Source organism: Cinclus cinclus, chromosome 17 (genome assembly GCF_963662255.1).
Source record: "Cinclus cinclus chromosome 17, bCinCin1.1, whole genome shotgun sequence".
In the NCBI taxonomy this organism is placed as follows: domain Eukaryota; kingdom Metazoa; phylum Chordata; class Aves; order Passeriformes; family Cinclidae; genus Cinclus; species Cinclus cinclus.
In genome coordinates, this window is record NC_085062.1 from 10,898,408 (window position 1) to 11,001,981 (window position 103,574).

At 44.3% G+C, this 103,574-nt stretch overlaps 6 protein-coding genes across 14 annotated transcripts in view; 3 read left to right on the plus strand and 3 right to left on the minus strand.

The window, feature by feature from the left end:
- Positions 1–2,120: 2,120 nt before the first annotated feature.
- HNF1A (HNF1 homeobox A) lies at positions 2,121–15,617 on the plus strand. Of its 2 annotated transcripts, XM_062504251.1 has the most exons (10): positions 2,121–2,455; positions 9,129–9,328; positions 9,450–9,636; positions 9,936–10,174; positions 10,952–11,109; positions 12,499–12,700; positions 13,911–14,102; positions 14,362–14,483; positions 14,774–14,915; positions 15,490–15,617. In XM_062504251.1, exons 1-10 carry the CDS (start codon positions 2,121–2,123, stop codon positions 15,615–15,617), a joined length of 1,905 nt encoding a protein of 634 aa, XP_062360235.1. The 2 variants fall into 2 exon arrangements, with proteins under 2 accessions (XP_062360235.1, XP_062360236.1); XM_062504252.1 differs by lacking the exon at positions 13,911–14,102.
- Positions 15,618–17,645: 2,028 nt separating this feature from the next.
- On the minus strand, positions 17,646–22,290 carry C17H12orf43 (chromosome 17 C12orf43 homolog). Its single transcript, XM_062504253.1, has 6 exons — positions 20,946–22,290; positions 20,548–20,595; positions 20,196–20,295; positions 19,492–19,565; positions 19,106–19,196; positions 17,646–18,715 (listed from the first exon to the last, which is right to left on the minus strand). Exons 1-6 carry the CDS (start codon positions 21,214–21,216, stop codon positions 18,364–18,366), a joined length of 936 nt encoding a protein of 311 aa, XP_062360237.1. The 5' UTR covers positions 21,217–22,290; the 3' UTR covers positions 17,646–18,363.
- A 216-nt stretch (positions 22,291–22,506) lies between these two features.
- Positions 22,507–39,411, plus strand: RNF185 (ring finger protein 185). Of its 5 annotated transcripts, none has more exons than XR_009933742.1 (8): positions 22,507–22,557; positions 27,805–28,038; positions 29,590–29,608; positions 30,243–30,355; positions 30,881–30,935; positions 32,871–32,988; positions 34,094–35,368; positions 39,389–39,411. XR_009933742.1 is itself a non-coding variant. In XM_062504213.1 (7 exons), the coding sequence occupies exons 2-7, from the start codon at positions 27,857–27,859 to the stop codon at positions 34,189–34,191; spliced, it is 585 nt and encodes a 194-aa protein (XP_062360197.1). In that variant the 5' UTR covers positions 22,507–22,557; positions 27,805–27,856; the 3' UTR covers positions 34,192–36,576. The 5 variants fall into 5 exon arrangements, 2 of the variants coding, with proteins under 2 accessions (XP_062360197.1, XP_062360198.1); XR_009933740.1 differs by lacking the exon at positions 39,389–39,411 and adding an exon at positions 35,761–36,576 and having other exon boundaries at positions 34,094–35,458; XR_009933741.1 differs by lacking the exon at positions 39,389–39,411 and adding an exon at positions 36,326–36,576.
- On the plus strand, positions 36,878–67,029 carry LIMK2 (LIM domain kinase 2). Of its 2 annotated transcripts, XM_062504211.1 has the most exons (16): positions 36,878–36,893; positions 39,389–39,488; positions 52,106–52,241; positions 53,500–53,609; positions 53,855–54,043; positions 54,454–54,559; positions 55,881–56,077; positions 56,783–56,969; positions 59,348–59,434; positions 60,154–60,285; positions 60,551–60,607; positions 60,780–60,845; positions 61,621–61,795; positions 63,136–63,191; positions 64,961–65,118; positions 65,684–67,029. In XM_062504211.1, the coding sequence occupies exons 1-16, from the start codon at positions 36,878–36,880 to the stop codon at positions 65,838–65,840; spliced, it is 1,929 nt and encodes a 642-aa protein (XP_062360195.1). In that variant the 3' UTR covers positions 65,841–67,029. The 2 variants fall into 2 exon arrangements, with proteins under 2 accessions (XP_062360195.1, XP_062360196.1); XM_062504212.1 differs by lacking the exons at positions 36,878–36,893; positions 39,389–39,488 and adding an exon at positions 47,129–47,181.
- Positions 67,030–69,902: 2,873 nt separating this feature from the next.
- On the minus strand, positions 69,903–75,029 carry PIK3IP1 (phosphoinositide-3-kinase interacting protein 1). Its single transcript, XM_062504537.1, has 6 exons — positions 74,969–75,029; positions 74,712–74,828; positions 74,500–74,619; positions 72,353–72,538; positions 72,136–72,214; positions 69,903–70,110 (listed from the first exon to the last, which is right to left on the minus strand). The coding sequence occupies exons 1-6, from the start codon at positions 75,027–75,029 to the stop codon at positions 69,903–69,905; spliced, it is 771 nt and encodes a 256-aa protein (XP_062360521.1).
- Positions 75,030–88,009: 12,980 nt separating this feature from the next.
- Positions 88,010–103,574, minus strand: part of PATZ1 (POZ/BTB and AT hook containing zinc finger 1) — a 17,293-nt gene continuing 1,728 nt past the window's right edge. Inside the window, exons 2-6 of one of the 3 annotated variants that reach the window (XM_062504526.1) lie at positions 101,579–101,642; positions 98,454–98,525; positions 95,941–96,112; positions 90,221–90,358; positions 88,010–88,428 (exon numbers count right to left, since the gene is read on the minus strand). In XM_062504526.1, coding sequence (XP_062360510.1) covers positions 88,010–88,428; positions 90,221–90,358; positions 95,941–96,112; positions 98,454–98,525; positions 101,579–101,642 — 865 coding nt within the window. The remainder of the gene's footprint in view (positions 88,429–90,220; positions 90,359–95,940; positions 96,113–98,453; positions 98,526–101,578; positions 101,643–103,574) is intronic. The other 2 variants (XM_062504527.1, XM_062504528.1) reach the window with 2 other exon arrangements.

Sequence of the window (103,574 nt, forward strand, 5' to 3'; positions counted from 1 at the left end):
GAAACAAGTAACACAGCATGACAGCATCTCCTCTGTCACATATTGCAAGAGCTCCACAATCTGCTGGATCTGTTTGCAAAATCCTTGAATTATAAGGACCTATCACGTAGAAACTGTATGTCAAGGTTGGATACTGTAATTACAATTGGAAATCACTGTTACCAGGTAGTAACGTTGTCATGTCTACCTGAGGGGTGGGTATAAAGGAAAACTGTAATAACAAATAAAATGTATTGAAATTGTATCAACACACTGACAGTACAATGCCAAAAAATGTTCACCACTCTTGTCCCGGGTGCAAAACCAGCACAACTCTTTATTAAGAGTATGACCCAAAAAAATCTTTAGAAGCTGAAGTTGTCTTTTTACACTAATGTTTACATGAAAATGTCTTACAATAAATGTTTTTACACGGGCTCGGAATTCTTACTCCTTAGCCACACAAAGTCGTCCGTATCCATTAGAGCTTTGTTACCGCCCTGCAGGGAGGGGACGTGGTGCTCTGTGCGCAGACCAGATCTGAAATAAAAGGCAAGAGTTAACACAGTCCCGCCTGGAGGGAGGAGGGTCCCTCTGCAGGAAATCTGTCCTGCAGCTGCTGGCTCAGGAGCCGGGGGAGCTTGGCCAGTGGTGGCCACAAGGGAAAACAGGGACCAAGGTCCTCTGCAGCATTGTCTTGGGACACTGCCCAGTCTGGGGACAGCCCTACCAGGCTCCGTTTAGCTCATGTTTGATGGGAGTGTATAGACACAGGCAGCTGCCCCTGGCAAGCTTCCATGGAGACAACAGCTTTATATCCTCCAAGGAATCACTCGCATGAGGCACTCGTGCATTGCGTCTACACGTGCACATCAAGTTACTCCCTAATTTAGCCACTCAAAGTAGATAGATTCATTGATATCATTTCAGACCAGAAAAGATAATTTAATCATAAAGATTCCTGGAGAAGTGTATTAAATGATTCCAGATCATGTTTTAGGAAATCACCCAACAGGTGGGAGCAGAACTTCAGAGCAGGGCTGGTATCAAGGATTGGAATCAGATGATAAAGGGGGACCACAAGCTTGCCCAGAGAACTCATCAGAAGCAGCAGGGCAGTTGATGACAGAGCAGGGATTCTGAGTGTGACCCAACACCCAGGGCTATCCTTTATCAAATATGTGAATCACAAGCTCAGAGGGACAAGCCCTGCAATCCGCCAAATTATTAACACTGCTCCTGCTCAAAGCTGAGCAATAAGCATGGCAAGGTAAAATTGAGGTACTACTAGTATTTGTACATCAAGGTACCCAGCAAGCCAAAGCCAGGACTGAAAAAGTCACTTAAGTCTTGATTCTCTGCCACAGAAATCAGCTGGAACTTCAGAACACCCTGTGAGGCTTGGGAATGTTCACACAAACCCAGTCATCGCCTCCCCCTCTGCTGGGGGTTGCACAAAGGCCAGTGCAGCTGCCAGTGTGGCTTTCTCTCAGCCCAAAGCCTTTGGCAGGGCCTGACACTGGCTGTACCTGAGCACTGCCAGAGCTCTGAGCAGGTTCTACGATATTCCAACAGCAGCACATTGTCCTGAACCATGGGCAACCAAGCACAGCTCTTCCTTTTGGGTGCTCCACCTCCTTCCTTCTCCAAAACTAATGGGGCCAGAAGTAAGCCATGATTCTCCACCCCATCTTCCTAGTTTTCTTTCCATACTCATTTTTCTATGTTGCAGATTTTTATACCTTCATGTTTTTCTCCTTCTCTCTCCTGCTTCCCTCCCTTTCCCCCTCCCCCTGCCTTCTCTCCCTCTGCACTTTGTGAACTGCTGCGGCAGTGCTGAAGTCCAAAGTTCAGCAACTTGCTAAAGCACACAGATAAATATGAACCTTGGAGAATTTACATTTGCTCCAATGTAAACAGATAGCCAAGGGTCCCTTTATCAGCACTGGCTCAGGACAGTCGTGGGGGGTCTGAAGTGGCTCAATTTTGTATTTTGTTTTTTTGGGGGGGGTGTAAAGGCGGGAGGCTGTGCTGTGCCCACTCTCCTGACAGTCGGGCGTGCTACCTCAGGAACATGGTGTAGGGAAGCTGGAAGCAGGCTAACCTGAAATTCAAACCCAAGAGACACCAGGCTGAAGACCATGGTCTCGAAGCTGACTCATCTCCAAGTGGAGCTGCTGGAAGCATTGCTGGAGTCGGGGCTGACCAAGGAGACCTTGATCAAGGCACTGAGCGAAGCAGAACCCTACGGGCTCCAGAGCGAAAGTCAGCGTGCTATCAATGCCCTCCAGACTGAGAAAGGGGAGCCCTGTCCCGACATCCCCAACCTCCCCAACGGAATGGGGGAGTCCAGGGTATCAGAAGATGAAACCTCAGATGACGGAGAGGAATTTACCCCTCCAATAATGAAGGAGCTGGAAAACTTGAGCCCAGAGGAGGCTGCTCACCAGAAGGCTGTGGTGGAAAGACTATTACAGTAAGGACAGATTTGCTGCTCCTCTTTGCTGCTTTCTTGCACTCTCCCTCTAACTCTCTTTTCCCTTCTCCTCCTCCTCAGTGTCCCCGTTATTCACAACTGATCTAGCTACACAGAGACATTCTTCATTCATGCCAGGAATAGCAGCCCCCAAACACCCCCAAATGTTTTAAAAATGCTCAGATTTTCCTTTTATCTCACTTAAAATGCATGAAGGAAGCTACGGAGCCTGATTACATATTTGACATGCTTATAGCATCAGGCTTCAGAATAGTCCAAGGCCCATATAACTCTCATCTCTTTGATTGATTGTTAGGGTTTAGGACTTAAATTTTTAATAAAATTCACAATTTCAGCCATCAGGAAAGAAAAAAAAAACTGGTCACCCTGAGCTGGTGCTCTATTTGTATGAATGATAGAGTGAAGTTGTAACATTTTTCTGCTGTATTTAAGGAGAATGATATTATTAATTTCACTGAGGTTTGCTAGAGATTATTGGCTAAAGTCAAATCAATAGACCTTGTCCTTGTTGTTCTTCTGAATGTGAAGTTCCCTGACTTCAGTGGGGATTTTTCTTGTAAAAAGCACACGCCAAATACATGCAGAGGTTTAAACCTGGACAGAATATACTGCTTCTCTCATCCACTGCCCATCACAGTCACAAAGTACATATGCAGCAACAGTTACAGGGTGTGCTGCCACACAGATTTGCTTTTGCACACAAGCATTTTTGAGATCAAAAGACAGGGAGAGTTCCCTGAACTAATAAGCCTCACAATAGACTCAGAGAAACATTCACTCAGTTTCCCATTTGGGATTCTTACTGGGGTAGAATCCACATGGGAGAACCCAAGAGGTTTGTCAAAGCAAGGATCAGGCCCATCCTACCATCTATCACAACAGATTCTTGCCTATTTTAGGGCTATTTTGAAATGACAAGCTGATAGAAGACAGAGGTGCAGCAACATCCTGCACCTAAAACCTTCACTAAAATCCAGCTAGGGAATTTCTCAGGCTTTCTGATCACTCTCTTTCACATGCAAAGGAAATCAACAGAAAATACAACAGCAGAAGCAAACATCAAATCCCACCACAAAAGGCCAGAACTAAGAAAAGTGCATGACAACAGTTAGCATTCACTGTAAATACTTAAAAGAAAGCTCCCTGGCAGATGAGGAGTTGATGATTCTGCAGAACCCAAGAGAGGAAAATTCACTGGATCAGCTCTTACCTGGGTGGGGAAACATTCCCAGTAATTCAGTCTTCTTCCTGGCCCAGTATGTCTCATTTGTTCCACACTTCCAGCTCTTCCTCATCTTTAAGATTTCCCTACTTCCTTTACATCTTTCAGATTCCTTTTACCTATTTCCCTTCTCTCCTCACTATTGTTTCTGCTGCTATTCCTCCCATTTTTTGTCTCCTTGGCTGATTCTCTCCCTGCCTCCCACTCTTTTTCTTCCCCTCATCCTTGTCTCCTTCTCATCTTCCTGAGTCTGCGTGCAGGTCTTGGGGCAGTTTGAGCCCAGTGGCACCGGGCGGGCCCTGGCTAGTTACTAATTATCCAATGGCTTTATTATTTCTCTTTTGTCTTATAAATTTATAGATGAAAAGACCCTGATAAGCTTTTTGATCATTAACTTTTGATGGTTTATCAAGTATCTCTCCAGAAAGGAAGCCATGGAAGTTGAGGAAGAGTCCCCTGGCTTTGTCCCTTGTTCTCTAATGAGTGGGTGAAGCAGGACTGAAGTGACATCCGCTGTGATCTAAGAACAGACACACGGATGGAGGGAATTCCTTCCTGTCACCCTCACTTCAGCACCATTTCTGGTTTCTGATCCTCCCTGCCTTTCTAGGATCTTGCTGCAAGTCTACCCTGTGCTTACAAGCCTTACCAGAAGTCTTACCTCTCTTCCAAACCTGTTGACATTAACACTTGCTGATGAACAGTCATATAGTCTACTGAGCAGCATTTCCATTTCACAAATGGAAACTGAGGTACAGACAAATTCTAGGCCCTACTTAACCCCCTGAGAGAGCACAGAGGAGACTGGGCAAGGACAGGGATCTCCTGAGCCTCATACTGGCTCTTAATGACTAAGGCTTTACTCTGAAACAGGAGAGATCTCTGTCACTAGTCTCCCCCACCACAGGACAGAGCAATTCACTTCTGCTGTTGAGGACAGTATGAAGACACCAGAAGCCTCAGTTTCAGAAAAAAAAATTACAAGTACATTTATGGAGGTCTATAATAGACCAAAATTAATCAAATTAAAACAGTAGGAAGCCTCCATTGCCATGTTTCAAATTTCTAATCAAATCAACAGTGTCTAAAAATCTATTCAAAGCACTTGAACCAGTATCAGGGATTGATAATTGATACTAATTGATAATAAGAAGTTGTTATCTACTAATAAACTTTTTTTGTTTTTAAGATGAAACCTTTCCATTAATAGATTCCTAAAAGTAATGTCCTTGAAATAGTACTGTAAGTATTGTAAAGCAGGACAGAACAGTCAATAGCAGAAATTAATTCCAGCAGTAGATAAAAGAAAGGCAGGCAAGAATCTCCACACCCAGGGATTCCCAGCAAAAGGTCAATGCAAAACTATTTCAGCATCTACACAAGGGTTTCAAATGCAGAAACCAGATGGAGGCAATTCTCCCTTTAGACAGAAGCCTCTTTGGGCATTATTAACAATTCCTGGTCTGCAGACCAAATTTTAACAGAGAGATTGATCTGTGGGCAGCTATTGCTGATACAGGAAAGTCTTTGTGATGACTGCAGCCACTGCTTATAAAGGCATTGCTTTATAAAGTAGAATCACAAAAAGTGTCCATTATTAGGCTTTCCAGGAGCTGGAAAGAGAAAAAATTGACAGCACCAGGAGACCAACTATGCTTTCACAGGACCACTGAAGTTGAAACCAGTTTGAAAAACTCTGGTCAAAGCTGAGCAGAACAAAGAAAATACACCCACAGAACTGGGCGCACCCATGGCTGTTGATTAGATTTTTTCCCTGCAGAGAAAACATGCCAAAAGCTTTTCAGATAAAGGTTTCTCTAGTGGGGAATTAACATAATTTAATTTTGTCCTTTCATATGTCTCATTGATCTCCCATAGATTTACAGTTTGAATAAAACCATTCTTTCCATATCAATCCACACAGAAAACAAATTGCATCTATGATAAGAAATAAATTACTCAGTAGGGTGGTAGAGCTGTGTGGAGAAACTCCCAGATATTCCCAGAAAATAAAGCAAGGAGGCTATCTTGGGGGAAGGGATCATACTACTGCAGGTAAAGCAAATGGAGAGAGGTATCAAACAAGTGGAGAGAGGTACAGCAATCCACCTGTAGGGCAAGGGGTGAAATTCCATTAGGAAAGAGAGAAATTGAGATAAGCAACAGATTTCCCCTGCAGGTAGGGCTAAAAGCATGTTTTCCTGGAGGAAAAAAGAAAACAGAGATACATAATGACAAAGGTCCAGTATTCCCCCATTAGAACAGCTCTAGCTGGGGAATCTGGAGATGAAGCTGCCACACCCCTTTCATTTCCACATATAAACCAAGATGAGGCAAACCAGGCCAAGTTCAACAGAAAGGAACACTGCCAGGATGGATGGTCTTACCTTCCCTGTGCCCAGCCCAGCTCCAGGCTGTGCACTGGCTTGTGGAGCAGCTCCAGAGCAAAGGGCTGGGGGATGATCCTGAGCACTTCACTCTGAACCTCTGCTTGAGCAGGGTCTGGTCCAAAGCAGCAATTCAAAACCCACCTCAGGGAAGTGAAGGCTTCTTCCACCTGACAATCAGAATAGGGAAGAAGGAGGGGGAGAGAGAAAGAGAGAGAGAAAGAATGAGGAAGAAAAGAAAGAAAAGAACAAAGGAAAAATTAAAAGTCAGGAAGAGAGAAGGAAGGAGAAGGTCCCCTGAATGTTACATCTCCAGCTCTCTGGAATGGGTTTTCTTTAATGCTAACAACTTGATATTTACTTTCCATTTAAATTTGAGATGTTGCTATAAATTATCAACTAGCCTCTTGTTCCCTTTGAGTTTATAACTAACTACCTGGGTTACTTATTGTTCAGGTAACAAAAGGGAGGTGAAAACGCCCTTAAAAACTGACCTCAGAACTAAGGAAATGGGAAGCTGACATGGAGAAAGAACCCTGGCCCCTGTGGTGGGGATGAGCCATGGAGAAGGGCTATGATCACATGGCAATAGCAACTGAGAGCAGGAGAACAAGACTTCAGAAGAAGGAAGTAAGAGCTACCTGTGAGAGACCAGCTAGAAGACAGATTAGATCCTGGAGAACAAGACCTTGGGGAGACAGTTTGCATCTGAGGAGAGAGGGAAACTAAAAGGCAGAAAACAGTGTTGGAGATGGGGAAGGAGACCTTGAACAAGGCAGGCACATTTGTGCAGTTCTGACTCACTGAAACAATTGAGATTTGACTGTAGCAACAAGCAGGAGAACTCAGTTTAGAGTGAAATCTTCCCCTCTGACAGTCAAGGATAGTCTCATAGCCAGTAAAAGAGAAAAGGTTTCAACTTCTTAGCCTGTGATGGAGACTCTGTAGGTGGAACTGTGTATTTGAGCAGGGTGCCAGCTGGTCAGACTGTCATCACTTGGACTGTGGTGTAGCCTTGGGCCTGAAGGACTTACTGCATTGGTTTTGCAGACTGCCCTTTGATAACGTGCAGAGTAGCCAGGATTTCACAGAGCTATCCTAGGAAATCACACTGCACTAAGATTCCCTGTGCTATTTTGCATCACAAAGCCCCTTACTGTGTCAAAAGAAGACAAAACCCACAAGTCTTTAACCACTGTAAGAAGAGATTCACAGAACTTAGTGGTTTATTCCTGCCACAAAGTGAAGATCTCAACACAGGAGACAAAACTGACTTGACTGGAGTACAGAAAGGAACTGATACATAACAGAAGCTTCCACAGTCTTCCCTCTTCCTATCTGAGCCAGATCTCAAATTGAAGAGGCCAGCTTCCCAGTCAGTCTTTTCTCCTCCATACAGGGACTTGGACAATGAACACAGGGTGCAGGTGCTGGCCAGACTATCACAAGTACAAAGGCAGGAGACTGGTTTAGGCAGCAGTGAAAAAAAAAAAAAGAAAAAAAAACAAACAACAAAAAACACCACCACAACAACAAAACCATGAGGAAAGAAAAGCTTCTTTAAATTCAGCTTAATTTGAGGCTTTTCAAAGAAAGACAAAGTTAAGTGAAGATGCCAAAAATCAGAAGCCTCTGTGGCAAGTGCTCCAATGTAAAAGAGAAACAACCGTTCTATTTTAAGCAGGTTCTTCAAAAAGCTGTAACTGACACCATTTGTTTCACACTTTAACTGCTGTGGAGCTTGCTCCTTGGACTACTCAGCCCCCGGGAGAGGGGCTGCAGGGGAACAGAGATAAGGGTGTTTGTACTGAGAGAACAGGTGTGGACTTTGTCCTCCTTATCACTGTGCAGCCTCCAGCAACCTCCTGAGTCAATAAAGCCACGAACAGCACAGTTGTTGCCTGTTACTCAGACACATGTGCTCTTGTGACAGTTTCTGCACCATCCCAGGTACCTTTCTTCCTCCCCACTGCTCCTTTGATGTTGGTGCTGCATATGACACCAGTGTCTTCCTACAGCATGGCAAATAATTTCCTCCAAATATTTCACACAGAAGGTACAAGAAGGATGCTCTTGTTCAAAGTGAGCCAGGAACTATTCTGCAGAGGTGCTCTGGCACTGTTTTGATTTAGACTGATGGGTTTCACATCTTTATTTCCACTCCTTGAGTCGTGGTGAAATCAATACGCATAAAGACACAGTCATGTTTTCTCTATTTTTGTTAAGAACATTAATGGATATTCACATAAATTATAAAATCCCAAACTGTTTGTCAAATTTTATAAGCAGGTCTCAAATAATTCTATTCCCTCAGCTGTTACCCAAAGGAGAGCAGCAATAGGAGGAATTAGTGGTTTGCCCATAGTTCTGTATTGTTCTATATTGCTTTTAGAAGCTCTGAGTAGATCTAGGTGTGAACCAATGTGTTTGAGTAACACAGCAGATGTGTAAGAACATAATTCTGGATGATTGGTCATATGCATATGCATACAGAGCTGTCATGTCACAGTATAATGACAGCCTGTTTCCATTTGCTGAACCATTGCAAGGCAACCCAACCTGGACCAGAATATGGGCATGAGTCAAGTTCAGTCTAGTATCACAATCAATCTGTCTTGGAAAACTCAGTACATCTGCCCCATCTGCTTTAATAAGAGGGGGATAGAGAAGAAAAGTTAAGTAGGAAAAGGGAAGAGAAAGGTTGCCTCAGTGTATTGGGCAATTCCCCTGCTAAAGCAAAGTCTCCTAAAGGCACACCTGTGTACAGACAGCTGCTCGAAGGAAGCCAGTGCTACATCTTTTGCACTTTATTTCCAATGTCACGCAGTTCTACCCTGCACACAGAGTCAAAACTGAGCAAGACAGCACACTGAGGAACAGCTTTCTCCCCTGAAGCCAGTGAACACTCTGGCCTCACCAAACAGGACTGCGATGACTGACAAGTGCCCCTCAGGAGCTACTACTGCATTTCCTTGAAATCCAGGTCTGCTGAGAGCAGGTGTTTGATCTCTGTCCCCTGAGAAATATTTTCTGTTCCTTCCAGAGAGGATCCCTGGCGAGTAGCAAAGATGGTGAAGTCTTACCTCCAGCAGCACAACATCCCCCAGCGTGAGGTGGTGGACACCACTGGTCTGAACCAATCCCACCTCTCCCAACACCTCAACAAGGGCACTCCCATGAAGACCCAAAAACGGGCAGCCCTGTACACGTGGTATGTCCGGAAGCAGCGAGAGGTGGCCCAGCGTAAGTACAGCAACCATTGCTCCCCTGTCTCAGTTTCATAAAGGCTTCTGCTCTCCCTTGCTTGTCCTTACTCCTTACTGTTTTCAAGGAAAAACATTCCTTTGCCCCTTTGTGCTTACAGAATTCACACACGCTGGCCAGGGTATACTGACAGATGAGCCCATGGGAGATGATCTGCCCACCAAGAAGGGAAGAAGAAACCGCTTTAAATGGGGTCCTGCCTCACAACAGATCCTGTTCCAAGCCTACGAGAGGCAGAAAAACCCCAGCAAAGAAGAGAGGGAGGCACTGGTGGAAGAGTGCAACAGGTAAGGGTGGGTGTGTGTCTTTGAGGAAGAGGGGCACAGCAGGGTCCCTTCGCATTCTTGGTGTTTGCTGGGAGGCAGGCCAAAGGTACAGCACTGCGTGGCACCACTGACACCAGCCATGCTTGAATTAAATGCCACAACTGATCATTCCTTGTCCACAGAGCACAAGGAATGCCTCAGGTCCTGCAGGACCCTTCCACACAGTGTGCCAGACCACAGCCACTTTGGGGCTGTGCACTTACTTTGTGTCTGTGACTAAGCCCAGCTCAGCAAGGCTCTTCTTGTGCTTTTCCCAATAGGGCAGAGTGTATTCAGAGAGGTGTTTCCCCATCTCAGGCCCAGGGACTGGGCTCAAACCTGGTGACAGAGGTCAGAGTTTACAACTGGTTTGCCAATCGCAGGAAGGAGGAGGCTTTCCGCCACAAGCTGGCCATGGACACCTTCAGTGGACCACAGCCCACCTCTGCCCCTCCTCTAGCTCCCCACAACTCTTCCTCCCTCCAGCCACCTCCTGCTCTCTCACCCAGCAAAGTTCACGGTAAGAAACAACCAGAGGGAGATCTGAAAGAAGGGTGAACCTCCCCAAACTCAGTCACACAAGTCCCAAGTCCAGCCCTTTAGGAAACAAATCTACATATAGAAAAAGCAGATGTGCTACAAGGGAAGAGCAAAGGTGATAAAGAGACCATGTTTCTGGGTAAGGAGAGTGGCTAGAATGTAAAAGGAGATAAAATTCAGTAACAAAACCCATAGCCAAAGCTTCTCACTTACTGTGAGAAGTACTACACTTAGTGAGCTGGCAGGCATCAACCCAAAACTTCCTGTTCCAGGAGTCATCACTGCCTGCCAGAAGTCAGTTCCATACCCCTTCAGTCATGTGTGCCCCTTACTCCTTTCAAAGCCAGCCCCATCAGACTCTGTGACAGAGTTTTCAGGCATGAGGAAAAGTCATTCTCCATCCAAAAAGAGCACAGCTGTTTCAGCTTCACAGGCCAGAGCTGGGGATTGCTCTTGCTCTGGGAAGAGATGATCTCACTGAGACTCCTCTCTACACCACATCCAGAGGGGTGGTTTCCTGCTCCCTGCAGCACTCACAGCCAGTCAGTGATGGAGGAAGCAGTTACACCAAATTACAGGGGAAAGTTAGGGCAGGGTGTGATTGAGTGCCTGTTCTTCTGGTTCCCCTGCCGACCATTAAAGTATCTGCCCAAAGATCTGGTGGCAAGTGCCTGCAAAGGAAACTGAATTTAGTGCCTGCCTAAGTTTCTCAGTTTCTCAGGTGTCACAACCAGTTTCCCTGCTGTTGTGATTTCAGGAGTTAGGTACAACCAGCAGCCAGCCAGTGAGGCAGAGTCCTCCAGCAGCAACCACCACGGGAACAGCTCCATGGTGACCACCCAAACCATCCTGCATCAGGTTTCTCCCCCTGGACTGGAGCCCAGCCAGAACCTGCTGAGCACAGACACCAAGCTGGTAAGTGATGGATACTCTGGTTCTGCTGACTGGAAGATGTCAGGCCATCTGCCTGTGGTCATAATATGAACTATTAATGGGGTTTTTTTTCTAGAATGTTCTTAAATCCACCTTCTTATGTTACACAGTCATATGTAACATATTGTTACATAACATGTTATGCAACAATATGTTATATTAGAGTCACTTTGCACTGACCATGTAAAACCAGTAATCCTGACGGGCATGTGCACTCTGGACTGTGGTGAGGGCAGATATTACAGCTTGAAACCAAGAAGACATTTGCTTGTGAGCAATTAAAACAGTCTGTTCTGGAAACACAGCACTCAAGGTATGACAAGATTTCCTTCTTCCCAGGAAACCCAATTTTTTTTCTCCATTCCATTCTCATCTAACTTATTTGGACTCTACCCACCTCAGGAGAGTTGATCAGACCAGTAGGATTATCAGAACACTGACCCATACTTACATCCATCTTAGCTGTAAAAATGAAGCCAAACAGCCTGGATGCAGACATGTACTGGATAACTAGATTGCCTCCTCAAAGCCAATTTCCTTCTGAGATCTGACCAGACCCTTTCCTCCATCATTAAGAAAGCAGCATCAGAACTACATGACTGATCATTTTCAGTCTGCACCTGTTCCCTTGCTTTCAGAGAAAGTCAGCAGTAGATTGCATTAGCACAGGCTGGCCAGAGGCAAAGTTGAGGTCGCTAAAAATAAGTATGATTTAAATCTCATCAGTCACTCACTTTGCTGGCTTTTTGGTCTCTTGCTGAAGAAAGTAAGTCTTTCATGAGGTCCTGAAAATCTTCTATCGCTGTCTATTAAAATTGATATCAAGATGGTTTGTCCTACTGTTTAACCTCTTCACGCTGATTCTTACTAAAGATTCCTTACAACTTTTTGTCTGAGGGGAGAGAAAAGACTATAAGGCATTTAACTTTCTCTATCAGCCAAATCATTAGAATGCTTTTTTGCTCTTCCACAATACTATGACTACAGGTCTCTAAAGGAAAGAGGAACTCCTGGGTTCTGTGCTGAACTCTGCTACTAGAATTACTATGTAAAGTTACCCGAGCCTCTTAATTTCTCTGAGCTTCACCTTCTGTCCTCAGCTATGAGACAGAAGATGATCTTTCCCTATAGAGAGTGCAGTGGGCTTCGACTCATTCTTGCAATTTCTTAAACGTGAAAGAACTAAACCAGCAGGGATTTACTTAGTATGTCAACAGCTGGCCTGTGCTAGTTAATCAATGAGCACACAGAAACTGCAGACAAGGATATGTGAAACCTTTCCAGTTAGCAAGGGGAAAGAGCAGGAAGAAAGGTGTTTATCACAGCTTTGGAACTTGCCTGCTGCAGGTTCAGGGTTCTCCTTTCCCACAGGTATCAGCACCTGGAGGAACTCTCCCTCCTGTCAGCACCCTGACTGCCCTGCACAGCCTAGAGCAAAGCCCCCACACGCTGAGCCAGCAGACCCAGAACCTGATCATGGCATCCCTGCCGGGGGTCATGGCAATCGGGGCGGGCGAGACCCCGTCCCTGGCACCTGCCTTCACCAACACGGGAGCCTCCACCCTGGTGATCGGTGAGTAGTGCCTGCAGTGACTGCTTCCAGCACCCGCAGCAAGAGCTGCCTCTCACTGTTGCAATCACCTGCCCCATTTTCAAAGCCTTATCACTAAGTTGGCAGCAATACAAATCTGGGGAAATTGTCACCCAAGATCAACAGTACTGTTGGCAAGTACCAGTGGGATTAAGGACAGATGTTCCTCATTCACATTAGAATTAAGTTAAGACACAAAACCCACGTTTTAAGAATAAGGGACTTCTACAATCTATTATTTTGCCAATGTTTTGGTTTACTGCTCTTCATCTTTCCAAATATAAATATAATACTATCTTAAAATTTTGAGAATTGAAGCATGTTCATAGTGCTTGGAAGACAAAACATCCTGTTCTACTTCCTGTAAAGAGCAGCATATGCCTTTGGAATCTATAGCATTAATTATCTTTTTTTTTATATTTTTCACTTTGACAGCTTTTCTGGACTTTTATGAGATTTCTTTTCATTCCAAGACTAGTCTACTGCCAAAGTGCATCTCATTAGAGAAAGGAAAATAAAATTATACTTTTCCACTTTCTTCCCAGGAAGAAAGAGGCCTTGTTTTGTTCCATAGTGATAGCTGTGAATTAATTTCCACTTCTACTCAAGATTATGATATGGATATGAATTCTGTACAAACAAAAAAAGTAAAACTGGAGTAGTGCTGGAGAAACCTGCTGATTTACAGGAACAGGGTCTGGACACTTGTGGGAAATGGGCAGTAATGTGTGAAATCTTCTACATCTCACACTGATTCAAATTCCTTAGTTTGGCAGCCCTAGCAAAAAGAGTTGAAACTCCATTCCATGTGGCTGGACAACTACAACCTAGTTGTCTCTGTTGCCAACAGCTTCATGTAAAAAAAAAAAAAAAAAAAAAAAGTAAATTAACTGGGCACTGAGATGATTCTGAATTTATTTTTGAGCAAGGTCTCCCTGGTGATCACTAAGCTGGAAAAGGGGCTATGCTGGTACCCAAGGATGTAGACAGGAGCAAACACTGGAAACCAGAGGTGGGCTCAGACAAATCCATCCTTAATCACAGACAACCAAGGGAACACCTGAAAAGCAGGATCTGAAATCACCCTGAAGTGACAGGCTGCCACAAGGGCTGTTTCAGATGTCCCTACTGCAGAGCAGCCACACTCCTCCCACAGTGTGGGACATCACTGGCATCAGTCCTTGTTTTCCAGGCCTGGCCTCAACCCAGCCCCAGAGTGTTCCTGTAATAAACAGCATGGGGAGCAGCCTCACTACCCTGCAGCCCGTCCAGTTCTCCCAGCAACTGCATCCATCCTACCAGCAGCCCCTCATGCAGCAAGTCCAGAGCCACATCAACCAGAGCCCCTTCATGGCTACCATGGCGCAGATACAGAACCCTCACAGTAAGAACGTGAACACATTTGTTTAAGTAAACAAATATAAGGACACTGCTCTGGAGCATTTGCTGGGTCCTTGGATTTCCAGCCCTCTGTTTTCCTCCGCTGTTATTGTCGCTCTAATAATGAAATCATTTTTCTACTGCGTTTATCTGCCTGCCCCTCCATGCCCAGCATTCTGGAGACAGATGGCAGGTCCCATTGCATGAGAACAACTCTGCCAAAGCTCCAGCATCCGCATGATGTTGTTTTCTTTCATGTACAGCTCTCTATGGCCCCAAATCTGAAGTGACTCAATACACACACACAGGCCTCTTACCACAAACCATGGTGATAACAGACACAGCCAATCTCAGCGCCCTGACCAACCTGACACCAACGAAACAGGTAACAGCCTTTATTTAGCCTTTGTTCCCCCTCCTGAGAGCTGCACCAGTTTGCAGGCAGCTCCTTGCATGGCAAAGGGTTTTTGGGTGTGTCCACGCCATCCCAGCAGAAGCATCTTTCTTATCTCCTGGCTCTGCTGGAACTAACTGCAGCACTGGAGGGACTAGAGCAAGTTCTTCACTGCATCAAGGAGGATTTCATCTCCCCAGAAACTGCACTTGCTCAGTGCTTCTCTCACAGTTGTTAGAAGGGATGCGGAAGACAGGCACTATTAACTCTCTTTTCTCCAGGCATTCACACCTGACTCAGAGACTCACACCGAGTCTGGGATGCACACACCAGTGTCACAGGCACCAACAATCCATCTACAGAACCAAGACACAACCATCCAGCACCTTCAGCCAGGCCCACGCCTCACCTCGAGCCCTGCTGGTAAGAGCAGCAGCCACTATTGTGGCTCTTAAGCCACGTGTTGCCTAATTTTTCTTGCCAAAACTGTAAAATGCACTTAGAAAATTGTAAATGGGGGTCACAATTCCCTAAACTGGCTCTGCCAGTTTCCTGAGGGGTTTGCATAGCTAATACAAGGAAAAGATTCAGAGCAGAGTCCATGTAAGGCCAGACTGTGGAAATTGGCCCCTCCAAATCTAGAAAAATACCTTGAAAAATATAAACAAAATCAGTGTCAATGAGTCCTGTGGGCAGTTTTCAGGACTGAGAAGCCCAAGACTCCTTCATGAAGACTCCAATTGGGTCTTCCCAGTTCTAAGAGTACTAGGACATCAACTAGAATTCTTAGAACTGAACTCTCTGGAGTTTGCTGTCCTCAATGCTTTCAGGCTGGCCATGGCCCCAAGCCAGGTATTTAGCAGCACACATAACACACAGACAAAAGCAGTTATGCCCCTAAGCCAGGAGAGTACAGCCATGCTGGAAATGGGGGGTACATGCACAATAAGGGGACTGAGGAGAATCTGCAGTTGACTTCTGTCTGTACCTTTGACAGTGTCCTCCAGCAGCCTGGTGCTGTACCAAAGCTCTGACTCCACCAACAGCCACAGCCAGCTGCTGCCATCCACTCACAACGTCATCGAGACCTTCATCTCCACACAGATGGCATCTTCTACCCAGTAACCACCACAAGTGGCTCCTGAGTGACTGCCACAACCAACCTGCCACGTGCAACTCCAGCCCTGTTTGACACCACAGCCTCACACAAACTCCTACTCAGCTGCCTCCAGGAGAGAAAATATTTCAGGATCAAGAGAGAAAATATGGAAAGATTATGCTGGCACTTAAAGTCCACTGCCCCCCACTCCCCAAAAAAACCAGCAAATCTAAACCACAGGAGCCAGCTCAGAATGGCCAGACATCCTTCCGTGGCTGCCCAAGACAGAATGCCAACAGTGCCAGGACAGGGATGGGACTTTGAATCAGCTTAGCTTTCATCAAGCTGGGCCTGCACAAACCTGCCAACACCAGACTAAATAATGTGGGAAAGAGCAAAGCTGACCTGCCAAAGAAGGGACACCAGCTTTAAACACTCTCCTCTTTTGCTGCAAGGAAGCAACCAGCAGGAACTATGAGAAATAACAGCACCTTGGAAGTTCCTGACTTTGCAGCGAGACTAACAAAGAAACAGGTTTGGGAATGGTTGGCACAAACCTGTCAGTATGGGATCACTGACAAGCTACAAATCCTTAATTAACTACCAAAATACCAAACATAGTCAGTTAAAAACGACCTGCTCTAAAATCATGCTATCCTAGTGGAAATGGCTTGGTTGTTTTTGATATAGCTCTGCTTTGTTTTAAATGCAGAAATTAAAGTTTAACAGCTGCAGAAGATTCCATTTCTCTGCACTAACCCTGTGGATTCTCATCTTGTCTGACTTGCTGAATGATTTGCAGGATGGCATTCCCCACTGGTCCCTGACACTGCCCAGCACCTGGGAGGTTCCCATGCTCCACAGAGAGTCGAGGTTCCTTCAGTTTTCTCTATAAACACTCAGTATGGATTCATTTTACAGAACATGGCTCATTCTCAGCTTCCATGCAGGCTTGATGTGTAGTTCTTAGTATGCAAATAACTACACTGGGGTCTAAGAGTCTTGCTTGCACTAAGTGAAGGGTTTTAGTCCCAATGATCTACTTAGGGATCTTTAATTATTTCTATTTACTCTCAACATCCACATCACTGATATGTCATTAGCCAGATGTGAAAACAGCCCCAGCTAACAGGTTTTTATCTGACTGAAACTGAGCTACTCTTTCAACTGTGAAATGGATGAAAAACCTTGAGACTGGAAGGGAGAACTGAAAAAGCCCAACAGTGAATTCTTCAGCTCTCATATCTGGGAATGTCAGAACTGCAGATGTCTGTGAAAAGTTTAATTGATAAGAGCTTCCTCTAGATACCATCAACAATTTCAGTAACTAGATTATCTGAGGACCTAGAATTTATCCTAGAATTGTTCCTAATTTTCCATGTACATCAGTTGCAAATATATCTAATTTCCAGCTAGCATAAAAATAAACCCAAAACAAAGCAAAAGGAAATGTTTAGCTGACCATGCATTTGAAAGCCCAGGTTTAAAATTCAGTACACTGAAGTTTTAAGTGTACCTAAGACAAGTAACTTCTGCTGGTACATTCTGTAAGATTACAAGCCAGGTTTCTACTTAGCTTTTCTATTTTTGGATGCCAGCTGTGTTCTCTTGACTAAAACCCAGCAAGAATCTTACAACGATTTCCCATGCACAAAGAGCTACACTTCACTCTTTTGGTTTCTCTAATCTGGCTTTCTGATTTTCTGAATTGGGCCAATAAATTGGATTTACTGAAACCTGGGAATCTTAAAAACCGAAGGAGAGTATTTATCAACAACAGTTAATTTCCTGAAAGACTGGAAGTGAAGAATAAACAGAGTCATACTGAAAACTACCAAACCTCACAGCATTTCAGAGATACAAAAGTCATTAACCAGCCCAAACAAGGACTGGAAGGTGGTTTTAAATTAGGCTTAAGTCCTTCCTGTAGCAATTTCATAGCACTGATCACACAGCAACTAAAGAGACATCCTGAGCCACCTCTATCACTGATGGGGAGAATCTGGATACAGCAAGAAAGCTACTGTTGTACAAAACCTATCCAACTAAGTAGGTCCAAGAGTGTAGTAAAATTTAATAACAACAGATGCCATTAAAAAAAACAACCCTATACATGAAGAAAATTTTCAGTGGAAACAACTGGAACAGTAGGATGCATTTACACCAACCCTGCAATCAGCTCACCACACACTGTTTATGTGCAGGAGCCCTGGAGAGGTGCAGATTGCAGAGGGATTAGGAACACAGCAGGTTTCAACAAGAGATTGTTATGATGATTGCAGGGAAAAAATAAGGGGCCCTGATTTCTGACAGGATGCTTTTGATAAATGAGTCTCCCACAGGCTGGAGCTATTCTTAGTAGTCTACAAGGAGGCAAAGAGAAAAAGCAGTTGATCACCTGTTGCCATGTAAACCAAATTCAATTCATCATATATTTTTTCCAGAAGAGTTTCATGATGTGAAGGAAGAGACCAAAAGGAATGCAGCTATGATCACATCCCTCTGCCATGCAAGTCTGGCACAGTATTTAATCCTTTTAGATTGGGCCTGCATAAGCAGCAGCACAGACAACTGCTGTGTGAGGAGAACAATGTTCCCTTCCTCAGGGATGCCAGTAGCACAGGAAGTCAATAAATGAGTCTCTCAGGCCACTGAGCTTTTAGAACAGAAGCTTTGCCAATTAATTTTCCCTCATCTGCAGCAACTCTTGTTAGGTTTTCTTTCAGTTTCCTTCACCCAACACAACCACCTGCTGTTTGCAGAGCAAAATCATCATTCTTTTTTCTTCTTCTTCTTCTTTTTCTTCTTCACAGCTCCTGGCAGCACAGAGTTCTCCCGGTGATTGCTGTCATGTCTCTCCTGCTGGCCATTTGCAGACACCAACCAAGGCAAATCTTTGCAGATCTCGTCACATTCTGCTGGGTCTCTAATTTTCTCTTGAATATTGTTCTCTCTCCTAATTTTCTTTTTCTTCTTTTTTTTCTGGTTGGGCTCTACATAACCCTGACTCTGATCCTGGCTGGAACCTTGGGACAATGCAGGAAAAGCACTTTGCTTCAGAATATCCGCAGCTGACACGGCAGCCTCCTGGCACCTTTGCCACTCTTGCTCACTGTCTGTGTCACTGAAAAGGTAACAAGAGGAAAGGAAGTTGTGTTGCACTTTTGCCTTGACTCCAAATTCAAAATTTGGACAGCAGAGTAATCTGAGATGAGAACACACAATAAACACCCAGTGGATCTGGGACTCCCTTACCTACAGTTTGCATTTAGCCAGTCTGAAGGCAAACGTGTTATTCACACGCACTAGAAGGGGAAAGAAAATCTCCCACAAACTTTTCTAGTTCCCTGGCACTAAAAAAGAAACAAAAAATTCTAGTCTAGTCAAATATAAGAGTCATAAATACACATTTCTCAAGCTCTTCAGCTTCCTATTGCCTTGTGGGAGTCCCAGCTGCCTCTGAAATATGGGACGCAACAGCACCTGAGGAGCAAAGCAGCTGCAAGCACCTCACCTGGAGCTAACTGGCCTCCTCCTCCTTGCTGCAGAGCAAGGCTCTGGTTTCCCACAGTCTCCAGGGACAGAGGAAGAGAAAAGGCGAAAACCTGAAGTATGAAAAGGGGGGGTTTAGGCAGAACATAAAACAGAGGTGGAAGCAATCAACTGCTGTTACTGTATTTCCACAGTGCTTGACAGCAATTGTTTGGGACAATGTGGGAGGACGTGGGGCACACAGGTCAGAGCTGCAAAGTAACAGCCCTCACAGACACCAACAGAAATTCTTTTAGTGCAAATGTTTATTAGTCAGTTGGATGTACAGCTGGTGATGGACAGGATCCATCCCACCTGTCAGCAGTTAACAGTCACAAAACAGCTACAATGGCTGAGACTGGAACTCACCATCATCTTCAGAGTCAGACTGTGCCACTGAAGTCTGTGATGGTCCTGATGAGTCCTTCAAGACAGTGATGAAACTAAACAGAAAACCCCAGTCAGATCTTAGACAGGTTTGTGTAAAATGCTCTAAAGTTGGGTATTTCTGGGAAACAAGACTAGAGCAAGATGCTGCATAGAGCCTTTTTTGTTAGTGAGGCTGCCTCAGCTCCCTGTTTCCAGAGCAGACCAAGCCTTCTCTCCTCAGCAATGCAAACCACAAGAACAATTCAAAAACAGTGTTTCTAAAGCCAGCTCTGAACAGCAGGAATTCCAGTTCTCCAAGGCCATGCTTGCACAATACATAAGAGTGGCAGCCCACTACCAGGCACTCCGCCAGCACAACCCTGAATCAGGTACTGGTTTAGGTTATATGAACAAATCAAAGATTCTCCTGCTAGCCTTTACATGATGGAAGTGCTAAGGCACCCAAATTCTCTTTTCTCCCCACAAGATGTTCACCACAGAGGCAAATGGAGACAAGCAGTGCTGCACAGAGTTTTGACCAGATGGGCACAGAATATCTGCAAGGTTAGGACACAGAATATTAGAGGCTTGTACTTAATATAGGGACAAAGGAGACAAGACTTTTAATTTCCTGGGTTTAGCACACAAACACATCAGTATAACCGACCCACAGAACAAACGGTTCTAGCCTTGCATATCAGTACCTGTCTAGCATGGTCCCCAGTTTCTTTGCAATGTGTGCTCTGAACTCTGGAGTCGTCTGGAGCTCATTGTCACCCTCCTCGCGGCCGATTGCCTCACGCCCGTTTGAAATAAGAAGAAGGATTATCTCTTTCGAGGCAAATAACATCTGGCCCTCTCACCCAAACCCTTAAAAACATATTAGTCTGTTCAGATTTAAGCATCATTTCAGATTATGATTGGACTAATTCCCCACAGAGAACCGGCCCTTTCAGTGTTAAGTGCCACAAAGTACAAAGTAGAAGCAGTATAAATATTACACATTAACTTTTTCTTCAGGGAAACATTAAGTCTGAAACCAGAAGCAAAAATACCTCAGGCTTGGCTGATCTTTAGGCTGCAATCGATCCTTTCTAAATCCCCCTGAAAAGAAAGTAGCAAAGGCACATTTAGAGACCTGCAGCCAGGACCTCTTTAATCCCCGTCAGGCACATGTTAGAGCATAAAGAATAACGCCTGAAAGACAGCCCTGGGCCACCTGCGGGGGAGAACAGATATGAGGGGAAAGGGAAACTTCCCTCAGGCCAGGACTGCTGGCTGGAGGCCGGACATGGCCTCAGGAGGGCCGGGCAGAACCCCCTTCAGCTCTCACACCGGCCCCGCGGCAGAGAGGAATCCCTGCGGGTCCGGAGGAGCTGCGGAGGGGCCGGGGAAGAGAGGGGAGGGCACGCTGCAGCAGGAGAGCAGAGCCCAGCCTGTCCACCGCCCCTCACCGCCGCGCAGCTTCGCCCGCGCCGCCGCCGCCGCCTGCGCGGTGCAGTCCCAGGCAGCTTCCCGGAACCGTGCGGCCGCTTCACCGCCGCTGTCCGAGTCCGAGCTGGTGTCGCTGTCCGGGCCCCAGCCGCCCCTGGGCGCCGCCATCTTACAAGCGCGGGACACGCTGGGCGTTGTGGTACGGCCGCTTGGCACGCCGGGAGCTGTAGTCCGGCCGCTTGGCACGCCGGGAGCTGTAGTCCGGCAAGGTCCCCAATACCAGCATTTCATAAACTCATCTTCGTTTTAATCAGCTTCTGGATAGTTCGGTTCATGTCTTTGGGGCCCTGGTAACTTCCTAATCGGTTACTACACTAACGTGACAAATTTTTGCTTGAATGCAGAAGCTGTGCCCAACCCTGCTGCTTTTCTGACTGGTTGAAAACGAGAAAGTTGCTTTGTTGGAGATTTTCACTGCTCGTGCAGGTAGGACTGCTCTGGGTGTTCCACGTGCCATCAACACTATCACGTTACATACTACATCTTCATCCCACCTTGAACTTTTCGGGTGTAATACAACAACGTGTTTGGCGACTCCAGGTGGACTTCTGGATAACCATTTTGCCGTGGGTTTTGCCAAGCCTATGTGCTGCTGAAAACAGCAGAAGACTCCGCAAAATTTGTTTTTATCCTGCTGGACACTTCCTGGCTTGCACCTTCCAACCTTCACACTGGAGCTGTGCAGGCTCATGTCACCTGGCAGCAGACCGGCTGCTGACAATATCCTTGGGCTCCTTCCCTTGGCACTAGGTTCCCTTCATTTCTTCACTATTCCCTCACAGAATTCACCTTGGCACTAGGTTCCCTTCATTTCTTCACTATTCCCTCATAGAACTCACCTTCTTTAGTGGAAGACCTCGGTTTAGGATTCACCCGTTCTCCACTGTGTAACAGAACAAGCAGTTTTGGGCTGTTTTGTACCTTGGAGTCCTCAGGACTGGTGGGGTGCCCTCAGAGCTGGACAAATCCTCCAGAAGTGCCTTGTCGGGCAGGTCACCTCCTCTTCCTCGCTTTGGTCCCTCAGTTTCTTTGGTTTCTCACAACTGTATAAATACCTTTAACATGCTCTCTGTTTCCATCCTGGAGACGTTTCTCACCTCAAATTCTTAGCAGTCTACACTCGTAAATCAACAATTTGTTTCCCCTCCAACTTCCTTCCTTCCCTTTCTGTCCTTCCTTCCTTTTCTTTCCTCCCTTCCTGCCTGGCCCGAGCATTCCGTACGAACTTCTTGCAGTGTCCGGAGGCCGCCGTTTGGACGCGGCCCCGCACCAGCCCGGGCAGAGCCGCCCGCAGCCGCGGAACCGGGGGCCGAGCGCGGGCGGAGCAGCCCGAGGTAAGGAGCGCCCGCTGGGTGTGCGTGGGGCCGGGGCTGAGGAGGGGCCGGGGCTGAGGAGGGGCCACGGCGGGCGGGTGTCGCTGCCCGCGCCCCTCGGGGTGGCGGAGCCGCCGCGGTCGGTGGGGCGGGGGCCGGGGCCGGGCCTTTCCGCCGGCCCCGCTTCCGGGCGGTCAGGTGACGGGGCCCGGCGGAGCGGCGGCTCGGTACGGGCGCTGTGGGGAGCCCGGGCCTGCCGGTGAGCGGGGCAGGGCAGGGCAGGGCAGGGTGGGTTATTGCGTTGGTGTTGATGTTGGTGTTGGTGTTGGTGTTGGTGGTGGGTGAAGCCGGGGCCGGGCTGTGGCTCCGAGGCCGAGCCGAGCAGGGCCGGGCCGGGCGCTGGGAGGCCGGAGCCGCCTGCGCCTGCTCCGAACGAGCGGGTCGGGAACGCCGCGGGATCCCCGGCCCGGCCCGGCCCGGCCCGGCCCGGCCCGGCCTGGCGCCTCTGGGAGCGGGGCTGCAGGTGCTCGGTGCTGGGCTGTGCGGGGCCGGCCCCGCTGCCGGGAGCGGTGCCTCTGTCGCGATAGGTAGGACTGGCACGGTATGTCGCTGCTTGGACACGACATTACTTACATTTTGAAAATTGCTCGTATATTAAGGCTGGCTTGTAGTTTCTTAAATCACGTCTGTTGTATGTAATAACTGTTGTATTTGGTATTTTTACGTTTTGCTGCTAATGTGGGTTAGCCAGGCACGTCTGTCTGTCACGGCACTGCAGACCAGGAAATCGCTGGGGCAGCATTACCCAACTGGTTATATTTCTTTTTTTTTTTTTTTTTTTTTTTTTTCCCCTTCGGACTTTGTGAGGTAAGAGGATAAAATCTTTGTCGAAAGGTTTTTCTTGGAGTCTGTATTAAACTTTCATGGAATGGATAAAAATGCAATTACTTTAATCACCTAAGGGTTTTTACTGTTGGCATTTCCAAGGTACACAGACTCCTCAGAGTTCCCAAAACTGCCCTTCAGCTGAGCCCTTACCCTGGCAGCACTGACTGTAACACAGATGTGGATTGCAGAATCCCAGTTAATGAAACGAGGCCAGGCAAGGGCACGTCAGGCTGGAAGGCAAATGGCTGGTTTTGCAAGAGCAAGTGATCATGTGAATTAATGTTTTGGGACCACTTTATGGTGATATTAAAAAGCAGGAAGCGAAAGATGAAGAGGAAAGAGAAATGTTTCCAAGGAGTTAAAATGTAACATATTTGGGGGACACAAAAAAGTAAAAAGGTAGTGAGAGATAAATATGTATTTAATTATTAACAGAAGGACAGTTGTGTTTGTTAAGAATATCTAAAGTGACTGTCAAGAAGTCAGTGCACTTTCTTGTAGGCACTGTCAGCAGTTTTCAGCTAAGGCTACCTGGTTGTACTTCAAGCCCATGCAATTGTAATATGTAAAGTATCAGAGTGTTAAACTTAATGAGTGGGCATATTTATATAAACTCTTAGTGTAATTTTAGGTTTAAATAGATTTTCTAATGTTAATATTCCTTTTATAAAAAATTTTAAGTGTCAGAAAATTACACCTTAATGATAAGAAAAATACACTGACAAGTCTTCTTTTTGATTTAAACTGCAAAAGGTTCAGGAACTAAATCAGAACCTGTTTCATAAACCAACTAGATTTGGATTATTTCAATTTCAGTAATCTTAGCTAAAATATGATTAATGAGGAAAGAAATAAGGAAAAGGGTCTTTCCAGTGAAATTGACATCCAACAGTGCTGCTCTTTTTATTTCGTTGTTCTGGTAAAGATGAACAAACTTTGGATTTTGTTAATAAACTAGCCAGACCTCTGTATTCTCACCAGAAGCTTTTCTCATTGTTCATGACAAAAATTAAATGTTTGAGACATCCTAATGTCATGCTGTGAAATGAACATGTATTCCAGGACTGTTTTGTGTAGACGAAAGTAGCTTCTAATTTATATTCCCTCTCTGCCTTTCCCAGGTTGAATTAATGTTCACGTGCTGTTTCCAGTAGATTTTTTTGTGTACTTTAACTTATGGTGAAAACTCCTCTAGCCTGTCTTGAAGTGTTTTTCCCGTGTTTTGAGGGTTGGGCAAGTGTACTTTGGTAAATGCAGTCATTGTCATTTGCTGAATTCAGAAGTGTGCTCATTGACAGTAGACACTCAGCTCATGCTTTCCTGGTGTGCAGTTGCTCCCAGGAGATTTCCAGATTAAGTTTTTAAAATATTAGAGGAAAATTTCTTTCTTACTGGCTGTTAGTGAGATCTGTGTTCAGTCCTCACACCCAGCACAAGGCCATTCCCGGTCCCCTGCACTTACTCCTGCCCTGCACCTCCTCTGCTCTCGCCTGTCATGACACGTTCAGGTCCCAGTTGGCCTTTTGGAGTTTCACCCTCTCCTGTACCTCCACTTCCATGTCTTCACGCTCCACCAGACTTCTGTATTTATTTAGGAAGCCTACTTGCAAGTCAGTTCCTTGTTTCTTAACCGCTCATCTGCTGCCACTCTTGATTCTTGGGTGTAGTAAAGGTTATTCATTTTCAGAACAACGTGTCGGGATGTAACATAGGGATCGTGGTTTAATGGAAATAAACAGCTAATCTAGGTGGCTTTTATGAAACAAAGATACTGTTTTCTTATAAATACGTAGAGAGCAAAGAAGTAAGAAAAGGACAAGATCCCTGAATACCTGCGGTTAGGTATCAGCTGATTTTTATATCCTTTCCCTTTTTTTATTTGCCGTTCATCATGATTCTAGGGTTGATATGGAGGCCTGATCTGAAGGACAAGGATGTAGCAAACCTTGACTGGCATCCCTTAGTTGTGTTTACTTAACCCCAGAAGTCATGTTCTATCCCAGTGTGTCTTCCTCCCAAACTATAAGCAAGATGGAAATGGGGTTGGTTTGGCTTGTTGTGTTAGTTGTTGATTTTTTTTAGTTTGTGGTTTGCTTATGGGTTTCTTTTGTTGCTTTTTTTTTTTCCCTAGAGAGTTTTGTCTCAGAGTTTAAGTAGTTTGAATGACTGTTCAATTTTGAGCTCATTCTGCACTCAGAACAAGTTCCATATGCAGTTGAATTCCTACTTTAAGATTCGGAGTACACTCACAGGCTACATAATATATGATTATCAAATGTAAATTTAGCCAGTGGAAGCTGTTTCACATTTGCTTCTTTGTATATGTGCAGATGTATAGGGCCCAGCAGCACTTGTTAGAGACCCAGTTATGTTAAACTGGGATATTCTGGGGACAAGAGCAAATGTTTGAGAAGGCTTTTATTATTTTTACTGTTGCATTTTGCTGTGGTTTTGATATTTTAAATTGGTTATATCCTAACAGGTCAATGGGCCCCATCAGCCAATGAACAAGTACTTAGGAGACAATCCCCAGTAGAGATTAAGGAATGACCCTCCTCTAGGAAAGGAGATGCAGTGCCTGTTGCATTATGTCATCTTAATCATTCTTCTGTCTCAGCCATCTTTATTCCTTTTCATTACTGATATTTCTCTGGATTTCTTTGTCATCCTTCTTCATAATATTTCATTTATTTTTTGTAGTTACAAAAAAATGAGGGTTTTTTCGGTAAGTTTTTGCGGTGATACAGATTTTATCTTTTTGACAAGTCTTCAGATTCATTGTGTTAATATACACATATTTGTGTATATTTGGAATTTAATTTGGCAAAATGAACTTTTTTCCAAAAATAGGTGGTTGTTTTTTTGTTAGGGACTCAGAATTTATATATTGGCCTCTTGTACACATCCTTTCCTTGTGTTATATCTCAAGATGTTTCTTGTGACCATTCCAGAAAGGGATGCAGTATTTTTTACAGCTACTAAACCTCCTTAGTTTTAAGGAGGTTTTCTCAATTGTTATATTAATATATCTAGGTCCAAGTTGATAAGTTTTCTCTTAAACTACTGAGCAAGACAAGCTGAAGATTCTGGTTGTAAGGATGTGTGAAAAATCCAAGTGTCTTTTACAGTTTGTGGGTTGGCAGCACTTCCATCTGCCTTGATCGAACACGGATTTCAGTTCTGTACAATGAACTGAGTGTAAATGGAGTCGTGGTGTGAAATGCTAAGAGTCAGCACTGCTGAAAGCAGCGTATGGTGAAGTGCAGCATCTGTGAATACAAATCTGCCCTTCTGGGACACTGTGCATAAAATGATGTAACGGAGTGAAAAAGCTCTGCAGGAATAGATTTCACCTGCTGTAACTGAGTCTTTGCTGCAGTACTTCACAAGGCTTGGGTGTGATGCTTTCCTGACTCTGAAGTGGGGTTGTATTGTAAGAAAATAAAAGTTGGAGATCCTGAGGTTTTAGTTTGCTGCCCTGCACCCGTGCTGCAGCTCTGCTACAAAGAGGCCACTCTAAGGAAAGCCTTTAGTGCTTGGGGGGTAAGTTTGCAAAGAAATTACCTTCTGAAAAATTCAGGTTTCCCTTTGAAAATACTTCACTGTTTACACACTTGCAAAAAGTTCAGATAATCAGCTGTTTGTTTCTCACAGCCTTATCGAATTATTCCTGTTCCTGCAGCATCAACATGATGTTAGAGTTTCATGAAAAACAGTGAAATATTTTAAACCATTTTTGTTTTAGTGAATTAATTTATGTAGCTACTGAAAATCTCTTAGTTCTTGGATTAAAAATCTTGTACTGGTAAAAGTGTTTCTAGACATGTAAATGCCTTGTGCTGAGTCTCAAAGTTTTAGGAACTGTGGAATTTACATATGAAAGAATTACACTGTAGAGGTTGTTGCTACTGAAATAAAATAAATGCTGTTCTTTGGTCAACATGATTATGTTAATGAGAGGTAAAAGCATGGAAGTAAAATTCTAGCACATTAAGGTAAAATTTTTAATACTTCTGCATTACTACCTTACTGCTAGATTAGAAATGTTTGATAGTTGAAAGTACTCAGAATGTTTGATACTCATACCAACACTGCTGTGATAGCAGCAATATACTGCTCAGGAGACAATTCAAGTTCTAAGCCACCTCTGCTTGCTGTTACTGTCATTACTATTCCAAACTAATGAACATTGAACGTGAAACTCTGCACTGTCAGTCTGTTCAAACTGTGAATTACTTCACCATTAAATTCTGGTTCAGACTGCACTCTCAGTTATAAGTTGTGTTGAATTTTGGAAGAGCATCTATGACAAGGTGAACTCATTCTCCTTGCAGCAAATGGCATTTATGAGAAAATACAGGGGGGTTGTTTTGGCTGTGGATGCTTGTCAGTAACAGTAAAATACAGGTCACACACCAGCCAGGACATACTATGGGACTGTAAAGTAGCTTAGTTTCTAAAAAAAGATCCCTCTTGACTGTGTTAAACTAAAACCATCAACAACAGGATTCAAGAGCTTCTTAGATAAACCACTACCAGTTTGGAATGGGGCCAGAATGCAATGTTTATAATGCCAATAAGTTGTTTAGGATTGTTTGGTTTTTACCCTTTCTCACAGCTAGGATTCCAAGAGGAAAATCTTCTTGAACTTGTCTGGGTAGTTCTTGAGGATGGCAAGCAAAGGACCCACGGCTTCTGCATCGACAAAGAGCTCCAGTACTGGAGGGACCAGTGGCAGCAGTAGCAGTAATGGTCCTGGGGACAACACTAATCAGGACAACACTTTTGAATGCAACATCTGTTTAGACACTGCCAAGGATGCAGTTATCAGCTTGTGTGGGCACCTCTTCTGGTAAGTGCTGCAGCCCCACACACCAGCCAGAACACCATCTATCTGATCCCATAAAAACCTGTGATGTTTGTAGTTCTAGAGGGACTGTGGGTTTGGTTTAGGAGAAGCTTGTGTTTGCTCCTTAGCTGTTTTTCTTTGCTTATGTTACAGGGAATGGGCTTCCCATGTCTTAAACTCCCTGTACTTCTGGATTATTGTGTAAAAGCAAACAAACAAGCAGCCCTACACAGACAGTTCAGTGCTCATTGATACTGTTTGCTTATGTGTGTGTTATTTTACTTATGCTGTCTGGCATAGCACAGATATGTTCTCTAGACCTTAATTCCTTTCTAACCTCTGCATACCTAAATCTGGATATGAATCTACGTTCTGGAGGCCAAATTGTAGTTTCTCCTACAAGCTTGCTCTTTTTTCCCTTACAACCATAAAAAAGGAAAAGAATAGGCAATAAACTTTTACATATGGGCTATTTCTCTTTTCCCATGATATCAAACTTGTGTTAGGAACTTTTCAATTCTTTAATTTGACTTGGAAATAATGTACAGCACAGATGTAATACATGTGCAGGATTTCTGATGTGGGTTACCTGGTTTGAATTTTTACCCCTTCTTGAATTTTAAGAAGTTAAGGATTGATGTGGCCAAATATGGGGGGTTGGAGTTTATTTCACACAGTAGGCTAAATCTTTAATAAAAAGAGGCCTGAAAGTGCTTTTCTCCTGTGTAAATATACATAACATCTGAAAATCCAGGTTTTTATTTGGGGAGATGGAACATCACTGGCTTAGAGCATGTTAAGATGAAATAAGATTAAATTATTGCACAAAAGGATTTGGATGAATGGAACCTTGAAAACACCAGGTGTCTTGTCTGAATGGTGTTATTGAGACCATTTTGAAAGCAGATATGGCTGTTTAGGAGTTTTATCTTGTAGCTTGCTTGTCTTTGACATTTTTTTAATTTTCCATGGCAATTTAATCTGTATAATGGGAATTTCTCTGCCTTGAGCAACTGAGTTTGATCTCAGTAGCTGACCCTGCTCTGAGCATCAATTTGGACTAGAGGCTACCTGAGGTACCATCCAGCCTGAGTTATTCCATGATTCTGTAAATATGGCTGATGTTTCAGCTCAGTCTTCTAAGATCCTAAAGTCTCATCACTGACATCTTGCTCATTTGCATTTTGGCTCTGGGATATCTTTTCATGGTATCAGAAGAGAAAATTTGTACTATAAACCCTAAGATCAATGCCACCTCTGTCTGGGCCTTTGGTAGGGATGAGGATGTGGGAATGGGAGATGCACAGAACCACATTGGGAATTTAGATTGTGTAACCTGCAAAAAAAAACAGTGGAGATCAGTCTTGGGCTGTGCTTACAAAAATGGTTTTAATGGGAGGCTGCAGAACTGGCCCAGCTGGATTCCAGGATTCTGTTGTCACCAAGCTGCACTATCCTTGTACACTGCACATTTGTCATAGTGAGTTCAGTAACTAATTCCATTTTCCTCTCTTTTTCTGCTCTGTGAACAAACTGTCCTGGGAATGCTCACAGTTGGCCTTGTTTACACCAGGTAAGACAGGTTTCCTTTTACTTTGTCTTTCATCAGCTCCAGTTACTCAATAAAGCCCTTGATTCTCTGGAGTATCCCCTCTTTTCAAATGTGCTTTTCTCTCCAGGGCAATCACAACCTGCTCATGCAGCTTCATGTGCAACACCTTGCAATCTGCACTTTGAGCAACAAGAAAAGTAGATTCTGTTCCACTTGCCTCCACTTTTGATTTTCTTAAACCCTGTGTAATTGCAGTCTTGGTACAATTAGTGTTGGAACTGGCAGGGTTTAGTTTGCAGGTTTAAGTGCTGAGTGTACTTCTCCTTGTGTACATAGTGTTTTACACTGTGGTACCATTTAGAAAAGGTAGATGACAGGAAGGCTATCTGCACTAGCCCTTGGCCTGTGCAGGACTGCTTGTACTCTTTATTTCTTGTTTTACTCCACACAATATGTACACTTCAGCAAGTTGTTCCCACCAGAACAACAGCCAAAGTGCCAACTCCACTTCGGGGAGCACTTGGCACTTAATAAAATGTTTTGCTCCAGACCTTTGTGAGAAATTGCTGAAGTATTTCTGCCTGGCTGCAAATGAAGTTTGCATAGTTGTTTTCATGGTATTTTAATAGTTTTCTTATAACTTCCTTTCTTTTAGTGGCTAGAGACCAGGCCAAACAGACAAGTGTGTCCTGTATGCAAAGCAGGAATCAGTCGAGATAAAGTTATTCCTCTGTATGGGAGAGGTAGCACTGGGCAACAGGACCCCAGGTAAGAAACCTAAATGCAACTATTTTCATTTGAAAATCAAAGATGAAACTTTAATTTGGGGTCTTAAGATTAAACTGTTGAAGTGTTGGATTCAGAGTTTTAAATACTTTGTCAAAAGACATAGATCTGATATTTCTGCCAAATATTTCTGGCTTTTTCAGGGTCTGGGTTTGCACACATTTCTTGTTCAACTGGCAATTCATTTTAATTTGAATCTGTTACTAGTGGCAGGTTGCAATGATTGTTATCTGACCAGAGAAGCTTATGAATTAAGCTTGAATTAACTGTTCACATCCTCAGTTTTTAGCCCTTGCAATGGGTATTTCTTATTCAAAAGTGCAGTATTAATTCAGTGATGTGCTGCTGCAGGTCCAAGCCTGCATGGTTGGCTCTCTCACACTGCTCCAGCTTTGCTGGATGGCCCCAGGAGACTGTTTTATGATGGTTCTGCATTGTTAGCCAGGCTACTGCAGATAATGTTGTAAAATGTCCTTGCACTTGAGCTAATTTCACAACTTCCTGCAGAGAGAAAACTCCACCACGACCCCAAGGACAGAGACCTGAACCAGAGAACAGAGGGGTAAGTGATCAAACAAGCTTGAGTGGTTCAGTTGTTTTTATTGATAGTGGTATTTATTCATCTTGGAGGACATAATGTGAGATCCTGCATGAGGATCCTGCAGCTTACACATTCTGCTCTTCCCCAGTTGGTTGTTCATAAGTTGTTGATTGCTGTGGTGTGGCAGAGAGCTCCATTCCTGTGGTACCCTTGAACATCCCAAAGAACAGCCCAACTTGGATCATGCCTCATGAATGCCCAGTGCGGTATCGCTGGAAAAGCTTTTAACGCTTCATTGTTCTCCATGTTTAAATACAAGGAACACTTTGCTTTGAAAATTCTTTGTTCAAGTGTGTTTCTGTCAAAACATACGTGTCGTTGAAATATGTAATCCATGTATGAATTTAGATTTTTGACACTGACACCTGCTTCTCTCGTTTTGATGGAATGTTACTGTACCATGGCATTACAAGCAAGAGAAAGTTGGTATCTATTGGATACATGTTAATTTGAAGAGGGCTCTGTGGTTTTGTTGAGATTACATAGGGTGAATGTAAACAGCAGCTGGCACAGGTGGAGCAGAGGTGGGAGTAGGTGGTAGGACAGACCACAGTGTTCTTCAGCTCAATGGCAGTGGGCATGACCTGATGAAACAATGGCCCATTTCCACGTAATTCAGCATGGGGTCCTTGGAGAGGATTGTCTCCCTCATGCTTCAAACAAACAACTCTGCAGGGTGTGATTAAGGGTGCATTTCTGTATTGAATATATTGGGAGCTCACCTGATTTCTTTCACAAGGGCATTGCTGCCTTATTAAATCAGCTCCTGTACCTTACTTGAACCTTTCAGATGGTGCTGCTGTAAATCATGGGGTATGAAGGCAAGGCAGTAGAGGTGCTGCTTCCCTGTTCTCTTCAGATCCTGTACCTGCCACAGAGAGCTTTGCTGTCCCTCAGAGTTAGTGGCAAAGTGCTTGAGAAGAGTATGGTCTAAAGACCAACTCTTAAAATCAAGGCGTAACCAAGAAATATTTGTTTTTTATTATATGAGTAAAGTCATCTTTGTCCTGCTGTTGGTGGTGGTGATAAACCAGAGGGTCTTCCAGAACGGTATCACGGTTTTAATCCTGAGGTGAGAGGGCAGATCCCTGGATTACAGAACTGTGGGCTCTCCAGAGTTGTTAGGTGTGACACGAGTCCTGCATTCACACACGGCTGGTTCTCAAACAGCACACTGCTTCTGCAGAGCAGGATTCATCTCAGTTGAGAACACCTATCTTTTGACTTCATGTGGTGTTTTAGTTTGGATCCCACAGGGTCAGTGTTATTGCATTGTAACGTCCTTTTTTCCTCCTTTCCTTATGTCTTGCATTCCTGCCCCAGGTGATTTTGCCACCTTAATTTGAGTCCCCTGGTAAATTTTTTTCGTACTTTTCCCTCAAAGGCTCTGTGCATCCCACTGTCAATTTATTGTTTCACTGAGTATTTAAATGATGCACCTGTATCACAAAATCAATTTAGATTATTTTTTAAGTACCTTTTTTATATGGCGCAGGCTGTTAACACATGATACATTGTTAAGACATTCTAAATAGAATTCCTGCTGTTGACTTTGATACATTGGCAGATACCTACTACTTTAAGTTGAGGAAGGTTACAATTGGGAAACACTGTCTTAATTTGTGGCCCTCAAGCAAGAACTGCAGTTGCTAGTTTTCATTTTCTCAAACCTTTGGGTTGCTTGGCAAATTTGCTGCTGTCTGAAGCATTTTAAACCCAGGAGAGCTAAGGGGATTTCTGCAAAAGTGTGTCAGACTGAAGGCTGCCAGACAGTGTGGCCCTCCTTCAGCAATCAGAAAGCCAGTAAGAGGGAATGTCTGCACTTTCACAAAATACTCTGAAAGAGGCTCTAAATAACTGGCACCTTTTCTGTCTTCTGTTCTTTCTTCTCTGCAGGGATTCCAGGGCTTTGGGTTTGGTGATGGTGGCTTCCAGATGTCATTTGGAATTGGGGCGTTTCCCTTTGGTATATTTGCAACAGCCTTCAACATAAACGACGGGCGACCTCCTCCAGGTACCACGGATCCTTCTCCTGTCCTGTCACAAACAGACATTTTACAAACTCTTAAATAACCTGCTAAATGACAAAATACGCTAACAGTAATCAGTGTTGTCAATAGAAACACAAAATGAGGGCGAAAACACTCAGTAGAGAACCTGGTCTGTGGCTGATAAGTTTTGTACACAGATTTATAAAAGAAGCAAGTTTGTCACTTCCATATAATTAGCTGAAAGCCCTCCTGGGAGACCAGTCACTGCAGAGAAACAGTGGCACTGGAGACTACTCTCTTTTAATTCAGATGTCTCCTCTGGTACACCAGCAGACTCCTCCTGAAAAATGAGACAAATTGCACTAGACTTTCTAATAATAATAAAAAGGAGTCACTAGGGGGTGTATGAAGGAGACCTAGATTTTAAAAACAGCAGGAAAGGACCATGTCCTGAAAGATGGAAAGGAAAAATTTAAACTGGTGCTCTGCACCACAAAATAATGAATGCTCATAAAGATTGTTAATTTTTCAGAAATTTATCTCTGACACAGTCATCTGTATTCTACAAGAAATAACTTTCCAGTGAAATTACTCCATGTTTTTGATTAACAAAAAGCAATTGGGTTATTCTAAGGGGTGACCTTGCTCTCTAACAATTAAGTAATCCCTAGAGAACCTCCTCCACATCTTCAGACAAACTGAATCTGTTTTGAACAAGAATACCTTCTGCCCAGGATTTTTGATTTTAAGAGAGGTTATACCTGGCAAATCTTCCACCATGTCATATGGCCCAGAAGTTACGAGGAACAAACTCATTCTTCACGTCACACCTGTGCTGTCCTTGGGTCAAATTATCCTCCCTAATAACCATAGTTCAGTGTCCCCTGAAAATCTGTTGGGGGTGGGACTGAACTAAGGAGTTCTGCTTCAGAGATCTGATATTTGTCTTCCTTCTGATCTTCCCATGCAGCCAGCCAGGCTGAGGGTAGGAAATAGCAACTTTCCCACCCAGCAGTTTCTTTGCATATTTTTCAATATATGAATATACTATATTCAGAATATACACAATCCCAGAGAAGAGGAAGGAGCTGAACTGTTGTTTGTTTTTTTTTACTTCCTGTTTTCCAGCTGTTCCAGGGACTCCTCAATATGTGGATGAGCAGTTCCTTTCCCGCCTCTTCCTGTTTGTGGCACTGGTGATAATGTTCTGGCTGTTGATTGCATAAGTCTTTTCCATTGTTCTATATATTCATGACCCACAAGGCCACTGAAACAGTTACAAACTGCATCCCCATCCCATTTTAAACCTCTTGGTGTCTGGTTCCATAGCTAACTATGGGCTTCAGGAATTGATGGTACCACAGCACAATGAGGAATCTCACATTTTGCACCAGAGTTGGGAATTAAAACATTGGTTTAAAAGTGTATTTCAGCTCAGATATCTTGTACGACAGGTTCCTGCCACAAGCCATGGGCCTAGCATTGAGCTGCACTCTGAAAGGGAGTGCTGCTTTGAAATCCTGTGCCAATCAGTGACACCAGGTCGGTGGGATAGACAGTTATCCCAAGGTAGACTGGGCAGGTAAGGAAACTTCTCCAGTGTGACCAGTATCTCCTGCTTTGCAACCACGATGGATCTGCCAGAGCTGCAGATGTTATTTAATGTCTCCATCAACATCTGACCTTCTCCAGGAAATCATCTGCAGCACTGCTGAGACTCTGGGGCACAGCACATGATGCAAATGGAACCAGGTCTGGAGACTGGTTTCTTTTCCGTCTGTTATTTCCCGGCATGATGGAAAACCCTTCCTGATGGTTCTGATGGCTGTTAGAAGAAGGGATGTAAATTTATGCTGCAATTTTTTAAAGCCTAAGCATGCTGGAGCCAGACACTGGAAGAGTCTCTGGCTGTGGAGCCAGGTGGGGCTGCTGGACCCAGCCCAGTTCCTCACTGACAAACAGTGTTGTCTTCCCCGGCTCAGTGCAGCACCTGTGACTGCACTCATGGATAATCCCCTCACAACCTCGTCACTGTAGCAACATTTATCTTTCCCAAGGCTTTGAGACTTTCTACACAAGGTCATGTACTCCAGATAAAATCCTATTAGAGATCTGAGATCACCTTGTTTGGGGAGAGGAACAAAAGGCATGTTTACGTGAGTTTTGAGGTAAAACTTGTCCTACTGTAAAATTCCCCAGGAGGAGTCATGAGATCCTGTCTTTGCCAGCACATGCTCAGTAGGGAACATTTGGAAGACCTCTCTGCAGGTGCACACAGACCTTTTCCCGTGCCACAGCAGAACAGCTACAGCGCAAGAGTCTCTGCAGTATCTACCAAAGATTTTAATTTGAAGTGCTGGAGGAGACCACAGCCATTAATGTGCTGAGGGGATATTTTGGAAGGTGAGCACTCTGCAGCCGCTTTGGAATCCCGTTGGGTATTCAGCTTTAAAGAGTACTCCTGATGTATTTGTGTAGATTCCTTCAAAACAGGTATGAGAGATTCCCTAGCAGGATGAACAGTTCATACTTCTCTGACTAGGCAATTCCATTTTTTTTTCTCTTACTGTTTTTAGATTTTTTTGATTTGGGTCACTCATAGTCATAATGATTTCCTGCAAGATGAATGTTGTGACTTCCCTGGCAGTAGACAGAAAACTGATAGACAAATCAATTAATGGAAACTTTGTTTCAATAGCTTGGGATTTTTTAGTGTATGGAAGACTTTCCTGGGCAGGACACCTTTAATTAATTGTTATAGAAGTTTATTTATGTAATTAACTGTTCCCTTTTAGTGTCAAGGCAGAGGATGACTGAAGCTTAACTTGCCTACCTCCAATATTCCATCCGGCAAGTAGAATGTTGCAAAGCTTCTGCAGTGTTTTGTCACGTCAGATTTGTACCTGATTTGATGATAATCTGACAGAATATATTGCTCAACTATTTATAGTTGAGGTGGTGCTTCAGCTTTTCTTGTGTGACACTTCTGAGAAGCTGAACTTCGGCACAGGTTTCTTCTCAAGTGCATAACTTGGTTACTGGGGCCCTTCCCAGGAGAAAAGCTGTTTTTGTTTGGTTGTCCTACAATTTCTCAGCTTTGGGTTCCTCTCCTGCGCAGTCAGCACCACCTGCTGATGAGAAGGGGAGGTTCATGTGACAGTAAGAGGTGGATTCCTTCTCCTTTTGTACGGAGAAACTCGATGCTGAGAGGTTGTGCAGAGAGAAGGGTAGCCCTTTGAAATCTTTATCCCATAAAGAGAATAGAGAAGTGACTGCAATAGATTCATGAGGTACTGGAATATATTTAAGTAATACTTTTAAAAAGCAGAATTTTAATCAGTCGGGGGGGTTTCCATCTAGGTGTGAGAGATGTGATGGATTTAGAGAAGGCGCAGAAACGTGACTGAGAGCTCTTGTTTTCCGGCAATTCAAGGATGAAATAGTCTGAAAGTGTTAATGCTTGGTTCCCCCTTTCCCTGGTGTGCTTTTGTATGTACCCCTGCCCCGTAACCCGACCGCGCACGGCCCGGACGGCTCGGTTAGTGCGTTACCGTTCCTCCTCACTAATTTTCACTGTTGTGAAAGTGATTTAGAATTAAATAATGGTTTTACATTGAGCGGAGTGCGCCGCCGTTCCTTTGCGCTGCCTCGGGGCCGGGAGGGGGAGCGGCGGGACCAGCCCGAGGCCGCGCCCGCCGCGGCACGTGCGGGGCGGGGCCGCGGGCGGGGGGCGCTGCCATTGGCCGTCGGCGCGGAAAGGGCGGGGCTGGCGGGGCGGGGCAGCGCGGGGATTGGCCGGGGCGCGGAGAGGGCGATGCCGATTGGCGCGGGGCGGGGCGCGGCGCTGGGGGAAGGCGGGCCCAGGTGCGGCGGCACCCGCTGGCGTCGGGCGGAGCGGGCGGCGGGCGCGGGATGGAGGCGCTGCCAGGTGAGCTCGGGTCGGGCCGGGCCGGGCCGGCTGCGCCTCTGCGGCAGGAGCCGCCCTCCGCCACCGCGAGGCGGGCGCGCGTACGCGAGGCCGCGGCTCCGTCGGCCGCGCCGCCGTTATGGGGCCGCTGGTGCCTCGGCGGTGTCGTGGGGCGGCCCCTGCGGGGCTCAGCGCGGTCGCTGCATCCTGAGCCCGCGCCCCGGCCGGACGTCAGCCCGTGGCTGGGAAGCGTTCTGGAGCCGGCCCGTTCTGGAGCCGGTTCGCGGCCGCACGCTCTGCCCGGGGGTTCCCGGCGGGTCTCCGCAGCCCCGGTGCGGTGCGATCCGCGGCAGGGCCGTGGGAGATGCGGCACGGGGTCCCGCAGCGCAGGTGCCCGCGGGGCCTGCCGGTGCCACTCACCCCGCCCCTGGTGTCCCGCTTGAGGTCCCGCGGTGTCCCCGAGGTTCGACCGGCGCCTGCCGGGGCCGCTGCGGCGTCTCTGACACATTCCTCCCGTCCTGGGGAGCTCGACAGACCTGTTACATGGATTATGTCCATTTGCGTTTCCTTCGCACTGTTTCCTGCTCTGTTTTGTTCATTTCCGTCGTTTCTCCTGCATACTGAAGCAATTTCTGTTGGATTGAGGACTGTTTGTTTCCGTTCGTGAGCTAAGCAGCCTTACAGGGTACACTTAAACAGATGTAGTGCTACAGATGAGAGTGACTGCTTCGTGGAGCTCTGAAGTTGATGGGTCAGATCCTGTAAGATGGTCGGAGAGTAATTTGTTGCTTTTAGTCAGCTGTGGTGCAGCCATGGATTTTTAAATTTCTTTTGAGAAGATCCACAGACCGTTCTTACACGTGTGTGTTGTGCTGGTGACACTGGATGGGAGGGGATGGAGCTGCAGAATGTTTGGTTTGCAGGTGTTTTTGGCCTGCAGCAATTTCAGAAGTTCAGCTGACTTCCAGGGCTTGCCCTGCTTGGAGAGGAGAGCATTGGCTGCCTGTGCATGGAGGCAGAGGCACGCGTAGCCTTTTATTAGGCTTTTTTATAAGCCTACGTCAGCCTTTTATTCCTAAGCCCATTTGGTGTGCTGAAAAGCCATTTGCTTTATAGGACAACACAGGAAGGATCAGGTTTTTCCAAGGTTCTCCCATCCTTTACTCTGCTGTGCAGGTCTGAGCTCAGGTGGAGTTCCTGGTGTTCTGGATCAGCAGGAGAGCACAGGGCAGGTGTGGAGCTGACGCACATTTGGGAACTGAAGTAGTAACCAACACCACTTGTCACATTTGAAGGAACCATTTGAACCTTACGGTCTGCATGGAGACCTGTCTGGGTACTGCTGGTGATAGTGGTGCTTGTAGCTGAGCAGCAAGTTTTTTTTTCCCTGAAACAGCTATTCATGTAAAAAGTGCAAGATCTTCACCTTGGTTAATTTTAAACATTGTCGTTGACCTATGCGGTGGGGTAAAGGTGCATGGAAGGCTGATGGCTTCTGTTTTGTGTAGCTTCAAGGAACTTAAGTATCAACTTGCCAAAGCAGCTACCAAATTGTACCATTCTTTGGAAAAGGGAAGTCTGTAGTTTGTGGTTTTCCTTGTCTAAGTGCACCTTTTTCTTTTAATGCAGCCTTGCTGCAAGCAAACTGTTTGTATCAGGAAGAAATGGGTTTGAGATCTGCTCAGCTCTGTGACACATTTCTTGTCCCATCCTGTGCTGAACTAAGATTCTTGACTCTTTAATATGCCTGCACTGCCCTAGGGATTTTGGATAGTATTTATCTGTGTGCCAAATGTTCTTTGTGCACAAGCTTTTATTCTGTTTTCCTAGCTTGCTTGCATCTAAGTAACCAGCTCTCTCTGGGGCTTTCTGGCAGTTCTAGCAAAAGCTATTATAGCTCTATTATAACTATTAGAAGTGTTTTCTGAAAGGGCAATGGGCCAGTAGCATCACTCCCCATTCCTAAGTCTGACGGTAGTCTGGTGTTAGCTGTACAGTCTCTATGGGAATATTCATTCAAGAGTGTAATTCCTTCCTGGTAGTCTAGTTCTCTACTGAACGAAGTTTGCCTTTCCTTTCTTTCAGTTCTGGGAAATCCAGTTAATTATGCAAATGAGAGCAAATGTTATGTGCTAAGTCAGTGGTGTGAGGGAAGCAGTAGTGTGGCTTCCTGGCCTTGCATGGTTCTCTGTTGGAATTGTTGTACTGGACCAGTGTTACCTTCCTAAAATATCTGCTCTGACAGAGCTGTAACTGAACTGTTTTATGTGAAAAGTCATCTTTTTTTCTTCTGCAGAATGTAAAGGAGCAGATGTCGCATCTGGAGGAAAAAAAAATATTCAAGATACTAGAGTTAGATTTGGGAGCTCCCACTCTGGGGTTATAGACTGCCTGCAGCTTTCCATGTGGGAAGGCTTTCCTGTCAGTTACTTTATTTAAGGTTGTTCTTTATGTAGGATGTACCAATCTTTGTTTTGTCTGGTGTAAACCGTTTGTCCCCTTGTTGCCGCGTGCAGGTGAAGAAGTCTGGAGATGTCTGGGATGTGGGGACAGCATTGCTGCTGGCCAGCGCCTCCACAAGACTGTCAATGAAGCTTGGCACATTTCCTGTTTCCGGTAGGTGAAGCTTCAGCCTTTCAACCCTCCTTGTGTTATTCCACTGGTTGGGACCTGGTGCTGAAGTACCAGCGTGAACTGGGAATTCCTGCAGTGATCTCTGTGTCTGACCTGTTCCAGGCTCTTGTTTGTGGCTGTGTCTCAGGGACGACATCCAGTCCCAACAGCAGCTGACACTGCCTGGCAGAGTGTGGCTGTGCTGACGCAAACGGGATACAGATAAAGTGCAAATAAAAGCTCTGATTTACTGGTGGTGGCAGAAGCCGTGGGCTACATGTTTGTCCTCTGCAGCATTCCAAAGTAGTGCCCAGGCAATTTGCACAGCCTGTTACTTTTTCCATGTGTGGTAGGTGCAAGGGTGTTATCAGAGTGCTGATAGAGAGGAGGGAAGAGAGAGAGATCTTACTGTTTCCTTTCTCTCCTTTTCAGACTCTTAAGACAAACTTGTGAAATCTGTTAGATAATGTTGCTGTCGGCAAGGACAAAAAGGGATGTCTGCCATGCTTTTTCCTGGTGATAGGAGTAATGCCTCTTTTTGGTGTTCCATGAATAGTCCATCCAGTTTTCATGCTTCAGAATCACATTTCTGAAAGGGTTTGTATTTTTGAGAGAGGTTGAGTACCTGCAGCTTCTACTGGCTTCTGTGTTGGCTTGAATAAGGGGAGGCTAATGTTTTGGATACAGTTAAAGAAAATGAGGGGAAAGGAAGCCAAAGTGTAGCTTTGGAGGAATGTTTTCTATGCCAAAATAAGCATTTATTGTCCTCGTTTAAAGAACAAAATAAACCCCAACAAAATACCCCAACTTTGTTGAAGTGAGGATTGTGGTTATTGGTATATTAAAAAAAAATAAAGCATCTCATGCTGCCAAAGCAGTGCAGACTCAGAAAATGCTGTTACAGTCACATTAATAGTCACAATTGCACTTTGATATCATTACAAATCCCAGTATTTTCAACTTATGTTGGTTTTAGCACTCATGTTTAGCTACAGTGACAGAACTTTTCTTAATCCTGGTCTTCTCCCTGAAGAGAAGTATCCTGTTGCTGAGCTTCCTTAGATTGTGCTAGTAGCCAAACCCCAAGCATTGTGTGCTGGGAAGTCTGTCCCTCTTGCCATTGAATGTATTTCTCTTGTGGGTCTTGATTTGCAAATGTCTTGGTGCTTCTTGCTGTTGGCACTGTTGAAGTGAGGAGCAGCTGAGCTGGAGGCAAATCCTGCCTTTGGGACATTTGACAGAGAATTTGTTTTCATAGGGTATATTGTATAATGGCAGTTTGGTTGTTGGTTCTGGGCTGGTTTGTTTTACACAAGTGATGACACCAACCTTTCCCTGAGCTGTGTAGTCACTTCTTGCATTTGCTGATGTACTTCTTGTTCTCTGTGCTTTTGGCCTTTGGCTCAAGCACCCACCGAGGCTGCTGTGCTCAGTGAACAGTTGGAACCTGCAGGAAAGGAAGCTGCCCTTCCCTTTTTCCTAGTTCCAGGGCAGGAGTGTACATGAAAACAAGTTTCCAGTTTGTACTGTGTTCCTCCTTTTCTTCTGCTGTCCCTAAACCATGCTGAGCAGCCGTCTTGTGCCTGATATCCCAAATCCAAACTTTAAAAAGCCTCTGAGGGTAGCAGGCTTTGGCAGCTAGTAGCTGTGAGTTCCGGCAGCTCTTGTGGAGTGTTTTTTACAGTCTTCCTGTGGATTAGCTGACTCCCTGGCCTGGCACATAATTTCTCTAATGCTAATTGGCACTGCTCCAGCCTCGTTAGCTCTGTTTATTCTTGGTCAGGCTCGACGCTGGCAGGAGCTGACGTACATGAACGTCTCTGAGGATTTAAGTTTTTGTCACTTCCCTCCTTCCTCCAACTGCATGTACAGGAGCTTTTGTCTCTGAAAGCTGCAGTTTTCTCTGCTGTGGCTTGAGGGAAGAGCAGATCTCTGTAGATCTTGGATATTTTAAACTGTTCTTTGGCCAGCTGGTTCCTGAGGCCTGAATCTGATGGGTTGGATCTGGCTGAGGAAGTTTCTTGGATGTTTCTGTCACAGTGTCTGTTGTGAATTAACTCTGAATGTGCTTTTGTGCCTCTGAGTTCTGTTGAGACAGCATACACTTTCAAAGGTCACTGCTTTTCACAGTTTGACTGGATTTGGAAACTGCATTTCACAGAACTTCAAACATTATACCAAGAAAGGGCAAGACAGAAGTGAAATGTGCCTTTTTCCTAGGGCTGGATCACTTTTACCTCAGGGGATCATTGGAAGAGCTTTTTTTTGACTAAGAACTTGTTGGCTTTATTGTTTTCAGTCCAACTTTTTTCCATGTTGCAAAATAGAAGGTAATGCTTTGAATTATGCTTTTGAATAAAGTATTATTACCAGTGTTTATTTTTGGTATTTTGTGTTGTTTTTGTTTTTCTGCAGTTAATAACAAATGAAATTAAAGACAATCCCCACTTTCTGTAAGGATATTATGTATTTGAATTGGAGTAGAATAGAATGAGAAGACCCAGACCCAGACATAGCTGCATGGCTTTATCTTAAGGACATGGTATTTGTTAAAAATCCAGTCTTGATTATTTGAAAACCACAAATTCAGATCAAGCCTGTAGATTGCATCCAGGTGGAAAATGGACACATATAAAGAAAATCAGTTGAAATGGTGGCAGGAATTCCTACTATAGCAGGGTGCTTAAGCACTTTTTAGGAAGGAAGACAGCTGAGGCTCAGTTCCTTCCTAACCATGAAATAACAGAGCATGTCTAGTACTGTGGTCTATAAAATAAACCTAATTTAAGTAGCCAAGCAACACTGATTTGTTGCAGAAATCTCAACCAAAAGCCAAAGCCAAAAAAAAAGTTCACAGTATGTCTTTAAAAGTAGCAGAAGGTGATGGATTACTGGTGATTTTACAGTCACAGATTTAAAATATACCATTTAGTTTATACCCAAACCAGTTAATTAAAAGCTGGAAAATCATCAGGAGTTTGAAGAGCACTGGATTAGCTATCCATGGATCAAGGGGGTGCCCTAAGCTCAAGCCTACTGAACAGAAACTACTAAGTTCCCAGCTCTAGTGATTTGATTATCTTACAAAGATGTGATTTTTCCATACTGAATGACATATTTTGTGTGATACAGAAATACTTTTTTTTTCCCTTAACCAAACTTAGTAAATCTCTTTGATTCTTTTTACATTTGGAGGCTGGGGAAAGCAAGTCAGGCAAACTTGTATGAAGACTATGTATAGTTAAACCTGGTCTGTGGTTGCAGGATAAACTAGATGATTTCTGAGGGTATTTTTATAGATCTGTTTTTATTATATCTACTATCGACTTATATTTGAAGCAAATATTTTTTGTGGCTTAGGGATGATCAAGAAATTGGTCATTCAACAATCTCCAGTGACTGTATAGGATTTTGGTCTCCCAGACTGTCTACTAGCACTTCCTTCTGTCTACTGTCTTCAGAAACCCCGTGTTGCAATTTAAATCCATTTCTTCTAGCCATGTTAATGAAAAACAAGCTTTTCCCCTGCTTCTGTTATCCACATAACCTTCCTCTGTCAGAAAGCAGATTGTGTCTACCATCAGTTCCTTGCACAAGGCAGAAGCCCTGGACTTAGTGGACTTAGCTTTTTCTCCAGACTGTATTTTCTAGACTTTAGATCACTTCTGCTGGTTCAAGCTCTTTGGCATGGGCCTTCATTTTCCAAAAGCAGTTCCCTCCCCAGAGGAGAAGTTGTTGAACAGGATTTGAAGCACAAACGTGGACAAGTGAAGATATAAGCAAAGATGTGTATTAGGAGGAATTTAAATAGTGGGATGTTTGGTGCTTTGAATTTTCCTTTAGCTTTTCACCTGTGAGCACAAGGCAGGTTTATACACACAACAGCTGAGTTTGAGAGCTGGGGCAAGAGCAGTAGTAATAAAAGGCAGCTGAATTAAAGTAGAAGCAGGGAGATTAAAAAAAAAAAATCTCCTCTTCCCTCTCTTCCCCAGTTTTTGGTAGTTACAGAAAGTTAATGATAGAGGCCTCAGAGATGAGAACTGTTGACTAATTCTGGGAACTCCTGGGAATGTTCCTTTGGTGGTGTCTTCAGCATTGAAATTCAGGCGCTCACTCTCACATTCAGAGAGAAATAGTTGCCTGTTGGCACACAGATCACTAAGGCCGCTCAAGAGTTTACACATTCAAAGAACAATAAAGCACTTTGCAGGTGGCCGAATTCCTCAAGGGAATCTATCAGATACAGGGCATCAATGACCAGCCTTTATATTTAAGGAGGAGTGGGAAATTCCAGTCCAAACTTTTGTTGTTGTTGAATTGGCAGCTTGTCCTTTAGGGCACTGTTATCGAGCATTATTATATCAAGGTAATTGGAATTACTCACACAGCCCAGAATGTGGTAGGCTTTCACGGGAGTGAGGCAGGATCCTTCCCTGAGGAGTTCCCTGTCTTCACAGACCAAAGCAGCACCTTAAGGAGGAGTGAGGATGCAGTGCTGTAAGCGCCGGCCTTACTGCCATACCTGCTGCATTTACAGAGCAGAAGCCGCTGCTTCCCAAACCCTAAAGTTTCAGTGGGTCGAATTTCCCTGGTTTGCTTCTCAGCCCTCTTGCATTCAGGAGGGCTGCAGCCATCAGGCAGGCGTGCTGGAGATAAAAGTTCTCCTTGCTGATGTGATGTGAGGTACTGAGAAGCATCGCGGTGTTGTTCTGAAGTTGTGCTGCTGCTCAGAAGTGATTTGCAGTGATGGAGCTGATGGAGCTGAGCTTCACTGTTGGAGTTAACTCGGGGCCGCGTGCAGGAGCTCCCGGAGGTTCGTGAGGATCCAGAGGTGCTGGTTTCAGGAGTGCCTGGAATGGTTTCAGGAGCTGACTCTTGTCTTTCAACAGCAGCAAAGCACGTGTTTCACGTTCAGTGCCTTGGAAATACAATGAGGTGTTGGGATTACACCGAAGTATTTGGAACGCCTCCAAGCTGCGCCCATGCTGAAGGAAAGGCTTGCTGCAAACTCTTCTGGCATCACGCAGATTCCTCTTCTCTCAGTCCCACACATATCGAAGTGTCAGTCTGTGCCAGGATAAGTTCTTGTATCTCAGGGCTGGCGGATGTGCTGAGCAATACATCAGTCTGCAGATCTGCTACTGAGCAGCACGGGTGTGTGGCAGAGTGTCGAGAGGCTGCCCAGCCCCTGCTGGCTCAAGGTATTCATCACTGGAATATCACAACAGCTGTGCCAGTCATTTCTCTGGGGCTAAATCTGTAATGGCTGAGGCTCAGTGATAGATACCATGTAAGTCGTTGTCAAGGTTTTTCATGTGCTCCTTTTAATTTGTTAGTTATAGTCTTTCTGTTAAAAGTTGCTGCACGGTTCTAAACCATAATGAAGAAAAAAGCTCCCCGCTTCGTGATGAATGCCTGTTTGTAGTGGAAGTGCTGTCAGCATTTGCAAGAGAGAAGTTGCTGATGTCTGACTTTACTTGATGAAAAAGAAATTTACTCTCGTGCTTTTTGGCCCCCAGAGATAGTATCGGTAAAATTACAAAAGGTCCCCCCTCCACACACGCACCTGCTATCAGCATTTTTGAAGTACAGTCATTCTGGCAGGAATTTAGATCTAGAATGTATGAACACATTAACACCTTTTCAGAGCCCTTTTATCAGAGACGTCGTGTTCTCAAATAGGTCATGGAGACAACAGAAAAAGCAAGGAGTAACAAGACATTTCTGTGTAGCCAAGGTAACTTACTGGCTGTTGCTGCTGAGTCTTGCTGCAGAAGTAAAATCGTTTTGATAAGAAATTTCCTGTTTAAATAGACATTTGACTATGTATCCTTTGGCTTTAAGGAAGTCTTAAAATCCTTTCCTACTTGCTTAGCTGTCTGGGTGGTTTTTATTACTTTGAAGTTCGGCTTTATCTGCTGGCTTCATTCACAGACTAGTTGGCTGCTTATCACATCTGTGGATCAAGTCTTCAAAGGTTTTGTCTGCAGAGCTGGGATTTATGAGGTCCTGTGGAATGCCCCTCGGAGGGCGTTGAGCCCATGGCAGCAGAACTTGTGGGGAAAGGCTTTTGTGTGGCGGTGCTGGAGGTGTGTGTGTCTGTGTCTGTGTGTGCTGGGGAGGTGCTGATAGCCAGGGAAGCGCAGCACTGCGAGCGCTGGCCCCTTTTCAGCACGCAACATACAGAGAATGTGGGAGAGCAGAGCGCATTCCTAGACACAGACTCACCGTGTTGCTGCTTCCAGTAGAGCTGTGTGAAATGTCAGGAGGAATTAGACCCGTGCTGGAACTGACAAGCACATCGGGCTTTGCAGCACTAGGCTTCGCTGCGCTTTTATAGCCAAGCTTACCAACTACACTGAATGGGGGAAATGGAGACTTTTTTTTTTTTCCTTCAGAAAGGTGGCCGCTTATTAAAAGTTAAATTAAAAAAAAAAAAGTTTAAAAAAGGAGAACAAAAGAACACAAAAAGTTGCCTAGGTTTCCGCATACTTCAACAGCGAGCAGCAGCTGTCAAATCTGCGGCCAAGGCTGCCTTGTTCCAGCCCCAAGCGTCCCTGGAGCAGTGTGCCAGCTGAGACGAGCATCTCCAGGAAAAGCACATTAGAGTGCTCTTGCCTCTGGAACAGAGCATGGTTTTCAGGCTGTGTTCAGTCATGCCAGGCTTTGCTGACTGTACAAAAATGGGCGGGCTTGGTGCAGCAGCATATGTTTGTTGCATTTTTGAGTGTCTTGCCCGCAGCTTTAGCTGATTAGGTCACTAGAGATCATGCTTGGCTTCAGACAAGCGCAGTGATACAACTGCATGTGCTGTGAGCTGGAGAAAGCACTCCGTGCTGATCTATACCTCTCAGCTTCCATCTAGGAGATGATTATTCAGTTAAAGAATGGTTATGATATCTTAAAACAGTGTTGGAAAGAAAGCAGTTTTTTCCTTGGATGAAGCACACTGTGAGTTACCTTCTGCAGCAGGGTGAATGGACTGTAGGCGCCGTGAAGACAGGATAACCCCACTCACTGTGAAAGGTTTAGGAATGTATATAGTTAATTTGATATACTTGGAGATGTGGCTGGCTGCCGACTTTGACTCCTCCATTAGAACGTTCGGCTGCTGCAAAGACAAGTTTCACGTGTGTGTGCTTGTATTCTTTGGCCAAAGCTGCTCTCTTTCAGCGCTAAATACGCAGCCCCTCTTTGGGTCAGAGCTCCACCCCTGTGAAGGAGCAGAGCCCGCTGAGGCTCTGGAGCCGCCGCTGTCCGCCTGCCACGGCTCCTCCTCCCCTCCCACCCTTGGGTGGAACCAGAGAAGGGAAAACTCGCCAGTAGTTAGCAGGCAGCAGAGCTCGCAGAACTACTGCGGCAGCATGTCCCATTAGCCCGGTTAGCAGTGATCCTGCCCTTCCCGAGGTGCTGCTGCTGCTGAGCGCAGGACAAGATGGTTATAGTAATGGGAACCGGGAAAAATCTGAAAAGGAATGAGCAGCCGACAGACCTGGCATTCCTTGGGCAGCTTCAAAGGGAGGTGAAGTATCTGAATCAGCGCGAGAGTAAATGAGCACTGGCTGCTGCCATGTTGGCAGAACAGAGCTGTTCAGAGGCAGTTGGACAAGTTTGTGGCTGATCCGGTTTATCCAGTGTTGAAGATGGGAAGTTACTTGTCTGCTCCAGCTTACTTCGCTCCCAAGGATCCCTTTCGGTAAGTCTTGCACAGGATTAGCAGTGGGCTCCAGAGAGTGGTTTCCCCGCTGTGATGCCATCCCGGGCAGTCAGTGCGTGAGGCTGGAAGAAGGAGGTCCCGTGCTCGTGTGCCCAAAACAGCTAGCCTCAAACTGGGATCTCATATTGCTTTGAGGAGCTGACAGGGAAGATTCCTGTTGCCAGTCCCTTCCCAGCTCTCTGGTTCTGGGGAACAGCTCCAGTGTATGCACAGCCTGGCAGGCTCCCTTCCACAGAACACTCCATGTGTACCGTGTTCCTGTGCTTTGCTCACCAGCAGAGGAATGGGATTAATGTGGCTGCTGCTGCTTCTCTTCCAAAGCTCCTTGTGACTGGGTGAGGTGAGGTGCTGCTGTGGGATCCAGGAAGGTGATGTAATCTGCAGCGAGGCAGCACATAATCCTGTTTAAGAAATCGGGCACTTTGCAGGTAGCTAGGGATGAGCAGCACACTTCCCTTACATGGAAAGGATTCTTCTGTGATATTTTGGTTAGTTCAACTTTTATTCAGTTTTGGTCTAATTGAACAAATGAGACTCGAGAAGGACGATAGTTCCAGAACAACCCTTTAAGTGCACTGCATCTCTGCAGTGAGAAAAGTCGGTGGGGCTGAACACAGCCAGGCTGGTGATTGACACTGATGTGCTGATTAGGTGGATGGATGGGGAAAAGCACAGCTTGCACTTTCATTGTCTCCCTCCTATCCCCCCTGCTTGGATTTGCTTGTTATTGATCCTGTTCTGCAAACACTTTTGTACTGGTTTGGGAGTAAGGAGCCTATTGGATGGGAGTAAATACTGCTGCACAGTTGCTGAGCTTCTTTAGGCAACTTTCTAAAACAGCAGCTGCTTTCAGAAGGAAAGTGAGCAGACACTCGCTGTCTGTAATAGGTGTAGGGTATTATGTTAAGCCATAGATACACCACCTCATCAGTGTGTGGCAACGGTTTTGCATAGTCAGAGCTTAAGCACTCTGTCTTTCTAAGCAGTCTGTTTTCTAGTGTCTGTTCTTGCTTGTCTGCTGTCTCTTGCGTAGCCAGTGCACACACTGCTGCTAAGCCCGGGTGAGTAAGCCTTTGGGTGAGCTACAAGCCGGGGTAATGCTTATTCTGCTGTTCCCTGTCTGTGACTGTCCTCTCCCTGCCCCGCCTGCAGAATTGGAACCGCGGCTTTCCCGAGCCTGTCTAGTGTTAACTGATCTGGCCTGGCAGTGTGTGAGAGGGGGGCATTTTGTTCATGAGCCCTACTCGAAGGGATCTGTCTCTTCAGTGCTAGGGAAGGCTTTGCTTCCATGAAGGTATTGGCTTTCATTTAGCTGTAAAAGAGATGCCACCAGGCACCAGTGCTGCTTTTCAACTGAAACTAGGTTGGTTACCTGTTGTGACCTGATCCTCCTACCACCCCCCACCAAACCAAGAGTCCATGGAGCAGTGATTTGTGAGCTCTATCTGCACTTGCTGTGCTGCAGAGAATCAGGGCTGAACTCTGCACCCAGATGCTGCCTGCGGTTCCTGGAGGATGGCTGTGGGAGGCAGATTAATTTATTCTGTATAGCCAAAGCTGGGAAGTGAAGAATTATAATGTCTGGTCTTCATAATCAGAGCAGGGTTCTGCACCTCTGAAAATGGTGGCTGGGCAGCAAGAGGAAACACGTCAGGTATGGCTGTTACCAGTCCTCCATGAAACTTGATTACCATGCTTTGGTAATGTTTGCTACTCTGTAATAAGAATAGCAGATAATCTAGGAGAAGATTAGTGGTTTCTAATCTATAAAAGATATAGGAGCATGGCATACTCCTTTCTTTTGGTTGTGGTGCCTGGCAAAGGTTAGCTTCCTTAATACTTGTAGCAGTAATTGCATTCCTGTCTCAGCTGACATGAACCTTGCTGCAAGGGCATAGCTCCAGTGAGGTGGGAGAGGAAGAAATGGCAACTCTTGTATCTTCTGGGATAAAATTCTGAGGTATCTCTTCAATAAGAGACTTGTGGAACAATCATGTGATGCTTTTATGATTTGGTGAAGGCATCAGAGCCATACCTGTGTGCTGACAGCCAGTTTCCCACACCTGCCCAATCTCAGCCTTTTGGAGGTTACAGAATGCACAGTAAGTACCAAAGGTGCTGCTTTGCAGCGTAGGCTGCAGCCGTGTCCTGTTCCTGGCAGGGATTATCGAAGCAGCCAGTCAGACCCATTCCAGCATCCAGCCTCTCCAGGGCTGCTTGCTCTGTTCCTGTTGCCTCATTGCCCAGGGTGGGGTTCTGAGCCTTAAGCTGCAAACTTGTCCTGCCCAGATTTGTTTAATTACATAGCAGAGAAGTGACTTCTTGCTGGCTCCACCTCCTCACCTTCATTTTGCTATGGGTGTGTTCCAAATTAGATACCGGTGCTTATTTCCGGATGGAAGTAAACTTAACTAAGTGCAATAAGGTTGAATCAAGCCATTTAGTACTAGAGGAAGGGTAAAGGGAAGACAAATGTACGTGATCCCTTGAGCCCAGCTAAGCCGAATTGCAGTTTGTATTGTTTTTTCAGAAATTTTACATTTACTTAGGGAGAAAAAGGAAGGAGTTGGAGGTGAAATTGACGAGGGGTGAGGACAGGAAGGTGATGTGCTTAAAAACAAATACCCACCTGCATGGAGAGAACATAGAAAGTCTAGTCCTGAAATCCTGGTGAAGTAGTCTCCAGCACTGCTGTCTGCATCCCAAGTGCAGGTCTGGTCACAGCTCCCTGTTTGGAGATGTAATCGCTCCTGGAGCACACACACTGGTACAGGCATGCATGGAGGAGTTGGATAAGTCTGAGGGATCCGATTTGCCCATGCTGAGCCAGATGTTCCTGCCACAAAATGATAGAAATCTTTGCTGTTAGTCTCCACTTGCTCTTTTTTCCCCTCCCACTCACCTTTTTGCTCATTCAGCACGGGGTATTTACTGCAAATGGAAGCCAAAGGCCAGTGGTTGAAGGCAGAATGCACTGGGATGCCCTCTGGGTCTCTTGCATACCAGGAGTAGGGTGTAACCATGACAGTGCCCCCAGGCTGGGGCTCTAGTGATGTATGTACCACGTACAGCAATCTTAAATCACTGTTCCCTCTGCTTCACACAAAATTGGCAGGGCCTGTTACATGTGCTGGAATTCCTTCCCATCACTTGGAGGGGGGACAGGATTTGATGCTCCTCAACTGGGAGAATAAACACTGTAGAAGCCAAATACATTTTAAGGAGCAGTCTTCCTGAGGGAGAGTGCAGCACACTGAATACACCATGAGGTGTTTTTCCCTAAAGCCAAAGGTTGCTTACAAGCAGCTTTACCTTCTTGCTTTGCAGTCTCTTGAGATGGAGCAAATAACTCTCCCTGCTCTCTTGGAGCATAACCAGCTGCACATATCATCACACTCATTACAAACTGCTGGAGTTTACAAGGAATGTCTTTGGCACAGATAAGCTTTTAGGGAGCTTGTGAGAGGTGAAGCCAAATGTAGCTCTCATCTTAGCCCTGGGAGCATGTAAAAAGTGTTCTTCCAGTGCCACCAGCACACTCCAGCATACTGGGTGCTGAGGGAGACTGGCTGCCTGGAGGGACACCCACCTAAATCCCCAGCCCACTGCAGTGGTTCCCCCCAGTGCAGTAGCTGAGACAGGTGTTGGGGTAGGGAACAGAAGAAAGTCTTCTTCTCACATTTGGGAAAGCATTGTACTAATGACAGCACTGATCCTCAAGATGTTTCTTTGAACCAGTTATTGGTGACTAACCTGCTTTGGATTCTGCACTCAAATATGACCAGTGCCAGACTGTTTTTCCTTTTAAAGTCTGAGAACATGCTGCCCAGGGCTAATGGAATAATCCTTACTGATGCAACTCCTGTCTGTGCCTTATCTCTCCAGTAAGTCACACCTCCATGCTGCTGAAGTTAAACTCCCTTGCATCTTGCTGAGGCAGGATTATTTTCTATTCAGCAAGCCTGGGTTCTGCTCGTGATTTGCAAAAAAATGTATCTGCAGTAGGACTGCTGCATTTTTTCCTTGGTTTTATTTGGGGGGGTGAGGAAATTTTGATTTTAAAAAGGATATAGATAGATGATTAATAATGGTTTGTTGTTGAAATGCAGGCTGACAGATATGTGAAGGATTTGGGGGTTCTCTTCATGAAATCAGAGAATTAGTTTTTATTATTTAGGGTTTTTTTGGTGGGTTGTTTGTGGTGTTTATTTTCTCATGCACTGTGATCAGCAGAAGGGAGAGCAATCAGCTGGGACAGGTGGACTTTCATCACAGTTAATTGGTGGATGCAGTGAGTATGTGGAGCTCAGGGGATGTACTGCTTTGAAAACTCTCCCTCAAACGCAGAGTGCTGCAGTTTACCTTTTGGGAGTGGCCTTGGTACAGAACAGTAGAAAAGCTTTCCAGAAAGGTTGATGCAAGGCTGGCTTTGCATTTCAAAGGGAAGTGGATCTTGCCTCTTTGTCCTGCTTTCTAAACAGACTGAGGAGGCAGGTGCCCTGGCACAAGGGTGGTGCTATAGAAACACTAAGCAGAAACAGGGCAGAGCCCTCGCTGTGCTGGGCAGCTCTGCAGCTGGAAATTTGCATCCAGAAAGAGGGAGAAAGCAGAGGAGCAAAATTTATAAACCTGCTGATGTGTTTGAATGTGTGGAATTTGTTTTATACTTTGGAAGCTTCTTTTTATTTGTACTGGTTGAATCCACCTCTCCTTATAAACCTTGGGTTTGGTGCTAATTTTCAGTTCAAAGAGCACTGGGACGTGGAAGGGCTTAGTACATCTATAACTGCCAGACCTACCTGGTGGTGAGCTGCTGCTGAATGTCTGTGTTATCCATGCAGGAAAGGACCATTGATTTGTGAGTTGTTGCCAACTGGAGCTTTGTTCCTTTATTTCCTTGAAGGTGCTCTGAATGCCAGGATCCCCTCACTAACTGGTACTATGAGAAAGATGGGAAGCTGTACTGTCACAAAGACTACTGGGGGAAGTTTGGGGAATCTTGCCATGGCTGCTCTCTGCTGATGACTGGACCTGTGATGGTAAGGACTTTGAAGGACTCCTGCCTGGAAACAGGACATGCCTGCTTCCATCTCCTCAAACTCGTTGGGAGTTATCTTTGGTATTCAGATAATCAAATACATTGAGGGTATTAATGTCATTTTACTAATCAAAGGTTAGAAATGAAGCTTGTGTGTGCATCTTCTAGATAAAAGTTAATTTTGAATGGGGGTAGCTGTTATAGGAGGGAGATGTGAGGGTCTGAAGCATATGAACAAATCAGGTGCTGAAAAGTACAGACCTAAGAAGCAGAAAGGTGATTCAAGGGGCATCTGTTCAGTTTCTGTAGTGCTGTGCCTCAGTGTCTCCAGGAATGATTTTCCACTGCACTGTGGAGTCAAACTCTGGGTTTGGGATAAGCAGCAGGCTCTGGCTGTGGGAAGGTTGCCATCCAAGTCCCACCAGGGTTGTGGCCAGAGTGCTTTTTCAGGCTCATAGTGTCTTGAAGAGTGGTAGCCTCAACTGCTTTGATGCACTGAACTCTTCCTGCACAATATGGGCTCACCTAAATGTTCCCCTCCTGCCACAACCTTGCAAATATTTAAACTTTAAGACTGCCAATAATGAAACAAGCCCATTATTTTTCTAGAGCCTAAATAAAATGCAGGATGGTACTCAGTAATATGATTGCTAACTCAGAAGGAAATACTGAGAAATATGCAGACAACTTCTCATTGACTGCAAAAGTCTTTGCGTAATAATGTCACTAAAGTAAGTTCTTATAAGGAAAATAGAAAATCAGACCAATTAATTAAAATATTCTTTAATGGTATTTTTTGTCTCAGTTCACACTTTTTTTTTTCTGTCAGCTGGCTGGTTAAATATCTGAATTTGTTCATTGCCTGTCTGCAAAAAAAAAATAAAAAGCCCTTTCAGCTTTATTAATTCAGGCATAACATTAGTTATCTTGCCAAGAGCAACTGAACAGGAAGGTTTAATACCTTGTTTGCTAGTCTGCAGCAGACCATCAACTATTTTTGATAGTTGAGCAGCTGCCAAATATAGCAGAGGTTCCTGGGACACGAGCTTTGCTTTGAGTGTTGATGTGTTTGTTCTGGAGTTCTGCAAACAAGGTGCTGTGGATGGGGTTCAGAAAAGATAGAACGGATTGCTATAACTCTGCAGTAAAAAACTGCCACTTGCTTTAGAGATGTGAATGAACACGTTAATTGTTAATGCAAGAGCTGCATCTGCTGATGGGTTTTGGCCCTCCTAAGCTACTCCCTTTTCTGTCTGTAGGTGGCTGGGGAATACAAGTATCACCCAGAGTGCTTTGCTTGTATGAGCTGCAAGGTGATCATCGAAGATGGGGACACTTATGCACTGGTGCAACATTCCACTCTCTACTGGTAAGAGGAACTGCACTTTGCCACAGAGCTGCTCCCTGCTGAGTGTAAACCGTGTTCAGCTGGCTCAGAGTGGTTCAGCTAAATGCCAGTCTGAGGAATGCCAGGCAGGAAGCTGCCTTGGAGGGAGGGAGGAAGGAGTGGTGTAAACACTAAAACTATGGTTTGTGGTCAGTGAGAGAACTCAGATGTGTGAGTTTGGCAGGGAGGGGTGGGACATTGCCATAATGACTCTTCACTTCTTCCAGTGGAAAATGCCATAACCAGATTGTGCTGACACCGATGATAGAAAAACATTCCACTGAGTCTCTGCGTGAGCAGCTGCCTTATACACTGACCCTCATCTCCATGCCAGCAGCCACAGATGGCAAGAGGGGATTCTCTGTGTCTGTGGAAGGTGGCTGCTCCAGCTATGCCACTGGTGTCCAGGTGAAAGAGTGAGTATGACCAGATTTTGTGCAATGTACATGTCTGTGCAGAGGAAGCTGGTAAAAATGCTGCGGCACTGTTGTCCGAGGGAATCTTGGCATTACAGGGGTGCATGTTGGCTAATAGTCATTTATGTTTGGTCTTCATTTCAGTCTTGTGACAACCTTAACTGATAATGGTATCTCTCAGTGCTGTCTCCTTCAGTAAACACAAAACATTTGGACTAAAATTTTACCACTGGTGCTATGAAGAGCTCTCTCCAAACCAGCTCAGACCTAAGCACTTGATCCAATGGTAGCTCACTGTGTTGGTAGATTAGCACTGTTTTATCTCAAAGTACCATTATGAAGGGGGAATATATTTTTTGATAATTTTGGCTAAACTGACTTCACATACAGGCTGTAATTCCCATATTTAGAGTTAACAGGATGCACATCAGCCCAGATGTCCGAAACGCCATCCACCCTGCAGATCGTATCCTGGAGATCAATGGAGCTCCTATTCGTACCTTACAGGTAGAGGAGGTGGGTAGAGTTCTATTCTCCTTCTCCTCTGCCTTCCTACAGCTTTTCTCTTTCCTGACACTGTTCTCCCACCCTACATACAGTATGTGTACACTGCTAGTACTTGTGCTGACAGGAGGAATAAACATGAAGGCAAGCTCTGCCTTCCAGCTGGAGAGGAGAATGTAACAGATGAAAATGCAGTTAGGATTCAGTCCTGATTTTGTGGCATTCAAACATGAAGGGCAGTAATAAGTCTAAGGCTATGACAGAGGACAGAGAGGGCTGTGAAGGCTTTCCCACGTAGTGCTGGTGAAATGCACAGCTCTCATCCTTTTAGAGGCACTGCTAATGCACAAGGGCCCAGCTGATCCTAGGGACACTTTCCATTGGAAAAAATGTATTTTCTGTCTGTATTTACAAGTAGGTGCTTTCTACAGATATCAGATGATGCTGCAAGAGTGTAAGGGGGGCACCATTACCTTCACTTCCCAAGGATTGATTTACTACTGGTGCTGAAGAGAACACAAAGAGCACAAGGCATCTCTCAGATAAATCTCCATGTAGCTTTTGCAAAGCTGGTTTTTGCAGCACTGTTCAAGGTGGAAACTTGTGTAGTTTCTGAATACTTCTCAGAAAAAAAAAAGTATTTAATAGAGTCATAAAAGACCAGACTGGAAAGCACCTCAAGGATCATCTGGTCCAATCTTTCTTGGCAAAAGCATTATCTAGAGCACTATGTCCAGCTGAAATATAAATGTGTCCAGTGTTGGGGAATCTACCACTTTGCTGGGGAGATTGTTCCAAAGGCTGATAGTTTTTTACAAAAAAACAGTCTTTGTGTCTACCTGGAGTCTTTCCAGGATTAATTTGTACCCATTACTCCTTGTATTTTCCATGTAACTGCTTGTGAAAAGGGAGTCTCCATCTTCTTTGTAGCCACTCTTTAAATACTGGAACATGGTGATAAGGTCTGCCCTAAACCTTCTCTTCTCAAGGCTGAACACACCCAGTTGTCTTCAGCCTTTCCTCTCGTGGCAGCTTCACAGCACTTCCATCATCTTTGTGGCCCCTCTCTGGACACTCTGCAGCCTGTCCACATCTTTTTTTAATATGGGTTACTTGTAGCTGACCAGAAAGAAGTATTGGGTAACATAAGGAACTTCTGTGTTGCCGGCTTCGTTTGTCTGGTTAGATAGTTGTGGTGCACACAACTAAACCACAGCTGTGGAGTGATCTCACTGAACTCTGATTCCTGAGGGGCATTCCCTGTGTCTGCTCTGTCTTCTGTCATTTGCATTCCTCGTGCCTGCTGCTATCCTGCCCTTTGGTCTGATTTCAGGTGGAGGAATTGATTCGCAAGACAAGCCAGACCCTTCAGCTGCTGATAGAGCACGACCCTGTGTCGCAGCGCCTGGACAGGCTCCGCTTGGACTCCCGTCTGCCCAGCCACATGAAGACACCCATCTCCCCCCGCTCCCTGTCTCCACTGGACATCAAGGAAAACCTGGAGGGAACGCTCCGACGGCGCTCCCTCAGGTAAAGCCTTGGAAGCGCCGCCTCTGACCTGTCTTGCCTTTGCCCTGTGCTCCCTGTCTGGGCAGCTTAGGCCTTGTGATCACAGTGACTGGGGACAGGGCTTATCTCTGATGTGAGCCATGGTATAAACAACTGGAGGAGTCATGGAGAGCCTTAGATTTTGCTATTGATGTGTACTCTCCATTCCCTTTCAGGACAACAAATTTTCCTTAATAAAAATAAGGAGCTCTATTGTTAACAGAGAAAAGCTACTAAGTTTCAGTCAGAAAATGTAAAGGTCAGGTTTTTACCAGCCTTAGATGACTGGGGAAGAACGTGTCCTTAAGGGGAATCTGGCTGAGACCTGGGACTTGGGGAAAAAGTCTTTCTAAGAGTGGAGCACTCAGTTGCTCGTTTAGTCCTTTAAGCAGTGCTTTGTTTAGAGACAGCAAGTGATGTGTCTTCACAGCTTCCTCCCCCCTGTTCTCAGAGCTCCACTTCAGACTGCCAGTGCAGGAGAGGTGGTTGTTGTTAGGCAGCTCTGTCTTGGAAGCTGCTCTGGAGTCATAAGGAGCTTCCACAGTGCTGGGAGAGCATCTGGCTTTGGAGATAGTAAAAGCACTAGAGCACATTAGAAACTGGTCCCATAGCAGTGAATGATGGGATGTGCTGGACCAAAGGTTACCCAGCAGGTGTCCTGATCTTCCTATCATCCTTGTTTTCCAGGAGAAGTAATAGCATTTCTAAGTCTCCCGGCCCCAGCTCTCCAAAGGAACCGCTCCTTCTGAGCCGTGACATCAGTCGTTCTGAATCCCTGCGCTCCTCTTCCAGCTGCTCCCAGCAAATCTTCCGGCCCTGTGATCTCATTCATGGTGAAGTTCTAGGAAAAGGATTTTTTGGACAAGCAATCAAGGTGAGGGAGGTCCTCAAACATTCATCAGTTACTTTGAGTACAGCAATGTCTGCCTGTCTTGGCATCCTTCACCACAGTCTCGGTGGTTTTGCCTTGCTGATAGTGATCAGTCTCAGATCTTCCTCGGTTTGCTCTGAGATCCATTTCTGTTTCATTCCCTGACCATGAGTGTCTCTGACTGCAGATGGTTTTGACTTTGTCCCCTTTGAATGTCAGCCTTGACCATACATGTTCATGTCGTGAGTCAGATTTAGCACTCGAGAGTGCCTGTCACAGCAGCCTCCTGGCTGAGGTGGGGAGAACAGGGAATAGGCTACACTACCTCTTAGAAGCATCTTTCTTATGATGAGGTGCATTTAGCTCCCCAGCATTTCCTACCCATCCCATCCTTAGTGTGGCATGTTCTGAGGTTTGCTAGGCTGATGTAGTGACCATGTCTGAGCTCCTGGCACAGCCTAAATGACTTGTCAGTGTGGGGTAGTGGTCGTGTCTTGCATGACTCTTACAGTTCTAATCTCAATCAATAGCAGTTCTGTTGCATTTAAGCTCTCTGATCTTGACTGAGGGTATTCTAGCAGTTCCTATCCCAACATTCCTGACAGCATAAGGGGCAACTTCCTCTGCCTTGTTAGGGTTCTGTGAGCTCTTCAGTACTCAGACTGCACTCACCATGGGATGGGACTGCTCCCTTTGCACTGGTATAAACTTGAGGTGTCCAGCCACCATGTTCATCCACGGGAGGTGTTGAGCCAGCACTACAAGCCCAACACTTAATCCATACTAATGAGCATATTTCTCTTCTCCTCTGCTCATAGAGAAATAACAGGTGCAGGTAAGTGGAACCTTTGCTCTGTCGCATGTTTTTGTCATCTGTGTCCCAGCAGTTACTGGCACAAAGACATTTCTGCTCAAATTGCCCCATGGCTATCCTGTTCTGGTGCATGCTCTGGGACTTAAATTTACCCCCGTGGAGTTTCATGTGACACTTGTTTCAGTTTTGCTGGTATGCCAGCTTAAGAATTCCACTTAGCCTTGCCTTTGTCCCTTCACTTTCCTTTATCATTGGATATTAGATGTTCCTGGCTTTCATATCCCTGGCTGAAAAATGCAGTGTTCCCTGCCTCGTTACTTGTGTATGGATGCTTGATTTCAGATGGGAGCAGAAGAACATTGTACTCTTGCTTCTGTTATGTTATTCCATGCACTCACATTCCACCTCTGTCAGCTTCGTTATGTCCATGGCTCCAAACAGAACTAGTGTGTCACAGTGTTTGCAAGAACTCATAAGCTTCCTAAATACTATAACTGAGTCATGTGTTCTGGACTTTACTTCTAGAGGTTTTCTAAAGGACATTTTTGCCTCCTACCTTGAAAAAAAAAAAGTGACGTTTTTCTTAGGATTCAGATTGACTGGGTGTGATGCAGCAAGTACTGTATCTGGTCACATAATTCTCTTCTGATCAGAGAGGCAAGGTGGTTGTTTAGTTCCCTGGAGATCTTAGGGAGCAAGAGCTGTCCAAGTTAAGCAAACAAAGAGGAGAGGATTTCCAGGAAAATGTGCTCATAGGAATTTGGACCCTTTCTACATACTCCTGCACCCTATGCAAACAAGCCTGAGCTGGTTACAAAAAAAACCTCCATAATACAGCAAAATGCCAGGAACTAGTTGGAGACAGGCAAACAGTTCTTGAGGAACTGGAAATGCTTTCCATGTTAAGAGCCAAGAAATTTATTACCTTATTATGATACTTTTCTTTGTGTTTTCCACTGTTCTAGGACATTCCTTGCAGGTTGAGACACACTGCTCCAAAGGAGCAAGGTAAAATTAACTGCTTCCTGACTTAGCTCAGTAGCCTGTACACTCCAGTTCCACCTGCATGTGGATGAGATTCAGATTCCACATAAAACCAAAGCATATATAATGCAGTTTTGGGCTGTTTGGTTTGGTTTCTGATGCAGGTGAACACTGATTCCTTTGCTGATACAGAATGTAGCTGGTAAATCCTATGTACAAAATGTGAGCATCCTGCTGACAAATGCTTTCCATAAGGAAACTTTGAGGCATGCAGCAGTGTGGAGGCTTTGGTAGCAGGTGTGCATGCTCAGCCCTGTGCTACCCAAACTGGAGCCTTCAGATCTGGGTCTTGGCATGATCCTGTGTCAGCTTTAGGTAGTTTCTGTTTCACATACAGCATCTTTGATGAATTCCAAAACGAGAAGTTTCATGCGGTTTTCTGCAGATCCCTGGGCTCTGGATTTCCTCCCATCTCTAGTCTTCTCTGGATGGAGGGGAATGTTACACTTCTGCAGAAGTCTCAGGAGCATTGGAGCTGTGTATTCTTGAACCTTGCCTGTAGTTGTGGGTTTGTTTCCACCAGGTGACTCACAAAGCAACAGGAAAGGTGATGGTGATGAAGGAGCTGATTCGCTGTGATGAGGAAACACAGAAGACTTTCTTGACAGAGGTAGGAGCAGGATTTCAAGAAGCTTCTGAGACAGTAGTGTGGTAGAACTCTCCCATCTTCTCCAGAGAGGCAGATCCTGCCAGCAACCTGGCAGGAATGAAGGTGCTGCATGGGGAAAAAGCTGACATGAGCTGAATGTTTGCTGTAGTCAAGTGTGACTCACACTGGGCAATAGACACTGCTTCAGCTCCAGTTCATTAATTTTTCAGTGATAAGAGCAGCGTCAGTCAGAGGCAAATTGAGCTGTGCAGTACATAAAGGATTTATCCCTTGAGCCTTGTGCATAAGTACAAAGGATGAGGGCCAATATCTAAAAGATATTTAAGACTCATGCTGTATTTAAGCAAAACTATTTTCTTGGTGGCTGCCTACCATGTTTTTCAAAGCCAGATTTAGCTTAAAGGCAGCTCCCTAAACACCTGCCATTGCTGTTGTGGCCCTGACACACACAGCACAGACCCAATAGCTGCCCTGGAGAGTTTCTCATGCTGAAAACTTAGCCAAACTCAAGGATGCTCTCCTTAAAGATGAAAGATCAGGTTACTTGTACAATATAAAAATGAAGAGGGAACAGTTAATTGGCTGCCTTAAGGTTGGGGTTTGAGTTTTTTCTGTGATCCCTGAACAGGACTTTGAGCACTGGAGTGCTTTTCACTGCAGAATGGATCTGTCAGAACTTGTTCCATTCACTTTTTGGGGTGGGATGTCTCTGCTTGCAGGTGAAGGTAATGCGCAGCCTGGACCACCCCAATGTGCTGAAGTTCATTGGTGTGCTGTACAAGGACAAGAAGCTGAATCTCCTGACTGAGTACATTGAGGGGGGCACACTGAAGGACTTCCTCCGCAATGCAGTGAGTATGGACACCTGGGACACCTGTACTCAGTGAGCCTGACTGTGCTGATGGTTGCACCAGCCTTATGTACTCGTTAGTCTTCTTCTTTGAGCTGGGTAGTTAAGCTGCTTCATAGCTGTGGGTGAGCTTGAGGCAGGAAGCCTCTTCTTTCTGTGGCTGTATCATGTGTCTCTGACTGCTGTAAGAGTCCCTGTTGTGAAAGAACTGCTGTCACCAGCTGGATGGTAATATGGTCCCTGACCATTGAGGATTTGTCTTTCAGGACCCGTTCCCCTGGCAGCAGAAGGTCAGCTTTGCCAAAGGGATTGCCTCTGGAATGGTGAGTTGGACTGGTGCTTCAGAACAGAGCAGACTCTAGGTCAGGGTTAGTGGCTTCAGGAGCATGGTGTATGAGGGGCTGTGGATGCTGCCTGACTACTGGAATTGGGTTGTTGAGTCTGTACATGCTCAACTGGGAACCTCTAACACCAGCTTTTCTCCTCCTTTTTCAGGCTTATTTGCACTCCATGTGCATCATTCACAGAGACCTGAATTCACATAATTGCCTGATCAAGCTGGTGAGTTACATCTCAGTTCCTACTAAGCAGCATGCTGCTCCTCTCCTTGACGTCTTCCACCCTTGGTTTTCTCCACATGATGTTCCCTCTTTTGTCAGGGTGGAACTCATTTCAGAGAGGCTTTGTGCCCCAGGCAAAGGAGCTTTATTCTGACACAGGATTTTGCAGACTGATCTAGCTTTCACTGTTTCTGTGTTCTGTTCTCTTACCACCCTTCCTCTGGTAGCAGTTTCTATAAGAGTCACATTAAGAGAGTTAGTACAACTCTGTTACTTATCTCAACTATGAGATGTTCTCTGCAGCGGTTTCTGCTCTTTTAACCACTTGATGACATTTTATTGGCACTCAGGATTCAGACAAGTGTGTAGGTGTGTTCACGTGTGTATTTTCTCTTTTTTTAAATGCTGGGTAGCAAGATTTTTGTTTAGTTTCATTCCCTCAAGCCTGCCCTTTTTCACTTGGCTTCAGCAGCCCAGGATGAAAGTCCAAGCTAATTCCTGACCAGATAAAAGAGGAAGAGCTAAAATGAAAGGTCCAGGTTTCTCCTAGCAAGTATAGCCAAATTGATAGGATAAATGCTAGCAACTACACAGGAAATAAGTTAATGAAGGGAGGAAGTGATGAGCTGGGATCTTGAATTGGGTATCTTACACCTGTCTGGACATCTTGCTATGCTTATGTGGCTGCAGGAAACCTGGAGAGTCGCCCCTAGACTATAGTTAGTAGTGAACAGGACTGAGCCTAATCAGTGGCTTGTACTAAACCCCCTGTGCAGGATAAGACCGTGGTGGTGGCTGACTTTGGTCTGTCTCGGCTGATTGTGGAGGAAAGGAAGAAGCCCACTTTGGAGAAGCCGTCTGCCAAGAAACGAACGCTGCGCAAGAGTGACAGGAAAAAGCGCTACACGGTGGTGGGGAACCCGTACTGGATGGCCCCAGAGATGCTGAATGGTAAGAGTCCACTGGCAGGGAGCAGTCAAGGAGACATCCTGTGACAAGAGATGACAGGATTTCTGAAAGTTTCTGCATCCCAGTAACAACCAAACCTCTTTAAAGCCTGTGGTTTTAGACCTGCTAATGTGGAAGGATTTTATACACACAGAGGCCATAGCTGCAGTCCTGCAGTGCCTGACCTGGTAAGCCTCTGTACTAGCCCAGGTAATATTTCTGGCTTGACAATAGGATTTTTCAGGAGAGCAACAGAAGTAAATTTGCTACAATCCAAATAAAAGGGAAGACAAAAGAGGTCCGAGGTAAAACTGAACCCAAAATCAAGTTTTGTTATATCCTCATGCTTTGGAACTGCCCCTTGCAAGAGGGAATCATTACACTCTGGGATGAGGCTTATGTGTGCTGTTGCATAGATCTAGGGAAAGGCCATCTGCTGGCAGGTTTGCTGAAGCCTCAGGATTTAGGTGGGAGTTGTCCAAGTGCAGGGAAGTCTGGGTTTTGACATGCAGCCCTCAGTTGCATTACGGTTGAGCTATGACCTTTAGAGGAAAAGCTGCCCTTGCAGGAGTTGAGGTGAAATACAGTAGATAAAATTTCCTCCTAACAAGCAGGTTGGGCAGTTTGGCTGGCCGGGATATCAGCACTGACCAGCACAGTCTGTTGGGGAAGGGAGGACTGGGCTTCTGTCCCCCAGCTCAGTTCTCCATGTTACTTTCTTGTTTGCTGTTCTGTTTGCCTTTCCTCAAGGCCTCCAGCCCTAAAGGAGTCTGAGGCTCCTTCTCAGAGTTTGGTCCTGGCATTTGTCAAGAGAACAGCAAAAGCATAGTCTGACATCACCTCTGAAAGCAAGGCTGTTTACCAGCTACTGGCTTGGGTGTGTCTATAAGCATGCTGGAGCCCGACAGCTTTCCCAGGATCAAAGTGCTGCCGGTGTGTAATTTATTATCTCTGCAGTCACTGCAGCAGGGCCTCGCTGGCTGCTGGGGAAGCTGAGCACTGGTTCCATGCACTGTAGAGATGCACAAGAGCAGCAGTCAATGGAAATGGGCAGAAGCTTTTCATAGCGATCTTAGCATTTGCTCAGATCTGATACAGTGTTGTCCTGTAATTCTCCAGTACAAGAGAGAAGCAGGCTTAAAATCTGTAATTGCAATGTAATGCAGTTGGTGTATACAGATCTCGGGGTGGGTGACTGATCACTGAGGTTTAAACCTTGCTTTGTCTCCTGTTTAAGGGCTTTCCAGGGAATAGTCTTAGTTAAACTTTGTACTGGCAGTTCCTGCGATAGCTGCATGGGTAGCTGTCTCTTTCCAGAGCTGAATGTCTCATGTTTCCTACAGGACAGAGCTACGATGAGATGGTGGACATTTTTTCATTTGGGATTGTTCTCTGTGAGGTAAGACAAGGACATTACATGACGTATTTAGTGGACCATCTCTGTGCACACGTGGTATCACCTGGATTTCTGCATCTGAGTGCACAGCCTGTGACCTAACTGCACATTATTAGTGAATGAGACAGGGAGAAAAAGCTTACCCTTCCTCTGTTTCCTCAAGGAAGATAACTGTCTTGTAGTTTTCTGGTCCCAGTTTCTTTGTGGACTGAGAGAAGCTGTAAAAAAAGTAATCAGGTTCTGGCTGAGCTTGGTATCCATTTGAAAGTAGATGTGTTCCCTGGAACTGCAATGCTTTTTTCTTTTTCTGCCTCATTAAAAGAACAATCAGCTGCATAATCTCAGCAAATTCAGGGCCTCCACCGGGGATGGCACTTCACTTCAAAGAAGTGGAAACAAAAACCTCTTTGCAGGTCGATTAATGAAGTTTGCACCCTGAAGTCTGTTGGCTTAGTTTATTTCTGAGCCAATGCAGAGAATGACTATTATGTTAGGCTTTTCTATCTGCAGAACAAAAAGCAGCACTTGAATGCTGCAAAGTATTTTCAGTTTAAAAGGTATGTATGACAGTGGAAATACAGATGAAAGGCAGGGTGTTATGTGCAACGCAGCAGTTGCAGGAACACCAGGGGATGCCATCACAGTTTCATTTTCAGTGTTTGGATGAAGGGGACAAAGAAAATGTCTGGACATAAACCTTTGTGGCCTCATATGGATCTCTGTTTACACTGGGCCCTCCTCTCAGGGAATATTGTGGTTGTGAGTGATAGATTTAGGAACTTAACAAATCTGTATATGGGATTAAAACTATTGTTTCATCAAGAAAAAGAGACAAATAAAAGGGTAGTAGCATATGAACATTCTCCTTGTAACCAAAACAATGATGCTAAAAAAAAAAATTAAATTAAACACTCAAGCAGATAAGGAAAAAAAGCCTGCCAAAATACATAATGGGCATTTCTGTCTAGTTATGGGATGTGGCTGTCATGCTGAGTTACTGGCATACAAAAGCCTGGGTGGTTATAAATATCACCCCTTCTGTGATACCTGATGAGGCTTTAAACCTAATACCCTGTCCATGTGAAAGTTTGTAGTGACCTTGTGAGTCCAGATCACCCCACAGCTCTCTGCTGTGGGCTCCTTCCCTCCTACACTTGTGCTGGAGGTGCTGAGCACTGGGGCAATGCTGGGGCAGGGCTTCCTTGCCCACCCAGCTCTTTACTGGCTCTCCTTTACCTGTAGCCTCCTGGATGTCAGTTATGGTTCTTCTTGTCTGTCCCTTGGCCCTCTTGCTGTGGTGGGGGTTGAATCTGTCACTGGCAGAACAACTCAGAATTAGAGGTGCTGTTGGCTTCCCAGTGTTGTTTGGGACTGGTTCTGTACTGAGGGGCTTTGTGGATGGGGATGGGATGGTGATGCAGGTTGCCCTGATTACCTATCCAGAGGGGCTGTATCATCCCTGGCTGCAAGACACTGTGAAGCACCCTGAGAGGGACACATCATGCTGTGTCTTCTGGCAGAGACACCCTGGGCAGAAGGAGAAGGCATCTGGGACTTCCTCCAGAGCCATGCATTTTAAAAATTTACCAGTGAAGTTTGTCTGTACATAGTGCCATGAGCTAGTGGCTTCATTGGAAAGGAAGAACAATGTTTCTGTTGTTTGCTTTCCACCATAATACTTTGAAGGAGCCCCTGCCTGATGCAGAAGTTCCCTGTTTGTTAACACTCTGGAACTGTTGCAGTACTTAAGTGCTTCTCTGATTTTTCCCTAGATCATAGGCCAGGTTTATGCTGACCCAGACTGTCTCCCACGCACACTGGATTTTGGCCTTAATGTCAAGCTGTTCTGGGAGAAGTTTGTTCCTGCTGATTGTCCTCCAGCCTTTTTCCCTCTGGCTGCTATTTGCTGCAGATTGGAACCAGAGAGCAGGTAGGTTTGGGGTCTGGAGGACTCCTTTTTTGGAAGCCTGCAGATGTGTCTGTATTCCCATAGTGGAAGGACTGCTCTGCACAGAGGGCAGCTCCAGCCTTCTATGGGAATGCCCAAAGGTTTCCATGAGTGAGAGACTTCCAACTCAACAGTTTGGGAAAGAGACTGTTGTATGTATGGTAGAGATGTCTGAAACAATTCCAAGACAGAGAGTAAAGGAGGAATGATTGTTCAGGATTTCTCAGGTACAGGAAGTAGGGGCAGTAAGTGGACAGTAAGGTAAATACTTCATTTGATTTTGGTTATGAAACCTGTAGCTTCAGAACAGCGTTGCTGCCAAGCAGGTTCCAAAGAGCCAGACCTCCCTGGTCACTCACTGGTTATAGAAATGGGTAGCTCAGAGAGATGAGGGCTTTGCAGTTTTGGAAGCTGAATGGGGAGGAAATCATGACCCTGTTCAGCACTCTGTGTGTGATACAGGGACCCAGATGGACTACTAGCTCAGCCTTTCCAGATGCTGTTCTGCTTCCTCTTTCCTACTCATGTTTCTCACTGCTGCTTCTAGGCCCCCTTTTTCCAAGCTGGAAGATTCCTTTGAAGCTCTCTCTCTGTACCTGGGAGAACTTGCCATCCCCCTTCCATCTGAACTGGAGGAGCTGGACCACAATGTGAGTGTGCAGTATGGACTGAACCGTGACAAGCTACCTGAAAACACTACCTAGTCTGCTCGTGCTGCTTCCTGCATCACTTCCATTGGAGCTGGGATGAGCATCAGGGAGGGAGATGCACTTCAGCCACTTCCAGGGCATTAACAGGGCACCATGCTGTGCATCTGCTGCACTGCCTCTTTCTCCCCACCCAGCTTCCCTCCTCTTGGATATCCTGATTCACTGTGGATTTCTGGCGTGTTTCAGAAGCAAAAAGGACTGTTACCTGCCAGCTGCACCTAGGAAAGCCTCTGAACACTATTTTTCTGGCTTGAGAAATATTTCTCTGGCCTTTTCAGGCTTCTTTACTGTGGTGCCTTAGAACTTGGCTGCAAGCTGTGAAGCCACCCTGGCCTGTCTGCCAGGGAGGGAATTGCTATAGGAGATTCTCCTGGGTAAGGACCAGCACTTCTGGAACAGCTTCTCCCACTGACTGCCCTGCCCAGAAAGCTGGGGAAATCGGACATCCAGCAATGTGTCCCACCAGGACAGCACATGTATGTATTTGCATGTGTTTTCCAGAACAACCCACTGAGATTTTGGCCTCTGACACACATCAGAGGAAGCAGTAAAAAGCCCCAGGAACTGGGCAGCTCTCCTGAAATACCTTGTCTCTGGGGAAACACATATGAATTGTTTTGGTTTTGTGGGCTTTTATTCCTTCTCTGTCTCTGAATACCTCCAAAAGCCTGCCTAGAAACACTAAGACTGAGCTCTGCTTGCCCCTCCTGATGGCAAATGAGGCAGGTGGCAAATGAGCCACTGGAGTATTTTTTCAGCCCCTGCACCTGCAGTGAGTTTGCCTGCCCAAAACCTTAACCTAGGTGAAAGTATTTGAACCTGAATGTGTAGTTCTGCACTAGGCACGGGGTGTGGACATTCCTGAGTGCTTCAGCTCTTGGCCTGTGGATGTGAGGTGACAGAAATGGTGGCAGAAGGTGCTTATCAGAAAGCCCAAAACTTTGAAGTGGCTCAGACCTTAGGCATGGACAATGGCAAAAAGAGACTTGCCCAAGGTTAGTTAAAGGATGGACTTGTCATGAATAGAAAAGTGCTGGAGAATGTCCCATCCTCCCTGGAGTGGCAGCTGGAGAACTAATAATTCAGTTGCCACTACCTCCTCCTTTCCTATAGACTGTGCAAGTTGCTCCCTTTGAAGGTCCTTCTTGTAGCTGCTGCTGCAGCACCTGAGCTAATTCTCCAAACAGAAATTTTCCTCAGGGTCATTCCCTGCTCTGGGTGGGGGGGGAGGGGGGTGGGCAGGGAAGGGCTTGGAGTCATGGAAGGTAGGTAGGGGGGTGTATTTTCTTCCAGTACTTCTCTTACTCCCTTGGTGAGAGAAGGAAGGAAGACAGCTACTGCTCAGTAGCTCACATGGTTGGCAGAACTGAACAAAAAGCTGGAGCAAGTTCTGCTCATAAGTCTCACAAACATCATAGTTTAACTGGACTTTTAGCGTGGTCCTTTTCCCCTCCTCTTCCCTTCAGCATTGAAGGGTGGGGAATGGGTGTTAGTCTTTGCTGTTACTTTGGTTTCCTCCCCCCTACCCATGAGTTTAAAGTATTATATAAAATAACATGGGACCAGCCATCACCTGATATCAGGTATGCAAGGGGAGTGTTTTTAATCTGTGTAGTGGTGTTTTAGAAACACTGGGGACTCCCTGTGCTGTGAGTCAGGTAGGAGCCTCTCTAAACTGGGTCCAGTGGATCCAGAATTAATAGGATTTGCCCTTTCATTCCCTCTCCCAGGCTGATTTGTGATGGGACCCCTGAAGGGAGAGTCCTGGGTGATGTGTGGGTGGGGTTTATGAACTGTGATTTGCACAGCTCCATGTTCTAACTAAATTAAAAAGCAGTAACTGTATGCTATTGAGAACAAGATTGTTGTGGTCTCTGTCAAATAAAGCCGGAAGCTGTAACTTTCTTGGGTTTCTATTGTACTCACAAAATGGCAACATCAAAACTGCCTGGATGAGGTAGCATCTAAACACCCTCTTTTGAGTCAATGGCCTCTGCCACATCCACAGAACTGCATAATCACAGTGCAGTGCTCTGTAGGACTGTTTACCCAGAGTGAGGGAAAGGGACGAAGTTCTGTTCATTCCTCAGTTGGTTTTTAAGGGTAGACAGGAGTCAGCAGATCATGGAGCCTCTCTCCATTTTTCTTTTCTAATCCAGGGGTAAAAATACAGCCTGTTCTTGGAAATATCTTATTCTGAAATATGTAGTTCAGGGGCCATTTGTTAAGACAACTGAACAAAAATGCTGGCTCTGTTAGTACCTCCTGTAACCTGCTGTGCTCTGTCTCCATTGTACTTCTCAAGGGATGGATCTGCTGTTGAGCAGCACCAAAGGAGAGCTGACCCAGGTCAGTGCAGGAAGGGGCTGTAACCAAGAGTGTGTTCCCATGGGCCAGCCTGCTGAGTCACCCACAGCTCACACCCCCACAGCTGCTTTTTCAGAACAGTATCCCAGTCCAAGAGCAGCTGCTGGCAGTAGGGAGACAAGCTGCATGACCCTTGTCAGTCCTGGTGAATGCAGGCACTGCTTGTAGGGATTTACCTTTGGACCTGGCACACTCAAGAGCCATCTTTGCTTCTCCTCAATTCAAAGTCTGAAATAAGGCAAAGGATGCTGCTCTGGCAGTAGGAATGCACAGATGAGCCACGGTCCACACAGGTCAACAGAGCATTCTTCTTTTAAGCTTTAATACAAGGTAGCACAGTCTGCACCTTCTCATAATGAGGTATTTAAAACATTTTACAAAGAAATGGTATTCAAAGGCATTTAAAAATAAAATATTTCCCTTTTCTGAATCAAACATTAACACTAAAACCCCTGCTGCCAAGTGCTGCTCCCTGTTAGGCCCACAGCTATAAAGCAGATGGCTGGAAACCTTACTTGAATGGCTTAAATCCCTTGAAGCGGTGACAGATGTTTCCCTGAACTGGCCTTGCCTTGGTGCATTAGGGAGACAGTGCAGCAACCATTCCATCCAAATCCCCCAAAATGCTAATAAAAGTTGTTACAAAACCTCTCTAATAGGACCAGGCTCTGTAAGTAAGTAGTCTTGCTGCACAAGCTGAGCGTAGGCCAGAGGCTGGGCCATGAGCCCCATCAGAACTTCAGTATCTTACAAAACAGCTGCCCTGTTCTGTCCTTAGAGCCAGAACTGCTGCTGTGTGATCAGGGTGATATCCACAGCTTGGCCACTCTGTCCAGCACTGGCACTGTAGGAAGCCAAGGGAGTTCAAAAGAGGATGTTACCTATTCTCAGTGTTTAACCTGCTGTATCTGAAGGGCAGTTTGTTTTCTTCACCCCACAACTATCTACCACGTGCCCTTGCTTTCCTGATCTATGCAAGTGAGCAGGAGGCACAGACAGACCCCCTGGACACCTACAACTGTGGCTGTTCATGTAGCACCACAGGGGTATGGAGAAGTGGCCTCAGCCCTGGAAGACCTGGATTTGTCAAGAGCTTGAAAAGAGCACTGGGTCTAAACATACTGCTTCTGGCCAAAGACATCCCTCAAATAAGCACTTCCTTGGAAAAAAACCTGATCCAGTAGCAGAATTCTGGAAAATGTTTCCAGCTCTCAGCCACTAAAGCGAAAAGGCAGGAACTATATCAGAGTGTAATTATCTAGCTAAGTCTGACATGAAGCTCCCCTCAGTCCCTGCAGTACTGTTCTCTCCTGAGGTTCCAGGCTGAAACTTAAGTAACAGTGCACACCATTAAGCAGGGAAAGAACAGAAAAAAAGGAAGCCACAACCATACTCCAGGCTATGGGACCCGTGGCCAGTTGTAAGCCTGGCCCATTCCAGCTCCTTGGCACGCCATGGAGATAGGTGGGAGGAAGCAGCAGGGTCCACCACACCAGTCCCCAGCTAGTCATGCACAGAACGGTGCCCCTCAAACAGATGATGAATAGTCCATTGTTCTGCTCCTCCGCATCACCTTCATCCGGCGTTCATCAAAAAGAAAACAAAATAGAAATGAACACACGCAACCCCTGCACTCACAGTGGGAAGCTGGAGGCTTTGCTCAGCCTGTAGCACCCCTGCCTGAGCTGCTCAGGCACCAGGAGTCCCCGCCTGCCCCATGAGGGGGCCGCCGCCGTCCCGCGTGTCCTCCACGGGTGTCTGGGTGGTGTGCACCACAATGGTGTTCTCATCCACCAGCTCGCACGCGGGGTTGCTGAACGCTGACAGGGGCAGCGTGATACGCTGCATTTCACGCTCATAAACCTTCTGTTCGTGCTTCTCCTTCAGGTCTTTCCCCCTGCATTACAACAAAAACCAAAACAGATACATGGGGTTAGTGCTGCTGCTTGGAGGGAGAATCTCAGTAAAGCTGATATAGTAGAGAAGAAGGGACTCTGCTCTTTAAGATAAAAAGAGTTTTCAGCTGAATACAAAGGGCCAGAAATATTCCCTACTGTAAGCAGAGGACCACAGCTGAGCATCTTTGAAAAACAAGCAGCCAAGTGAAATCTGTCCCTCCCTCAAACTGGTCTATTGACTGACATTGCTGCTGATAAATGACTTTTAAAAGTCATTTAAAAGCCAGGCCCCTCCTTCAAACCACAGAGCTGCCATATGTTTCCTTATCCTTTACAGTCCCACAGCACTGCCCAGTGCAGGCCCAGGGGAAGAGTGAGACAGCGCAGAAGCCACTGCTGTGGAAAAGAGCTTCTGTAACCTTCATCTGAAATAAATACTAGAGGTGGTGACAGCTTCTGCCTTTTGCAGCAAATTAAGCTGTCCAGAAAGTATTAAAGCTGACTTTAGAGCTGGCCCTGCCTTCTGTGCCTTCTGCCACTGCAGCTGTAACAGCTTATTGCCACAGTCAGCTCCTCAAACCTCTCTCACTCTCCAGCCTGTTGCTGAGGGAAGGAACACCTCTGTAATTTGTGCTGTGGAAGAACTGCCTTGCTTTAAAAATGGATTTGGCATTAATAGTATGTTGTCTCCAGAAGAGCTATGTATACCAAAGACTACTGAACCCATTGAAGGTTTCTCACCACACCTACTACCCAAACCTGCCAGCTTGCACATGCAATTTTGCGATCGAGGCAAGGAGGGAGACAGTAAACCTGCACTACAGCCCTGCTGTGAGCTCTCTGTGACTGGAGAAGTAAAGCTGCATTTGGACAAAGCCAACATTGGTCTAGTGCTTCCTCCCGCTGAGGATAGGAGAGAGGTGGAACAGGCACCACTCCCTCCTCCTAAGGCTCATGATCTCAAGCAGGCAGAGCTGCTGGGGTTTCCTGTCAGCATTTTGGCTGCTTTTCAAAACTGCCTACAAGCGTGCAGCAGTGGCTGCCATTCCTGCCAGCACACAAGACAGCATTCTCTAAAGTGACACCTCAAATCAGATTCCTCGACAAGCAGCGCTCTGTGTTTTGCCCCTTATGTAACACTCCTCCCTCTGCTTTTTTTCTGTCAGCATTTATTATAAACTCTTACATAAGGACGTCCCAGCCTGGGAAAGGGCTCCTTCTGCTTGGTTTTGTCAGACTGTTGTCAAACAGCCAAAACACAGAACAAACCCTCCCAGAGGAGGGAGCCTGGGCCTTTGCTTGCTGCAGCGACAATCACTGCTATTTGTTAATCCTGCCCTCTCTTACAACTAAGCAGCTTGCTACTGCCACTATCCTCAAACACTGCTGAGCTACAGAAACATTTCTGTCCAACACACTGAAGTGGCTGAAAAAAGAATAACTGAAGTCCAAATCAAAACTGACCTTAAAGTATACAGGAGCTTTGTTAAAATGAACTTTGACCAGAAAAACAGTGCTACCTGATAGTCAGCTTCTTAGGATACAATTCATGACTAGCAAAAAAAAAAAAAAAAAAAAAAATTGCCAATTAGTTTTCTTCTAAATATAGACTAGAGAAATCAGGGGAACAGGTAGCCTGCTAGAAGGATTGTTCTTTTTCTGAACAAAAGAAACTTCCTGTGAGGGCGCCTGGGATCTGCTCTTTCCAGTTCTGACAAAATCCTGCTCCCCATGATACATCTGAAAAAGCCACATCAAGGTGCACATGCACACACAAAAACCCAAACATTAATGTGGGCAACTTGAAACTTTAAGTAAGACAGAACATCACAATAATGGAGGAATCTGAGAACAGAATTAACGCTTCAGTAGTTCTTTCCTCAGTGTGACAAGCAAACTTGCTCAGTGTGCCATAACCAAACATATGCTTCTGTTCCATGTCCTTGGGATCTGGTTGGGTCTGCAGGTGCTCAGGCATTCTTGCTCTATATACGCCAGCTTTTGAACAAAGAGCAGCCACTCACCTCTTATAGACGTATCCCAGGACAATTCCAGCCCCGATGGCAATGATTATCACCATCATGGTCAGCCCTAGCACATAACCTTTGAAAAGAGAAAAAAAAAAAAGAGCCAAAATTAGAGGCAGCAGATCCAGTTACAATGTTGCTTTCAGAGCCTCAAAACAGGTCTGCCCTGCCAGAATTGCAGGGATGGACCCATGATGTGATCCTGGGTTTGTACCTAGTGTCCCCAAGTCCTTCTTTTCTTTGGAGTTCATCTGTACTCTCTGACTGATCCCAATGATGGGCTGCACTGCGGCTGCCTCGCTCCGGGAGGGCAAGGTATCAGCTGGTTCAAACACCTGCTCATCCTCCTGGGAAGCACCAACTTCTGCTGTAGGGACTGGGGCTGTGGTAGCTGTAGTATCTGTAGAGAGGGGAAAAATATATATACAACATACCAAGCACTTATGAGTACTTCAAAACAACATGTGCCTCTAGACTGGTATCACTGAGCTGCCTTCAAAGCACACTGAAAAACTCTTGCTCCCCCTTAAGTTGTTGCCAGAAGTCCTACCAAAGTAGACAAGAAATGTACTCCTTCCTCCACTTTCTTCTGACATGCCTATTTAACTAAGAGTCCAAGGCACCACCACAGATGAGAGAAATCCGACAGCAGAATGAAACCCAGGTTCAGGGCATGAGTCCAGAGGATGCACAATGACTTCATTTAGTGTACAGATCGATATACAGGCTGCAGCTTAAATCATGCTGAACAGACGTGAACAAGATTATGAGAATCTCCATCCCAAATCTCCCAGGAGCCTACTTATCTCTCTTCTGCCTCAATCTTCTTGACACAGGGAAGTTTGACAGGAGACTCCAGCTGGTGTGAAAACAACCTGGGGATTTTCTTCCCTGGCCCTCTTTGCAGTTGTATACTGAACTCTGATAGTCTGGGACACCACAGCAAAGGCTAAGTCAGAGCAGCCCTCAGGCAGCACAGCCACGAAGGACAAGTTCCTCCTCAGCCAAGGCCCAGAAAAGGCACCCAAGGATACAGGTTCCTTCCCAGCCCTGTTTTTTGTCAATGCTCTTTTTCATCAACAGTACTGAAAGATTTTCAATGTAGATCCTTCTTTCATGACATAGTTTAAATGGAAGCTGGAGCACTGTAAAAGCTGTGACAGTATGTGTAATAGGTATCTATTACCTCTTCTACACAAACGCCCTTCCTTTTTCAAAATGCTATTCACAGTATGCATCCACACCTGAAAACTCACTCCACCTGCATGTTCCCCCACAGCAGGCAGTAATGTGGATTTTCTATCTGCAGCCATTTTGAGTCTTCAGTGGAATGCGTAATGAAAGTACAGAAGGGAGTCAGAAACAGGAAATCAGGGGTCCTGCACAGTTAACTTCACGTAAGGTCAGCCAGGGCAACTGAACTAAAGTGAACTGTTGGACCATGAAAAGGTGCCCACTCTGAGCTGCAAAAATATGAAACCTATTACACATGCAAAATGGCTGAAAGATCAGGTAACTCTCCTGATGCTAAAGCTGCAGGAGTGTTTTGAGTAAGGATATTGGCAGCAGAACAGGTTTTTTTTTTGCTTCATCTTTAGGGAAAAGCAGGCAAAAAAAAAAGCAAAGTGAAAAAAATGGGAGGGTGTATGTGCGTGGGAAAAGTATTTACATGCAAGGATAGCAGTCTCAAGGGACAGTGGTATGAGTAAATCTTGAAGGGCTCAGAAAGTAGTAAACAGTTCAAAAAACCCCAAGTGGTTACTCTGGTGCCAGTCAATACTGACACCTCCTCTGCCTGAAGCAGGCTTCAGCCACAGTTCTTTTGGCAAACTGTTTTTCACTGTGACTCTCCAGGAGGAATCCAGTGTTTCCATTTCTTACTATCCTCCCTTCTAATTCTCATTTTTTCCACATTCTTCCTCAGCACCCCGTACTCAAATTCCCGCTGGCAATCCTTTTAACAGCAGGAGACTTCTTTAGTCAGCTGTAACATGCCCCACAGCAAGTCCACCCCTTAGCAGTTCCTAGATGCCCAGACCTCAGCATTTTGCAACATAGCTAGAGAGCGCTATAGTGATAAGTGGATTATGGGGGAGTGGGGGCTTTTCACAGGCCTTCTCTGGCCCTGATGGAAAAGCTCTAGGGGCGGAGCACGGCATAGCTGGGAGCAGATGCGCACACACAGGCGGGGGCTGGAAGGGAGCCCGGGGTACGCGGTGTTTCCGAGGAAGGTGCCGGCGTGGCCCGGGGTTGTTTGTGCGCAGGGGGGACCCCACCCTGGTGACAAACGCGGCCCCCCGCGGTACGGAGCAAGCCAGGGAGGTCAGGAAAGGGAGCGGGGCCGGCGGCGGCCGCTGTTACCTGGGCAGTGGGCGATGTCGCAGGATCGCCGCTCGGGGATCCCGGTAGCGCCTTGGACGTAGCACCAGGGCGCGGCGTCGCCGTCCGGGTTCCTGCAGCTGTTGTGGTCCTCATCGACTGCTAGGGAGCAGCGGGCCGTCAGCGCGGCCGCGGAACCCTCCGCTCCCCCGAGAGCCCCCCCCCCCCCCCGCGTCCCCCGGCCCCGGACCCACCTGCCGGGAGCGCGGTGCCGGGGCCGCTCCGCACCGTCAGCCAGTTGAGGCACGGGGCGCCGCCGGAGGCCACTTGCCGGCTGCCGCGGTAGGACGCGCCGTTGCCGCGGAGGCACTCTGCGGAGAGACGAGACGAGCCTCGCGGGAGGTCCGGGCAGCCCCGGCCGCTCACCCAGCACGGCCCCCGCCTTCCCCAAGGGGGTGTCTCCCCTCCCGAGACCGGCCTTTGTCGCCCACAAAGCCGGGCCGGCACTCACCCTCGGCGCCGCGGGCGGCCCCCAGCAGCAGCGAGCCCAGCAGCAGCACAGCGCGCAGCATCCTCGGCGCGGAGGGCGAGGAGCCGCCGCCAGCCCGGCCGCGCAGCTCGGCTCCGCTCGGCGCCGCGGCGAGACCTGCCCCGGCGCTCCCCTCCCCGGTAAACAAGTGCCGGGCTGCGCTTCCCCCCCCCCCCGCCCCGCAGCCGCCGCCGGGTCCTAACGCTGCCGCGGCCGCCGCCCGCCCCCAGGAGGGGAAGGGGCGGCTGCTGCGGGGCAGGGCTCGGGGCAGCCGGGAACCCGCTGCCGCAGAGGATCTTTCACCCCAGGACCGAGCACGGCGATGGGTGCTCGGCGCCTCGGGGCTATTCGGCTCGAGAGGAACTCCGCGTCCCTGGGCTTGGCTCCTACAGTCGCAGAAAAAGTCTGAGATCAGAAGAGGAGACTTTCCACACGAAAGTACGCTTGAACACTGCCTGTGGCAGGAAGAGTGTTCATCTTCAGAGACCTGAAAGTGCTCTCTTCCTTAGAGAATGATCATGAAGGACTAAATCCTGCTGCCCTTATTTTCCCTTTGGGTTCCCTTAGCTCTAAGGAGACGTTGGGGATACACACTGCCACGGAGGCTGTGCAACTCAAAGGGGTTTTGCATTCTCGCCTCCGCTAATCCATTACTTTTCATTGACTTTATGTACTTACTCTAAGAGCTGTGCCTGCTTATAGAAAAAAACAAGGTAAACAGCATGAAGATGGCTTAGAGTAATTCTACTGCAAGCATCCAGCCACTATGATAAAGCCTCTCTGCAGACATTTCACAGGGCTTACAATAGATACTTCTGTCTCTGAACATGCCAAGGGATTCAGACAGTGCCGTGCCAGTGCCTGTACACAAGCGTGTGGAGTCCTCAGCACCGCTTCTATTTTACACCAGTGAAAAACAAGCCAGCAAATAGCTGGTCCTGTTTGACAATGAGCTTGCAAAGGCAGCCTGGGCCAACTGATGGGTTTGTAGCCAAGGCACAGGCCTGCAGCACAAGGTGCTATTTCTGGCTTTCCCACAGAGTTCTTCCTGACCTTGGCCAACCTGCCTGCCTCACTTCTTTGCTTTGCTTTCCCTTCCTTTCTGTTATATGAGGTACAATCAAACATTCCTTCTTAGAATAGGATAGGGAAGTTCCCTTCTTTTAAAGTTCTTTGAAATCACATGGAAACTGTTGAACACATAAGAAGTATTTCTATGCCAGGAAGCTGCTTCAGTGTTTGATGAATCATTTTTCAAGGCAGTGCTGGCTGGAGCAGTGGTCCTTCCCTTCCATTCCTAGATGTTTCCATCCTGGCAGTGCTCTCTGTCAGGCTCAGGCTGCTACAGGTAATTGTGTAACAAACCTGCTCAAGGTTCTGATCCAGCCCAACTTTTGCCCCTTTTTCACCAGGTTATGAACACTCTAAGCCCTTTACAGCCAGGTCACCTGCTGCATCCAGTCCATAATGGAGACACAAAACCACGTTCCAACATGATAGCTGGGTAATGAGAAAACAGGTCAATTAAGCAGCACTGCTGCCAAGTATGAAACCACAGGTCTTAGCACACATCTATGTGACTCACACTTTAACAACATGATTTACCACTACAGAAAATCTAGTTTAATAATGTCAGATTTTAAAAAAATATGGTTGGAAAAAAATCAAAACAGGAAATCAAAAAACAACTGTATGTGCCAGTCCTGACTGACATCACCAGCTAAGATGCAGCCTTTGGGCCATTATGCTCACTGTCTGCACGGACACCCTGTTACTGCATTCCTGATGCTCTCCAGTTATCTCTGGTAAAGGCAAGGCTAACTGGAGTCAGCAAGAATTTTTAATAAGGGCTATTCAATCAAGCTGCCTGTTTGTAATAGCTCTTCATCACAGATTTTATGGGACAAGTTCCATTCAGCAGAAACTGCAGGGCCACACATGCATCCAGAGGCACTGCCTGTCCAAAACTTTACAGATGGACTGCCAACCTGCACAATTAATTTCTTTTTGCTCATTTCATGAGACTAACTAATGCTTCCGTGCCACCCAGCACAGAAAGCACCTCCTTCTGTACATACTGATCCAAGAACTGCAGTAATCTCTGTGGAAACAAATCTCAGACCTTGCTAGCTCTCTCCCCTACTAAGTAACAATATAAATTTGCACTTCTTATTACACCCAGCCAAGTTCCAGCAAACAATTTGAGTTTCTAGTCCACAGAAGGACAATGGACAATCTGGGAGAAATGCAAAAACCTTCACATTAATGGTAAAGATCAAAGTCTTTCCCACAACTGACTTCTAAGCATAATTTTTTCTTTTCATCTCTAGCTTTCTCCAGGATGAGGGAAGATTCACGCCTGGCAGTTTCACAGAGTTAAATTTAATAGGATGCCAGGTGGCAGCTGTCAGAGGCAGACTCAATTGCTCTTTCAACTGCTTGGGAATTGGTTTGCTTCTTGCTACTTTGAGAGATTTAACACGACATTATTTCCTAGGATTTGATTTTAAACTACCCAAAGTATGATTAAGTTAATAGCTTTGCAGCTACTTCCTCACACAGTTTACACTTTTATGTCTGTAGGTATACACACATGCATGTATCACAACACACCCCCACATTTTACAGGAAAATATATACACTATTTTTAGGAATGAAGGACATTAAACATTCTCCCTAAACTCAGTGTGAACCAGTTTCAGCTGTGAGCTGGTACCTTTCTTTATACAGGTTCCAGAATGAACAATGTTTGCTTTCTCTCTCTCTCCTGTCTGTTAGCTGTTCTTTCTTGTTTCTTTGTTCTACTTTTTCACCTGTGGAAAAATTCAAAGTGTTTTGAGATAAAAAAAAAAGGAATCTAGCAAACAGCACAGCACTCTGTGCCAAGGGAGGCAACCCCAGATCTATAGCTCTGGAATGACTCCATAAGAAGCCATCAAACACATCCTCCTTCTCTGGCCACAGCCAAGTGTGGTCTTGCCACAGATCTTGCCAGGCAGAAGTTAATCTAACCTCCTGTGCAAGAACTGACATGCTTTATTACTTAATCTTACTAAATGAGACACGAGGGGAGTAAACAAAATGAGTTTTCTAATCTGAGTAATCTTTCTTAGCCCAAATTAACATGGATTTCTTAAAATGGAAAAAGTTGACCACTGCCCTCCCTGTAACAGAACATATGCCATGTTCCCATAACCTCCTCTTTCTTCTTCCTAGGTTACCGAAATAATTGTTCCAGTTTTCCCCAAAACTCGTTTTTCTCAATTTTCTGCTTCTTTCATAAATGGCAACATTTGAGAATAACAATACAATTCTGAGACCTCACCCTGAAGAGAATATTAGAGCAGTTTGTGCTTAACCTTAAAAACCTGCAGGCATCAAATGCTACTAAGCATTATTAAGTAATTGAGTTCTTGCAACTCCGACAAAAGCAGGTGTTTTATTTCTTTGCTGCCTCTCTCTAAATCATGAAAACAATTGTGGGTCTCACCTGTAAAAAGCCTTCTGTAAGCAATGTTGTAAGAGTTGGAAAAAACCGTGTTTCATTTCTAATCTAGATACAATTTGAACATAATAAAACAACATCAGAGTTGCAACAAAATGATCGGATATTGACTTCATGAAACTGAGCAGAGTGTAACCAAAAATCAAGACAGAGGCAGTGCCTACAAAGGAGTCGGCGTGGAGCCACAGGAGTATCTGCTGGCACTGTTGCATCGCTGCTGACATGCTCAAGGAGAGGCTTTCTCCTCCCCCTTCAGTCTGACAGCATGAGCTATTGCTAAGTAAATGCTAGCCACAGCCTCCAAGGACTAACAAGGAAGTCTGCAGAAGCAAAACAACCATATGCGATATTTGAACTGGTTCAGACTGGTTCAGTTTGCTCCATTAACTCAGAGTGCTTTCTCAGATGTGATTTTTCTGTGTGGGCTGTAATAAAAGGCCAGAGGCCTAGGGAGGGCAATCGGTGTCCTATTGTTTACTGGGGAGAAGCTACATTTCTCCAGCATTAAGAGATTAGCACTAAATACTCTCGGCAATCAGTGACTTAAGGAATTTCATACACCGAGTCCTCTCTGACAGCATCTTTTTTTTTTTGTCCCTTTTTGTCGAGAACTGCTCAATGCCTTTCCAGGTTTCTGAGCACTTTTGAAGGGCCTAAGTGCTGACAGACATCTGTGTGTTCACACTGCCCACTGTAGCACTTGTGAAGGTCCCCATGGATCATCCCTCAGCTCTTTCCCTGCCTGCAGTATTTCAATCTCAGTACCTGGATCAGATTGCTTTACCTGCTATCCAACGGGTGGGTGTGTCTCGTAGCAGGATACCATAAACCCACAGCAATATTGGTAGGAATTGTGTACAGCTGTCGAAAGATGTTTTGGTCTTCAGACAAGTTGCACTGGGTTTTTTGTTTGTTTGTTTTTTCTGCTACAGATGCAGGCTGCTACTGACAAAAACCAGAGCACACATTTCTAAGGGTGGAGGAAGGGAAGCTATTTTGAAAGATACTGTGATCTACTCAGAGAAGTCTGAGCCAAGAACAGGAGCCTTACTCTCAGTTCTTTAACTGGTCTTTGCCTGACCTTAGGCAAGCTTCTGCCTTGGTTTCCCATGCTAATATTACTTGAGTCACAGAGAAAGAAATTATATATTTGCAAAACACTTTGAAAGCTTCAGACATCCAATACCTACCTTATGAAATAGTTTTGTAGGGGAAGGAATCCTGGAGATGGATATGCATGAGATGTTCTCAAGTTCTACATGTGTAGTGCTGACTTAGATGAAAGCATTAATACAGGGATTCATTAAAATAGGACAATGTGCTGTTTGGTTGGTTCTTAAGGTATAAAAGTACTTTTGTAACTTTCTTGTTTCTCAAACCACAGTTATGCCCAGCAGTATCTGGCAAAGCTAAGCAGTCTGATAATCTAATTGGTTCTTGTTAGAAAATGCCTATCTAAAAATAATTGTTTGTTTTTTGCACCTGAGAAATGTGAAAAGACAGCATCAAAACATATGGAGATTTCAGTCAAAAGGAATAAAGATTTCTGTTCTGATATCTGTTCTAATTAACCTCCAGTGAATTGGACTGGATTATTAAATATACTTCAACCAATCTTTCACTCACCATGGAAGCCAATTTCAGAGTCAAGCAGAAGTGAAAGCCCAAAGCTCTGCTGTTTAAACTTCAATAATAATGGAATATTGCCACAGTAATAGTTAGATTTCAGTGTGGAAAACATGAGGTTAAAGTTGCACTTAAATATGCAAAACTCCTACTCTAAATAGCACAACCACTCATGTGACCTCTCTCCCAAGCCATCAGAAAAACTGTAAGGTTATAAACTTGAACACACAAAAAAGACAAACATGTATTTTCTTCTCTCTCCATGGCTCTGGGACTACGACTGGAGTCATCAACATAGGAGCAGAAGCAGAGACTCATTTTGTAATGGGTCTCTGTAATTCACTATGTGAGCAGAGAAGCAGAGACCAAATCTTGCAGTGGAGCTACTGCTGTTTCCTCATAAAGTGCAGAATTCAGAGCTCACCCCTCTGTATTTTATTCCTTAGCTGACCTGAAAGCAGATAAAACCACTGGCACACAGGTACTGCGAAAGATTCTCTCCACAGGTGTTTGTCTGAAGGCTGTGGGAGGAGCTGTTTATTTTGGGAAGTTGCCCTTTCTTTGCTGTGTAGAGGCAAATCTGTATTTTCTCTGGGTCACACACATACCATAAGCATGCAGAGATAGCCTTTTTCATGACTGACATAGGCACGTGGACTTTTTAACATCTATTTACAAAAGCAAAGACACTGTTCCTTTAAGTATGTTTACAGAACAGGGCAAACCTTTGTTGTTATTTTGGTCTTGAGTATGCCATTCTTGTAGAAAGTTAAGGCTCCAGCTGGTAACACCATGAGGAGGTAAAAAGCCAGGAAGAAACAAAGGCTTAATGAAGTTTCACTTAATACTTGCACTTGTTTCTTCAGTATGTGGAGTTAAAACACTGCATTTGACCAACACCCCAGCACCTGAGGTAGACAGGCCAGAGGCAAAACTCTATTTATATGACCTCAGTTTTATTTCACTGCCATTCAGTGAGGACAATACCAAATTTCACAGATACCTGTTACTCCATCCACTTATGCTAAAACAAGAAATCTCACCACACAGTACCAGAGAAAGGACTTCCTTGTCAAAATAAAACCATCCCGATACACAGTGTTGCAACCTGCCCACCACACGATGAATTCTCACATAGAGCTGTGAAAATGTGCAAAGGTAGAACTGTCTCTGAAAAGGGGAAGATTTTGAGATATGAGAAATCCAGGCCATCTCTCTGTGCACTCATGGTCTCTATTCTCCACCTCCAGGAAATGAATGCATGCAGTCTGCAGAGTTTAATTCTCTTTTGGTTTATTACTATTTAAAAATCAGGTTTTGTATCCCCTTCTACAGAGGCTTCACCTTTCAACAGAACATACAAAAAATACACACAATAGAAAAAAAAAAAAGATAGGTAGGTAAGTTGCTTTATACAAACAGGTCCCTAAGAACCCAAAAAGGCTAAAACAGGCTCGGTTTCAATAGAAGCAGGCCCATAAATAGGCAAGAGACTTCATTCAAGTAGGGAAAGAGTCATCCATCCTCACCTAAGATCCTTTCTTGCTCCACTGAAGACAATGGGAGGATTCCCAACAACTTCAGTAGAAGCAGGATTGGGATTCATCAGAGCCAATGGCAAACTTTTCTGCTCCTTCCCTTCCAAGGCACTGTCTCTTCCATATGGCGTGCAGCCAGGGAAAAATACCAGTTTTCCTGGCTCATCCCACACTCATGTTTCAGTTGTTCATTCTACAAGACATCTAAGAACAGCCTTTTATTTTTCTCTCTTACTCTGGTATTTGCACTAATTGCAGCAAACTTTCAGATTACAACAGTACCGAAGAAAAATTCTGAGCCCAAGAGCAAGACTTGGTTGATTCCTTAAGAGCCAGCAGTCAGACAACTTTGCAGAGGGCATGTAAAATTTGCCTGGAGAAGGCACCAGTTTGCAGACACAGCAGCCAAAAAGGTATTAACAAGCATGAGATTGATTTCTTATAAAATCACTTACCCAAGGTCACTATGTGACTGCAGGATGCTCAAGAGCATTTATAGCTGCATGAAGTGACTCCACGGTCCACATGGAACACAGGAGCTGGGAGGGAGTCACTGGAACATCAGTGAGACTCGAGTTACCTCCTTCCTTAAGCATATCTTGGCTCAGAGCACTTCTAGGTCTCTAAAACTGCACTACAAGTATGGAGGCTACCCAGGAAAAGCCTCATTCACATAAACCCTGAGAGCAGACCAACAGTGCCAGGCAGTCTTTAAATAAATTTAAATATCACACCTTTCAGGAAAAATGTGGCCAAATGTTCGTTTAACTTTCCATTACACCTGAAGTCAGTGAGGCCAAACATTTGTGACAGAGCTCAGCAGCACAACTGTGCAGCACAATTTGGCATGTCAATTAAATATTGGCACATTCTTACCCAAAGGTATCATCATCTCATCTTACAGACAGCAACACAACAGTGGAAGAGGCTGGAGATGACACAGGGTGTTAACTCTTGGCAAACAGGCCATCCCTGCCCACCACCACAGAGTGCACAGCTGTGGTTTCTCACTGATGTGCCACAACCATTCCAACCATCACCACAACCCCTCAGAGCCAGGGTTCATGCTCCTGGGCTGCATCACTCTGCAGTTATGTCATAGCACTCTTTTTAAGTGGTGCTTTCCCCTTCTTTTTAGCCAAGTAGCTCCCTGCTCTGTTTTACAGCCAACAGTTATTTGCAGAGCTGCACATCTGAGGAGGCACCACACTGCGCAGGATGTGAGGAGGGTGAGGGTCAAAGCAGCAGGCAGACAACACTTTGCCAGTGTTGGTGCTGACTCTACAGCAGTACCTGTGGCTGCAGCCCGGGAGCACTGCCTGCCCCCCTCCCTGTGGGTCCCAGGCTCAGTGCTCTGGAACATGCTGCCTTCTCACAGGGACAGGGAGCTGCAGCAGATTGGGCTGGAAGCCAAATCTGTTCCTAAGGGCTCATTCATAACAGCTGAAGGATCTTGTTTTGAAAAGGATGTTCAGGATAAAAAAGCATGGCTCTTTCAGGAGACACTGGAGCCTTCCAGAATCTGTTTTCCTTTTTAAGTTTTCCTAGTAGTTTCACACACTCCCCCCCAACACTTTAGCTCATTTGTTTTCTCTCAGGGCCGAACTGAGAGCCTAAGCTCAGAGATTCACTGTGAGCTTCTGCTCTGTTCAAATAAAACTCAGGTATTGTGCCCGAGAAAAAGGTGAGCAGTACTAAGCTGGCTTCATTTACATTTGGGTACTGACAATGCTGTTAACGTATAATCAAAATGCTGAAAAAGCCAGCACATTCCATGGTGTTGTTTGGTGCTTGCTCTCAGACTTTCTGCCATGGTGACAATTGAAAATATTTTATTATTTTTGTGGGTGGTACAGAAAAGCCTTTCCTGTTTCATTACTTAGAATTTTGGTGGCTGTTTTTCACTTTGTCCATTTATCTCTCATGAAACCCAAGGAGAGCTCTTGCTCTCCATTCATTCTTCCAACACTGAAGTCTGGAGTTCCTTTGAAGTTTACTTTGGCATCTACTTCCTCAAGCAAGCACCTTAAAAAAAATTAAAGCTGAAAGTGGTACCCCACTCCCGACTTGAGACATAAGTTTAGATATTGAATTCTAGGAACAAAGATTTAGTGAAAAAACAAGACACTAAAGTTACAACAGAGCCTACAAAATCTAGGTTAGCTTTCATACTAGCAATTCAATTAGTTGAGTTATAGACATTCAGTTACACAGCTCTTCTATTCAAGTCATTCCTTACTGCTGACAGCAGTTGAGGGAGGAACAATAATTTCAGGGAATACATGCGAAATAACAAATATTCCCTATGTCACTGGCACTCAGGTCTAAAATTGTGACTGGGCATTTACAATTATTCAAAAGGTTGGTAGGAAGACCAACCTCACACCATCTTTATAGTTCTAGGCTTTAAAAACAAAAAAAACGCCATCCCCCCAACATATAATACTTTGCCCTACTATAATTAAGGCACTGGATTGAGAGAAGGAAAAATCTGTGTTCAATTTCTGGTTCTGCTATCAATTTCCCATATTATTATAGGCAAATCACTTAGGATTGAGAGCTCACATGCACATTGCTATGTGTCAGGTGAGCCACACTATCTGCACACATTTAAGACACAACAAATGCAAGGTCATGTCACCTAATTTAACTCAGTATGGAATAAATGGAACAAATTCACATTAAATTTCTTTACCTTGCATTTGTTCTGGATTAACCTTTATAAATTCAGGCAACAAAAGAAGCCTGAGAAGTTTGTGCCCCCACATTTAATACAACACTTAAGCATGCATACAAGTGCCCTTTATCTTTTACTCATTCTCTTATAAGCATCTATTTCTTTCTTGTCTGTCTTTAATATTTAGATTATGAATGACTGAAGATTTTTTCATCATACCTAATACACAAGGCTTTGAGCCTCAGATGAGAGGTTATGGGACTCCTATAATACAAATACTACAAGTCTGATTATTTAAATTTGCGTGAACTGAAGTTTCTTCTTCACATGTGCACCAACTCAAACATTGGCTTGCAGTCCCTCTAAAGGGGAAGGCAAGGATGGGAGGGTGGCCCAAAAACCAGAACTATCACCTATACACTTAGACGCCAATTAAAAATAAAATGTAATAGCAACAAGCTGCAGCTCAGGGCATGTTACATACTTCCCTTTGAACTCTGAACCTGTGAGGCTGAGTTTTCTGTTTGGATCTGTCTTATGTTCTATGAGAAACAGGCATTTCCCAAGTACAGAACAGAAAGAATTTGCATGTAGATTAAATTACTGTCCAGAATTGAACAGTATTCCCCCAAAGAATCAAAAAACACTGAAAACACACCATAGCTAAAAACCTGCTCAACTTCCTACTGGCACTAGCCTGCACCAGCCTTTTGTGTTGGTATAAATCTCTCCCATTTACATTAGGATGATCTAGAACTGTCATTTCAGGATTGTTAACCTCCTGCCTAATTGTTTCCCTGTCCACTAGACTGAGAAGTAAGTAGTTTTCATTCAATGTATTCATGACAATTTAGTAAGCGTTTTCTTTGACAAGCAGAATACACAGTGTTTTCAAAGGCTTCAGTTTCAGATAAAGGCTTTTCTGTTGTTTCACCAGGTCAAATTTTGTAGCATTCAAAATTGAATTCTGATAGACACAGCCAAAATTCAACCCACTTGTAACACTGAAATCAGGGGAGCTAAATGTAAGATGAAAGTATCCTATACTCTGGACTAAGCTTTTTGAGTTGAATTTTATGAATAATGCACTTGGTCTGAGTGCACATAGGAACACTGGGGACAAAAACTTCTGTCTTTCAGCATACAGCCTCAGTTCAACAAAAATTTCCCTTGTAGACTAATTATGAGCTATTAGTAAATCAGTGACTGCAGCTGCATTTGCTAATCCCAACAAGTTGTTATGCTGACTGGAAAGCCTCCACTCTTCTGATTTGCTTGGCATCTTACAAGGTTGTCTCAGCACTAGATCTGGAGGTATTTGAAAATGTTTTGTCACTTTTCTAAGATGTTTTTACCTGTCTACTAATCTTACCAGTACAACAAGAGCAAATCCACAAAGCTTTAGTGGTGGGGTTTTTTGTTTCACTGGCTTTTCCTTTTAAATGAGGCTCATACCTATTCCAGGATTCTGGGAGGAGATGACTGGAGAAGAACATGTCCTTCAGTCTCCCAACACAGATTAATAGCAAAACATCAAGTCCACTGCAACATGCTCTCAATTTAGAAAGTGCTGGTGCTATAAAGAGAAAGCCATTGATTATTTGCCCTTGATTTATAATAGAGAGCAAGTACAAAAAGTAGCTTCTTACAAGAGGGAATCTGGGTCTTCTAACTCCATGGAATTTAGAACATAATTCCAAAATCCATATACTTACAAAGGGCTCTCTAATTCTAACATAAAAACAAAATGGGAATCACTTAAGCATCAGCTGCAGGGTTTGGATTAGAAGCACCTGGGCAATGCAGGCTGTGGTACAACAACAGTTTGTGTCTCTGTGCATGTTTAGACAGACAGACAGATCTCCTGCAGCAAATGAGAACCTGGTCCAAGGGGGGCTGTCCTGCTCCAGCACTGTATTAATCATGGTGATAGATAATATTTCATGGGATGCAAGTCTGGTGCAGGACATGGGCTCTTCAGAATGGCCTTTAGAAACATTCAATACACAAAGCAGTTTACCAAATCACTGCTTAAACCTTTGCTCAATAACTCTCACAAACAACTGTGATTCAGAGAAGATTCTTCACAGATATGAAATTAAGGAATAAGTTCAGGAAACTGTTCTATGTGACTTTAAGCATCAACAGCAGAACCATAATTAAAACTCAGAGTATTCCCAACTCCTAATCCTGTGTTAAACAACATTTATACCTGGGTTTGGTACATAAAACTGTGACTAGTTACATAGAAGGAAAGGGAGGGTCAAGAAAGGACATTATTTCTGCACAAGTGGTATTTTCAGATTAAATGGAATGTCCAACAGCCTGGAGTGCAGCACCTTGCATTTTGTAATCAATTATTTTTCAAAGATATGCTGTTTGCAATTTCCACCTCATTTGGAAAAGAAAGGAGTAACAGTGGCTTTTGCAAACCTGACTAGAGACAGATCAGGAGAGCATGACAGTGGCCAAAAAGCCCAGCTCACTGAGAATACAGCACAGTGCAGAATGGGATTCACATACTATTTACTGGCTCTCATTTGCACACCTTTTGGACAGGTGGCTAAACTGCTCAAAAACCAGACAAAACGAGGGGATGCAAAGTAACATACTAACTTCTTTAATAGAGTCCAGTCCAATTAAACCAAAACCACTCTGTCAACCCCTGGGTTTATTCACACTAAACAAGTCAGTGGTACATAGTGTTAACCCGATAGCTGATTGTGTTCATCCCCTAGGTCCCCACATGAAAAATGAGCACCAGTCAACCAGACTGTAATGGTATTTTTCCTTCCTTTTTCTTTTTTTTTTTTTTCCATAAAAACTATTTCTTTCATAGACTTAAAACAACCAACTAGCCAAGTTATTAATTATGGTACATCTAAGTAAAAAAATTAATACTAACCCTAATGTGACTGCTGCTTTACGAGTGCTCTGTGTATCGCCTTAGACTGGCTTTTCAGTAGCAATTCACTACAACAGGTCCTAAAATAATAATAATAAAGAATTAAAAACCTGACAGCAAGTTTAATGGTCAAAAGTAATAAAAACAACCTGTTCTGAAAGGTGATTTTTCTCAGCAGTTCAGTCCTACTGCAGCACTCACAGCCTCACAAAGGCAGAAGGGGTTCAAATTCTCTCACCTTCTTTAAACGTTTCTGGTTTTAAAAGGACAACTGCATTGTAACCTGCTAGGAACCATGGGGCATTTTACTTAACCTTATATTCAATAATGGGTCTGTTTTTAAACTTACTGTTTTTCTGGGGAGTTTAGGGAGGGTGGGGGAATAGAGAGAGAACAAAATCACAGCTCCCTGTAGCTGCATCTCCCCAGGTGCCTCGGTTACTAGGACTGTCTCAGACCAGTGCTGGTAACTTTTGATTACTCTCAAAGATCACAAAGAAAACACCAGCAGCAGCCTCTAAAGCTCCATTTGTTTTGGGTCATGTCTCCTATTCAAGGCCACCATCTTCTGTAATTTATCAGCTAAAGAAGCATTTTCTCCCTCTCCCCAGTGAAGGTTTAAAGGTGGGGTAGGGCATGAGACAAAGAGGGAAGCTAAAATTAATAAAGAATTCTCAGCTATAGAACCAAATTTCATTATTTCTGCTTTCATTCACAGCATCTTATCATTATAGCCAGACTGCTGCTTTGCTTTGTTAAGATCCAACTGATCTCATTTCCCCTCTGGCCCCATTGGTTGCTGGTCGACCTCTGGATCCACTAGGGATGATGCAAATGCTGACTGGACGATCTGAAACCCAAACGACTCCAGAAGAGACATGTTCTGTTGGGGTGAGAAGGGGGATCCTAGAGCAGGACCCAGGTCCCCCAGTGGGCCACCAAGGGCCCTGACGTGAACTTTCTGTATGTGTTTGTTCAGATAAGACTTTGATCTGAAAAAGCTGCCACATTCAGGGCACGGGTACTTCTTCTCTCCTTCCGTCTCCATTTTGTTTTTGCTGACTGCCAGGTCACACGAGAAGGACCCATTGGTGCTCTGTTTCTCAGGAGTCTTGAGGTCACTGGTGTCAGAGAGGTCTCCATATGAATCAGAACTCTCAATCGGGTCCGAATGTGAACACTTCTGGCCTTCTACGGGAAAAAGAAAAGAGAGAAGTTTTCAGAATCTTAGCTCCCAAAGGAAGATATTTAACATGCGTGAAAAGAAATTAGATTGATTACCACCTGATCACATTAATGCCTGTCACAACAGAATGATATACACTTAATTTCCAATCCCTTGTATTCTAAAACCCTTGAGCATAGGTCCCCTTTCCAAACCACCAGGCTGCTATCAGAGCAACAGCTGGGGTTCCATTAGCGATTTATCATGACACTGAATGCAACCATAATGGGTCTCTGGTTTATATAACACTTCTTGAATCCCAAGGATGTCTCACAATGTTTACACCTCAGACACTACCAAAGGATGGACCTAATGATGAGTTTTCAACTGTGCAATTCACTTGCACACTTCTGAAATGCTGTTGATACTTCGGGGGAGAGCCTAAAAACTTCATGAAGTACAAGAGGCTGCCGCAAGATGTGAAGAAACCTGGAAATACTCAGCAAAACAGTGAGCTACTGTGATTTAAGAAGTGCAATTCTATTTAGTCTCAAGCAACTCTTTTTTACAAGTGCAACACTGTTAGAAGTTAACTTCACAACCTAAAATGGTTCTGTCTTTAAATACTGCAGTGTGAAACAGCAGAGAGGTTAGGAACGTTATTTAAGTTATTTGGATATATGTCCTGGCAAAGCCATTGGTATATTTGGAGCCTTCCCCATTCTCCTGTGGCATTATGCCAAGGAAGTTTGTCCACACTTTTTTGCTCAGTGCATGTGAATGAGCAGGAGAAACCCAGACGTGCTCACTAAAGGAGTTTCTGAATACAAATAGGCTGTACCTACTATTAACTCGAAGAGACCAAAGAACCACTTGGCACAACCCAAAAGACAGATTTGCTCTGGACTCAGCATTACAAACCTAACAGGATATGCATGAAATCAATACACCACTAAGCTGGAATAAATCTCTTGTTAAGTCAGCACACCACCCAAGACTAAAGGGCTTCTGTAATAACTCTATCAAGACTTCATCAGAAAAAAAATACACAACTCAAGCTTTCTGCTGGCACAGACTTTGTTTAACCCAGCCCGTTGTGTTCTCCTGGGCAAGAAAAAAACCAGAACAACTGTGGCTTTGAAGAATTTTCTGATGTTTCACTTTCACCAGGAATACTGACAGCTCAAACCAAGAAGCAAAAAACTATTCTACACAGGTAAACACACTGCTTTACTTATTCACAAGTTAAATACTCCCCAGCTATGCTTACAATAACATCTTTTTCTCCCCACCCCTCCAAGTTAAATGAATGTCAAGACCAACAAGAAAGCACCAGTCCTATTACCACCCTTTACTTCTCCCCAGCAACTGCATTTAGAGGTGCAAGTTTAGCTACAGACAGCTGGCTGCATGTCCAGTATGGCTCCTATCAAAACCAGAAACAGGGTTTGACTGACGCGAGGTTCAAGTGGAGTGGGACTAACGAACTTGCCCTCAAGCAAAATTCAGATGCTGACTGCTCCAAGGAAGAGTGTCAAGATGATCTAGCATGGCTTTTTCAATCTTCCAAACTGAAGAAGCTGCCACAACTTCCCATACTCTTCTGTGTCCTCTTCCTTCCCCTAGACTTGTTAAATTGGCTATCCAATGACCGGTATTACATCCTACGTGATGCTATGGAATTTCCCTGCACCTCCCTCAGCTTCTCTCCGGTATTTTCCCTGTCCTTCCTCCCCCCCCTTTCTTGTGCCCAGCCCAACACCCCACAACACAAAGTTCTGCACAGAGCAGCAAGGTGCAGAGCAGCGAGTCTCTTGCCTTTGATGCCATAGGTCCTGACGCAGTGGAACGCTGCTCCCCCATTCGGGATGGACTCCTGGTGCCTGGAGACCTGGGGAAGGGGAACACCGTGGTGGGTTTTAACATGGACCTTTAAGTAGGAGGCAGAGGAGAAACCTAAACAAGATAAAAGGAGATGAGATCCTGCCACCAGCAAAGACACACATCTGCCTTCCCTGTTCCTTTAATCTTTCTCTTGCTCCTGCTCCCTATTGCAAAGCTGCTGTTCCACCAGTTCCCTCTGACATGCTCACGTGGGAGTCCTGTCATCATCAGGCAGTAATGCAATGCACACTCTTCATCAGACTGAGTTTGCTTTTTGTTAGTCACAAAGAGAGAAACAGCCTCCTTGAAAAACAAATTCTGTGTAAGCAAACCTAGCAGGTGACATGAAACTTTCTGGAAAAAGAGGCAGAAGAGACATCATATAAAAAGGCACCCATGTCTCTTCACCATTTTTGTGCTGTTTTATTTATTTTAATTAAAAATGCTTTTGTCATCTGATAATTGGAGGATAGTTCCAATTAGTTGATTTGATGCTGTTAAGATCTGAAGGAATGCTATCTAGTAACAATCCTTGTTGGTTTTACTGCACTTTCTCCTCGGGTTTCAAGCACTTACAGCGACTTCTAGAAGGCAGAAAGCTGAAACTATTGACTTTTTAGGTATACAGTTTTGCTCTACAGTAATCTTTGAAAAACATTTCCTGCAGTCAGTTTACCCTGAGTTTAAAAAAAATATACTAGAAGTCATATTTTGTCTACAGTTAACAAAAAGTACTAAAAATAAATTTCAGTATTTTTATTATCTCTGATCTGTAAGCGCCAAACACTGGAAATAAAAATGTATATATCAAACAATTGATTTCTCAACAAACCAGTTTTTTACATTTGTGCATGTGCTTTGTAGAATGTTTTTTAAGTCTCACAAATACGTCATTTTTCTTTAATGCAACAATTTATCTCACATATACTTTGGAATGTTTTTAAATTCAACCTCAATAAGATTTGCAATTACTACTAGCACATTTGGACCATATACGAGGCACAAGGAGGACAGAGTTTTTAAGACTTCCTACAGAAGTAATGCTACCACCATGAACCAGGTTCATTTTCTGTTATATTTTGAACAGAGTAAGGGACTTTCATGTTGGAAACATTTTCCACTAACAACTAGGAATACAACACAGGGTTCACCATCACAGATCCAGAGTTGCAGGTTCCCTTTCTGGAGAGAGAAGACCCAAGCCCTAGATTTTTTAAACCAATATAGCATTTATAGCACAAGTCCTTGCAAGAGAACTTTCAGAACAATCCTTTGCTTAAAATAGGAATAGACAGTCTACCATAAAGCCATTTTTATAGTGATACACCTGGCATTTACATTTGACAATATATAATAATGTATCAGGAAGGCTGCAAGCCAAATACCACACACCTCTCTGGAGTGGATTTTCTGACTGCAGCTGTTAGTTTCAGGTGCTGAATTTAATAATGAATGTGGCTTTACACTAGATTTCCCTGTGCCTAGAACACAGAATATCCCTCTACCCTGACTTCTATCCAGGGGTTATTAAGAATTATAAATACAGGACCTACAAAGCAAGAACTCCACAGCAACCTGCTGAAGGGAAAAGGGGCAGGCTGCTGAGAATGAACAAGAGGTAGTTGCTGTGGACCTATGAGTTGAAGATAAAAGTACAGAAAAGTAGATATATCACAACTGAAGAAACCAAGAATATGCAATTCTCAAAATACAATGGAGCAGGATCACCAAGGACAAGTCATCCAGGGAATTAATGTAAGGATATTATCCTCTGAAATAATGCAAGACCTACCCTCAGACACAAAATGCTGCATTGAAAATCTCAATGGGCAACAAAAGAAAACATTCTTAAAATACCAAAAATTCACTGTAGACCTGAAAGAACCAGTCCTTGACTGATAGAGAAAAGGGCACAGTGTACAGATCTAATGGTGACACTTCCACCTATGAGGCACTTTCTTTATTTCACACATGTGGCTAATGACCACATGCATGCTGAGACCAACCTCTTTGATGCAGCAATGCATTTAAATCTCACTGCCAACCATTAAAAACTACTACATGCAGGTATTCAGTGTTTTTCAACACCACAACTGACACAGGAAAACCTGAACTTGTAATCTCAGCACACAATATTTTTTTCTGAACTCTGCAGTTCTATTTGCAGACTACATTGTTTTATATAATGAAAACTGCTGCAAAGTGTGTTAGCTCCCCTTTATGCACTTGGCAGATGAACATGTGAGTCATCAACTTCCATCAAAACCATAAGAATACCAACTGCTTCATGGGAAACTGTTTAAAGGGAGACTTTTCTGGGGCTGTTTTCATCCTATTTTTTTCCTGAAGCACTTAGCACTGGCCTTTTTATCTCCACCAGACTTTAATTACAAATGCCTGTCCTAGGAAGATGGAGGTTCACAGACCATAATCCTTCACTCTTAAAAGTCTCTTTCAGAGCAAAGTCAGACTAACCCAGAGGATAAAGTGGCACTATTTTTCAGAGAAGGAATGCATTTATTGCTTTACTCATAGACATCCCTCTACTTTGCAGAGCAGATTATTTCTTCATACCAGAAAAACCAATATTAAAAACATGTATAGAGAAGAAATTATTTCCTTTATACAATTGGGATGCTCCTTGTTCAAAAACTGTAATTTGGATTTAGCTGGAACTTGAGGAGAATGTGTCTTGCTTTAATGGACTCTGTCCACCATGAAATGAACAAGAACTCAGCAAGAAAAATAAATTCTCATTTGTGATTGGAATATTTACCCATTTCCTGACTAATTTGATTCTGTGAAACAAACAATATGTATGTATTTGAATCACAAACCCAAACTTCTGAGTTGTAGGTGTTATTACGAAGTACCAGCTCTAGACCTGCCAAAGCAATTAATCCATTGAATTCTTTAAAAAAACCCACACAAGTAAATAAAGTTCCTAAGGATGGTAACAGAAGATTGTGTAACAACACAACAGGAGCATGTCTTCTTTATTTAAACCAATTAAGGAGAATTTGTCTAAAAATGTGAGGCTTGAGGATTAGATTTTTAAAGCATATTTTAGACAAATTCTTCAAAGAAAAAAACCCCAAACCAACAACAAAATTTCAAACCAAAAAAATAAAAATAAAAACAAACCAAAACAAACCCCAAAATCCCAAGGGGGAAAAAAGCCAACACAAAACCCCACAAAACCACTTCACTGTTTCCCTGATTTAACAAGATTCAATTGCTTTCATGATTACTCTAAGACCTCAGGTAAGAAAACAACCTGGAAAAAACATAAAATCACAGCTGGTAGGTTTGGGGTTTTTTTAAAATTATACTGCCACATTGTAAAATAAATAAGTATGATAAACGAACTACATGACATGGCAAACCATTGGCTACTGCTTTCTGCCAGGCACTGAGTTCCATCCCCATCTCCTAAAGCCACTAAACCTTTAAGACAAGATGAGACACTCCATTAAGTTCCACAGAGAAGCCTTCAGTCCACTGGGATAAACTGAGGGAGTCTAAGCTCTGTCATTAACACAGGCAATGTTGAGCTGTGTAAAGAGTCACCTTTTCATTCACTTTTTTTGTTAAGTGGTCAACATCCAAAATTCACTCCACAAGCAGCTTGAACTTGTAGAACATTCTTGCTTTACAATTACTATATCCAGAACCAGTTAAGTTTCAATTAAAAAATACATCAGCACATTAGCCAAGGGAAGAATAAACAAAATCCCACTGCACAAGCACCTCAGCCATGGCACAGCTGTGATCACGTTACTGTGTGTGGCTTCTGACTGCACCAATGCCTATCAAATAGATATTTCTAATCTAGAAATTTTCCATTAGACCTCATCTTGCCAGTTAAAAAGTATGATCATAATTCTATAACCAACATTTTCAGCATAAAACAATGAGTTTACAACACAATTGCTTGACAAATCCATCCCTTCCTATGAATTTTAGCACTTCCTATGAAATTTAACATTATTCATTATTCATAATTACATTTTTAAAATCCTGATATAAACTGAAATTCAGAGCAGACAACTCTGACAACTCCCATGAAATACACAAACAGTAAGAAGAAAGCAGTTGCTTAAGGTTTGCTGTACAACAGGTTCACTATCCTTCTACAAAGAAGTATATATTTTATTTAAATTCCCACTGTACATTTAGTAAAATGTGAATAAACCACTTTGTCATTTTATTGTTTGAATCCCAGGTCTGTCTTTGCCACACTGGCTCCATTTCCAAAGAGCTGCAGTGACATCCAGTGGTAATTAAATTGAAATTCAAGCTTCTAAATCGTGGAAACAAGACAATTCCTCCCAACCCATCTGAGTTTTTGTTTGGCACCATGTTCAGCGGAAGGAGAGCGGGATAGCACCTGGATCTCAAACAGTATCTTCCATGTTGTTGTCACAAAAAGAATCAGGATAATCTTAAGCAGTTTTTCAGAAGCCAGGCCTTCAGCTGAAAAGCAGGGCAAGCTTCATTTCACACCATCTACCTGCAGCTTCAAAACCTGAAGATTTTCAACCCAGATGCCTTTTCCACTCACAGTGGAACATCACTTTCAGGGTTTACAGACTGTTCAACTAGTGGAAACACCTCTCTTGCAATTTAATGTCTCATTACTCATCAATTCCAAAAGCTCCCTGTACAGTCTGCACATTAAACACAGAAAAGCTTTATTTTCTCAAAAGATTTCATCTCTCTTAAAGTAGAAAACAGAACACATGTCAGGAAAAAAGACTCATCAGAAAAAAACAAGATCCCAAAATACAGCAGCAATCTCTTCTACTAGCTATTTATACCTGTGTGAGCCAAAAAGGCATTTTGAAGTTGTGAATTAATCCCTCAAGAAAAAGACACCAATAAGTCAAAATAATTTTTCCAGCTCGCCTTACATCCCACGAAGCCTAAATTTTCAACTCTCTCCAACTGAAGAGTACCACAAAGAGATGAAAAAGTTTCACAAGCTTAGTCATAGGATTAATTTTACATAGTGCTGCATGGAGCAGGGAGTTGGACTCAGTGATCTTTAACGGGTTCCTTCCAGCTGTAAAAAGCTGTATTTGTACAAATAAAGGTAAAGCACATTTCTAGTGCTCTTTACAAAGTATGTTTTAGAAAAGTACATTAGTACAAAGCAATTTCTTGTGTTAAGAGGGAGAAGCAGCTTGACTCTATTGCACCAGGAGGTTAAGTAAGACTTTGTAAAATAACATAGATTTATGTTCAGTGTACGATTTTCAACTTGGTATTTCAAAGATACAAAAGATACAAAGATACAAAAACATTCTTCTTCCAAACTGACTGGAAGGGCTCAAGTCTAATCAGGTATAAAGAAGAAAAAAAAGTATGTTGAACAGCAGCAAGGCAACTTATCATGGTTACTGCATAGGGATCTGGCTATTTAGCAAATAAAATCTGCTTCAGATTTAAACTGAGTTTCTTTGGGAACTATCTGCCATGTAAAAAGGCCAGACCTATACTCAGTTTCAGTAGGCTTAAGTATTCAGTAGGAAAAGCAGAGTATGTACACAAGTAGGGTATAACCTCCTCCTGTTGCAGAGAGTCACGCAGCCTCAAAGCTCCCCCTGAGTGCTCTCCCATCCCACCGGAATAAAAAATAGTTTCTTCATTACCTCGGTTACAGATAGTGCAGAAATTGCTTGGACCTTCACTATGCTTCTTCAAGTGATCTGCCATATATGCTGCTCTCAAGTACTTCCCACACACCTGACATGGAACTTTGTCTTCATGACATGCCAGGTGTGAGCGCAGCCGGTCACGAGTGGCAAAGGAAGCGTTACAAGTCTGCAGGTATAATGAGAACCATGTGACTCATCAACTCTGCTAACAGCACTGATATTGTTGAATATATTTAGTATTCTTTAGAGTAAATACCTTAGATCCTGTGCAAACATGAAAAATGACAAGATGCACAAGCAATTTTCCCCCAGGTAAAAAAACTCAACAACACCAACATATTGCACAAGACGTAATGTTACTACTCAAAAGAATTAAAGCAGCAAGAAAACAGCTCTGACACACTATAGACAGTAAAACTTACACCAAGATAGACTTGTAAGGCTTTAGCTCTGAGGGTGAAGATACTAAAATTTAGGTAATATTTAACAGAAGAAATAGCAGAAAACACTTTGCTCCATTTACAATAGGTTCTGCTGTTTCACTGAGCCACTACACTTTAAACCACTCAAATGTCCTCTCTGTCATTTTCCTAAATTCTACTCTTTGATGAGATAAATCTAACTTCAGTATACAGAATTATTTTGGAGTGCAAAGACTTACAAAGGTTCAGAGAATTATTTGGGATGACAATATGACGAGAGACAGTAGAAGAGTAATCCTGGTATCCACAGCAGCAGTGCAGACAAACTGTAGAAGTGAAGCCTCACAACTGAGCAGGTATCAAAATAACTGCATGACACTAATCTCTTTTAACTTACCCCTGGTCAAGGTATCGTATTCCACTTACTACCACAAAACAAGCTTGATTTGGTATAAGATATTATTGATTCTACCTGCCCACTTTCCAGGTGAATTCTGTATGATAAGTGAAGGCTCCCTTCCATTTTTATAATCCCAGCAATGGGCAGGCAGGCAGTGCCCACAGCCTGTTACAGTGGCCTGCCAGCTCTGAAAGGCTTGCTCTATTTCTAACGTGTGAAAGAAAATAAATCACCAGCAATATGCTGCACAAAGCATTAGAGTTACAGTCTAAATCATTTCACAAGTGCAAGAGGAGAAACAAAAGCAAACACACATCAGAATGACCAAACCAAGCTGGAGCAGTGACATTCAAGAGTGTACAGTGTTTTGTTTACACCAACTTCATATAAAATAACACAGCTTTAAGAGATATAACCAGTACCCCCACAGATTAAATATCAGGCTGTTCAATGTCTTGGGAGCTGGGTATAATCTGTATTTTTAAGTATCAGTGTATAATTAAACCTCTGTTTCAATAGAGATAATAGAGATACAATCTTAGTAAAATTCCAAATTATAATTCAAGTAAGTGAAATTGATAATACAGAAGAGGATAACGTAATTACATAAAATTCAGTTAATCAAGAGCTTAATCCAAAAACCATTGAAGGCAGCTGAAAAGCACCTATCAATTTCAACAGGCTTTACACTCATTTGAACCTGTGAGATGCTTAAGTGTGGAAAACTCCCATGGAGCTGAGGCTGCTCTGCAGCAAGTACAAGACTTAACACCCCAGAGGATCAGGACTTAATGAAATTAAAAAGGCAACAGTAAAATTATCTGGATTTCTGCGACATACACAGTTTAACTAAGCCCACCAGACAACGATTTATAAATTACAGGTATTGAGGTTTAAGAGTCAAATTCTTGACCATGAAAGATTTCTCTTCATTTGTAATCTCAGTACACAGCGCTGAGCAAAACAGGTGCAGCTTTCACTTACTAAAGCATTCTTAGAGGTGAGCACTCTCTTAAGGCAGGATTGCAGCACTGATACTAATCAATCTGCTGGATATCAAGTAAAAATGTATGACTAGACTATCAACAATGACAGCCAAGAGATCCATCATCAATAACTCTAAAGCTATGGAGGAAGGTCCATACCTGAGCATTGGGAGTGCATTAGCTGATGAGAAGCAGACCAGAGATAAATCACATAAATACAGCGATGCCAGAAGTAAAAACAAATCTATCCCACAGTGAACTTAGCAAGTTGAAAGCTTAGGGAAAAGCAATATAATAATTTATGTGTTGGATTTCTCACTGTTGCTGCTGAGTTGTGTAAAGCTCACCTTTGGATAAGCTATATAGTAAATATATCTGCAATGAAGCTTAAAAACAATAATTAAGTCCAGTCGAGAAAGCAAGAACCAGTTTAGCTGAATCATAACAATGGGAGACAGGACTAGGGTTAAAGAAAACCCCAAAGTTAATATTCAAATAGTTAATATCTATAAAAGGTACAGAGAAAAAAAAAGTTTTATTTTACGAAAGATGTGAAGTGCTAAGTGAGTGCTAAGTATTTATCATTAATTGTTAATCATAGAAGAAAACTCTCCAGTGCTTTCCTATCAAACAATGCACAGGTATATAAATAGATCAAAAAGAATATATAAAGTTTAAAAAACATTGTTTAAGAAATACCTCTTGAAGTTTCAACTTTTCTATGGATGTGGATGTCTCTGAGCTTATTCCATGGTGGCTGCCATTTTCCTGCTAATAGGCAGGAAGTAAGAAAAATTAGGACAGGAAGAAACTCATTCTGCATTGAAATCAATGGGATATGCACTGGACTTGGGATGCCAATTAGGTTGTGCTTTACTTTAACCTGCATTTTTCTTTTTTATTTAATTTGCCAGAAGAACAACCTGTCTTGTCCCTGAGAGGAGCAAACTTCTGTTTTCTCCCCTTGCTCTTTCACGTCTGCAGATTTTCAGATCACTGCTCCCAAACTGCAGCCTGATTTCATACATTGACACAGCTTCACCCCATCCCGTGGGGTCAGTGGCTGAGCTGCTCATTCTGGCCATAAAACTGACTCACTCCTTCTCCTACAGCCAGAACTCAAATGCCAGACTGGGGAAAAACAGCAAATTCACCAGTGCAACAATCCAGGGCAAAAGATCCAGAGTGCCATTTGCCTGGACATCAAAGCAACTTCTTTCTCAGCTGCTTTGGCTCTGTGGAGATCTTCCCTAATCTGAGTCTATCTTAACAGTAGTGAAAAAGCCAGAGTCAAGGCTTTGGCATCAGGTGCTAGAGGTGATGGCAGTTAGGATACTTGTGGAAGATCTGTGAAGTACAGCCATTATTTCAGGGGGAGGAGTGCAGGATTACAAACTGAGCACTGAAAACTACAGCTGTTGCAGGGATGTTCATCTTATAATTGTCCTGTTTATCATACTTTCACTTATTCTGAAGTTGGGTTGACACATTCCTGCTTTTGTTTTGGCACTCCAAACTGTACTGTGATGCCACACCAAGAAAACTTGACATATCACCAGTTTGCAAAGATATCCAAGAGCTCAGGTAAATGGCCAGTTTGTTTAAATCGTAACAGAGCACAAATTCCAAAAAATGCCATTACAATAGAGGATTCTGGAGTGCTCTTCTGTTTACTGACAGAGTAATTCTCTTTTCCAGTAAACATAAACAAAGCATGACAATAACAGGAATTTTCAACAGGAACTGAACAGATTCAAAAAGGATACTCAGTGCTCTTCAGGCTGCCCTCAGGGAGAGCTAATTTGCCAAACAAAATCAATGGAAAAAGAGAATGGAAAATGGGCAAAAAACGTGCCAATATGAAGCTATTTTCCCTCTTGGTGCCCAGATCCTGTGTTAGATACATATAATGAAATAGATGTGTAACTGGTTATGAGATAATCACAGGGAGAACTTTGTCAATTTATGCATCAGTTTTCATATTTGAAACAAGTTTTCAGCGACTGCATCCCCTCTGTGGTTTCTACAATGTATAGCAGATCTGTGCATATTCAAGAAGACTTTCTAGATCTGATAGGATATTACAAAGCAAAGACACACAACAGGTCATTAACAAATTTTCTGTGCTTACGATTAATGAAAAATTAACTTTGCAATCAAAAATCAAGAACAACTTAAGCCTGAAGGACAATTTCAACTCTGTCCAGATGGTTGTAACCTATAGCCTGTACCTTTTAACTGAAATGAGCAGTGCATACAGTATTAGGGCACTTTAGAAACACATGGTGAAAACGACTGTTCTTGGAAACTGCTATCACAAAATACATGTGTGCCAAGGAAATGGAGTTGAGCTTGGCTCTACCATCTTAGCTTCCATGTTTCTTTACTTCCGAGCTCTTAGTATATCCTCTGATTCATATGGAGTTGATATTTAATATTCTTAAATCAACGTTCAACTATAAAAGAATTATCAGTCATCAGCTGGCAAAGGACAATTCACAGCTATCCATGGTATTTGTAAACAGTGTTCATCCAGTAATCTTGGTATCAACTAGCATGATGAGTGTCATTCATCATCACTTCATCCACAGACCCCTTGCTGTCCCCACACTGTGAATTCTTTTTATGAGCGGAATTTTCCAGTTTGTATAAATCTATAACCCATAAATCATCTCAAGAAGCTTGAGCCAATCTAAAGCTTTATATAGGACAAACAGTTAAATCAATGTGACAGCTCTATGGCCTGACTTTCAAATGTGATGGGCTTTCACAGTTCATATGGATGTCAACAGAAACCTTTAGATGGCTCCAGCTGTCTGGAAAACTTCTCAGGTTTCTTAAAATTTCAAAATGTTTCCAAACTCTCCCAATTTGAAGGAAATCTAGGTATGTCAAAACATGCAACAATGCAGATCAGGAGACAGCAATCATGTAGGATTGTTTAGGTTCCTAAAACATGGTTAAATATTTTAGAAGAAAAAAATCCTCTAACCTTCACTGTCTCTAAAAAAAAAAAAAGAATCTTGCTCCAGCTTCTTTAAATAAATATTAATTATTTCTTCAGAAGCCAAGCATGGAGACTGTTAGTCCAACAACTGTTTTAAAAGTTTGTCCAACATCCCTCTGAAGTCAATGTGTGATGGTGAAAGCTGATTCTCAGCTTTGTTTTAACTGATACTTCCAGGCACCTTTGAAATCTCTCTATAAGTGGATTACAAAATATCTTCCTTCATCTGATCTTTCAAGCCTTATTAGCTGTAAAAAACTATACACAACATTATGACATTGTATAAGAAAGGATATTGTAATGCCATTATTTATATCCTCCCTGAGATAAAAAAAGCTTCCAATTTTGCTCAGTGCAATGTTCTGAAGGCTATGCAATTTAAAAAAATTATATCTTGACAAGTTACGATAATTACAGTTTACTAATTTTTTACTGAAGTTATTCTAAAAAACATGAAGTCAGCATTGGAGCCTCCTGATGGCAACAACTGCAATTTAAAAAAAAGGGAGGGAATTATCAGTGACATCGACTCCAAGCCCAGGTGGCTGGGTAAGAGATCCAGGGTGAGACTGGGACAGCACAGTAGGAAGAACATCAGGTAGAAGGTGGGGAGGCAGGAGGACCAAGGCTGGGGATGAGACAAGGGGGGAACGGGAGGGATGTAAAGCAGATGTCACCATGGAACACTTTTCTTTACAAACTTTATCCCAAATCACATATACATGGTATTTCTACTGGTACTTCAAAATTGTCTGCACGCACAAATGCAATGCCAAAGATTACCCACACCACCAGTCTAAACCCCTCTGGCTCCTACCTGACACTTGTGAGGTCTCTCTGAGGTATGCACCTGTTTGATGTGTCCATTCAAGTGGTCTGGCCTTAAAGGAAAATACACATAAGCACACTTAAAACAAATACTAAAAATAAAGTTACAATTTTAACAAGAAGAAGAAAAAAAAAGGAAAAAAAAAATCCCAGTGCTGTATCTACGACAAATGTAGTGATATTTAACTTTCCAAGAACCCAATCACCAACAACTGGGACTCTATCTTGTTATATGCCCCCTCCAACTTACTAAAAAGGCAGCATTTTCTCAGGAAGAAATCATGACTGAATGATCAGAGGAAACAGGAAATACAAGTTATGATTTTCAAGCCTGCATGTCCCCATCCAAAATCCTATTTAGACCTTAACAATCAGGGCACTTTGATTTACAGCTGCTGAATATTTGAAAATCAGACTCTTTTGGTTTATGTCCTAAACACAGATACAAAAAGCCAACTTTAAGCACCTCTTGTAAAAAAAACCATCTAAACTCTGTTGCTGTGACACATTTTCCACCTGCAAGATGAAAAAATACTCCTACTTTAAAACTTGGTAGGGAGACTGCATTAATACAAATAAAGTGCTCTGAGCGTCCCAGCTAGAAGGTGCAATGGAAGAGCAAATTATTACTGTAAAAATTAGACCATTCTTCACAACCAGCAAAGCCTACTTGGAAGAAGAAAGGACTGAAGAGCTGCAGATTGTCCTGGTGGGAGTTTCTCCTAGTGGGAAGAAAGCTTTTCATTGTATGAGCCCGAAACTGCTTGGAAACAAGTTGTCCACCCTCTCCTCCCCCAACTTCCCAGCCGCACCAATGAGAGGGCACGGGATGGAATTCACGCACTGCAGACAGAAAATAGGCTGGACTTTGCAGTGAGGCTCTTAAACCCGATGCTCCAGCGCTGGGCGGGAGCGGTGTAACCGGACAGACTGGTTGGGGTCCTTCTGGGTACCTCAAGCCCAGCAACCTCACGTGCTGAGCTGCTGGATACAGGAAAGGACACTAAAATTACACATCACACTTCCAACTTCCTCTGGCAGCTCCTAAGATTGAACACTGAAACCTAAAGAGTCTCTAGTTTTCATTCATACTTCGGTTTTACAGATACGCAAACGGATTTGTTGTTACCTTTTGTAACAGCATTCCTGCCTGTTCACATTGCCTCACTGGGGAAAATAAGAGCTCAACACGTATTTCTCACTTTGCCTTAAAAGCCTTTCATACAGCAACAGAAGGAACCTTTGAGTGTCAGTAAAAACAATAAAACTTGGCACACGATCCCAGGTAGCACTACAATAAGAAAAGTACTTTCACTTCTAGCCACAGATGAAATTCTCATTTTGTGACCTTCCACCACTGAATCTTCAGTCCTTATGAAAATGCGTCCCTAATTACTGCCGATTTAAAAGAAAAAGGTGGGGGGCCCCCCTACATTTTCATGACTTATTTCAATAACAGAAAGTGCCTCTATCAAAAAGAAAGCAGGGGCACAGTTCCACAATTTGCACAGCCTGGTGGCCTTTTGATTTGTTTTCAGTTCTCGATTCCTTCCCTCACGTTAGAGCAAATCAACTGCTGTAGAAAACCAACTGCTGGTAAAGAAATAGCAGAGTGTATGCATCCCCCTCCCCCCCACTACTTCTACACTCAAAGCGAGCGGCAAACTTCCAAAAAAAGTTTCAAATTCATTAACTCGGACTACAAGATACCACTAACACAACTACGTGTACCAAACTACTTATTAAATTAGCTCCCACAAACAGCGACAACAAAAAATCAGCAACATTAAATGCACAGATCTTACGTATGTTGCAGGGCAGAAACAGGATCCCCTTCAGAAGGATGTAAACCCAAAGGACACAAAGATCATGTAATAAAAGATACTTGATGCTGCAGCCTTTGAAATCTCACCTCTTCCTTCACATTTGGGTGATAAAAAACATTACGAACTAAGAGAAATGAAGGGAAGTTAAGAAAAAGAAAA

Excerpts from the sequence above, each read along its gene's own strand:
- C17H12orf43 (XM_062504253.1), bottom strand. The coding sequence starts at position 21,216 with ATGAAATGCTGGTATTGGGGACCTTGCCGGACTACAGCTCCCGGCGTG. Across the intron at positions 20,596-20,945 it reads GCGGGCGAAGCTGCGCGGCG|GGGGATTTAGAAAGGATCGA; the intron begins GTGAGGGGCGGT and ends CTTTCTTTTCAG. Across the intron at positions 18,716-19,105 it reads AGGAGGCCAGTTAGCTCCAG|TGACACAGACAGTGAGCAAG; the intron begins GTGAGGTGCTTG and ends TTACCTTTTCAG.
- RNF185 (XM_062504213.1), top strand. The coding sequence starts at position 27,857 with ATGGCAAGCAAAGGACCCACGGCTTCTGCATCGACAAAGAGCTCCAGT. Across the intron at positions 30,356-30,880 it reads ACTGGGCAACAGGACCCCAG|AGAGAAAACTCCACCACGAC; the intron begins GTAAGAAACCTA and ends AACTTCCTGCAG. Across the intron at positions 32,989-34,093 it reads CGACGGGCGACCTCCTCCAG|CTGTTCCAGGGACTCCTCAA; the intron begins GTACCACGGATC and ends CCTGTTTTCCAG.
- HNF1A (XM_062504251.1), top strand. The coding sequence starts at position 2,121 with ATGGTCTCGAAGCTGACTCATCTCCAAGTGGAGCTGCTGGAAGCATTG. Across the intron at positions 12,701-13,910 it reads AGCCTCCACCCTGGTGATCG|GCCTGGCCTCAACCCAGCCC; the intron begins GTGAGTAGTGCC and ends CTTGTTTTCCAG. Across the intron at positions 14,484-14,773 it reads ACCTGACACCAACGAAACAG|GCATTCACACCTGACTCAGA; the intron begins GTAACAGCCTTT and ends TCTTTTCTCCAG.
- PIK3IP1 (XM_062504537.1), bottom strand. The coding sequence starts at position 75,029 with ATGCTGCGCGCTGTGCTGCTGCTGGGCTCGCTGCTGCTGGGGGCCGCC. Across the intron at positions 72,539-74,499 it reads CGACATCGCCCACTGCCCAG|ATACTACAGCTACCACAGCC; the intron begins GTAACAGCGGCC and ends CCCTCTCTACAG. Across the intron at positions 70,111-72,135 it reads CTGGGATACGTCTATAAGAG|GGGGAAAGACCTGAAGGAGA; the intron begins GTGAGTGGCTGC and ends GTTGTAATGCAG.
- LIMK2 (XM_062504211.1), top strand. Across the intron at positions 59,435-60,153 it reads AGAAGACTTTCTTGACAGAG|GTGAAGGTAATGCGCAGCCT; the intron begins GTAGGAGCAGGA and ends CTCTGCTTGCAG. Across the intron at positions 60,608-60,779 it reads AAGGGATTGCCTCTGGAATG|GCTTATTTGCACTCCATGTG; the intron begins GTGAGTTGGACT and ends CTCCTTTTTCAG.